General features: G+C 43.8%; 2 protein-coding genes across 4 annotated transcripts in view; both read left to right on the forward strand.

Moving 5' to 3' along the window:
- The first annotated feature begins 29,634 nt into the window (after positions 1–29,634).
- FSTL1 (follistatin like 1) lies at positions 29,635–87,406 on the forward strand. Of its 2 annotated transcripts, none has more exons than XM_036448312.2 (11): positions 29,635–29,797; positions 29,914–29,970; positions 65,794–65,898; positions 68,261–68,390; positions 69,241–69,273; positions 70,890–71,020; positions 75,283–75,401; positions 77,746–77,858; positions 78,157–78,267; positions 80,862–80,938; positions 84,753–87,406. In XM_036448312.2, the coding sequence occupies exons 1-11, from the start codon at positions 29,795–29,797 to the stop codon at positions 84,795–84,797; spliced, it is 924 nt and encodes a 307-aa protein (XP_036304205.1). In that variant the 5' UTR covers positions 29,635–29,794; the 3' UTR covers positions 84,798–87,406. The 2 variants fall into 2 exon arrangements, with proteins under 2 accessions (XP_036304205.1, XP_045439919.1); XM_045583963.1 differs by lacking the exon at positions 84,753–87,406 and adding an exon at positions 84,621–84,650.
- Positions 87,407–104,136: 16,730 nt separating this feature from the next.
- LRRC58 (leucine rich repeat containing 58) overlaps positions 104,137–107,559 on the forward strand; it is a 14,256-nt gene continuing 10,833 nt past the window's right edge. The window contains exons 1-2 of one of the 2 annotated variants that reach the window (XM_036448311.2): positions 104,137–104,246; positions 104,289–104,782. In XM_036448311.2, the coding sequence (XP_036304204.1) occupies positions 104,238–104,246; positions 104,289–104,782 (503 nt within the window). In that variant the 5' untranslated portion in view covers positions 104,137–104,237. The other variant, XM_036448310.2, reaches the window with a different exon arrangement.

Consider the following 107,559-nt stretch of genomic DNA (forward strand, 5'->3'; position numbering starts at 1 on the left):
ATCTTTATACATAATTTTACTTGATATAATAATACTTATTATCATTAATAAAAAATTAAAGTTAAAAGGAAGATTTAGGCCCTAATATATTAATAACGACATTAAATGCAAATGGCCAAAATACAACAATTAAAAGAGGAAAATCGGTAGGTTGAATTGAAAAACATGACCCAATGATCTATGGTGTCTATAAGAGTCTCATTTCAAATATGACAATATGGGCAGGTTGAAAGAAAAAGATATCTCAAACAAATATTAAACCAAAAAAAGCAGAAATTACTATATTAATAACAAAAAAAGCAGATTTCAGAGCAAAGAAACTTACCAGAGATAGAGAGGAACATTATATATATATATATATATATATATATATATATATATATATATATATATATATATATATATAAATGCCTAAACAACTGTTACCACCGAATGACTGGTCAACCAGTCACTATGACATGCACTGACCACTAGGGGGCAGTTGCTCAATGCAGGAGCTTCACCCTGGTGGTCAGTGGGCTCCTACAGCCAACTTTCTGCGGCCCCTCCCCCTAGCTGACTAGCCCTGATTTCCCCATCAGGACCACCCATAGCCCCTACTCTCCCCCACCCCCAACCCCAATCACCCTGGTTGGAACCTCCTGTGGCCTAATTGGAACTAGGCAAGACACTCCCATGGCCCCAATTGCTGGCTAGGCCAAGGGACACCACCTGTGCATGAATTTGTGCACTGAGCTTCTAGTATAATAATAAGAGTCAATCCTCCAGGAGGAGATAGCAAGCATAAATGTTTCTAGTGATACATCCAATAAAGGGTTAACTTTCAAAACATATAAAGAACTTGCCCAGCCAGTGTGGCTCAGGGATGAGTGTTGACCTATGAACCAGGAGGTCACCGTTCAATTCAATTTTCCATCAGGGCAAATGCCCAGGTTGTGGGCTCAATTTCCAGTGTGGCATGGGCAGGAAGCAGCTAATCAATGATTTTCTCTCATCATTAATGTAATGTTTCTATCTCTCCCTCTCCCTTCCTCCCTGAAATCAATTAAGATATATAGTAAGAAAGTAAAAATGGAACTGCCTAATGACCCAGTAATTCCACTTCTGGGAATTTATCAGAAGAAATACAACACTCAAATTTAAAAAATATATATGCACATCTATGTTCATTGCAGAGTTATTTACAACAGCCGAGATATGGAGGCAACCAAGGTGTCCATTGATAGACAACTGGATAAAGTATATGTGGTACGTATATTCAGCCCTAAAAAAGAATGAAATCTTGCCATTTGCGACAACATGGGTGGACCTAGAGAGTATTACACTAAGGGAAAGACAAAGGAGGATAAATACCATATGAATTCACTTATATATGAAATCTAAAAAGTAAAATAAATGAATAAACAAAACAAACAGAGAACAAATTGATGATTGCTAGTTGGGAGAAGGTTGAAAGATGGGTGGAAAGGTGAAGGAATTAAGAAGTACAAATTAGCTGAAACCGGTTTGGCTCAGTGGATAGAGTGTTGGCCTGCAGACTGAAAGGTCCCAGGTTCAATTCCAGTCAAGGGCATGTAACTTGGTTGCTGGCACATCCCCAGTAGGGGGTGTGCAAGAGGCAGCTGATTGATGTTTCTCTCTCATTGATGTTTCTAACTCTCTATCCCTCTCCGTCCCTCTCTGTAAAAAATCAATAAAATATATTTAAAAAAAAAAAAAGAAGTACAAATTAGCCGTTACAAAAATAGTCACAGGACTATAAAGAATAGCATAGAGAATATAGTCAATAACATTACAATAACTATATATGATTTCAGATTGGTACTAGACTTATCATGGTGATTACTTCATAAGGTATATAAATGTCTAATCACTATGTTATACACCTGAAACTTAAATACACCAACAGCTTTTACACCCTTCCAGCCCTTATTGCTTTTATTTAATTATTAGTATCTATAAGGCCCAGAGAAGGGAGTGACTTGCTCAGAGTCACATAGCAAATTATTGTGCATTAGGTCTAGAATCCAGGGGTTTTAAATTTGACTTCACTATCCACACCAATCAATCTCAATCAATCAACATTTGCTGAGTTAGTGCCTTGTACACAGTCTTAGTTTGGTCATTTGAATGACAAATATTAGATACTAGTCCCCCCCTTCAATATCCCTGTCCTCTCCTGAGCAAGGCCTCTGCTTGATCACTGCCTGCCTTCCAGAAAGGGAGTGTGTTGGCTCCTGATCTCTCCATTCACATTTTCCTTCACTTGTTAACTGTTGTTTTACTTCTTTGTGTTAGAAAAGGAGAGGAGTAAAGGTGTAAGGATAGTATTTCCTGGTTGGTGGCTGAGATCCTTGTGGGCCAATAGGTCAAACTTGACTCCCTCGTGCCTGGACGCTCTCACTCCCTGTGGAAGGGCAACTGACGACTCTTCCACAGCCCTTAGGAAGCTTCCTGCTGGACTTTCTCGGCCACTCAGTGGGAAGGACCCAAGATGCTCTGACCAGAAGCCAGTTCCCTTTCTCCCAAGTGGCCCACATCTGGCCTACAGGAAACAGTCACCCCTCCTTTATCCCCAAAACTCTTGGTATGTAGTCCAATCCCAACACAGCCACTTCCACCCTTTCTTAAGTGGGAGTCACTTGCCATTGCATATCCTCTCTATCCCAACTGCAGGGATCCCAATTGCAGGGAACACTTTCCTTAGCTCCCCATGTGATCCCAAGGAAGCTTGTCACATGGGTCTGAGGCCTCCCTTGGGCCTCTAGCATATCATCAGATCCCTCCTAAGAGACCCTCCACGAAACCTCTCCCTCCACGGGCTGACTCATTATAAATATCATTGCTCTGGCTAAGGGGTGCAAGCACCATGGAACCAGTTCTCCACAATTTGCTTTGTGAACTTGCATGTGAGGAGTCCATCTTACACTAGTTTCTGTTATAGGCATATTGCATGTTGTATCTTGTATTTGGAGCCTCAGTCAAAACCATGGTTGGAAACCACACTCCAATACGCTGCTACATTTATTGAATAATTATCTTCTATCATACAAGGCCCGCGGGCCAAATCCGTCCTGCCAGGCCTTGCAATGTGGCCCGCACCGCACTGTCATCACTGCACTCCGCTGCATTTCCATCACAATGACAGTTTATGACTGTTCAGTAAACCACTCGGCCCTCGATTTAGGCTGGATTTTAGATTTTGGCCCCTTCTCTGATTGAGTTCGACACCCCTAAGGAAAGTGATATCAGTTTTTTACTTATAGGAGAAAGAGTTTATTTTTTAAATTAGTGTATTCAATTATAGAGTGAGTTGACTTAAAATATATTAATTAATAAAATGCAGGAGATACAGAAGTAAGTACACAGTTAGTATATGAGTAATAGTCATGATAGATAATAAATCAAAGGTATTTTATAGAGATCAATTTGGCAGGAGAGAGACGAATGCATTGGATGAAGGAGAAACTGTAGTTTTACTGCGATTCCTGAAACTACACACAAAAACATAATTATGAAGACATAGTAGGTGGCACAAGGGATGTTTGGAAACAGAATGTCTTCTGGGAATTAAGGACAACACAGCCTGCGCTTAATATTATGTCCTTTGTTTGCCATATTCTCCATCTTGTGAGAACACCGACCTGTCCCTCCCAAATGAATATCAAACAAGCACCGCCCACTCAAAGGGGACTCGTTCCCTGGCCACAGTCCATTGCTCTAGGGTAGGAAATGGACTCCAGTTTAACTAATTACATTCCTTCCTTTAGAGTTTGAAATTAGGACCCAGAGATCATAACTCAGTTTGATTGCCTCTTCATGGATGGATTCACTATTACTGTGCTGGCAAATTATATATCTGAGCTTGTAAAATGGACAGACCTCATTTCAGAGCCTGATGTGTTACCTAAACTCATAAAAACTAATGGACAATAAAACAGAATTCTGATTTTTACATTTACGATGAGAATGTAATGATCCAACAAAACAAATACTTTGGTGTGCAAATCAGCGTATTCTGTCACCGTGGGTTAATCTACATAAGCAGCCAAATTATCAGAAAAATTCCTTATGATCCCTCAGGTAGCATCCAGAACAAGGGGTGGACCACAACAACATAGGAATATGCCAACTGTGAGAGCCAGACCTGGTGTTCTTTGGGTCTAGAATAATGCCTCTTATTCAGCCCGGTGTTGCAAACACTCATTGATTCTACTCTTCTTCACTATTTCATTGCCAGTAATACCCTTTTAAATTTGGCATTTTGTTTATCCCAAATGTGGTAGGCTCAATCAGCTCCTTCCTTCCCCCACCCCTGAAAGCTATTTACAGCCTAATCCCTGGAATCTGCGAATGGTAGCTTATATAGCAAGGATTCTTTGCAGACAGGATTATATTAAATATCTTGAGATGGGCTATTATCCTGGGTTAACTGGCAGGCCTCCAATATAATCACAAGTGTCCTTATACGAGCAGAGAGATTGGGGGCACAGGCAGAAGATGAGAAGGCTACGTGACACCAAGGGCAGAGATTGCAGAGACCTGAGATCAAGGAATGACGCAGCCATGAGGAGAGGAAGAGACAAGAAACAGATTCTCTCCTGGAGCCTCTGGGAGGAGCATGGCCCTGCTGACACCTTGATTTCCGCCCAGTAATACTGATTTTAGACTTCTGGCCTCCAGACCAGTGAGACAATACATGACTGTTGTTTTAAGACACCACATTTGTGGGCTTTTTTTTTTTTACAGCAGCCCTGAGAAATGCATAGGCCAGGACTTAGTTTCAGCTGGAGAGTCACCCTTTCTATTCCAGGTGGTTTTGTGAGTCAGCTCCAGCTCTGGAGACTATCTGAAGGAGCAATGTCCACATGCTCTGTCCTCAACTATCCTGTTCAGCTCCTATAGATTCAGGCCTATGGCTTTTTTTTTTTAATCCTCACCTGATTATATGTTTTGTTATTGATTTTAGAGAGAGAGGAAAGAGAGAAAGAAAACATTCATGTGAGAGAGAAACATCAATAGTTGGCTCCTGTATGTGCCCCGACCAGGGAATAAACCCACAATCTAAATATGTGGCCTGATGGGGAATCGAACCCGCAAACTTTTGGTGTACAGGGCAACACTCCAACCAACTAAGCTAGCATACCATGGTGCCTATGGCTTCTTTTATGGAGTCAATCCATATTTGTTCTTTCTCTTCTCCTGCTGCCTTCTATTTTATCCCAGCGTTGTTGGTTTTTCCAAAGAACCCTGCCTTCTCTCCATGTGCCCTAAGTAAGACAGTTTCAGTTTTGCCATTTTTGCTCCAGGAAATGTTTCACACTTCATTTGTTCTAAGACCCACTTGTCTATCTTCCTGGGGGCCCAGGGTATTCATAGAGCTCCCCTCCAACACTGTGAATTTGCATGTGTGAATTCTGATTTATTGTGTGTGTGAAGCAAGAGCCACGTATATATTGGAAACTGACTTTAGCTAGCATCAGCAGAAAAGGGAAATTGTAATTAGGGTCCCGGGAAGACTCGTGGAGCGTGAAGGTGGGAATACAGATGAACCTCAAGAACAGATGAAACCAGGCAACCTGGGGATCCTCTTTTGCAGTCTCTGACCCCTGCTCTTTTCTGAGCACCTCTGTGCTTCATGACCTCTCTGAGTGCAGCCAGGCTGTCCCTCAGCCCGCATAACAGATAATGGCTTCCTCCATCAGCTCTCCATGGTAAATTGTGTTTCCTCAGCTGTAAAATGAAGTTGGATATTATGCTCTGCAAGCTGCCTCTGGCTCTGAAATTTGATGGAATACTATTAGGAGTCCCAGGTGTGGGTAATGGGAGGATTGCAAGGAATGGAGAGCTGACCTTGGTAGGTGTGAGGGAGCAGGGGTGCTACAGGAAAGGCAGTTACAGGGTGAGGCTCAGAGTACTGAACCCAGGTCTTTTAACGGGCCAGTGAGCTCATGGGCATGGCCAACTGGAGAAATAATTTGGACAGGTGACATGGAGGAGGTTTTTCCGTGGCAATGTCCCTTGAGGCTAGCAATTACCCACTTATGCTCTGACAGAGCAGCTAAGCTGTCGCTCACGCTCACCTCTAATAAACATCAATTATTTGTGAATTCCTTCTCCTCCTTTGATGGGATGATACTTTTGTTTTTTTTGCATGGAAATGAACCATACTGCCCAGCTCTACATGTGTATTCCCTCAGAGCACTTGCTACGAGCCCTGGAGGAAAGTTCAGGCTGGCCCTGAAATGACAGTGTGACAACGCATGATCACATATGCAATGAACACATACATGTACAATAAGATCTCACTTAACGTCATCAAAAGGTTCTTGGAAACTTCGACTTTAAGTGAAAAGACATAGAAGGAAACCAATTTTACTATCAGCTAATTGATATAAAGAAGAGTTCCATTCCTATGGCGTATTTCTAGTTGCATGTTCTGAAAACCTGTCTTCTGTGCCCACTTCCCACTCGATATTGTAGTTGCCTGTGTGGCTGCTTGGATCCACCACAAATCAGTTTTTTAGATAGCAGAGACTCTGTCTTCTTTGTGCCTGTATTTTCATCACCAGTACAGTGCCCGTCACATAGTAAGTGTTTGTTTATGTTCGCTGAATGATTGGGAATGAAGGTGAGTTTTTGACATGTTGGGCCTTTGAGACCTCTAGGTAAAGATACCTCCTACGATGTTGGTGGTCTAAGGCAGACACTCAGATGGCGGTTCTGGGCTGGCGTGAGGGAAGGTGGTTGATGCCGTGAACAGAAATGAGATGACTAAGTCAAAGTGTCTAGAGTCTAGACTCTAGACCAAGGCATTATCGGCACTTTGGGCCGGATACTTCTTTGTGGGGGCTGTCCTGTGCATTGTAGAAGGTTTAGCGGCATTCCTAAACTCTGTTTCCTAGATGCCAATCGCACTCTTACAGAAACACCCAGAATAATGTTTGACCAAATATCTGGGCACCCTGTGACCCAGTCAAGTTGATATATACAATTAACCATCACACCACTCGAAAAACTCCATTTCTTTTTAAAATACTATATACTACAGGCTTTGCTGAGGTCTCTCATTGTATCCCTTCAAGGGAGAAAACTATTCAAATGCTTGTTTAAACAACGCTCTTCTGTTTGAAAATACTGCATTTTGCATGACTATATTTAGCTGTGCTGTTCATAGGTAACCACTAATTTTTAAGCAACTCACAGCTTGTGAGCTTCCAGGACCAGGATTTTTAAACAAAGTCTTGTGTGGAAAAGCACTCTTCCCTGAGAGGCAGGGGTGTGGTTAGCAGCCAGAAACTTGGCCAAGACTTATTTGGGAAAGTGGGGTCTCTAACAGAGGCACACCCAGACCTTGCCAAAGGAAGCAGAGAAATGAGTTAGAGAGCCAAGCGGGGCTCAGCGGAAGCCCTACTGACACCACTTGGGTGAGGTTGCAGAGTTGTTAGTGTAGGGTGAATTGCCAGTGGTCAGCACAGCCCTTGTCAGTCAAGTCTCAGAGTCAGTTGTGAACAAACTCTTTTCTCTTCTCTTCTCTTCTCTTCTCTTCTCTTCTCTTCTCTTCTCTTCTCTTCTCTTCTCTTCTCTTCTCTCCTCTCCTCTCCTCTCCTCTCCTCTCCTCTCCTCTCCTCTCCTTTTTTTTTCTCTCCTCTCCGCTCCTTCCCTTCCCTTTCTTTTTCTTTTCTTTCTTTCTTTTTAATTGAAGCAAGATAAGAATAATAGAATTAGCAATAGAAGAAAGAGCAACATGTTTATCTTCCAGAAAATATAGAGAACAAAGAAAGAAAGAGAGGAGAATTGGAATTTCTTTTCATTTTCCTATCTAATTTGATTTTTGCAGTAAGAACTATTTCACATAGTATAAAAATTGAAGTTTTGTGGGATGAAGCTACTTGCCCAAAGACATAAAGCTAGAAGTGGACTAACCAAAACTTGAACACACTTTTTTCTAATTGCTGTTTATTATGCTGAAAGCGATTGTTACAGGTTGAATTGTGTCTTCTACCATCCCTGCCATATTCATGTTGATGTCCTAACACCCCAGTACCTCAGACTGTGACCTTATTTGGAGAGAGGATCTTTACAGAGACAATCAGGTTAAGGTGAAGTCATTAGGATGGGCTCAGATCTATTATGACTCGTGTCCTTATAAAAAGGAGAAATTTGACGACAGATGCACATAGAGAGAAGACAGTGCAAAGAGACCATTTATGACTTTCCCTAGTGGCTCTCAGAAGGAACCAACCCTGCCAACACTTTGATTGAAGACTTCTCACCTCCTGCAGAACTATGAAACACACTTTTATTGTTTAAACCACCCAGTGTTGGGTTATTTGTTATAGCAACCCTAGCCAACTAATAACGTGACTCTTATAATAAGGATTTAATCAAGAAAACAAAAACCACTCAAGTGATTTTCCACACACAAAAAAAAAAAAAAAAAAAAAAGAATTTAACTGCAGAAACTGGTTAAGCAGGTATTGGGGGCTGACAGGCAAAGGGGGAACACTGAGATAGCAGAATTGCAGGAAGCAGCTACCATCCTCAGGGCTGCAGGAAAAGGGAAGAGGTTCTGTTATCAAAACCTGGAAGCTCAGAGAAGAGGTCCTGCTGAGCTGGGGCCCAGGCCTGGAGACTGCCTGTCAGAGCTGGTGTCTCTGGGAGCTCAGAAAAGGGACTCAAACTGGGACTCAGATCTCTGCGGAGAGGAGGCCAGCTGGCCGGGGCTTACAAGTATGAGGTGACTTACAAGTATGGAAACCAGAGCCAATTGTCATCCAGAGGGTGAAGAACCTTTGCTGGGGTGACACTGAGAGAAACAGAAAGCAAAACAGTTCCAAGAATCTCTTCCAGGCGTCCAGTCTCTCTGTAGTATCCCCAATTGTCCTGTCACAGGTTGCTAACTGGCCACGGAGAAATGTGGTCTGATGATATCTCCCTTATTTTAAGAGTCTAAATCTGTGGTTGGCAAACTGCGGCTCGCGAGCCACATGCAGCTCTTTGGCCCCTTAAGTATGGCTTTTCCACAAAATACCAAGGCCTGAGGAAGTCTATTTTGAAGAAGTGGCATTAGAAGAAGTTTAAGTTTAAAAATTTTGGCTCTCAAAAAAATTTCAATCGTTGTACTGTTGATATTTGGTTCTGTTGACTAATGAGTTTGCCAACCACTGGGCTAGATGATCTTCCTTCAAAAAGACTCTGCTCACCATCCCTTTTTCAACCTCATTACCGGTCACCCTAAAATTTGGCCAAGTTCACTTGCACCATCTGGTATACCAGCACTTCAAAAATTTCCTGAAATGCATTTGTTACCATATTATTTCTCTCCTTTAGTAACTCACAGTTGTCTCTATAACCCTATTTTCTCTCAACCCTGACCAGGCCCTGAACCCTGACCAGGCCCTCATCCCTGACCAGCAATGATTTTCCTTAGGCCTATTAAATGCCCTTTCTTATCCTCTGTGCTGATAACACACACTCTCCATGAGCCCCTTCTCCAGCCTATCCCCCTCAATCTCAGCAACTGAGATCATTTATCACCAAGAAAATGGGCTGTCAGATAGGAAGCCATCAACTTCTCTTCCCCCTTCCCCTAATCTTACCCATCAGAGTCCTAACTTTCCTCCTCCCTACCTGTGCCAGGCTAACCTCCTTACTGTGTGGCCTCAAACCCAATCCCTCTAGCTTCCTCCAGGCCTTTCTCTCTTTTTATATTTGTATAACCTCTCCCTCTCCTAGAGCTACTTCCTCCACCTATAATTACATCCAAGTGTTTCTCCACCTAAAAAAAAAAAGCTTTCTCCAAACCCAGTTCTATTTTCACACTCACATCACCTGTATCTTTACTTCCTCACTCTCCAGTCACTCCTCCACCCTTGCACTCTGGCATCTGTCACTCACTTTTAAACACCTTCCACTACAGTCAGAATGACAAAATGACTGAGTTCATTGTGCACTCTCTTACCTAAGCTCCTAGTAGATTTTATGATGTTATTTCTTGGTTTAAAGTTAATACACAGTCATTTTAGACATTTTGAAAAAGCAGAAAAAAATAAAATACAGTTTTTAAAAGTTCTGAGGGCTTCAGCATTTGAGTTTGGTGGGGAAGTGCACAAATTAGCCCATAATAATCTTCATAAAAAATTTTTTTTGAAATCTAAAAACTTGGCTTTTAGTTATAAAAAGCCAATGCCCACAAAAGACTAAGGGCATAAAATCATGTCACACTATTGTTATTATGTTTTATAATTAAATTAGAGGCCTAGTGCACAAAATTCGTGCCCCAGGAGGGGGAGAGGTATGTGTATGTGTGTCTCTCAGCCCAGTCTGCACCCTCTCCTCAATTTGGGACCCCTTGAGGGATGTCCAATTGCCTGTTTAGGTCCGATCCCACTGGTGTGATCGGGCCTAAATGGGCAGTGGACATCCTTCTCACACCAGGACTGCTGCTTCTCAACTGTTGGCCTGCCTGCCAGGCTGATCAATGCCTAACTGCTCCCCTGCTGGCCTGATTGCCCTTAACTGCCCTCCCTTGCCAGCCTGGTCACCCCTAACTGTCCTCCCCTGCCACCTGGTTGCCCCCAACTGTCCTCCCTTGCAGGACTGGTCCCCCCAAACTTCCCTCCCCTTTGGCCTGGTTGCTCCCAACTGCCCTCTCCAGCTGGCCTGGTTGCTCCCAACTGCCCTCTCCAGCTGGCCTGGTCCCCCCCCAACTGCCCTCCCCTGCCAACCTGGTCCCACCCAAATGCCCTCCCCTGCTAGCCTGGTTCCTCCCAGCTGCCCTCCCCTGCAGGTCTGGTCACCCCCAACTGCCTTCTTCTGAAGCCTGATTGCCTCCAACTGCCCTCCCTTTCAAGATTGGTCCCTCCCAACTGCCCTCCCCTGCTAGCTTGTTCACCCACAACTGCCCTCCCCGACAGTCATCTTGTGTCCACATGGGTGTGGTCATCTTGTGTGTTGGAGTAATAGTCAATTTAGATATTACCTCTTTATTATATAGGATTATGAATTCAATATATCTTGCTTGGATTAGATTTCTCTGAATTTCCTCTAAGGTGTTGATCAATTACAGTACTGGTTATAGGAACAAATGTGAAATTTAAGACATGTTATCTTTACACTAAAGTTCCTAGATAACCTTGATGTTTTATTTTTTTTCTTTATGTTTTTTTTTTTTTAACAGAAACAGGATTTTATTTTATTTATTGATTTGAGAGAGAGAGATTTGCCATTCCACTTATGTATGCATTCATTGGTTGATTCTTTTTTTTTTTAATATATTTTATTAGCCGGGACTGGTTTGGCTCAGTGGATAGAGCGTCGGCTTGGGGACTGAAAGGTCCCGGGTTCGATTCCGGTCAAGGGCATGTACCTTGGTTGCGGGCATATCCCTGGAAGGGGGTGTGCAAGAGGCAGCTGATCGATGACTCTCTCTCATCGATGTTTCTAACTCTGTATCTCTCTCCCTTCCTCTCTGTACAAAATCAATAAAATATATTTAAAAAAAAAAAAATATATATATATATTTTATTAATTTTTTACAGAGAGGAAGGGAGAGGAATAGAGAGCTAGAAACATCGATGAGAGAGAAACATCGACCAGCTGCCTCCTGCACACTCCCTAACGGGGAGGTACCTGCAACCAATGTACTTGCCCTTGACCGGAATCAAACCTGGGACCCTTTAGTCCACAGGCTGACACTCTATCCACTGAGCCAAACTGGTTTCGGCAGCCTTGATGTTTTAAATGCTTCTACTTGTTATATTTATTATTGTGCTGATTCCTCCATTGTTATCTAATGTGATCAACAGTTTTTCTTGCTGTTTGCAATATACAATATTATCTTTCTGTCTCTTATTAACCCCAATCCAACCTTAGAAACTTGATAACTGAGTATCTATAATAATAAAAGTATAATATGCTAATTAGACCAGTCCTCCTTCCGGATGAAGTAGGACTCGAGGGAAGCCCAGATCCCAGGTGCCAGAGGGAAGCCATTGCCAGCAGCCAGGGGAAGGGAGGCCTACTCTTGCACGAATTTCATGCATCGGGCCCTAGTGAATATATAAATAAAGCTAAATTGACTTTTTCTTTTAAGGACCTTGTCTAAGGATGAACTCTTTGATGTGTGGCTTCAATGAAATCTGTTCAGTGACTTACGTATTTTGCTACCTCCTATCCCCAGGTGTGTTTAGATTGTTGAAGTTGCCCCATCCAACTCAAGTTTCAGGTCCACAAGATGTTCCCATTTACAATAGTATAATCTTAGCAAGGAAAAATCTTATACCTTTCAATAGAGGAAAACCTTGACATTGGCAAGGATAACTTATGCAATCTATTTAAATCCCCAAGTTCATGAATACTATATTGGCATATGGAGAGGATATAACCTGATGTGTTCTCCTCTTCCCCACCCCCTCACTTTCTTCTACCCGTTGACCAATCTTCATTTGATCTAGAATGGATGTTGTCATTGCCTCAGGGTAAGTTTGTTATAACAAAATGCAAATAACAAAGAAGTCAGTTCTTAACATTTGGATTTCAAAATAGGCTTTGCAAGAGAAAAGGATTTTGTGATCCAAAAGCTTGGTCTTTAGATTTCAAAAGCTAATACTCAAAATGATTCAGGGCATACAATTATGCCAGATTATATATTAAATTGTGAATCCCATGTTTCTAAAAGAGTAACACAGAAAGTCTCTCTTTGTTAGTTCTGGTTATTTGTAATAAAAGAAAATAACAAAATACCATTTTTTTGTGCACCTACTCTAGTAAAAATCAAACACTAAGTTTTGAAAGAAAATTCAATATAAAGAGTAAACTAAGAAGAATTCTAGAGGGGGGTCTATAAACCAGACCTCCATCCCAGGAGGGAAGAGAGAGATGTCACCTAGGTGTCCTTAGAAAGATTCTGTGCCCTCCTAGAAGCTAGAGAGGAAGGTAAACAGAATATGTTGGAGAGATCTGAGTCCAGAGAGTGGTAAGACTCTGAGGCAGGGGATAGTTGAATGGTCTGTCCCTAGAGAAGGTGCAGGCCAAAAGGCCAGAAGCTGCCTCAGAGTCCCTGTGTAGCCAGGCTGCAGGTCTGGACCCCAGGAGCAGGTGAGCCAGGAGACACCCCACAGTGAGGATAAGGGGTGAGGGGGACATCTTTGGAGATGCCAGGTGTGCATCAATGGTGATGACCCAGCATTGTGGCCCATCCCCCCCAACATACTCCCCCAGGGAAAAATAGGGAAATCACTGAACCCAGTGAACAAACTCAGACTCTGCTATACTATGTAGAAGGAGGCTGCAGATAGGACTTAAGCTCAGCTTAGAAAAGGGAAAAATGTTACTTTCCCAAGCCCCACCCCACTCCTGAGTTTGTGTCCTGAAGAATATGTTCCCACTACGCATATTATTTCTCCCCTCCCCCAAAAGCTGTAAAGTATAATGGAAAGTTATACTTCCAGTTAATACTTAGATTGCCTGTCCTACACAGTCCATTGAGATGCAGGTGCTAGCAGTCTGCAAGGCACAATTTGTAGCTGAGCCAGTTCTCCCACTCACCAACTCGGAGGAAGAGTGCCATATATGTCTTAGTGTACCTGTTACCACAGGCCTGCCAGGGGCCTTGATCAGAACCCCCTTGTTCACAAGGACCAGAACCAATAAATCTATCAGAACCAAAAGCATTTTAAAGGGTAACTCATGGACCTCCGGGGTAGAAAGAATGATGCAGGCATTTCAAGGGTCCTGGGACCCAAGTGTTCACCCATCCACTATGGGTTCTTGGAGTTGTGTGAGAACGAATTCAAACATGAGCCAGCATAGAGTTTACTGGGAAAGTGAGTTTCTTAGTGAAGCAGTGAGAAAGAGAGTGGGCTATTCCAGACAGAGCAACCTCCTTTAGCAGGGTGTGCTTCCTTTACTGAGATTCATTTCATTGGGGAATAGAGTTTTCAATAAGAGGGAGGAATATTCAGGATCTTCCCAAGAAAGGGGTGGAGATTTCTCAGAGGAGCTCCAAGGCTATTGTGTTTCCTTATATGGGCTTTCCATTTGCTCAACATGCTAATGTGTTACAATGACCATATGATGAGGCTAGGGGTTACTGTTGGGTGAAATTAGTCACCATGTTGGATTAATTTTGACTTTGCCAGTTTTAAGCCACAAATCCAGGGTGGGGTAGTCTTACTTTGTGTTAGCAGTTCCTGTAGCTTTTATACCCTATCTCCCAGGCCTTTGCACCAGAACTAGGCCTCTAGGGCCAGAACGAGGAGGTCAGGAATACAGCCTACATTCCCCATATCCCAGGAATGTCAGGCTCTCTCCCTTCTGGGTGTTTCTGCACCTCTGCTTCTCTAGTTTCTCCCCGAAGTACAGCTTTCTCTCCTGTGTGTGCTTGGTTCCTTCACCCAAGATTAGCATGCAGTCTTTCAGCTCAAGACCTAGCAGAGATGCCTAGAGACTCTGGAACTAATTTCTAACTCAAGGAGTATCCTATTGTTTAATCTTTTCGAGGGGGATTTGTATTTTCCATCAAAACTTTTTCCAACTTTAAAAATGTTAGACCAAATAAGAATGGAAAGAATGGGAACAATGAGCACTTGTGTGCCCTTTAGTAATATTTACCAATTGTTATGATTCTGTAATGTTTGCTTTCACTCTTTGTGTGTATTATAGAAATTTTTTCTTCTGAACCATTTGAACATACCTTGAGATATGATCCCCAATTTCTCCTTCGTGTATGTACTGAAAACTAGGTTGACTCAAACCCCAAATTGGCTCTTGCTCAACAGGTGTCTAATCAGTTGTGGTCAGGGGTCATGAGGTACAATACCAGCTTTGGGGTCCATATCTCTTTAGGGTTGGGTGCTGGGGCAGAAGGAAGGGAAAGTTCTCAGGGAAGGACAGAGCTGGTTGGGTACTCAAAATGATTCTCCTGCATCCTGACTTCTTTTTATCTCTTTTAGATTAAGGTGACATATATGTAAATAGAGTATACCAGCGTTTTTCAACCGCTGTTCCGCGGCACACTAGTGTGCCGCGAGATGTTGCCTGGTGTGCCGTAGGTGCAGACAAGACAAGAATTTTATAATTTTTCACTATTTTGTTTACTTAATATTTCATAATAAAGTAATTATAAAATACATTCTTTGTGTTTATTTGATTCCTATTCAAGAGAATTACTTTATATATAGTCAATATAGGCACAGAGTTAAATTTTTTAACATTTTCTAATGGTGGTGTGCCTCGTGATTTTTTTAATGAAACAAGTGTGCCTTTGCCCAAAAAAGGTTGAAAAACACTGGAGTATACCATGTCATGGACCCTTGAGGTGTCTAAGAATAGCAGAAACCACAAAACTGAAATCCAAAGGTCTACTGCCTTTGACAGTAAATCTACCCTTGTTCTGCTCTTGACCATTTCCAGGAATGGAATTCTGATCTGATATATATGCAAAATAAATAAGCAAAATTCAGTGCTTGTGAAAAAAATAAAATAGTTAAATAAATAGCCAGTAGTAATTGAGTGTTCACTCTGTGCCGGGTGCTATGCTAAATGTTGTACCTACATTATCCAATCTCATTCTCATAAAGAAAACCCTGTGTGATATCATTATTATTATTATTCACATTTACACAAGAAACAAAGGAGCAGAAAGTTTAGGTAACTGGCCCAAGCTGCTATCCTGCAGGACTCTAACACTTCAGAACCTGTAGTCTCAACCACACTACTCTGTATTCAAAGCATAACCAAGCCCCAATGCTTAAGAAAGCTTTTCAGTTTCCCCTCCCCCTATAGAGAAAGAAAGCTCCAAGCCCATTTTGAATAACAAAGAATGGAAAGGCCCCAATACTAAAACCGGATAGTCTCTGACAACCCTTATCTTTTTTACTTCAGGAAGCTTGCTAGGGAACAATCAGCACAGAGTAAGTATTCTTGTGCCATTCAGCACTATCTCTGAACAGCCCCAAATACTTCAAGTTCAACTAAAAGGTCACATGCCAGATACAGAGAGGTTATCCTTTCCATTAGGAGGTGATGGTGGTGAAATGAAACCACCCTTTCTAATCACAGTCCTGCCTCAACCAAGGACATGTCAATGGGAGTCTCTGAGGTGCTTAGCCAGATGGCAGGCGGTGTGTTCCCCACACTGACTGCGTGTCTGAGGGGCCTTTCACAAGGACATCTGGCCTAACAGTGCCCATGGAGCACATTTCTGATTAGCCTCATCCTTGCAAAGCCCTCAAAATCTTGATTCTTGTGATACATTTAATCCACAGACAAGATGATAAATACACTATACTCATGCCCCTGGGCCTGCTTGGGGTGCAGAGGTTGAATAATTGCGTCCTACTAAGCCCATGAGGATGTTTCAGCTCACTGTGCAAGTCTGGTTTGGGGATTCTGGGGCTCAAGTCTTAGAGGCTATTATCATCATCCCAGCCCCTGCTGGCAGCCTCATCAAAGGGAACCCTTGCTCCACACCATCCTGGTTCCTCCTGCCTGGACTGTACTGTAGGTCCTCAGATTATGTCCTGAAGTAACGGGATTTTTGCCCTAAGTCAGAACCCACCTACATAAGCACCTACATCACTCACATGGAGCACATGAAGTGAAACAGTAAAAAAAATTTTCAAAGAAAAATAACAATCCCTGACCTTTACTTGTGGCAAATAAATAATAAAAAACATAAAGCACATATGAACATACATAGAAATGATGGAACAGATATATAAAATGATGATGTAACTAGGAAATGATGAACGTTGAGTCCAACATAACCTGAGGACTGCCTGTATGTGTCAAGGACACCACCAGAGTTATGTCACAGGAGATCATCACTCTTTCCCGGCTTTTGTCTCATTGGTGAGGAAATAGTCCCAACAAATTAAACTCCGTATGCTCAACCATGCAGATAATTTTTAAAGCTTTTCTTAAGCCTACTTATGTTTTGCTGTTGTTATTGTTTTGAGAACATGGAATGTGTTCTGGAACTTCCATTTTGCAGCGTAAGGTGCTACTTTCTGTCATTGACCTGGACTATACTCTTTCAAGTGTCCTCATATGTCCTCCAGCACAACCATTCTCATTTTAGTTGCCAGGTCCCTGTGGTTAGCTGGGCTCTTTCAGGCTACTTGGGAAAGACACACCTCTAATAGTGAGAGTAATGTGTTCATTGCAAGGATGCACAATGTGAGCAAGGAGGCATCATCTCTGTCTTGACCATAGACTTCCAATACCGAGGAGCACACCAGGCTTCATGGAGATCTGGAGCAATACCTCAACATTGTTCTCACTTAGTCTAAGCCCCAGTCACCCACTTTCCCTTTCTCCATCTAGCATTTATTCCTCCCAAGACAGTAGATTCGATCAGTTTGACACTCACCTCCTCTATGGAGCTCCCCTTATTGGTCTGACTCTGTGACTCTTGGTCTCAGTCATGTCCAACTACACCTTGTTCCATTATTAGTGGCCAGGATAACAGGATAAGCATATGGCATGTAGGTTCTACTTGAAGTATGACAGACATTTGTGACTTCATGGTGTATTTCCTAGTTTATATTTACTAAGTTCTGTTTTATAATGTCAAGTTTTCCTTAATGCAGAAAATGCCATGGCCACCGGTAAGTTGCAGAAATGAGAGAGTTAGCATAGCAGCCCTGAGATTGCTATCCTTAGAAAGCCCTGATTGCACTGTTGGTCCACAGCTGGCATCAGGAAATTTAGATTCCAAGAGAGTTCCCACCATTTCCAGAAACGATGAGAATGGCTAACTGCAGCTAACCTATGCAAACAGTATGGCTTATGCTGAGCACTTGCTTTCCCTCTAAGAATCTGAAATTCTGGTATGTACGAGGCAGAGAGTGCCTGCATGACCAGGCCCCAACAAAAACCCGAAGCATTGAGTCTCTAATGAGCTTTCCTGGTGGACAACATTTCACAGATACCCCAGCTTGTGGCTGGCAGAATTGAGTTCATCCTGTGTGACTCTTGGAAGCTTGTATCTGGTTTCCTCTGTTCTTTGCCCCATGTGCCTTTTCCTTTGCTGGTTTTGCTTTGTATCCTCTCACTGCAATAAATCACTGTCGTGAGCCCAACTCTGTGCCCAGTCCTTGTGCATACTCCTAGCTAATTGTGGAACCTGAAAATGGTCTTGGAGACCCCCAACACAGAGTCAATCTGGCCCATATAAATGGAAATTCATATTGGAGTAGCACCACTTCCTCACATTAAAAAAAAAAAAAAAAAAAAAAAGAAAAAGAAAAAAGAAAGAAAGAAACTACATGTCTCTTTTTTGCAGAGATATTACAACTCCCTCCCTCACACATCCATTACAGCTATTTAAAGCCATAACTTGAAAGAGTCAGCTTCCTTTGGAAGTAGCCATAAGCGACTACAGATTTAATGAGGGCAAAGAGGAGACATCAAGGGGCAGAGCCAGCTGGAGGGGCTTCCCGATGGCACCTCTGACAGGCTCTCTCTGAGTGGTATCCAGCAGGCGAATGGCAGCATTTCTATTTACTGTGAAAAGCCAGTAAAAATGAGCGTTTCCTGCCATGTTCACACATTCTTACCGAGCCAAATTCTTCTCCTGCATGACTTTCCTGGGCAGGTCAGTCCCCTTAACCAGCTGTATTTATTCACTTCCATTTTTAAGTTTTGCTGCTGCATTAAAAATAATAAGCTGAGGGTCTGAGAGAAGCCCTGTCATTGCTTAGAAATGCCTGATTTTTTTCTCCCGGGAAGTAGCCCAGGCCCTGGGAGAATCTCGTCGCTGAGGTTTGTGATAAATGCCAGTGATTGTGCTGATAACAGAGTGTTCCACCTAAGCTAGGCAGGGGAAGGCATTGTCTCTTCAGCAAAGGGAAAAGCATCACCTGCTTTCTGCAAAGTCCATGTGGTGCGTCAGCATCCTGCATCTTCTCTCAAGGTGGGAGTCTGGAGAGAAGAAGAGAAAGAAGACAAAGGGAGGGTCCTGGATGGAGAGAGGGAGGGAGAGAGGGAGACTGAAACAGGAGACAGGGAGATGGAAGGTAAAATAGCCACAGAACAAAAAGACTCTCTTGAGCCTTGGCTCTGGCCATGAAAACCTCTATCCCCAGGGGTCATCTTAGGGGAGCTCCAATCCATCAACAACCTGATGCTGCCAATTAGCGTCATGAAGCCACTGGGGCTGCCATAAAAAAGTTATAACCATCTTGCCCTGGACAGTGCTCAGTGGTTAGAGCATTGGCCCTCAGACAAAAGGGCCACAGGTTAGATTTCCAGTCAAGAGCACGTACCTCAGTTGTATATTCTCCATCCCTGGTAAGGGCTCGTGAAGGAGGCAACGAGCCTATGTGTCTCTCTCCCCCACTTCCCTCCCTTCTACTGTCTCCGGAAATCAATGGGGGAAAATATTCTTGGGAGAGGACTAAAAAATATTACCCTGGTCTTGGTGACTTACAACAACAGAAATGTATTCTCTCCCCGTTCTGCAGGCCAGAAGACTGAAATCAAGATGTCAGCAAGGCAGTGCTCCCTCCAGAGGCTGAGGGGCTGAGGGGCTGAGGGGCTGAGGGGGTGAGGGACTGAGGCGCTGAGGGGCTGAGGGGCTGAGGGGCTGAGGGGCTGAGGGACTGAGGGGCTGAGGCGCTGAGGGGCTGAGGGGCTGAGGGGCTGAGGCGCTGAGGGGCTGAGGGGGTGAGGGACTGAGGGGGTGAGGGGCTGAGGGGGTGAGGGGCTGAGGGGCTGAGGGGGTGAGGGGCTGAGGGGGTGAGGGACTGAGGGGCTGAGGCGCTGAGGGGCTGAGGCGCTGAGGGACTGAGGGGCTGAGGCGCTGAGGGGCTGAGGCGCTGAGGGGCTGGTGGTAAGGGTGGGGGTGGGGATCTGTTCCTTGTCTCTTCCTGCTCTGGTGGCTGCCAGTATTCCCTGGAGTCCCTTGGCTTGTGGCTGCACCGTTCCAATCTCTGCATCCATCTTCATGTTGACTTCTCTGCATGCTTCTCTTCTCCTCTACGTCTAATAACCCTCGGCCCCTCTCATAAGGATGCACATGATTACATCGAGGGCTCACCTGGATAATCAGGATAGGCTCCTCCTCTCAAGATCCTTAACTGACCCATCTTTGCCATATGGGACAATATTCATTCTTTTGCATATAAAGTAACATTTGCATGTTCCAGAGATTAACATGTGAGTGAGTCTTGGCAGGGACGGAGAGAGCATATTTTTTGGCTTACTGCATACAGTCCCATTCAGATTCCTGAGGCCTTAGTTCCCACAGCTCCCCCACATACCCCCACCAGCCAATAAGTCCCCTCTTGCCTTAGGCTAGTGTGAGTCCAGTTCCATTGAGTGCATTAACGGTGTCTTTAAATAATACACACCCCCAAGTCTGCAGCAGGCTGGGAAATGATGGAGGCAGCCCGGTGCAATGGGCAGAACATCTGCTCTTCTGCTAGTGTTTGAGAAAATCATTTCCTCTTTCTAGCTTTGATGTTTCATAGCTCTTACAAATATTAGGTTTAAAGAACTGTTGCATTTATCTATGCTATTTTATTGTTTTAAGCACTCTGAAATTATATTGGTGGCCGATTATCAGTTAGAATTTTTTTCAATTGTGACCAAAAAAAAAAAAAAATGCAACCTAAGAGTCTTGAGCAAAAACAAACAACAACAAAGTTAAAAAGTCTGGGGCTAACTAGGGAACTTATACACATAGTCCATGGACACCAACAATGGTGTGGTGAAGGCCTGGGAGGGGTAGGTGCGGGTGGAGAGGGTCAATGGGGAAAAAAAAAGCGGGGGGGGGGGGATATTTGTATACTTTCAACAATAAAGATAAATTCTTTTAAAAGTCTGGGGCTAATCAGAGTCAGCTCAGTTTGAGACTCTGATGATATTATTGGGCTTCCCCTCTTGGCTCTGTAGAATTGGCAGTATCTCAGGCCCCTGGAGGTCCCTGTAGCCTCTGCCTTACTAAATTATCGCATATCCAGGCCGGTGGAAGAAAGGGTGGTTTCCCTAATGGGTAGAACAAAAAATCTTGGACTTGGAGCTGAAATGTGGCCAGAGGAATGAAATGCACTGATTGTTTTACCCTAGATCTGTGGTTGGCAAAGTGTGGTTCATGAGTTCAAAGTGTGGTTGGCAAAAGTGTGGTTCATGTGGTTCATGCGGCTCTTTGGCCCCTTGAGTGTGGCTCTTCCACAAAATACCACAGCCTGGGCGAGTCTATTTTGAAGAAGTAGTGTTAGAAGAAGTTTAAGTTTAAAAAATCTGGCTCTCAAAAGAAATTTCTATCGCTGTACTGTTGATATTTGGCTCTGTTGACTAATGAGTTTGCCGACCACTGGTCTAGATCATTGCTACTTCTAGAGTGGAGCAGAACACACAAATGAGTGAAAGAGGTTTCATAATCTAGAGGAAGAGTAGATATGGTTACAGAAATGGAGTGAAAGCATGCTGGCTACAAAAGGAATAGGTTGAACATTGTGAGGATTTCATGATATAAAATTTCTTTTTCCCCCCATTTTTTTTATTAAGGTATTATATGTGTACATATCTTACCATTGATTAATAGGCCTGCCAAGCTTGTGATAGTAGATTGATTATCACAAATCATAGTTCTGTGAATATAATATGAAAATTTGTACTACTGATTTACAGAATTTTCAGAAATTAACTGAGGAGATTGTGTGAAGCTAGCATCTTTCTACAGGGCCTCATAAGCATACATCTAAATTATATGTTGCTCTGTGTAAGTCAATAACCACATGAATACTTAATAGGTAGTTTTTATTTCCCCAAAGTTGCTGATGAAAGCATCTTGTCACCAATGCTCTCAATGATTAAACAAAATGTCACAATATATTTGATTAACAATAATAAATATTATACTCAATTCTAGAAGTGTGTTGTGTGTGTGTGTGTGTGTGTGTGTGTGTGTTTGTTGTTTTTGTTTTTCCTAAGTGTGAAATTTGCTCTTCTGTAGTGATGGGCTTCAAACTTTATAGTGACATACCTCCACCAATAACTGGGCTGATATATTATGTACATTATAAAACCAGACAAGATATAAAGAAACAATATAAAGTAAGTAACATTTTAAAACATTTTATTTTACTTGTTAACCAGAGTGAAGTTTTTATTTCATTCAGAAAACATTTGCTTAACATTTTGTGAGAGGGAGGGTTGAAGATCTGATTCTAAGTCTAGTTTATTTTGGTATTTGGTTTTATGACTGTCAGAAGTAAAAAAGATAACTCACTGTTATAGATTGAATTAAGTTTCTCCCAAATTCATGTTGAAGCCCTAACCCAAAATGTGACTGTTTTTGGAAATAGGACCTTCAAGGAAGTCAATAAGGTTAAATACGGTCAGAAGAATAGTCTTAATTTGATTGGGCTTGTGTCCCTAAAGAAAAGAAAGAGAGAAAAGGCTGTGTGAGGACACAGAGAGGAGATGGCCATCTGGAAGCCTAGGAGAGAGACCTCACCAGAAACCAGCCCTGCCAGCACCTTGATCTTGGACTTCCAGCTTCCAGACTATGGGAAAATAAAATTCTGATGTGTAAGCCACCCAGTCTTTGGCAGCCCTAACAGACTAATACACTCCCAACATACGTAGATCTGGATGGAAGATGTGCATCACTGACTCGCTCACAAAATTGCAACACTCATTTTTAGTCGTATGAGCAAATCATGCAAAAGTTTGGGTCAAAATTTAGCTAGTGAATTTCCATCTGTTCTAGAAACTATTTGTTCTTTAAAATAATTGAAAGTTGTTACATTTTTATATTTTTCATTAATGAGTAAACAAATCATTGGAACTCTTGATTGGAAAATTTTTAAGCAGGTTAGAAAATTTTATTGATGTTTTACAATGTGTATATATGAGAGTTTTTATAGGCACCACACCTTTATTGTTTTGGACAACAAATCACCTAATGGTGAACATTTCCAAATATCCAATTTTAAAATATTTCCTCCGTAGTACATAAAATATGTTTTTATTGATTTTCGAGAGAAGGGAAGGGAGACGGGGAGAGAGAGAGAAAAAAACACACACACACATCAATGTAGTAATATTGATCAGTTGCCTCCCACACACACCCTGACCAGAGATTGAACCAACAACCTCGGTATGTGCCCTGACTGGGAATCAAACTGGCGAACTTTCGGTGCACGGGATGACATTCAACGAAGTGAGTTACACCGGCCAGCATCATAGCATGTGTTTTTAATCAATTACACTCTCACTCATTACTAGCATCACAAATTTTCCTTAAAGTGGTGGACTGTCTGTGGATTTTTTAGAACTGATAAGTAGCATTCTACTTGTTTTCACATAAAAAGTCAACAAATTTGGAACTATCATTTATGTCAAATAAATACTAAGTTTGACTTCAGTAGCCTCTGTCCTAAGTCACTTTCCATACCATCACTAAGTGTTACAAATATTCTGCTATATGTTAACTTATAAAATTAACATCAGTGACTTTCTGAACCATGCTGTGCACCTCTGGCCTCAATGTTTTTGCTGTAGTGGCTCATCTGTGAACAGGCAGCCAAGGATTCCACGTGTGAGGGTGGCTGTGGGACCTTACCCCGAATCCTTCTTCTGCTCCATTCAAAGCAGCCATTCCTCTGTGGCTTCACTTACACAATCCTTCCAGAAAATATTTCATTAAAGACATAATTTATTATTTTTCCAGTATAGCTTTTCTTCGTTGCTCACAAAGTACCTCTTTATGTCATTATTGAAACAGAATTCAGCCAATAAAGTAAGTTGAGAAACATTTGAAACACCCATATTTTCATTTCCTATATAGATAATCAGCATGGTGTAATTTGCTCTAATACTTGTTTTTCCTGATATATATATATATATATATATATATATATATATATATATATATTCTCAATTTCAATGGGATATTCTGACCAAAGAATGCATTTCAGCTTGTTATCATATTGTTCTCTATGTACTATTTCTATTATTCCTGATTAGAGCAGGAAGGCAACTGTTTCCCCTAAAGGTATGTCTTTTGCCATTAAGTAAGAAATCTAAAAGAAAGTCTCTAAACATTTAATCTAAACTGAGTGCAATTTTCTAAAGTACTGAATTGAACATCGTGCATTTTCAAGCATCTCCAAGAGAGAGAGAGAGAGAGAGAGAGAGAGAGAGATAGAGAGAGAGAGAGAGAGAGAGAGAGAGAAGTTCTGCATACCTGGTTTATGTTCTGCATGCCTGGTTTCTAAAACTCTTGCAAATCCTAAATATTTTTAACTGATACCTAAAAGCATACTTGGGATGAGGATATCACTAATAATAAGGAATGTGAGTCCATATTTCAAACAGCTTTTTGTTACCTTTGAATTTGTTGACTTGACTTATCATCAGGCCTGATTGAGTCACTGTTTTTACCTTGCAAATGTGGCAGACAGTGAGCGCTTTACAGAAGTAGGAAATATGTCAGTTCTGCCCTTTTCTTATCAATAGAAAAAAAGCTTTATCCTCATTTTTTTAGTTTCATAACCAATGTGTTGTTTTTTAAAACCTAGATTAGTTAAAACTAGCTAGTATGATATGTAATCCATTGAAGTGGGAACACGGCTGTACGTCACCATGTGTTAAAGGGAACTAGCTGCTGTCAGTCCTTCCGTGTGGGAGAGCGCCCACTCTCTCCTCACGGTACCTGGCAAATGGGTGCAACTCATGGCTGACATATGGATGAAATATGGGCACCACAGTCTATCCACACATCTGCAAAGGCGATTTCTTATTTCTAGATTGGAAATAAGTGAAAATGTGTATTATTTTCCCCCATAACCTCTGGGACCTGCACCCACCTTTGGAGAGCACTGGTTTCACAGTGAGGGTTGTCAATTCGCTGCTGCATTGGACATTGGCCAGTCTCAGCGTCCACTCCCTGCTTTCCCTGCCCATCATTAGCTAGCCTGATTTCCTCCCAACTCACCCCTCATTCCCAGTGATGAGCATAGGGAAACGGGGGTATCAAGAAACTCAATTTAGGCTTTTAGAAAAGTGAATTCTAGGCGTTATGTAGCAGCTCTGGAAAGAGGCTCTCCCCCTCACCAAGGTGGTGTTGTCCAAGAGCACAGTTGGCCCATCGCTGCAGTCAGTTTACCATCCCGGGAGCATAGACAAGAATTCCCAGGAGCCACCCTGTGGAACCCAGGGACGAAATAAGATCGCTGAAGATAAAGGCAAGAGATGGCATGCAATTGGATCCTTGGTGACCTTATTTGAGGCCCTGAATGAAGTCTTCCCAGGAGCCAGACCTATGGATTTCTTGGCTGAATACATACAGTTAATGTACAGGCCAATAAATTCCATGTAACTGCATAATCCAGTTATTTAAGTTAACTTCTCTATCACCTACAACCAAAAAAAGTCCTCACTGATAAAACTGCCAACTCCCTCATGCAATTTGCTTTGTTGTTATTGTTGTTTGCTTGTTTTTCATTTGTTGTAGAGTTAAAGTTAACCATACTCTATAGCACAGAATTATCATCAGTATCTGCAAGATCCTTCTATTGAATTATTTCTTAATTAGCACACATTAATTATGAGCTTATGTTCCAGGCACTGTTTTAAATAACTTACTTATATTAACCCATTTAATCTGCACAATAATGCTATGGAATCAGTACTATTATTTTCCCCATTTTGCAAACAAGGGAACTGAGACATAAAAAAATAAAAATAAAAACTTTTATTTCCATACCAAAAAGCTTAAGTAACTTGCCCAAGGTTACACAATAAGCAGTAAAGCCAATATTTACTCCCAAGGCACATTTGAACCGACTTCTGGCTCCTAAGATAATGTTCTCAATCACTATAGTACACCAGCAACACTGCTCTACTTACATACTAACGTTTGGCATTGTCCAATTGTCTAATTTTTGCCACCATGATGAATGTAAAGTAATATTTGCCACTTATAATTTGTATAATCTTAGACACATTACTAAAATCTCAGTTTCTTTAACTGGAAAATAAAAATGATAAAATAATACCAATTTCACAGTGTTTTTGTGTAATCTAAGTAATATCAGTGACTTTGAGCATCTTTACTTGTTGGCCATCTGGGGAACATTTTTCTATTGGGCTTTCTGTAATTTGCAAGAATCACATATATGTATTGATATATCATATTTATGAGTTTCTTATTAGTTTTAAATGTTGATTCTCTCCTTCCAATCTATCATTTTTTTAAACTATGGTGTCCTTGTTTGAGCATGTATCTTTAATTGTAATGTGGTCAAATCCATCAATTGTGTCCCCTGGATGTAGAGAGAATAAAAATAATAAAAACATTGTTTATACGCTAAGCAACTTAAAAATTTAGCTGGAGAATGAAGAACAACTACTATGTGAACAGTATTAAAGTTTGTACCAGAATGGTATGCAATAAATGCCAAGTTGTAAGGCCATATAACCAACTGTTAACCTTGGAAAAGTACCCACATTTTTCTGAGGTTCTGTTTCCTTATTTTGAAAATGAAAACAATAAAAAATACCTTTCATTTTACTGTGATAATTAAATAAATAAGTCTGATGGGCTATGTAATACTTGGCACATGGTACCTGCTGTAATTCATTTGCAATGCAGATCAATGAAAATAATAATGGCTTCCATGTATGGATGTCTACCACCCACCAGATAGTTTCTATAATGTACCATACTTAAATTTCACAGCCCACTGCAAGGAATTATCTCTGCTAATTGTCAGATGCAGAAACCCATTTTCAGAGAGTTGAAATAATTTTATGAATTCTCAAATCATTTAAAGTGATAAAATTAAAAGCCAGATTTGTTTGGCTTCAAACCTCATCTGCTTTTTAAAAAATATTCATTTTTATTAATTTCAGAGAGGAAGAAAGAGAGATAGAAATATCAGTGATGGAGAGAGAATCATTGATGGGCTGCCTCCTGCACACCCCACACTGGAAATCGAGCCTGCAATCCTGGCATGTGCCCTGACCGGAATCCAACGGTGACCTCCTGGTTCATAGGTTGATGTTCAACTACTGAGCCATGCCGGGTCCTCCTGTGCTTTTTACAATACTATGTCAAGTTACTGTCAGAAAAGGTGCTAGAGAAGCAATAAAACTTTACTTGAGTCCTGAAAAAACAAACAAACAAAAAAAAAGAGGCAGAATTGGAATAGACAAAAGGAGGAAGAGAGAAAAGATCATGTCAGATTCCAGGGGTGGGGTGGGGGGGTTACAGTGCATGTGTAAGGATGTAAATTATTAGAGGGCTGAAGCAAACCCTGTGCATAGAGGTGAGGAACAGTTATTCCCACTTCTTTTTTTAAATATAAAGTATGGGCTTGCTCTAGCAGAGCGGGCATTGTATCCTTTGTCTTGACTCTTTAAAAATATATATTTTATTGATTTTTTACAGAGAGGAAGGGAGGAGAGAAAATTAGAAACATCGATGAGAGAGAAACATCGATCAACTGCCTCCTGCACACCCCCTACTGGGGATGTGCCCGCAACCAATGTATAATACATGCCCTTGATCAGAATCGAACCTGGGACCTTTGAGTCAACAGGCCGATGCTCTCCCTATCCACTGAGCCAAACTGGTTAGGGCCCACTTCTTTTATTTCCATATCAGTGAAGCAGGAGTGAGTTATCTGACTGGTGTGTTGGAAATCATATGTCACTCTGACCCCTGAGGTTTGGGGAGTGAGCCTGCCCTAGGAAGCTTGTATTTTTTGCCTTTCCAGAAACCATGAAACTGCAATTTTACACAGTCAGATTTTCACAAAATGGGCACTTCTGCACCGCCAACCCTCTCTCTCTCAGCGCTGGGTGGCTCCAGCTTTTTTTACACATGCAGATTCTCCAACATTGCCTGCGACATCCAGGTACTAAGGGAGTCATTCCACGTGTTTTATTTTATTCAATTCTGGGGTGAAGGATGAGCAGGTCAATTGTCCCTGCAAATCTAAAGCCATGGTCACCATTCCAGCTTTCACCAGCGGCAAAGCTGACGTTTTCCTCTCCAGCCATCTAGCTCTGGTGGCTATTTTAATGGCTTGTGAACACGTATGGGGAATACGGTTGTTATTTGAAGCCCCTAAAACCACAACACGAGGCACTCAGCCAACCCTGGTAGTAGATTGAACATGACAGGACTGGAGGACAATGAGAAGGCTGACCTGATGGCGAGTAGGTGAAGTAGCTGAAGGAAGGTTCGATGGTGGGCCCAGTGGCAGAAGACTGAACAAGTAAGGGAGAACGTTAGGATTTGATTGGGAAGAAGAATGCAGACCGTTTCCCAGCGGGCAAATGCATGAGAAAGTGCTCAAATCGGGTAGTGAGATTGTGGCATTGAGTTTTGGTGGAGACCGGGAGGCAGAAGGCAGGCAACCAAGAGGTGGTTTCCAAGAGGTGGCCGCCCAGAGGGAGAGCAGATGAAGGTCTGGCCGAGGGAAATGGAAATTCGAAAGCTGGTGAAGAGATAGATGCACAGGAAAGGTCAAAGGGGAAGTTGCCAGGATATGGTGACAACCCAGGTCTGGGAAGTGGAGAGCCTTTTAGTGGCTCTACTCTGAAAGAGGGGGCGGAGCAGGCTTCGGAGCTGGTGGGAGGTGGGGCTCACTCAGCCTTGGGCGTGTCAAGTCCAAGGTGCCCAGTGGCTTTGCTCTCTCAGGAACCGGGCCGCAGCTGGGCGCTGGGGGAGTCCATACAAAGAGGCAGCACCATGGGAAGGCCGCTGGAAGGAAGCTGGGGAGATGGAAAGCATGAATGTGGAGGGTCCCTGGGAGGACAGAGTCAGGAACACAGGGGAACATGAGACGGGTGGGCAGAAGAGAGGAAGGAGGAGAGGGGGGCACAGTTCCCGGATTGGAGGAAAGGATGGACGGGGTGAGGCTGGTAGCAGACGCTGAAGTTAGGATCTTTCCAGCAGAGCAGGGCTGCAGCCACTTTTCCCTTAGGAAACCCACAGCTGAACCCAAAGCAACTCTCCCACTCCGGCCGATCTTACGGGCCCTGCGCCCACTTCCTGAAGCCCTGGCTGCAGCGACCCCGGGCTGTGGGTGTCCCCGGGCACCTTCAGCTCTCTCTCTCTCTCTCTCTCTCTCTCTCTCTCTCTCTCTCTCTCTCTCTCTCTCTCTCTCTCTCTCTCTCTCTCCCTCCTCACCCTCACCCTCCCCCCGTGGGGGGCGGCGGCGGCTCCCTGGGCTGCAGGGCGCCTTTTCCTTCAGGTTCCCATCCCACCCCGGCGGCCCCCCACCCCCAGCAGCACCGCCCACTGCGCACCACTGCACCCGGAGCCCGGAGCCCGCGGAGCTGCAGCTCGCCAGGCCCCTCCCGGGGGTGGGGTTTCGCCCTTCTCTCTCCGCCCCCCCCGCCCCCATTACACACACACACACACACACACACACACACACACACACACACACACACACACACCCTCCGCTTTGTTGCAGTGTCCCCTGGGACACCTCCTCCCCGCCTCGGCCTCCAGGTCCCGGGGGGTCTGGGGAGGTCCGGGGGGTGAGGTCCGGGCGGCGCCAGGACGCACAGCGGCCCCGGGGGAGCGGGGCGCGGGGAGGGCTGCGCGGAGCTGGAGCTGCGGGGGCCGCGCCGCAGAAGGGGAGGAGAATGGGGAGGAGCTGGGGGGCAGGCGGCGGGGAAGGAGGGGTCTTAAGGGGCGGCGAGCCCAGGTCGGATTTCTTCTGGGCTGGCCATCGGCACAGCTCCCACCCCGAGCGAGCCCGCCGCCGCTGCCGCCGCCGCTCTGCCCCGCGCCTCCGGACCCCGGGACGGGACCATGGTGAGAGCCGGGGGCCGCCGGGGGTGGCCGGGCGGAGGGGGCGAGCCTGCGGGACCCCGGGAAGTTTCGGGGTCGGGCGGGCCCCGTGCCTTCAGTCTCGCCCCGTCTCTCCGCAGATGTGGACTCGCTGGCTCGCGCTGGCGCTGGTGGCGGTGTCCTGGGCGCGCGCCGAGGTAGGTGAGCGGCGCGGGGTCCCCGCGGGGCCGGGTCTGCGCCCCGGGAGGGCGGCGCGCCCCGGGGTGCTCCCCCCGAGGGGCTGGGAGGGAGGCTCCGATCGCGGGGAGAGGGGCGCTCGGCTCAGGAATGCTGCTGCTGCGAAACTTCAACCCCAGAAGCACGAAGAGAAGTTTGGGCCGGCGGCGGGAGCCCCGGCGAGGCGGATGTGGAGGGAGAGGAGTGGGGAGGGGGAGAGGGGACGGGATGGGGGGCGGCGGCCGGAGCAGCAGCCGAGTTCAAAAAGGCGCCTCGGCTTCTTGCCTTCACTTAAGAGGAATTTGAGAAGACTTGGGGATCCGTCCTTTCTAGTCTGTCTCCTGTGGGGATCGGGGGGTGGAGTGGGGGGTGGAGGGGAGGGGGGAAATAACAAAAACTCCCACAAAATCCCAAGAGATTCTTATTTTGGGGCGGAATAAACCCCTCCCCCCCCTTTATAAAGTAAGTTTATAATTCTCTGATTCCCCCCACCCCTTCCTTTGTATAACGCCCTCGGATTTTGTGTTATTGTCAGGCCAGGACCATATAACGGCCTTTTTAAAATCTCAAGTTTTCCCTTAAACTAGCGTTGCGCAAGGGTGACCCATCCGTTGCTCAGCTCTCTTGGAGAGCTCGGTTTTTCCAAAGTATTTCAGCACTTTTTTGGTAATGTGTGTGTGTGCTTCCCCCCACCCCCCCCCCCACCCCAACTCCAATGGCCTTCCCGAGATACTACAAACAGACCAACAAACCCTTCACTCACCAGCCCTTCCATTAACTCGAAGGTTTATGGACAGAAAATAAACAATTCTAAAATCCCTGGGCTCTCGTCTCCAGAAAAGTGAGGTCAGAAACCAAACATTTGATAATTATGGCAGGAAATGTGGAAGGAATTAAAAAGCATGAGGGAGAAGAAATGGAATGTACATTACAAAAGGAATAGCTCCCTGGTGGGTGGTTATTCTCCCTCTTGGAGTTTTTTTTTCCTTCATATTACAGTTTAGCCCCACCCTTCACACCACCACTGGACTCGGCCCAGAAAAAAATCATAAAAGCATGCAAGGTCTTTACCATTAAAACACACACAGACAGACACACACACACACACACACACACACACACACACGCATTATATTGAACTCTCATGTAAATCACTACTACAGTCTTGGTTGAGCTAGAAGCAGGCTATTTTAACAAAGAATTAAAAAATAGCCAATGTTTATTGGCTATCTACTCTGTGTTGTCATAAAACTCCATTTTAATTATGAGGAGACTGAGTCCTAGAGGTTATGTATCCGGTGCTCTAAGATGGTAGGGGTAGGATTTGTACCCAAACAGTCTAGCATCACACCCCATGCTCTTAACCACGACCCTGCCGTGTGCTTGTACAGCAGACGCTGGGCTGCGTGCGTCCTTTCTTTTAAAACTTCTCCAACCTTGTAAGGGCTGTTTTGTTACCCCGTTTTACAGAGGGAGAAACAGATTGGGGAGATCAGGGAACCCGCCCAAGGTCACACAGCTCTGCACACAGCTCCCTCCACCTTTGGAATCCATCCTGAACTCCACATCAGCTCCTCGTGCCTTGCTTTCCAGGGTTTGAATCTGAGGGAAGATCCCTCTTCCCTGGCTGACTTGTCGGCCTGGCCGAGGAACACCCTTGCTGGGCCCTCAAAAGGCAGCCACAGCCCTCTGATGGATGAGGTGGACCCCTGGCTGGTTTTACCGCAGGCTGAGGAATTGCCAGCCAGTGTGTGAAATCGCTCTGTGAACTGGAATGTTAGTATGAGGTGTGAGGAGGCTGTGGGTTCTCTTTCCACAAGGCTGTGTGGCCCAGGGTCCAGGGTCTATTCTAGGCAGCCTGTGTTACACCCCCTCCCCCCAGGGCATTGCTGGGAAAAGCTTAGTTCTCAGAGGAAGTTCCCCCAGCAGCAATTTCCTGCTTCAGGTAGGAGAGCCGAGAGCACTCTCACAGAATTCCCAGAGAAAATCCACGGGGAATAAAGTAAAATCAAGAAGTGCTGAGATATGAAAACGGAGGAAGTTGATGTACAAAGGAGGCTGTGAACTCAGGGTATGTGAGGAATGAGGAGTAGGTTTGATCTAGGATTATCTTTCAACCAATCCAATCTCTTTTTTATATATATTTATTTTTATTGATTTCAGAGAGAGAGAGAGAGAGAGAGAGAGAGAGAGAGAGAGAGAGAGAGAGAGAGAAACATCATTGGTGAGGGAGGATCATTGATTGGCTGCCCCCTGCAAAGCCCGTACCGGGAATCAAGCCCATAACCCGGGCATGTGCTCTTGATCGGAATCGAACCTAGGACCCTTCAGTCTGAAGGCCAATGCTCTATCCACTGAGCCAAACTGGCTTGGGCCCAATCCAATCTCTTGGTGTCTGGCCTTAGTAACATTCAGCAATTTTTAAATCCATGTTTTATTAATATACTTTAATTATTAATACAAAGATAAATTAACTCTAGCAATTTGGATGTTATTTTAAGCATTTTATCATGCAGTTAGCAGTGCTTGCAGTAGAAATTTTTTCTTTGTTAGCTATAACAACATAAAGCCAAGTGATGATGTTTGCAGTCTTCATTGACATGACTCCACTTTAGTAGACGTTATGGTTCAAATTGTACAAATATTAAAACTTTTAAATATTTTTAAAACTGAAATTTAGCAGAAACCAGTTTGGCTCAGTGGATAGAGCGACAACCTACAGACTGAAAGGTCCCAGGTTAGATTCCGGTCAAGGGCATGTACCTTGGTTGCAGGCACATCCTCAGTAGGGAGTGTGCAGGAGGCAGCTGATCGACTTTTCTCTCTCATCGATGTTTCTGATTCTCTATCTCTCTCCCTTCCTCTCTGTAAAAAATCAATAAAATATATATTTTTAGAAAAACTGAAATTTAGAAAGTAAGTTCAACTTTTCTTGGTGCCTTTTGATTGAATACAAGCACAAGGACTCAATTCAACATAATTTTTAAAAATGTGATTGTCATGCTCTGGCTCAGTTGGTTGGAGCATTGTCCTGTACACCAAAAGGTTGTGGGTTCGATCCTTGGTTGGGGCACATATCTAGGTTGAGGGTTCAATTCCAGTTTGGGGTGCATATGGGAGGGACTGATCAATGTTTCTCACGTCTATGCTTCTCTCTCTCAAAATCAATAAAAACACACCCTGGAGTAGAATGAATGAATGAATGAATAAATAAATAAATAAATAACTATGATTGTTTGACAAATTACATTGCTATTTGAAGAAGTCAAGCCTTTGGAATAGTAAGAGGTGTCCCAAACTTGGGGCTGGCAGCCACTGCTTGCACCTGCTGAAGGTGCCAATTGATCAGGACTAGTTCCAGGTGCCAGCAGCAGGTGTGAGCAGGGCTGGCATTGTTGTTATCAATCTTAATGCCAGGCTATAAATCCAGTTTAGTTAGATTTAAGAATCTATTAGCAAATCTCATTAAGGAAATTGATCCTTGCTTGGCACCTCAGGGTTGCTTGTTTGATTGCTTCCTCTTTCTTGCATTATCTTTGTCTTCACTGGGTACCACTAATGTGTTCCTTCAGGCAGCCTCCATCAACATTCTGCCCCAGCCGCCTGAGCTTCCACCCAGGCCCTCTTGAGAGTCTGTGCTGGAAAGGGCTGTTGGGCTGGGGCAGACATACATTAGCATCACATACGGATGAAGAATGGGGGTGGCAACAGCAGAGGGAATGCTTCAACCACCAATTGCACAGCTACCCCTCTTCTAGGTTCTGTTAGGAGGGGGCTGTGTGGGCCTGCTCCCTCTCCCTTATCTTCCTCCCACTGAGAATGACTGAAGTTGACTGAGAGGATGGGTCTCAGTTTTATTGGCTGATGTGGGAACTCCTCCATATTCTTTAGGATTATTCTAATGGTCGATTCAGGCAGGCTTAGAGTCTAACCCATATCCTCTGATTTTTTGGAGCTGTAGCAAAACTAGGATTTTAATATCCATCTTGAACATTAACCACTAAAACAATCTCTTGTTTGTTTATCCTTTGGCAAATAAACTACTTGCAGTGATTTCAAAGACCATTGTTGGGAATTGGGATGTTAAAACATAGCAGGGACTCTGCCACAACAGGTGGGCAAGTGCCCTGCACATTGAAGTCCTGGCCACTGAAAATGTCTTTAGAAAGGCACCATGCTACAGTTCCCATAGAAGTCTCTGGATTGGGTGCTGGAAAGCTGGATTTGGGTCCCAGGCTTAGAGGAATGAGTTGGGAGGAGCTGTGAGGTGAAGATTTGGAGGCATGGGCTGCAGTGGGTGTAATGTCTTGAAGAAGGAAGTAAAGTCAGTGAGGCAGAGAGATGTGTGTTTCCAGGAGAAGGGAGAAAGTAAAGGATGAGCAGTAAAATACCAGGGGTCACACATGGAGAAGTGGAAATGTCACCATGGCTTTTTCCCAGCCCTCTTCAAATAATTGGACATTTGGACATAACATTTCTAGCAGCCACAAAAAGTGTTAGCTTAACGACACCAGATATTACAGGAGTGAAAAAATACTTACTACACTTAGTTAGGTTCATTTTGTAAGTCAGGTGATTAATGTCCTGCAGGTCAAATGTATACTTTTCTCTAAAGTGCTGTATCCTGACATCTGTGACTGATGCTGGGTCCTTTCTCTGGGGGTGAGTCATTAACAGTATGTGCCTCCCTTCGCTCGCCATCAATCAGTCACTATTCCCTCTGCAGGCAGAGAAAACCCTACACACAGTGTCCTGGATGAAGTAGAAGAGTTGGTGTCTGCTCTCAGGTTGCTTACAACCTAATGGTAGGCCAAGTGCTTTAAAGTGGCAGATACAACATATCTCTATATAAAACCCTAATATACAAATAGACCGAACAGTGGAACAACCGGTCACTATGACGTGCACTGACCACCAGGGGGTGCACGAGGAACATGAGGGATGTCAGCAGCAGGTGGCAGAGCGTGGAACATGGCAGGGGTCAGCTGAGGTGGGATGGTAGAGCAGGTGAGCGGGGGTGCCAGACCAAGGTGGGGCGCTGGTCACTGTCATTGGGGTGAGCCTCTGGTGGTTACTGAAACTCTTTACTCCTGCGTGCTGTGGTCCCACCAGGCACTCAAACTTGCTGCCAGTGCCAGCCCTGCTCACACCTGCTGCTGGCACCTGGAACTAGTCCTGATCAATTGGCACCTTCAGCAGGTGCAAGCAGTGGCTGCCAGCCCCAATTGTCCTTGAGAATTTTTCCACCTCCCCCTGCTCCTGAGGGGTGATCAGGGCCAGCAGCCATTTCTTGCACCTGCTGCTGAAGATGCCCTGCTCTCACCTGCTGCTGGCATTGGAGCCGCTGCTAGTATCCGCTCCTGGCACCCGGCACTAGTACCAATCACTTGGGGCTGTCAGCAGGTGGGAGAGGCAGCTGTTGGCCTCAATCACCCCTGAGGGCTTCTCTACCTCCCCCTGCTCCTAAGGGGTGATTGAGGCAGCAGCCACCACTTGCACCCATTGACGGCACCAGCCTCACTTGCACCCAATGCTGGCACCAGCCCAAATCACTCTGCACCTTCAGTGGGTGCTGTCAGCATGTGGGAATGGCCGAGGTGGGAGAGGGGCTGATGGCAGACAGGAGGTCTAAGGGGGGCATGGTGGGAGGGACCAGGCAGGGGTGCAGAGGATAGGCCAAGAGCCACCCCTGTGCCCACTGCAGCCTCACTGCCCACAGTTCCTTTCAAGGTGCACGAATTTGTGCACTAGGCCCCTAGTATTATAACTAGATGGTGTACAAATATCTTTGCGAGTATTATTATTTTTGCTTCTTTACATTAACATAAGGCTTCTCTTGATTTTAGAATTCTTTTACATTTGTACAATGCACAAATTGTAATGTATGTCTTAATGAACTTATACATATGGTTACACCCATGTAGCCACCACCCAACCAAGACTGAGGGAGTCCAGGTGTGTAGAAAAAGTTACAGTGAAAAAAGTGAGTAGATATGATCAAGGTTACATTTCATCACTCAAGGATCATTAATTATGGTTTAATTAGTCCAGTCGCTTGATGTCTGGTCCTAGTAACATTTGTTTAATTCATGTTATAAACCTTTAATAATTAATGAAAAGGGAAATTAAACCTATTGATAAGGTGACTTGCAATTTGGATGTTATTGTAAGCATTTTAATATGTACTTAACTCCTTGCACTACCAAGTTTTTTTTGTTTTTTTGTTAGCTATAAGATATAGTAAATTCAGTTAATATAGTCTTCATTGACATGAGTTCATTTTAGCAAACTTTGGATCAGCTTTGGGGGAGCTGACTTTACTACTTTGCAAGGGGATATTTTGAAACTTAATATAATCTATACTGAGAAACTAAATCAGAAAAAGAAACTAAAACAATTAGATTTGACTACTTTGTCCTGGTCATTATTACTTTTAAAAGGATGCTATATAAGATGCCTACCCCAGCATTTATGATAGCTAAGAACTTAAATCTTATTACACATGCAATTTAAGAGTTAAGAGTTAACAATATGTCCCACTAAAAGTTACATTTACAAAAAAATTTTAAGGCTCTGGCAAATGATTCTGATTTCATTTAAAAAGGAGAACACCCCTCACACCAATGCCTTATCCTCACAACTGTGTAAAAATTTATAGAGAAGTGTTAGAAAATTCTTAAACTCCATCATGAAGATTCTTTAAAAAACAAAGACAAAAGAAAAACACACATATTTTTATTGACTTCAGAGAACAAGGGAGAGAGAAATAGAAACATCAATGATGAGAGAGGACCATTGATGGACTGCCCCCTGCAGACACCCTACTGGGGATCAAGCCCACAGCCTGGTCATGTGCCCCTGACCAGAACTGAACTGGGACCCTTCGGTCTGCAGGCCGATGCTCTATCCACCAAGCCAAAACAACTTGGGCATGAAGATTCATGTGACCCCTCTCCTTCTTCAAGAGAAATTTACCGTCCTAATATATGCTGTTTTATTTAATAAAAATTAATGTGTTTTTTTCTGACAAAATAGGAAAATAAAATCCTATGTAATAAATGGCTAATATGCAAATTACCCCCTCGACCAGGAAGGGGTTCAACTGGGAGTTTGACCAGGGGGCAGGATCAGCTGGCCAACCGCTTGCTGCCCCTCCCCCCTGCTGGCCCCACCCTCGATTGCCCCCAACCCCTATCGGGGCTGGCCAGCCACGCCGCACCCCACCCGTGCAGGAATTTGTGCACCGGGCCTCTAGTATGTTCATAAAAACTTAGAGAATATAGAAAAAACTAGAGCAAAGATAAAGTTACCCATAATTCCACCACCTACAGATAAACAGAGGACTTATCAAAATCAATCAGCAGATGAGTGTGATGTGCCTACTAGACACTGTAGGCAATAAAAGTAAGTACCTCCTAATGCTATGAGATAAATGGCCTGCAGAGATAGCACAAACATGACATGCATGTCACTTCTACCCTCTCCCTTTCCCCTGACAGATATTGTTAATCAATCATAGAACTCTGTCCTTACGAGCCTAGAGGAGGCTGAAAGTCTTTCTCAGCACTAATCTAAGTAGCCATTAGCAAGTTTTATCTCACACCAGTGAGCCTATATGTGAGAGAAAAGGTGTAAATGGCCACCACAATGAGAAGTTATCTTCAGACCAAGAAATGAAGCAGGCAACACCATAGATTATGACCATAGTTATTAAAGGGTAATTTACTTATGGGAAGATTGGGTCGGAGTGGAAAAGATGATCCAGCAATCTGCAGATTATTCTCCACTTAATAAGACAAGGGACACCAGGGGCCCCACCTCCTTGTGGTCTTGTGATAGATGATTGTTTATAATCCATACTACTTTCAGTTTTATATTTATCTTAACTGTTACGGCATTCTGGTTGTTACTAACAAAAATATTCTTGGCTACATTTTAAAGGAACACATAATCATTAGCTAGAAAGCTTTAATATGCTTTTTAAAGATCTTGACGTTGTTCAAAGGTCACAGTATGAAACTTAAAACTGAAATGAAATTCAGGACACAGAGATGGAGTTGGTTTTGTTCACTTCTGCAATGTGCCATCCCTGCTAGAAAAGTCAACTCAATTTGACAACCTTGCTATATATCTCTAGCCAAAATGAAGGTGCTTAGAAGGCAGAGTTTGGGACTGTGTGACCTGGGGTAATAGGCATTTAGGACCACAGTAACAAATGGATGCTAATGTTCATAAAACAGCACTTTGTTCTCGGCCCAAGCTTCTAAGTTCTTTAAATGATTTTGATTCGAACACCTTAAAGTAAGGCAAGCCCTCTAATGTTAGCCATCAACAAAAATATGATGATGATAACTTCCTTGGCTGTTCTGATGGGGTAAAGCGTGGCTTTCGCTGGAGCTCTCTGAGTGGCTGCTGTCACAGATAACAGCTCCTGCACTCACAGCCGCCTGGCAATAACCTGCTAATAGAAAGCTCTCTGGGTAGTTGGAGTACAAAATGGAATCTATAAATCAGCATTTTCTGCTGTGGTTGGAGGATGGCCATGTAATCTCCTCACAGACATTTTATGTGCTCATTTAGAAGCCATCACCTATGAGCTATTCCCAGGGTTAAGTGTGAATGTCAAACTTAAATAATGTCAAAATGTCCCCTCAATAATCCTGGATACCATTTGTGACCAACTAAACTGTTGCCAAAATAAGTCACGTGACACATGTCAAAAGCCATGACGTGTTGCAGGCCCAGATTTTATATACGTGTGCGTCACGGGATGTTGGCTTGAATTGATGTAGGGAAAATGCCTCCTTGTCTTTACTTGTTTCTGTGTTCAAGATTTAAAACCCTGTGTCTGAAGCGAAGTTTGTCTTTTTCCCCACAGTCTTTCCTTCTATCCTCCAACCATAGTAAATGAGAGTAATTTATTAATGTCCCATGAAAGTGCCAGCCTTTAATGCTAGTTACTTTGCACCAATGCTGCTATGAAGAGTGGTGTGGGACTGGAAGGCACACCACATAGGTCCCTGTTCTGAAGGAGCTGCTGCCACCACACCTACTGTGCAGCTCGAATGGACGTGGCTGTCCATGGGCCAACTCTATGGTGCTTTGAAGAAATTTCCGCTAAAACCAGTTTGGCTCAGTGGATAGAGAGTCTGCCTGTGGACTGAAAGGTCCCAGGTTCGATTCCACTCAAGGGCATGTACCTTGGTTTCGGGCACATCCCTGGTAGGGGGTGTGTAGGAGGCAGCTGGTCGATGTCTCTCTGTCATCGATGTTTCTAGCTCTCTACCTCTCTTCCTTCCTCTCTGTAAAAAATCAATAAAATATATTAAAAAAAAAAAAAAAAAAAAAAAGAAAGAAATTCCCATACCCTTCCTCACCTCCTACTGCTGGCTCGGAAAACAAAGGCAGCAGTGGATGGACGCCTGCTCAGACTTTGAGAGGCTCCACTGGAGCTGCTGGGCCATTGACCACTTGGCCAGTCTGTCCAGTAGGTGGCAGTTTTTTGTGTGGAACTTCATCTGAAACTGCTGTGTCTGTCCCTGGAGTGCCGGCGCTCTCCTCTGATCGCCCATGTTCATGTCACCTCAGCCTTCCACTGAGTTCCTGCCTTCATTTTCTTCTCTCAGTCTCATAGCTGGGTGTTTCCAACTTTTATCTTTGACATGGACCCTGTTACAGAACCTTCTCATTAAAAAAAATAATAATAATAATTATATATATATATATATATATATATATATATATATATATATATATATATATTATTGATTTTTTTACAGAGAGGAAGGGAGAAAGGCTAGAGAGCTAGAAACATCGATGGGAGAGAAACATTGACCAGCTGCCTCCTGCACACCCCCTACTGGGGATGTGCCCGCAACCAAGGTACATGCCCTTGCCCAGAATTGAACCTGGGACTTTTCAGTCCACAGACTGACGCTTTATCCACTGAGCCAAACTGGTTTTGGCCAGAACCTTCTCATTTTTAAGCGGGACATTATAAAATAATGAAAGAGTCCTTGACTTAGGAAGCCTGCTCTACTTCTTTCTTGCTGACATTACCTTTCTCAAGCCACCGGATGCCTCACTGCAGCCTCAGTGAAGAGCAAGGAGTAGCGGAGCAGGTTACAATTCTGGTGTCATCTGGGTGTGAGACCTTGTGGGAGTTACGTAATCTCCCTGAGTTCACTTTCCTCATCTGTGAAATGGGAATAATGGCTATCTCTCTGCCTGCCTGTCCAATTCCGTAATGGAGAAGGTTTCCTCTACTCATAGCTTTTACTCAACACCAATCATCTGCAAGAGATGAAGTGCCTCTCACCATTCCCTAATAGGCCTGACAATATTGTTGACTTTGTCATGATTTCAGCAAGAGAATTCTCACGTTACACATTAGCATTTACTTGGTATTGTCTGTATTTCTCTGACCTGTGTGCTGGCTCAGGTTGTTACTCTGTTTATGATTTATCCTTGAGGGAAAGTGTGCATCATGGTTTGACACTCAGGCCTTGAAGCTAGGTTACCCAAATGTGAAGCACTGCCCTTATAGCCCTGTCATCTTGGGGAAGTTGGTTAGCCTCTGAGCCTATTTCCTCATCTGTAAAATGGGCTTACCACAGAGCATTTCACCCAGAGGTTGCTTGTGAATATTAAACAAGCTATTTATTACATGTAAAGCAATTAGGAAAGTGGTTTGGCACATAGAGTACAGTAAGCGTTAGCTATTATTATCATTCTTGTAGCATCTTTATCTATTGGAAGAGCTCCAAAGCCATGGTGTGTGTGTGTGTGTACGTGTACGTGTGTGTACGTGCACACACACTTGTGCTCATGGCTTGCAGAACTCCTCTTGTCTCTTTTACTCTCTCTAGAGATTAACGATCACCTTCTTTTAAAAATGCAACTAGGGTATTTATTTCAGTGGATGCTTTGACGGCCAGAATTCGTATCAGAACCCTTGCTTCTACTGAGCCAATCTTGCCCTCACATTTCTAGATAGTGTTTCCTCTGTGAAGCCAGAGCCCTATCATTCCTCCAGGGGAAGAATTAAGTCCTCACTGAGCACCTCCCGTGCACAGGCAGTGATGGGTGCAAGCCAGCAGAGGTTCTTCCCAGAGACGGAGAACGAGGGAGAGACTTACTTGGAAGCTGAGTGAGAAAAAGCACAGAAGAGAGATAATTAAACTCGCCGAGAATTTTTCCACATTTAGCTTTTTCTCTCTTTTATGTCCCTCTTTAAATATGGAGGAAGCCACGAGATATCTTGGATTTTTTTGTGCAATGCTCATTTTCACATTTTCTTGCTGTAGTCCCCTTAGTATAGCTATTACTGGGCCACAAATCCTAAATTTGGGGTTCGGAAAAATTTTACCAGGCAAAGGAATAGAACCTTTTGCCTTCATTGTTTGAAAAATAAATAACCTCCTCTCAAGGCAGGGTAGGAAGTATTCCTGGAGCTGGCCGGATTTGTCCCTTCGGGAGCCACGGCAACGCCGCCGGTGTTTTGCACACAAACCTTGAGTCGGGGTGGCCAGCCCTGACTGCAGCCTCACGTGACCACCCACCCCCAGACCCCAGAGCTGGGTCTCCACTGCTGCCTGTGTGGCTGTCTGCTCTCCTGTTCCTGTTCCCCACCTCCTTCTCACCTCTCCTCCATCTCATCCTCCACCATTTCAGAGAGGTCACCCTGGGGGGTGTGGGCTGCGTTAGGAGCTGTCGAAATATCTCAGGCACCAGGCTCACATTTAATGCAGAGAGAAAGCGGCACGGAGTACTGATGCATTATTGTGCTTCACACTTCTGGAACAAAGTCAGTTTTTTAAAGTAACTCAAGAAAGGAGAGGAAAAAGCATCACAAGCCTGTTTTCTGTCAGGCACCGAGTTAGTGACGAGGACGCAGACCCTGTTCCCAAGGTGCTTGCAGTCCTCAGGGGCGGCTGCCAGGGTCAGGCTCAGGCTCAGATCCATCCAGTGTGGTGAGTGCTAGGACCGGGGCAGCAGCGAGTCTTCCAAAAAGGGGTGCCCCACAAGCCGAGTGCTGGTTAGCAGGACAACCAACGGAAGAGAGGGAAAAGCCTTAATAATTAAATTCTCACAACCTGATCATGACGTGACTATCATCTTAATTTTATCCATGAAGAAAGTGTGACTCAGCGGATTCAGTTAGTGACTCAAAATCAGCCACCCAGGACATAGCAAAGCCAGGGTACAAACTCAGGACTTTGCATCTTGCGGCAAATGCCCTGTTCTAGATTCTCAGGGTCTTAACTTCTGAAAGTGACTTTAAAAGCAAACCAAAACATTTTTTTTCTAGGTAACAGGGACCCAAACACACACACACACACACACACACACACACACACACACACACTATACAGGCAGTTGAGCCCGGCATGGGACTTGTGTGCCCAACTAGAGAAGAGACACTTTTTTTTCCTAACTGATGTGCAAAGCTCCCAAACACAATATTTTCTCTCAGATATATGATGCTTTTTGGACTATGCTGGGCCTTTTCTCCATCTGTACATTTTATAAATTGACATCATTCAGTCTTACAAAGTTTTCATTCCAGGCCTCCATCAAAAGCAGTTTTGTATTTTTTGCCAATTTTCCTCATGGATTCATTAAGGTGATACACGTTGAAATTTTTTTAAAATCTGCTTTTGCCCGGCTGGCATCGACCTATGAACCGGGAGGTTCATGGTTCAATTCCCAATCAGGGCACGTGCCAAGGTTGTGGGCTCAATTCCTAATGGTGGGCAAGCAGGAAGCAGCCGATCAAGGATTCTCTCTCATTGATCCTGATGTTTCTATCTGTCTCTCCCTTCCTCTCTGAAATCAATAAAAAAATATTTTTTTTAAATCTGCTCCCCCCCCCCCCCCCCAACCCACCAATGTGCTACTTTTGGCTGTTGCCCAACTCAGTCTAGTTTGGGAACTGCGATTCCTCAGGAATTAAGAGAAGAATTCCCAGCTTTCCTCTGATTGCTGGATTAGCACAAATTCTCTCAGCCCACAGCGGGATTCCAGCCCCGAAGAAAAAATGTCTTAGGCAGTGAGCTCCCAGCCCGGAGCCTGTCAGAGGTTGTGTCATGTGTTGCATTAGCTGAACAAAAAGCAAGCCGGCTTTCCGGCCTTGTTCCCCCTCCTCCCCACACCCCACTGGAGAGGCCAGTGAACGTCTAGACAGTGTCTGCTTGGCACCGAGCCTTCTCTGCACAGTCTGCACCGCTCTGCAGCGCTGACTTGGGTTCCTCTCTTCACTTGTCTCCCCAATTTTCTTTCTTTTTTAAAATATATTTTATTGATATTTCACGGAGAGGAGGAAGGGAGAGAGATAGAGAGCTAGAAACGTCGATGAGAGAGAAACATCGACCAGCTGCCTCTTGCACACCCCCTACCGGGGATGTGCCCGCAACCAATGTACATGCCCTTGACCAGAATCGAACTTGGGACCTTTCAGTCCGCAGACTGACGCTCTACCACTGAGCCAAACCGGCTCCGACTCCCCAGTTTTCTTAACCTTAAACTTGTCTCCAGGACTGGCCTGACCCCACGTGTAAGGAGCAGGTGAGTCACTGTATGAGGCTGTCAGGATTCCATGGCCTTGAGAGGTTCAGAGCTGGGAAGATACCAGCAGTGCTGCCTGACGCTGGGACTGAGTGTACTGAGAGCCCTGATGTGAGCTGGCCTCAGACAGGCCTCCAGGGACTGGCCGGGCAGAGATGGGCTGGAGTGCATGACCCAGGGAGACCGACCCACCCAGGTGACGAGCCTCCTGCCTTCCGTGGGAAGTGTGAACTTGGGCAAGTCCCTGGACCCCTCATCTGCAAAACATGGGGGTGAGAGTAGGGGAGTTCTAAAACCCAGCCCTGCAGTCCTAGCCATACAAAAGCAGGCAGACAATGTAGGTTGGATCATCAAAATATCCTACGCAATGCAGTTAGGATATTTGATGAACTCTTGTCTGGAAGGGGGTAGTTTGAAAGAGAAGCTGGCACAGGAATGGAAGAGAGAAGGAGTGAAAGCAGGAGGCATTTTGTGTCCCTCACTGCCTCCCGCCTGCGTGGCGTGTAATGTAAACAGTACAGCTGTGGCACCAAACAGCCCTCGTGCCCAGGAAGTTCAAATGCTGTTGGCTCTGTAGAAAGGAGTCGCTTGATTTTTCCACCTCAGAAACCAGCTGTTCAACAACACTGGGCGAGACAGGAAGAATGCTGGGTCTCTTTGGGGAGGAATTTTTTGTTTTATTTTTTTCTTAAAGAAGACAGCCCCAAATTCCAAAGTTTGCAACTTCAGCTTTTATATGACTTCCTTCTGACCTTTTAAAACGTTCATACTTTATTTTTAAAATGTTGCTTGACCCCTGATATTAATTTCTGGAGCCCTTATTGCTCTCCCACCATGCTACCTGCCCAGGATCCTGGGTTTTCTGAGCGGGCATTGATGCAGTTGCTTCTCGAGTCCCCATGCCTTTCTCTCTGAATCAATCCAGGGCTTTTGTTACAGCTGAGAACACTGCTCTCCTGCCTTGACCTCATGGGTTAAATTAAGTGACTTACTGGGGTAAAGGCAGTAAGGAAACAGAGGCCAGAGCAGAAGTTTTCATCCTGCTTAAATGCTTGCTACCTTAACTGCATTCCAGTTCCCAAATCCCACTAGATAATCCCAGTATGCCACACGGTGCAGACTGTTGGTCTTAAGTAGGAGCCCACCCAATGTTGCTTACTACAGTGTCAGAATTGAATTAAAATTGGCTGTGCTCCAAGGTAGATTACATGCACAGACACACACATAAATTTCACTCCTTAATTGGCTTAAATTTCACTACTTGGAGAAACTGACTATCTGCCTATAAGCTCAATTGCACTCCCCTCACAAAAACAAGTTTCTATGGGAACTAATGGAGAAAAGTATATAGGTTATTAAATTTCCCTTAATTTGACTGTTTAGTTCAGTGTTTGACTGGTGTTATGCTGTTCTGATTCCTTTCTGAGCCTGGGCATATAGAAAATACTGATGAGGAGTGCTTATTTTTTTGTGGTGGTGAGGTTTGCTTGCTAATGAACATTAACTTAATGTATGTTATTCATTTTTTCTTTTATTCGTTCATTTCCTACCTCATTCCAAAAACCAGAAGTATACTTTTCCTCTCAAATCCCAGGGCTAGCATGTCCCATTAGCTTCTCTGTTAGCATCAGACCAACTAAATGAATTTGCAGTTCTGAAGAAGGAGCCAAGTTTGTGGCATAACATTTGCAACCAAAGAAAAAGATGAAGAACTCAAAAAACAGTTCAGAATAATTTCTAGCGACTGTCTCCAGACTCAATCTAAACTTAAGTATGAACTGGGTATGTGTAAAATTTCTATTAAAGCAGCTAAAAGCTGTTGAACTGAGCAAACTCACACATATTTGAGTTCCCTTCATTCTTAGGGTCCCTATCAGGAGGGCCCAGTCCAGCTCACGAAAATCTGCCTTTAGGATGGAGGCAGAATTCACTCTCAGAACACTCAGCTTTTCGTCACCAAGGGCATCCCCATCCTTGGGTCTTCGCTATATGTTATTATTATGATACTACAATTAGTTGGGCGCAGGCATAGGAGTAGATCAGAAGCAGAAAAATCACTGGCTTCTCCTTAGAGTTCTAACATCTTGCAGGAGTATGTCCATTTCTGTTTTGTTCCCGTGCCCTTCCTCTTGTCTTCTATCCTTGGCATTTTTCTTTTCTTTCCTCTCTTATTCTGTGCGGCCTTGGCCTTGCCAACAGCCACACACAGAGAAGCAGACTTCCTGACTTAGCTACTTACTTTAGGGCTAATACTCTCCCTTTATGCATTAATTGCTGCCTGCGTCATGTTCAACAGAAGAGTAATTTTCTTCATGGCACCGAGGGCTGGCTAATGATCAAAGAAAACCCCAGCACAAGGACTCCCTCTTCAGGTGTGAGTTCTTTTAAGGTTTCTCAATTTCCCTTCTTTTTTTTTTTTCTTTTTTTTTTTAAATATATTTTTTATTGCTTTTTTACAGAGAGGAAGGGAGAGAGACAGAGAGCTAGAAACGTCGATGAGAGAAACACCGACCAGCTGCCTCTTGCACAACCCCTACTGGGGATGTGCCCGCAACCAACATACATGCCCCTGACTGGAATCGAACCCGGGACCTTTCAGTCCGCAGGCTGACGCTCTACCACTAAGCCAAACCGGTTTCGGCTCAATTTCCCTTCTTGAGGGACAAGACTAGAAGGGAGAAAGATTGGGAAGCATTTTGAGTCGAGGCCAGACATTCAAGTCTTTGCTAAACGTTGGGTATAATAAATTCAGTACTCACTGCGGACTTTTTTTCTTAATAAAATTTCCTAAGGTACTTGTGGGCCATGTTGTTTAAGGCAGTTACCAAGTTAACAGCTTTATCTCTGGGAGATACAATTGGAAAAGAATTCTTGTGTTTTCCCTTGTTTCCTATAGGAGAACATGTATAATACACCCTGGATGATGATAAGAAACTGAAACTTATCATATTTGTTATATGACCTATTTTGGCACACTTTTTTTTTTTTTAAGACAAAAAATAAAAAAAACCATGAAGATGATATAAAATCCTATAAGAACAACCAATGCTTGAGGATTATTAACCCCATGGTGTTGGCCATTTTACAGCTTAGTTAACTGAATTTCTCCTCTAAATTCTCTTTACACATTTGATCAAAAAGAAGGCTCTTCATTTCCTGCTTAAGTTGCTTCAGTGAATTGCTGCATGGACTAGTGAGCAAGCTGGGTTCCTCCCCAGTGGCTATATTTCAGTTGCTGATTGGATTATTTTTCTAGGAAATGCTATCATTATTTTGCCTCGTGTAAACCGCATTGTCATTTAGTGACCATAATCACTCATGTTACGGGAGAAACAAAAATTAGAGATTCTAAATCCAGGGGAGTTCAAAGCCTATAAACCACCCCAAAATGGTTCTTGTTGAGAAATGGAGTAAATAGGAAGAAGGAAAATAGTGATGGGAAGGACTGGGGGAAGGGGAGGGAGGCAGTGGTGGGGGTGGGAAATTGTCACTTAATTGCCATAGTAAATGAAGATGAGGTGATAAAGTGAAGAGTTTCTGGTCTTTATCTTACAGCTTCATGGGGAAATACTATGAGTGAACACGACTAATATATATGATCAGAAAAGATGTATGTCTGCATTTTCTAAGTGAATACGTGGTCTGTAATTAAAACTCACAAGAACAAACAATAATGTTAAAGCTGTAAATTAAAGCATTACCTGTATATAGTGTGTAGCAAGGGAGAAAATGCCCTAAAACACCTTAGACAAGGTAAGTACTCAATTAATAGTGGTTGCTGTTCTTTTCGCTTTAATTCCAGGGGACAGCAGAATCATAGAGACATTCAGAACTTAGATCCACATTTCTGAAGCTGTATGAATGATATCAGTATAAGTGTTTGGTTAAATGGATTTTTCTCTTGAAATTCATGACTAAATAGTTGAAGTCTCACCTTTTAACTCACTGTATGTGTCCTGATACAGCAGCTTTGGCTACACAGAGAGCTTTACAGAGCTTTGAGAGCTTTACAGTGTTCATGCATTAGGTATTTTCCGCTCTAGGAGGATAGTATAATAGTTTAAGCAGTGTTTCCCAGACATTCCATCACAGAACACCATTTCAAAAAATACCATAAATATGTCAAGGCTAGTATTCCATGGGGTAGTTTGGAAACATGGGTCAGTTCTGGACAGATTTCCATAAGCAGGGACTATTTACATCTGACCCCAGGTCTTAATGGGCTTTAGGTGAGTGAACTCACTTAAACTGATTCCATTTCATCAAGAAGGTATGAGACTTACCCGGACCCCAGGGCTAGTTCAGGTGTAGATCCTTCTGGGACTGACTCCATACTGGACCACTGGCATGGCTATGACCAAATGTTGCCTAGAAATAACTGGATTTTTGTTTTTGTTGTTGTTGTTTTTTTTTGTTTTCAATTTATACTCAGGAATCTTCTTAATTATTCATTCTCAACTCTCAGAACATATCATGTCTTTATTGACTTTTCTTGGTCTCCATTATACCACTTTAGTCCAAGCCTTGCAATAGCATCCTAGCTTCTCTCCCCTTTTTCCTCCTTACCTCTTTCCATCTACCGTATTTTCTGGCGTATGAGACGACCCCCTAATTTTACAGTTAAAACATAGGTTTAGGCCTATATTCGCTGTATAAGACTACCCCCCCACTTCCGAGGCAACACCAGTTCTTTTTTTAATTAAATTTTTAATGAATGACATTTTTTGAACATACCATAATATACTGTACATTGATATGATAAATGGAAGGTCTCTTCACAAACGGCAATGCCATGAACTTGACCGAGAAACAAGAAATCCAAAAGAGAACATTAACAATGATGGCATCATCTGGAAAGAAAATTACATGAAGAACTTGCAGAAAACGCTTGTTTGTGACTGACTGGGATGTACTGTAGCTTCAGCTACACACAGAATATTCTATTACGGTCCCTTTTAACTCACTGTATGTGTCCTGATCTAGCAGCTTTGGCTACACAGAACGTTCCTGTGCTGCAACTGTATGTACCACGGTGAGCCAATCACAACAAGCAAAGGTTCAAAGGTTATAATAGACGGCCTCTCTGACTCTGGCCAATCTGAGCAGGCTTTTTACTAGAACACAGTGTAGCTTTGGGTACAGAACATGTATAATTTGCATGCATAAAAAGCCCGCTTGGATTGGCTGAGTTAGAGAGGCGGTCCGAGCAGCCTTGCAGTGATTGGTGCGGGATAGAGTTGGAAAATTGGTTTAGTGGCATATCGAGATGTTTTTCGGGATATACTCGGCGTATAAGTCGACCCCGATTTTCGGTTGACTTTTTTTCGGTTCAAAAGTCGTCTTATACGCCGGAAAATACGGTACTTCTCTACCAAACAGCCTGAGTAAGTACTCTTTTTAAAGAGTACATCTACTCACCTCACTCTCCTATGCAAAACCCGCTAGTGGTCCCTGTGTATTTGAGAATAAAAAACAAATTTTTCATCAGTGCCTGCCAGGCCTTGCGTGTTCCAGCCTGGGGCCTACTCTTCCCAGCTTACCTCTTACCACTCTCCCTGCTGGACCTGTGTTGTAGCCACAAGTTTTTCTGTTCCAGGAACATAATAAATTCCTTCTTGCTTCAGAGCATGGCACTCCCCACCCCCCTATTTGAATTGCTCATTTCATTCTTCAGGTCTAAGCTCAAGAGAGATTTCCTCACCACTCACTGTCAGTGATGCCCTCTCACTCAGATGTCTCTGTCAAACATGTGGTGGCAAACTTATCTTCTAAATGTCATCACAGTCTGAAATGATCTTATTATTTGTGTATATTCACTTTCCTCCCTTTATGATATGGACTCCTTCACAACAGAGTTCTTCTCTGTCTCATTTACCAGTGAATCCTTGTCACCTAGAAATGAGCTTTAGCACATAGTAGGTGCTCAGTAAGTATTTGTTGAAATAATTCACTGGCCGAATGGGTCAATTAATGAATCCACATGTTTCCTATGTGAAGAGAAAAATGTATAATATCCTGCCTATAATCTCTGTACCCAGGCAACCCTGTGTTGAATTCTGCAAGTATATGTGCACCTGGAATATAGTTAACAGCACTTGCCCATCAGCACTTTTCTTAACCTTGACATGCTATTAACGCTGAGTTAGCTTAGTCTGCCACCTGGATTTTGATTCTCTCAGCTCCAGGTGAAGTAGAAATTTCAGCAGAGGCTAGCAGAGTAGTAAATATTTTTATTCTTTCCTTCCATGAGCTGTCATTATTTCACTGACTATTATTTCCAGAATAAGCTCATATCCCAAAGAACATAACGTAAAGCATTCAGTTCTGTTGTTGGTGAGTTTTTGCCCCAAAGTTTCGGGTCAGTTTGTCTTCTGACTTTACCATTTGCTGAGACCTTTACTTTTAGGAATCCTTTCTGCTCTCTCTCCTGTTTCATTTGAATGGCAACCGTGATGTCCCCAGTGCGGGTAAAACAGTGTTCCTGGATTTAGACAGTGATCAGCCGTGGGTGGAATGCCAGGGAGCCAGTCTCCCACTTGCCTGCAGCCCCCTCTCTCACAGTTGACTCACCAAGTTTCCTGATGTATGTATCCTGTTGCTCCACTTTTTAGTGGAGTCCGGGTAACCTAAACCAGCTAACTGTGTGGCATTTCTCCAGTGTTTAGTCAGTTTAAAGTGAAGCATAGAGCCCTGAGAACCGTACTGCTACATAATACTTGGGAGTGTTTTCACTCTGAATGATAACATAATCTGTTACAGACCACTCACCACTAAGCGGGGAGGTTTTTGCGTAGGGTTTCTAATACTGTCCTGGGGAGGGGGGGGGGGGAGTGAACAGAAAAAGAGGTCATTGTGCATTGTTGGTACAGTTTGAGGGTCTCACCGGATTTTCATCTCTGCAAAAATAAGGAGTTTTGCTACAATGGAGCAGAATATCTGGCAGCCTCTCATTGGGGGGCCTCCTGCCAGCTACGGCCTAATTGGCCAGCACCAGTTGGTTTTACAGCTTCTTCCCCCCAGCTGGGACTTCCCAACTGCTCCAAGGAAAGAATGCAAGGCAGGAATGTCTCAGGAAGAATAGAATGTGCATGATTCATTGATTTTCATCTCAAGACACTAAAAGTGTGTGTGTGTGTGTGTGTGTGTGTGTGTGTGTGTGGGTGGGTGGGTGTGGCTGGCAGCCACAAAGTGTATCTGCAAGTTTGTCCACGAACTTTTGTGCAAAGGGGGGAAAAAAAGTTATATTTTAATAGTTAAGATGAGACTCCTAATATGTAGCCTAATTAACCCCTTCTCATTGTTTGCTGAGAGAAACCCTATAGAGTCTTAATAACAAGAGGCGGCAAACATTTTTGCCTTCCTTAGACCGGAGGAGACATTCCTTACAGTGTCTACGGGCATTGAAAGCAGAGCCAGAATTAGGTGCACATGACATCTGCCCCTTTTCAGAGGTCTGTGTGTCCCGGTCCCAGATCCAGCCCAGATGTGCCTCACTCACGTGTTCAGATAATATCTGTTGACTTCAATTATATACACAACTTCTAAGAAATTCCAAGTTAACATCTTACTCTTTCCACCTAAAAATTCTCCTCAGTGATTTGTCAGAACTACTGAAACTTGCTGTTTAGAGTTGTGCTGCTCGGTAGGAACAGCCACGAGCCATAATGGCTGTTGAGCTCTTGAAATGTATAATAGTTGGTCCCATTAAGACAGGCTGTATCTGGGATGGGAATGGGGGGATGAGGACAAATATGTTGATACCTTAATCAATAAAGAAATTTTAAAAAAAAGCTCTAAGTGTAAAATACATGCCAATTTCAAAGACTTCCTATGGAAAAACGTATAAAATGTCTCAATAATATCGATTACATACTGAAATGGTAATATTTTGGCTATGCTTAACATAAATTACTAAAGTAATTTCTCTGTTTCTTTTTTACTTTTTAAAATGTGACTACTAGAAAATTTTAAATTATCTGTAGACTGATATATTCTACTGGACAGTGCTGCTCTAGACCAGCAATTTTCAACCTGTGTGCCGTAAGAATGTTTAAAGCATGAAATACCTAACTGTTTACTCAAGGGCACCGACCTTTCTTCCCTTAGATTGTCAACAGTAGCCATCCAGCATGAATGAATCCAAATTATACATATTTTTTTGTCGGATTGGCAAATATATATATTTTGGTGTGCCATAGAATTTTAGTAATTAGTTTATGGGTGCCATAAGATGAAAAAGGTTGAAAATAACTGCTCTAGACTCTTGTAACTGGCAGGAATTCCTGTCAGATGGCTGTGACTCCCAGAGGCCCTGAGAAAATGCTAGGGATGCACCCTGGGTGGGCCTCACCCTTTCAACATCCTACAATTTTGTGACTGAGCTTGTGGCTGAACCACATGCTCATAATTTCTAGGCTGCCTACAGGATGCCTAAAATGCAGTCATTTCTGCTGGTTCCCTGGGGGAGCCTGACCTTTCCCTGGGTTTTGTGACCGCAGGATCACCGAGCCAGCGTTTCGGGTTCAGTTGTTCAGGAATGCGCAAGAATGCACTCCCAGAAGACCCCTTCTGTGGAGATTTAGTAGCGCTCTCTGCTGTGTCATCACCCCACTCTATTGCCCGCATTATTGCCTTAAACTCATAGAGAACCAGCTCCCTTTGTCAACAATGCGTGCAATGAATGATTCTCTCTTTAGAGAAGCAGTGGGAAGGGTCTGTAATGACCGAGATTTTGAAGCAGGTTCAGAATCTGCCCAGGTTCCCCAGCTGCCCAGCAGCAGAACCCCGTGCATACGTACACTCATGAGGTCGTTGAATCAATGGAGATAAAGGCCACAGGAGGCAGTCCACGCTCAGAGTAGCACTTTCATTAGATTTATCATCTTTCTTAGCTTATTCCCTAGAACAGTGGTCAGCAAACTGCGGCTCTAGAACCACATGCGGCTCTTTGGCCACTTGAGTGTTCTAAGGCCACTTCTTCAAAATAGACTCGCCCAGGTCGAAAACTGACTTCTGCGCATGGGCCACGAAGTTTTAATCACACTGTACGTGCGTGCCCGCACATGGTATTTTGTGGAAGAGCCACACTCAAGGGGCCAAGGAGCTGCATGTGGCTCGCAAGCCACAGTTTGCCGACCACTGCCCTAGAAAAATTGAGTTCCAAAATCCACCACTATGTTTCTGGGACTCATGGACACCAAGTTAGAATTCCTACTCTATAAAATAAAAACAATCACTTTTCCCTCAGGCAGCCTAGTAATTAAGGTGACCATGTGTCACAGTTTGTCTGTTGTCCAAGTCTATTGAAAAGGTCCCCCTTTACTCTGGAAAAGGTCCCAGTTTGGCTGATCAAATATATGCTCAGATCTTCTCTCCGTCAAGCTCACAAACCCCTGTTTGCCCTGCAGCACTGATCTAGTATTCCCGCCCCCCACCCCACCCCCCCAAAAAAAATCTGGAGAAACTGGTGACATGTAAAATAAACTTGCAGTTTCCTTCCCCAATCCTCAGATTCAGATCTAGAAAACCCCTGGGACCAGAGGCCACCCGGAGAGCACCATCACAGTTCTTCTGGGTGTGTATCTTCAGAGGGAGGGGAGGGAGGGATGTCAGGAAATTGGGAGGGTCCTTAAGAGTCGCTGGAGGCACAAGCACTCCCTGTGGAGCCTGAGGGTGATGAACACCACCTGCCTCTGTCATTTCTTTGGAAAACTCTATTCCTCGGACTCCTGGTTTTCCCCACTTTTCTCCTGGCCAGCAGTTGCCATGGCAACACAGTGTCTGAGAACTTCTAATTGCATCTGTCTGCTTCTCCTAGAACCATACCGAGACACACATATGGAGACTTCATTTAGGCTGGAGCTCTTGCTGGGTTTTAACCCCTTCTGCGTTGCTCAGGCCGGGAAATAATTGCCGAGTTGCTAGAAACTTGATGGCTACTTTGCAGCCACACTGGCCCCAAAGGCTCCCAGGGCTTCTCCCTGTTTTCAGAGTGGAGACTCCCGCTGCTCGGCTGTGCCGGGTCTCTGGGTCTCTCTGTTCCATTGTGTTCCAATCTCCCCTGACCTCCAGGCTTGCCTCACCCAACCATCTTGACCCCTTCATCTGCCAAATTATTTTAGCTCTTGGTGGGACATCCCAGTTCTTTCTGAGGTGTCCAGCCCCAGAGGAAATAAACCACTTGGACACAACTCAAGCCTCACCCTTCCCTGGCAGTCCACTGCAAGGATGAGCCAGAGGGGAGTGGTTGGAGACTCTGGGACATCCTAGGGGCGGGGAGGCTCAGAACAAGGGAAGAAGTTTGTTTTTCTGGTTTAAGGAGACTGACCAATGGCCTCCCTTCTACCTCATAGGACAGTGCAGGGGTGGGGTTCCTGGGAAGACTTAACACAAAGCAGCTGCCTGGGATAACAAGCCCATTTCATGATTTCTCTTGGCCTCCTCTCCCTTGGTACTTTATTTCCACTTCTCCCTGCCGTGGCCACCCCCTGCACTCCAAAGTGTCACCCAATTTTCACATTCCCACATTACCTCCTCTTCTTCCCCCTTTCCCTCCACCAGTTCCTCATTCCCTCAGCGGGTCAGCTAGTTGCTGCATTGCTGATGGACAAAAGAAATGACTGGAAGCCATTTCAGTACCTTCACTGCTCTCCTGTGTCTCTCCTCTCCCCCCCCCCCCCCACACACACACACATGCACACACCAATGTCTTTCTATGGGCCTAAGACAACCTCTAATTAGTGAATTTTCTATGGGTCTAAGATAACTCTAATTAGTGAATTTTCAAGCTGAATACTTACGGCCTGGTGGAGAAGGGTGGGGTCTGTAGGGTTATTTCCCCCAAAAGACTGGTCCTGGAAGGGACAGCCCCAGAAGAGGAGTTGGCACAGGATCTGTCTTGCAGCCCCTCCTTCAAGTCCTGGGGCAATGGATTCAGCAGCCCTTTCACGCTTTCATCAAAGGTTGATGGGTGCACAGGGCGCTGTGCTGGGACCTATGGAAGCACTCTAAAATATCATCCTGTCCTCTAGGAACTTAAAGTTCGGCTGGGAAGGCAAAATCTGTACAATTAAAAATTTAAAAAGTGATTAAAATGAGTTCAAAGTGGAGTGAGAATTCAAGCAAGGAAGAAGGAATTCATATCAACCAAAAGGAAAGGTCACAGAGGATGGAGTGGTGTAACCTGAGCTAAGCCTTGAAGGACAGGAAGGATTTGTGCAACCCAGACAAAAAAAAAAAAAAATCAGACTTTCCAGGTGGTGACATCTTTTTAAGCTGGTCTCGTAGGACATCCTCCTCCCAGCTGAAGGTTAAAGGAGCATCGAACAATACCTGCCGGTGCTGACATTTTCAAAGGGTAATGAGTTCCCATTTCAAGATGTAGAGCCTCGGGAGTCCTATGTCTTTTATTTTAGTCTGCTTGTGTCTTAAATATGCCGTGGCTACCTGCTCTACCCATCGGCATAGCTGAAGCTCCAAGGAGCCAGAGAGTTCCTGGAGGTAAAGAGGCCAACGACCTCAAGGCCAAGTTACCAACGAAGTCACCCAGGGGAGAGAAGACTCTGAGTTTCATGACAAAGGCTTTGTTAAATGTGACCCAGGAGATGCCGACAGGTGACGTGTCAGGCGTTTGAATCCGTGCCGGCTCCTGTGAATCACCGTGGGGAAGCGGTAGCTTAGCCTTCAGTTTGAGGGAAAGCCATGCACAGATTGGGATAATGGAAAGGAGCCACAGAGGCGGGGGGACTATTCCCTGATTGGAGAAGGTATTCAAAGTTCTCAATGTTAATAAATCACTGGGTTTATTCCGTAGTAGGTATGTGTATCAGGAACTACCTAGGGGCCACCTAAATTTGGTTGACCCCTGGGACAAAAGGGTGGATATAGCTCTTAGGCTATATCCGTATCAGAGAAACAGGGGAGTAAATATTACATTCTATTCTGAGGCCTGTGAATGTGAATCCTATCTGTTTCTGGGCTGGGGAAGCTTGGGGAAATGAAGGTTGGCTTGCAGGAATGTTGGTCTGGATGTGGTGGGCGGGCACTGCAGGGGACACTCTCCCACAGCTGCCCCGGAGCTGTCTCCGTCCTTTAGTTGAGGGTACTGGAATTTAGGTGTGGGGGTCTCTCCCTCTCTCTCTCTCGCTCTCTCTCTCCTTTTAATCAACCATTGTCCTTGAACTACATGTGGAAATAATTAGATCATGAATGCTGAGTAAATGTAAGCCCTGGCAGTCCCAGACATACTTCAGTGACAGGTTCTTGGCAGGAATGAAGAACTGAATCTCATGTGAATTTCCTTTAACCATTCTCTCCCTTCTTCTCTTTCTTTTTTTCTTGCAAGGCAAACACAAATAGAATAAAAAAGTTATTAATGGCATTCCAGGGGAGTAGAGAGTTCCAAGCAGTTAACTGGTTACTGAAATAAGGCCTCTCAATTGGGGTCCCATTACTGCTCCCTGATTTCCTCTGCCATGATCCAGGAGGGAATGAAAAGGCATTTCTTATGAAAATTCTTTGACTGTGAAAACCAGTTTTAATTCCTCAACCCAAACTCAGCGAAACCCCTGAAGTACCCTCACGAGGCTCTATGTGTAAACAGTCTCTTTAGTTTGGGCATTTGGGTTCGCTTCCTTGGGAAAATAAAGTTTGATATTCAAGAACGTCTGAAATGGTAAATTCCTGTGCTTTCTAGTTAAGAGAATCCTAACAGTGTAAAGGACCTTGACATCATCTACAACCCCTCCTCTCTCCCCCCCTTTTTTTTTATGGATGGGGAAACTGAGGACCAGAGAGGTCAAGCATCTTGCCCTAAGCCACACAGTGTGCTACAGGCAGTTATATGTCAGAGCCCGTCTCTAGGTTTCTGTGCCAGTTCTCTTTACATGGAATCTCACTGCCTCTGTCTGGTCTGCCCTCTGGGTTACTGGTTCAGGTTTTAGCAGAAGTTTAAAGGCTTTTTGTGCAGAGGAGGAAGGGTCTCATCCCAACATTTGCCAAATCATTTCTCCTATAATGGCATTCATCATACATTTCTTGGAGCTCTCTAGATTTCCTGGTTTTGCTTCCAGTTTTCTGAATGTGCCCACTCTGCTTTCTTGGCTGCTTCCCCTTCAGAGCCCTCATACGGTTGTGCAAGCTGTTCACTACACGAGAAGGTGAGGGAGACTGACTTCCAACCTGCACGCTGCTTGCCAAGCCCTGTAACCTGGCCAGATGTGGCATCTGCCCAGAGGAGACAGACCCCAAGAGGGCGGGTGGCAGTCTGCTCTCCTTGCTTCTCTCTGTGCGTATCCTGTCCCTTTCTCTTCTCAGCTGCCCTCATCCCTCCATTCCCACCCTTCCCTCCTGAGCTCATTTGTTCTCTTGGCTGCATTTCTCACTCTGACGCGGATGATGTCCAGATGTGTATCTCTACTAGGCCTTTATTTTCAACTGTCCCTGGAATGTTTTACATCCCTGGAGACGTATGCCCGTTACTGATGCATCATGCTTCACACACACACACACACACACACACACACACACACACACACACCCAGGGCTCCATCTCCGAGACACAGCAACAACCTTCCAGGCCCTGGAAGCCAAGATCCTGGCAGATTCCTCCATTCTCTCCTCCCCCACTTCTCTCTGGTAGGTTGCCAGATCTTGTTCTTTAGAAATTTCTCTTGGATTCCTTCCTTCTCTGCCGCACCCTACATGAGATTCTCATTCCCCAGGCTCTTTCTAGCTGATTTCCTTGTGCCTCCAATTAATTCCTCCTTACCCACTTCTTCCCATGTACCACTGCCAAACTATTTTGAAAACCCTCCTGCTCAAAACCTATAGGGTTTGTCTCCATCCCAATCCTGCCATTCGTCGAGCTCAGCTCAAGTCCCATTTCACCCATGAAGCCCCACCTCCTGGAGGCTGCCACATCTCCTTGAGGACTGCGTTGGCCTTTTAGTGCCATCGCCCTGATGAGGTTAGAAACTTTTGCCAAGGCAGAGACCACTCCTTTCAAGTGGATGCCATAGAGCTTTGCACCATGCCGGTCACAGACTTATTATACTTGTTTTGTTGTTATGGGCACTCACCACAAGCATGCTTTCTGATGGGTTAATTACCTGCATTGTCCTTTCCTGAAGACTGGAGGACTCTCTCTAGCCTTCTTTTGTCCTTCATAGTGGGCAAATCTTAGGCAGCCAGCTGGAGAATGGGAAATGAGTGCTATGCTCAGACCTAACAGGCTAATTCAGGACAGAAAGTGGTCTGACCTAAAAGCCCCCGCCCTCTCCACCCCCACACCACCAACCAGGTGTTCTGGAAAAACTAGCGGGTGAATTTGCAAAACTGGGGGACTTGCAAAAGGCACTCTTCAGGAAGACTAATGGAATATCTCAGGCACTCCCAGGGATAACTCTTAGGACTATAAACAGACCTTGGGGAGCCCTTCAGTAAGAGTGGAGTCACTGGATGTGCCTGAGTTGAGGAAGCAGCATGACACTGCCTGGGGAGACACCCCAGCTCATCATTGAGGACCAGAACCTGGAGGCATGAGAGCAGAATCACCCTCCTCCGGTGCTGGAAACGGTCCAGAGCCACCGTCTTCTCCACGCCAATAGGGATGCATCCTCCGACCTCCTCGACCAGCAGTTCTCATCCTGTGGGTCGTGACCACTTTGGGGTCGAACAACCCTTTCATCACATGGGTTGCCCAAGACATCCTGCATATCAGATATTTACATTACAACTCAGCAGTAGCAAATTTACAGTTATGAAGTAGCAACGAAAATAATTGTATGGTTGGGGGTCAACACAACATGAGGAACTGTATTAAAGGGTCGCGGCATTAGGAAGGTTGAGAATCACAAGGTCCTCGATCCTTGTGAGATGGTTTTCAGCCCTGTATGAAGTACCTAGCATAATCCTAACTCTGTAAGGGCTTACTAAATGCTGCAGTATGCTTCTGCTAGGACTGGGCAAGATCATACAAACAACGGAACTTAGCGCTCTGGAGAAGCCAAGCACCCAGGTTGCTGTGCTGGGTCCGGGCCACCTCCAGGAAGACCTAACCTATGGAGGAGGGGGATTGCAGAGAAAGGGCTTCTCTGTGGAGTGGCAGTGGAGGTGCTTCCGTCTGTCAAGGTGCTTCAGGCCGACACTTAGAAAATGTGACAGAACCTGTCAAACCATAAAGACAATGGTTAAGGTAAGCAGCTTTGTCCCATCTAAAATCTGATAGTAATTTTCAGGCACACCATATATTATCACATGAGAAAAAGAGTGAGGAGTATGTTATCCCATAAGCTGTACTAGAGGCTGAATGCAGATATCAACAGAAAGGAGAATTTGATTAATTCTTGAGTGACAAGTCCATAATAGATATTTTTATCTTAAAGCAAATTCTCTGAGATAATGCATCCCTTATTTTGATGTTATAAAACCCACACCTTCAATCCAAACATCCCAAATGCCATTGCAACTGGCCACCGACACTGACACTAATCTGAATGGACCCCAAATGACATTTAATGTAGGAAACATTCATTAGGCATTCTCTCAGGCAGGACAGTGTGGTGGGTCTGTGGGAAGCCAAAATGTGCAAGCGCTTAGTCTACTTTAGATAAGTTGTATGTGCATAAAATATTAAACTAGGCTCCGACTTACAGACTACAGGTGCAGAGCTTTCTCGTTTAGGAAGAAAATGTGGGGTAGGTGGACAGTCCAATTTACTGTGAAGCTAATTAAGCTTCAGTTTCAGACCTGTTACTTACAAGGCCCACCCACGACCCTGTGCCCAATTTTGCAGTCATCATTAAGTATTCTTTTGCTTATTTTGTTTGTTTGTTTGTTTGTTTGTTTGTTTTGGTTTTGTTTTTTTAAATATATTTTAATTGATTTCAGAGAGGAAGGAAGAGGGAGAGAGATAGAAACATCAATGATGAGAGAGAATCATTGATTGGCTGCCTCTGGCATGCCCTCTAATGGGGATCAAGCCTGCAACCTGAGCATGTGCTTGACCAGAAATCAAACTGGGGACCCTTCAGTCCACAGACCAAAGCTCAATCCACTGAGTGAAACCAACTAGGGATAGGGTAAGCATTCTTTTTTTTCTTTTTTTTTTTAGGAAAGCCCCTCAAATTTTGTAAGCTTCAGACCCCACAAAACCTGGATCTGGCTCTGTGCATAAACTCAGAGTGAACACATAGGGGGACGAGTCCTTGCAAATGCAGTGCCTGCTGCCAAGTGCATTGGGACATCTGCTAGACATCACCACTCCTTCCTCTTTACCTGCGCCCACACATTCTCTTCAGGGACAGGAGGAGTTAGAGAACGTGAGCACGGTCCCATGGTGCTCTAGGTAGACTGTAAGGTCCTAAAATGGTTTTGCTTTCTCCTTGGCTTTCTCCGGTTCGGGCTACTAGGTTTCATTCCAGAAGGGCCTCCCCAGGGCAGCCAGCATCCCACCCCACCCCCACCCCTTTCCCCTGTTCTCCCCAGTTCTGTGAGTGCCTTTGTCCCAAGGAGCCCTGGTGTTCCTGTGGAGTTTCCATGACTAATTCGGGCAAAGCAAGGAGAGCCTTTCTCGCGTCAACAAAGCCGCTCTGTCACAGAATAGTGGCAAGGGAGCCAAGATTCCACCTTGGCATACGTAAGGGCTGTTTTTATTTTTAATTTTTTTTCAAAAAGAAAAGTTAGGAAGGAGGAAAAGGATGGAAGGCACAGAGCTGACCCAGTTTACATCCGTGGTTGGTGGAATATTAAGATGCACTTTAAAAAAGTCTTTAAACATTTAAAGTGTATTTCATGCTCAGACTTACCGCTGTGGTGGTCCCAGAGACTCAAACACACTAGCACCTCTAGTGGCGGCTTAGCAAATAACTTGCTTTTTTAGTTGCAAAAATAAATCCTGTTTTTTCAGACCTCGGATCCAGTCTAGCTTTGATTTGTGAAGAGGCAAAGTGGTGTAGTGGAAAGAGCTGGATTAAAGTCTGGAGACCACACGTGGAGCCCCATGAGGTCTTGGACCAATCACAGATAGCCCTCCACAAGTCTCAGTTTCATCTGGAATGGCCAAAGAGATAACTCCTGCCTGCCTATCCTCGAAGGTTTTGAGAATAAAAAATGATGGTCAAAATTACAGACCAATCAATATTACGGTACAAATATAAAGTATCATTTATTCCCATGCAGTGGCTGACAGTTGCTCAGAGAGGAGGTTTTTCCCTGTAAAAGTCAGCAATCTCCCCTGTCAGCCTTTCCCAAGAGAACTCTGCCTTGTGAAACTTCACCATGGGACCAGATCCCCAGGGCATGGCTTGCAACACTTAATGAACACAACATAGAGCCAGTCGGGGAGATGATGCGGATGGGAAAAGCTAGAAATCTGATGTTTTGCGTGCCTGTGAATGGGAGGAATTGGAAACAAGTATTTATTGATTTTTTTTTCTCAATATATCAGGGTGTCTACACTTCCAGAATATGCCCTCTCCCTAATCAATTATACTCTCCCAAAGTGTATTCAGACCGACGGGTGTGTATATCCGTGACCTCTCCCTGTGCCTGCCCTTGAAGCTGTCCCCTCTCTCCAAGACTCACTCCCTTGACTGCTCTTGGGAAAAGAATATCAAGGCTCTGGGGTCAGGCTGACCTGTTCTAAGCCTGACTCAGCTCTCACTAGTCATATGGCCTCTGTACATCACAGAGCTTTTCTGAATCTTACTTTCCTCCCCATCTGTTATATGGAAACCTGCACAGACGTTGTGAGGACAGAGACATCTGAAAAGAGCCTCACTCGGATGGAGGTGCTCTAATGTATATTAGCATCGGGCCCTCGTCCATTGTCACCCCCACAAGAGCTCTGCTTTATATCTTGCTAGAGAGTGGGAATTTTTGAGAGGCCGTGGACTGTGTCCCAGATAGAGCTGTCAGTGCTGACATCAGGCCAGGCCTTGAGATACAGTCTCATGGCCCCTTCCCAGCACGTAGGCCTTCTTTCATAGATCACTGTCAGCTTTCTGAAGAACAGGATAACCCTGTGAATCACATGGTCGTCCATGGCATGACCCTGACATTGCTTGGGAAGAACTGTTTTGTCTTGAGTTGCTTGCTCTGCAAAAATAGGATGTGGTAAATATGCTTAAAAGTAGTCCTGCACAAAGGGCTGGGGCTGCTCTCTGGACTCCCTGTGTGGAGAAAGGCAGAGCAGTCACCAGCTCGCTGGCCAGCCAGCCGGCCAGCTAATAAAGGCTCCCTAAATTTTAATTTGGACTCCAGTGGTCATTCACTCACATTCGTTCCACAACAACCTGGCAGGTTTCCCTGCCCCCAGCCTCTCTCTCCATCCAGGCTGCCCCGCACCTGGAGTCAGAATTCCCAAGTTGGAAGGGACCAGACACAGTATTCCAAAACACCACATCATCATGCCACTGGCTCCATTCCAAATGTCCCAAGGTCCTCACTGCCCACCCACCAGGTCAGCTGGCAAGACCTGCCACACTGCCTCATCTCTCTCATCCTTGCCATGCTCCTCTCTACCCAGGAGCGTGTTCCTAACATGAACATCTCAAGGTGTTCTCCCTCACTTAGAATCAGTCACTCAGGAGATGGGTAAAACCACCTATCACCCTAAGGAACTTTTTAGAATCTTTGGGAATGCTCTCGACAACCCTGTTCCCAGAGAAGCTAGGGCTTGGGAAGGGCTTGTCTTCATTGTTGATTTCTGCATGAAAGCATGCCTGTGAATGGGGGGCACTGGGAAGGACCATGAGGGCTTTAGGTAAGACATCCCCCCTACCCCCACCCCCCAGTTCCAGTTCTTGGTTTGTGCTGCCTGTACCTGCAGGGCATGAACCCCAATCTCCCACCTCCTCACCACATCTGGCAGGAAAGAGCTGGGAGGAGCTGCAGGAGCCAAGGCTGCTCTTTGTCCACGAGACAAAGAGAGAGATTGCCACCTATTGATAGATGCGCCACCAGCATTTCTCTGTGGTCTTCAAACAGGGCAACAGGGTTGGTAGGCCCTTTGGTTTTTCCATCTAGTTGGTCCTCCCGCTTTCAGTCTTGTCATTCCAGTGTAAGGGAGGCTGGGTGGGGATGTGGCAGCCAAAGTGGTAACAGCAAATCTGAGGGAAAATTGCCTGAGCATCGGCTTTGCACTGTCAAGTTGGCCACTTTCAGTTGTGAGGCAGGCTCTCTGCCGCATGTGGAACATGTTGTTTAATCTCACACATCCCTCACAGAGATCAGTGTTATCCCTGGGCAGAGGTGCGCCCAGGGCAGCTGAGGAGCAGAAGTGGAGCGCAGGGATTCACATCTAACTCTGACGCAGCATTAAGCACTTTCTCCTGACATTTACTAATTATGCAAATCACACCCTTAACCTTAACCCTTCTGGGCATGAAAATAAATGTAAAAGAACTTTTCCTTTAGGTTGGGTAGAATATGCCACTTTCTAGTTATTTAACCTATAAGGCTCAGACCCCTCATCTGTAAAATAGGGATGATTATGGTGTCAAACTTAGGGCATTGTCAGAGAGCTTAACTGAGATAATATATAACAAAAATCTCATAGCAGGGTACCAGCTATTTATAAGTGGGAGCTCAATCATCTCTGTGGGTGTGGATTAGAATCCTAATTCCTCTCATTTTCCGCTTTGGGGCCTTGGGGAAGGTGCTTGACCTTTCTGATCTTTCGTCTTCTCGTCTATAAAATGGGGTTAGTAATATACGTGTTCTTGCAGGGCTGTTCACAAAGTAAGATGAAATTTTAGGTATGTAAACACTTTGTAAATTTTAATTGTATTATTCAAATATTAGTCTATATTTTAAATAAAAAGTATCTGTTTCTTTACCTGGATTTTTGAGATCTATTTCTGATGAGTGATTTGGGTTGAATTAAACCTATAACTAAAAGCTTTTTTTTTTTTTTTTTTTTTTTAGTATTCACTAAAAACAACAACATAAGATTTAAAAAAGGGAGAGGGGGCTCCATAAATGCCACAGGCTATTATTCTGCAGTAAACTCTATAAGCATTAACATGAATAACATCTTACATAGGCGATTCGTTATACAGTTTGTGATGCACTTCCAAATGTGTTATTTCATTTCATCTTCACAGGGCAGGATTGGTACTCATCCCTATTATAGAGAGGAAAACTCTGAGGCTCAAAGTATTAAAGTGACTAGTTACAGCACAGCTAATAATTGCTAACGGTTGTGGGTGTCTGCCGTGGGGCTGTGTGTTGGTGCCCCTTTAAGTGTAGGCATATGTCTGAGCATGCTTTTTATACATTTGTGTGTCTGTACCTCGTGTGACACACACACACACAGAGGATTGTATGTTAGCTAGTTGTTTCCTGAAAGGGAAAGGAGAAAATAGTCTTATCTGAGGTGTTTTGTGTGTGTTTTTGTGTGTGTTTTGCACTGCTCAGCAATAGCCTTTTCCTCTTCTTGTTTAGAGCTGCTTTCTATTCCCAGGCACAGTTTCCAAGAGGACCGCTCTGCCTGGAGAATATGTTTGATTTTATCGCTGTTCTTGGCTTAGGAAACAACAGCTAGTCCTCCCAGCCTTCTGGGAATGACTTCTTTTCTTCCTTGCCTGCCAGCTTTATTGAATTCTCCTTAGCAACATCCAAAAAAGAATGGGTGTGGCCACAGCCCGTGAACCAATGAGATGTGAACATGGCGAGGGTTTCCAGACCAATGGGAGCCTCGCATGACACGCTGGCTGACTCAGGAGAGAAAGCAATAACCTGAAGTTTGCAAAGCAGCCTCCGGGTGGCAGCAGACCAGCTGTATTGGACACAGCCCCTCAGCTCTCAATATCTACTTTGTTTTTTGCTTTCTGCGACCTATTCTTGGATATAAAACACCAGCTGTTAGGAGTAACAGTCATGAGTCTGTGAGTGTGGGTTCTCTGCATGACACAGTAGACATAGCCTGAAAGGAAGAATCTCAGGTTCCATCCCCACCCTTACTTCGGCCAGTCGCATGACCCATTACAGCTCCTGCCATCTTTGTTGGTTTTAGCACAGCCAATGCCACCCTAGTGGGCAAGCCGGAGGCCTGTGGTGAGATTGTCTGAGCAGCCTGTCAGGAAGAGTGGCTAGAGGAATCCCATTCTCCTTCATTCAACCACCAGTACTGCTGGCCTGAGTGGCAAATGAGGTGGGGCTGGCACGAGTGTGTCACTGACAGATGAATAACTACAAACACCCACGTTTTCAGAGGCATAGACTGGAACCATTCCCTGCCTTTTCAGTTCTAGTGCATATGTCTGTACAGGAATATCTGGCCAGAAGTGTTTTGAGGCTAGTTCTACTGCTTATCAGATGGTTTGGCCCTCTTGGTCTTGAAGCCAGAGGCAGATGTGGACAGGGGCTGAATTAGACCAAATAAAAGCAGCAGATCAACATTTCAATAGTTTGGCTATTCTTTTGCTTTGAACACTACTCAGTGAGATTTTGGTCTTTCAGATAGCCATATTACTCTCAGATGTTTCCATTTATGCCCTAGCTGATTGGGTTCAATGGATGGAGTGTCGGCCTGCAGACTGAAGGTTCCCAGGCTTCACTCCAGTCAAGGGCACATGTCCAGGTTGCCAACTTGATCCCCAGTAGGGGCTGTGCAGGGGGCAGCAGATCAATGATTCTCATCATTAATGTTTCTATCTATATTTTCTTCTTTCCTTTCTTTGAAATCAATAAAAATATATTTTTTAAAAAGTTTCCATTTTGGCCTAGTCTATTCTTCTCATCCTTTAGAAATTAAGTGATGGCCTCCTATTTCAGAGTGTCTCATTTGATTCTTGCCCTCCATCTCTCCTCTAGCTCCCTGGTGCTTCCCTATCGATTTTTAAAGACCTCTTGATTTGTATTTTCTCAGAGAGTCACAGAGCATCTTGAGGTCAGGGACTGTGCCTTTATATCTCCATTCCTTAGTGTAGTGTTGGCATATATGTAATGGATAATATTATATTAACCAATAAATGTTCTTAGAAGAAAGGGAGCATGTAAGAAAGGAAGGGGCTCTTGTTCTTTAAGAAACAATCTTAGACTCAGAGGTGGCCTGGGCTGGAGAAGTGCTGGCAAGGTTGGTGCTGGCTGCTGGGGACAACTTGTGGCTAATCAGGACCCTTCAACCCGTGACTCCAAATCAAGCCCTGGGCTTGAACTCTGATCACCACCATCGGTTCATCCCATCATGGGCTCATTTCAGTGACACGGTGTTCTTTTATGATTTTGTGTTTTAGGAAGAACTAAGGAGCAAATCCAAGATCTGTGCCAATGTGTTTTGCGGAGCCGGCCGGGAATGTGCAGTCACAGAGAAGGGAGAGCCCACCTGCCTCTGCATTGAGGTAAGTGCTGAGGTCAGGAGTCAGAGGACAGTGTGGCTGCCTCGTTGGAGCTGCCAGTCGGCACTACAGTGCCCACAATGTCATCATCTTTATGAAAGCACACCCGGTCTGTCTGAAAAGAGTGAAATTTTCATCGCAGAAGTTAAAAATCAGATATCTGTGAACACAGCGATTTTTTTTAAGTTTAGCTTTATAAGATTTTTAAATTACAAAATGCTTTATGTAAGTCAAATAAGTACAGGTATTTATGAAAACATGAAATTAATCTTCAGCATAACCTTCAATTCCCATTAGTCTGAGTTAACCAGTTTGAGTTAATCCAAAACCCAGGTTAACAGATTGGCATATATTTATTTCACTTTTTTTTTTGCCTTTGCTACTATAAACATGTAGAGAGATTTCTTCTATTTTATACAAAAATGGAATCATAACACACAGTTATAGATATGTATATACACAATTTGCGTTTTGCACTCATGCATATATCATGGAAAGCCCTGCAGGTCAGGATGTATAGTTGTAACTCACTTTTTAACAGATGCATGATCTTTCATGGTATAAAAGCACCAGATTTACCCAATCATTTCCCTATAGATGGACATTTCCCACGAAACAACAACATCCTTGTGCAAATAGCCCTACATGCTGCTGCCTTTATTTCTGTAGGACTGATTTCCACTAGGATATGCAAATTTTTAAAAATAGACTGAAAGCAGGCTTTTCAGGTTTGTTTTGGTTTTGAATGAACCATAAAAAGCAAAGTGAGCTTTCAAGAAATACGTCTTTCTTTCTTTCTTTTTTTTTTAAATATATTTTATTGATTTTTTTACAGAGAGGAATGAAGAGAGAGAGAGAGAGAGCTAGAAACGTCGATGAGAGAGAAACATCGACCAGTTGCCTCTTGCTCACCCCCTACCGGGGATGTGCCCGCAACCAAGGTACATGCCCTTGACCGGAATCGAACCCGGGACCCCTCAGTCTGCAGACCGACGCTCTACCACTGAGCCAAACCAGTTTCAGCAAGAAATACATCTTTCATAAGCAGGATTCTGATCAGTTCTCACTCTGCAGGCAAACAACCCTGAATGTGTGCCCTTTCCCCACTTTCTGTCAAATCAACTCGAGCCCCAGGTACATCTGTCTTTGTGCAAACAAATACACCCAGGTTAGTCCCCAGAGGAAGGATCCCGACCCATCGCTCCAGACAGGAAGTCCTCCAATTTAGAAATTAGGAAAACAGATATGCTGGAGACCTGGCAGGGCCTAGCTGGAGGTGCGCTGGCCTCTGTGTGGTGGCTTACGCCCAACTTCAGGCTCAGCAACCCGGCGTCTAGTCTCAGCTCGGCCACATACAATTGTGTGATTTTGAGCAAGCTAGTGCCACGGGATACCATGAAGACAGAGACCGTACGTGGCTTTGCCCAGGGCCCAGCACATGGAAGAACTCAGTAATAAGTATTGGTTAAGTGCAGCTTGTCTTTCTGGCTTTGGCATTCTTGTCTGTAAATTGGAAAGTTGGGGCTACCTCCCAGCACCAGTGTCCTGTGTTTCTTTTCCCTGCACCTGCTCTTCCTTGCTTTGGTGCCTTTACTACGTCTGAGCTGAACTTGCTTCCCCCTCTCTCCTTTCAGAAATCACAAACATCTTAAGAAACTGAGCTTGCCTGTGACCACAACACTTTAAATAGCCAAAGTAGGGCAGAGTTGCCAAGTGAACTTTAGTCCACTTCCTTCTTCACAGTGATTCTCTGTAATACTTCACAAAGATCCAGGCATCCCCACCCCAACCCCCAGCTTCACAACAGGCACTATAAGATTGGGAGGAAAACAAAATGGCCCCACAGTACAAACAAAGCAAGAGAGCCAAGATCCTTAAGATCCAGCCACAGAAGAATTGAAGAGATGCGGAGTTTACCTGCCTTTCAGTCTCCACATTTCCAGCTCTCAGCTCTGGCTGTTTTGTGTCATAGAATACTGGAAGTTTAAGGGATCTTAGATCAGCCAAAGACATTGAGTAACTTACTACAAAATGATGAAGTGAAGAAAATTCCAAACTCCTGACTTCTAATGAAATACCCTTTTGGTAGGGAGGGGTGTGGCAGGGAGGGGTGGGTCTGTCTCTTCACTGAATAGCAGAGAGAACCCTGACCCAGGATCAGCACACAGTCATATGGGGCTGCAAGGTGACAAGATGCCTCCAACACTAAGTGGGGTGCGGTCACAGATGCCAGGGCTGAAGCTCCCACTGCTGAGGCCATCGCGCTGGTGGGGAGTCCTCAGGACATGGCTCTGTGTGCTTGTGTGTGCATGCTCTGTGTGTGTGTTGGCACCCTGGATTGCACCAACACCCAGCTCTGTTTCAGCAATGCAAACCTCACAAGAGGCCTGTGTGTGGCAGCAATGGCAAGACCTACCTCAACCACTGCGAGCTGCATCGGGATGCCTGCCTCACTGGATCCAAAATCCAGGTGGACTACGATGGACATTGCAAAGGTAAGGCGCACCCTCTCTGTGGTCATGGGGAGCCAAGAAGGCAGAGCAGCATGGCAGGGATACCTGGAGTCCTTTCCGCCCTGACACGGCACCCAAAGCCGTGGCGACCACCCAGGTTCTTGGAAGCCTAGCCTCTTGGCGCCCACGAGGTTGCTGGAATCCTCCTGGATGGCCCAGGTGTCCGTCCAGGGTTTCCTATATTAGACCCTAGGGGCTGCCAGCTCTGTCTGCAGCTGAATAGTGGATAGGCAACCACATCAATAATCAATAATAATAATAATAATAATAAGGAAGTATTTAAATGAATTCTGTATCTTTTTTAAAAGCAGGTAAATTTCACTTTTCCCATGCTTTTAAAATGTGGGTACCTCTCAGCCCTAGTAGTATTATGTTTCCTCTTTTTTACCCATACTCAAACCATTACCATAAGGATAAAAGGGAAGGGGTCCCATGCTTGTTACTAATTAAACATTTGCCCCTGCCTAACCGCTGCCCTGCCTAACCGGGCCTCAGCTTCGAATTTCCCTGAAGAAACAAGAAACCGTTGCCCACATGTTGGTCTCCACTCTGTTTCCATGGTGATTCCATATGAGTTCTCAAAGTCCCAGTGACCTCCCCCATCCCTCAATCTGGCAGGACAAGGTGTGCGATCAGGAGGGAACTCGGCGGCCCCAAAGTGGCAAACAAAGCAGGAAAGAAAGGATCCCCAAACTTGGGTCTTGGAAGAAGGAAAGGAGACAGGACTTAAGACAAAATGATGAAAAGGTTGCAAGTGGCCTCTTAATGTGGGGCCATTTTAATCCTAGTAAAATAGAAATTTTATTTTTTCTTGACTTCTTTTGCCTTTCAGAAAAGAAACCTGTAAGTCCATCTGCCAGCCCAGGTGAGTGCCTATTTTTCCACAGTGTGCATCTTTAAAAAAAAATTTTTTTTTAATTAAATTTATTGGGGTGACATTGGTCAACATGGACATACTGGTTTCAGGTGTGGGTTTCTATGTTACAATATCCGTATATTGCATTGTGTGCTCACCACCCAAAGTCAGATCTTCTCCTGCCACCTCCTTTGCCTCCAGCACCCTCCCTCTGGCAACTACCACACTATTGTTTGTGTTCAGGAGTTTCAGTTTTATATCCCACTTATGAGTGAAACCATATGGTCCTTAGCTTTTTCTGAATGACTTATTTCACTCACTTTTTAAAAATTTAACATAATGTTCCCAAGGTCCATCCATGCAGTGTGCATGGTAGGGAGGAAACTTTCTTGATGGAAATTTTGTGTTCTGCAATCCCGCTGGAGACCTCCAGAGCTGTGTCAGCCCTGTGACCCACAGCTGGCCGCTCTTCAGCATCACTCAGAAAAGCTGCAAAACTGCATTTTTTGTGCGTGTGTTTGTCATTTGAAGCATCGGGTTGGGTCAGAAGGTTGACTGTGTTTTGCATTTTTGCTGAATAGTGATTGACCGCAAGGACGAGGAAGTCACTTCCTTCAGTGATCTACAAGATATCCTGTTGTCCAGGCACGAGCAGAATCAGAGGCACAACTTTTTAAGAAATGGGGGAGGGTAATCTGAAATGCCAGTAGGATTTCTTCTGTGATTTTCTACGAATAAATAGTAAAATTTCATCATCATTTATATATTCAGACCCCTTTAGCATATATGTTTCCTTAAATCTTTACAATAACCTTGTGGGGTAGGTTTTATTGTAATTACCTTGCAGATTAAGAGATTGAGGCTCAGAGAGGCCAGGTGAATTTCTCTGAATCCCACAACTAAGAAATGGCAGAGTGGGGAGAGGTGCCAGATTTTCATTCATTGGCTCAGTGCCTCTTACACATCCTAACATGTATTATCTTCCAGGAATTCCCTTTGGCCAAGTCTTTCCCTTCCCTGCTTCCCCAACTCTCAGCCCCACCTGTTGTTCCCGTGTGGCTTACACAGCTGCCCAGAGCCTGGCTTCAGTGTGGCCCTTGGTTGGCCTCGTTGTGTCTAATAAAGTAAAATTCAGGCAGTGCAAAATGTAGGTGGAAGTTTTGAGAGACCCAGTTGGTGAGAGAAGGGAAAGCTATACAGAGAGAATCAGAAATCTAGCGCCATAAAGAAATGCAATGCTCTCCTTTATTCGTCTATTATTTTACTTTATCTTTGGGCCTAGAGAGCTGTTCTGTTGATGGATTGATTTCCCCCACCCCCTCAGCTTCCTAAAGTTAATGAAAATGTCCTTTATTTTGCTGCTCTACTTTCCCCCCATCCCCACCTATGCAACATAGGCTTTCTGTTTCAATATTCTTGATCTCTACAAAATTTTTAGAGACGCGAGCTTGAATCCTGGGTTCGACACTTTCCAGTATGTGCCCTAGGTTGACTCCTCTGTAGCATTGCATGGTCATCCTGTTTCCCTGCGTGCAGTGGGACTGCAGAGAAATGGCGCACTCACATAGTGGGTGCTGGTGACACTGGGGTACTCACCGTCGGTTGACCTCCCCACTTTCCTGCAGTTGTTTGCTATCAGTCCAACCGTGATGAGCTCCGGCACCGCATCATCCAGTGGCTGGAAGCAGAGATCATTCCAGATGGCTGGTTCTCTAAAGGCAGCAACTACAGTGAAATCCTGGACAAGTACTTCAAGGTAATCCAAAGTTGGGGTCAAAGACTGCTCGTCCATGGCCAGACCACGAGGAAATGCAAACCAGCAGAGAGTCCTTGAGTGTTTCCTCACCATAGGTCATCCCATGCAGCAGCAGTAGTTGCCTTCTGACCAGCTTGATCAGCGGGAGCCCAGCAGTACAATCCTTATGATCTAACACACAGTGTTTCCCAAACTTTTGACATATGTGTACCCCTTCTATAATTTTCGTAACGCTCAGTACCCCTCGTACTCATGAGAACGTAGAATTAGGCGCAGCTAAGCACGGTGCAGTGCATATCCCCACCAAACTCCGGTGCAACGCGTACCCCCACCAAACTCTTCCCGTACCCCTGGGAGTACACGTACCACACTTTGGGAAACACTGAATACGTGTTGTTCTGTTTGTGCAGTTAAACCAACAAAGGTGTTGGTAAGCTTATGTATGAAAACTATGGCTCCATGCCCCCGTCCCGTATGACACCTTATAGAACTGGCTGCCGACACAAAAATACCTCCTCAGCCTCTTTCCCACCTACTTTGATATTTCTCTAAGTCGTTAACTAACTACCCATGGCCCATAGAGCAACTCTCATCTGAGAAGAGTCAATGGATTGGCATTTCATGGGTCCAGGATCCTTCATGAACTTAGATACTTACTCTCTTAAAGAGACAGATTATTCCCGTTGGGAACAGAAGAGATGCTACTTCAAAAAGGGGAGTGAGAGTAGAAATAGTACTTAGCAATGAGCAAGGCCACCATGTCAAGGAGATCTTTCTGGGAGCTTGAGATAGTTGGAAGAACCAGCTGATGGACAAGAACACAGACGCACATAAATGTATGTCCCTGTCAGAGATAAACAAACTACATGCAAAAGCAAGTGCGTGTGCGCACAGCAACACACACCCCACTTACCAAGATGCACACGCCACCCAGAGCATGTCCTACCCACAGACACACACACTCAGTTACCTCCATTCCCACATTCGCACAAAAGCCCCTTCCCTTACAGACACACATCTTGGGGCAGATGCCCTGGAACACTCATCCCCAGACATTCACGCCCTCACGGGCCTCAGGGCCTTCTGTCCCAGAATCTAACCAGGCAGGACTCAGGACACGCGAGGAACTTCTTGCCAGCTCTGCAGTCACCAAATGTGGTCAGCACCAACCCCGTCTATGGATTCCTCTTTCTAACACATTCTGGACCCTACGTACTGCATTGGCTTGAAATAGGATCTCTGATCATTTAAAAGTCTGCTTGTGTTATTGTCTTTAGATAGCGAGTTCTCTCTTCTGTGGCAGAACAAGCATCTCTCTCTGGATTCCAAGTGTTTGAAAGATCACACGTGGATGCTAAAGCACAGCCCTTCTCACTGTGTCCTCTGTCCCAACCACTCCCACACTGTGGAGCCCCTGGAAGCCCTGTATATGTCCTTCAGCATCTGCTTTTGGATGGTTATCTGAGACCTGTACTATTATAGTATATGGAGTTTTCAAAGGGAGACTCCCGCCCACTAGGCAAACAGCTGCTTGTTTCTAAGCGATCTGATATCTCACAGAGACTGTTTCTGAACCAACGAATCGCCCTTAGCCCAGCTGGCATTCCTTATAGAAAAAATGAGTGGGAAAGCAAATCTAATCAGAATGCAGAAAAGACCAAAATCAGGCTCTCACCTCAGCTGGGGGATTCTGTCCCTCTTTCTTAGGTGAGAGCGTGAGAAGAGGTAAAGAAAGAGGCTTTCATGGCCATGCCACACACACAACTCGGACTCAGGGTGGCAGACTCCAGGTGGCCAGGCTGAAACTGGATCCAGCCTTCCCATCTCCCTTACCCCAGTATTACATTTCCCATCAGCCCAGCTGCTGTACGTGACTGAGTGCCTGGCCGAGCCCATCTCCTTTCTACAACCTCCAAACTTGCAGTAAACCCAACCATGGGCCTCAGAGCACACTTTCCTGCCTTGCACAACCCTATGGTTACAAAGGAGAAAAGGGCTGTTATCTCGAGTGTAGATCTGGGAAATGCTGGTGTAAGGAGGTACTGTGCCTTTGTGACTGGTTGGTTGAACCAAGACACAGTGAATTAGGTAGGTTCTTGGTCCAAGTTTTGACCCGACCTCCCCCTACCCCTGCAGGCCCTCTAGGGTTTCAGGATTCCAGGCTGTTTCAGGGCTGGTTTCAAACCTCCATCTTCCTGTGGCTGCTACATGCAGACCTGGTCTGGAGTAGGCTGGTTAGGTCCTCGTGAGATGAGTGCAGGCAGGTTGGCCCTCCCTCAGCTTCAGGCCTGGACTCTGGTCCCACTGAATGTGCAGGGAGTGCACTCAGCACTGCCCTTGGAAAGCTTCTTGGATTGTAGTTGCCAGGCTCCGGGTGTCCTAGTTTCCCTCTGGGTCCACAGCCATTGCTGGGCTGTTTCTCTCTCCACACTTAGTCTGTACTCAGGCCCTGATGGGGTTGGGTCTATAAAAGCTGCTCTGGAATGTCCAATATTTGAAGCATTTGGACTCAAGAAAGTCCTAGGCTGCTAAGAATGGCCCCTGACCAACCTTACTTTATTTCTCTGTGTTAATTAATAAAGATCTCACAAGGTGAATACCTAGGGAAGGTTCCTCGGGTGAACATATGTTGACTACAGAACATCTGAGATCTCTTCTTAGGAATTAGGACAAGAATGATGAACAGATACTAAACAAGGGCCGTCATAGTTGTCTCATTCAATGCTCTCCTACATACCCTGGAGAGGCGTAAGCCTTAGAGTGGAATACATGCAACTGTGACAGTTATGGAAGGACAGTTGGTAGCTTCAAGGACAGTTGGAAGGAAAGTCTTTACCTTCCACCTAGAAACCTGGACAGACTTTTCTTCCAGAATTCCTTATACCGTCTGGGAATCCTCCTTGAAGGAAACATGAGGGTGCTGATTACTCCCAGGGCAGCAGTATGAGGCAAGCTAAGGGAAGAATTTTGAAAGGCAAGTTTTTTTCCATTGGAATTTTTTTGGAAAACAAGTGTCCAGCTTGGAATTTAAACCAAACCTTAAAACTGACAACCTCTTCCTGCAGCCTGGGCCTGAGCACAAGGTCTTGGTCTAGCATCTTGACAAAGTGGAGACAATGCCTGAGCTCAATACACCCTCACCCTGTGCTCAGGGGTTGTCAGCTGGGCCATGAGGACAACCTGGACAGCTGAGGACCTGTGCTCATGTCCGTAGTGGGGCCCATGCACAGGGCAAGGGTGGGGGACTTTGCACCACCTCTGCCTGCAGGTTCTCAGTGGAAGCCCTTTGCATCTGACTCCTCCCTGATGAAGGGTATCAGTGTGAAAGTTAAGCACTGGGCAGGCCAGGGAAGCTGGAGGTCAAGCATTAAGAAATGGTCCTGTGAGCTCTGAGTGCCTTCTGTGTCATTGTTCCCAAGTAGCGTGTTAGAAATGCACTTCCTGCTGAAACCAGTTTGGCTCGGTGGATAGAGCATCAGCCTGCGGACTGAAGGGTCCCAGGTTCGATTCCGGTCAAAGGCATGTACCTTGGTTGCGGGCACATCACCAGTAGGAAGTGTGCAAGAGGCTGCTGATCAATGTTGCTCTCTCATCAATGTTTCTAACTCTCTATCCCTCTCTCTTTCTCTCTGTAAAAAAATCAATAAAATATAAATAAATAATAAATAATCAATAAAATAATCAATTAAGGAAGGAAGGAAGGAAGGAAGGAAGGAAGGAAGGAAGGAAGGAAGGAAGGAAGGAAAAGAAAGAAAGAAAGAAAGAAAGAAAGAAAGAAAGAAAGAAAGAAAGAAAGAAAGAAAGAAAGAAAGAAAGATATGCACTTACTGAGCTCTGCCACAGAGATTCTGGCTCACAATGTTGTTACCCCAGGTTTGTTAGGGTTTAAGGATGTGGTGGGGTGTTTGGCCTGAACTCAGGGCTGCCCTCGAGGCTGTCTGCAGAGTCCCGGAAGCCCCCTGGGCTTTCTGGTCCCGCAGGCCACGCTCAGGCTGCCCTCCCAGGCAGGGTCTGGGTTTGAAAGGCCCTCGGTGGCCTCTGCCCAGGCACTTTCACTCTCTCGTCCCGAGGCCCAGATGCCTTCTCTGGGTGCCCAGGGGTCCGAGCCTTTGGTGCTGTTGCTCTCTGAGGCTAAGTCAGGGCAGGATTGGTTATAACATGCCAAGAACAAGATAAACCAGAGGTGGGCCCAGCCCAGTGAGGGAATGCTGGAACTGGGTTCTACAAACTGTTCCTGATAGATCTCTTCATCCCCTTTCTAGAATTTTGATAATGGTGACTCTCGCTTGGACTCCAGTGAGTTCCTGAAATTTGTGGAGCAGAATGAAACAGCCATCAACATCACCACCTATGCAGACCAGGAGAACAACAAACTGCTTAGGTGAGTGGCGTGAGAGCGGCAGGGCGGGGTCCGTGAGAGGAAGGCTGGATGGGAGAGGGGGTTTGAACTCCTTCCTACTACAAAGGAGCCACCAGCGTTAATGCGAAGTAAAAGCTAAATAGGGATTCTGTCCAGGTCTAATCTGTGAACATTATGAACTAATGTACTGAGCACCACTAATATCTGATGAAACAGTTATCGTTTTTGGCTAGAACTTGCAAGGAATAGGAGCATGTAATTTTAAGTAAATGATCAAGGTTGCATCAGAACAAAGTTATGCCTGAGTGTTATGGGTAATGTTTTAATGGTTAATTTTCTGAAGGAATTACTCTAATGCATTATTTAACTGTAGCTTAGATCTGATTTTTATGATAATCAGTGCTATTTCATGTAGAGAACTCTAATGATTACAAATGTGAGTATGTCCCTCTCCTTTTCTGGTATCATTCCAAGCAAATCGTAATAAAAATGAATCCCTAAGAAACCTCTGGTGTGGTTCTAGTACATTGGTAAGAATTAAGAATAGTGTAAGCACCACTTTGTTCAAAAGAAGTACAAGCATGAAAGCCCAGACTATAGAAAGATTTCTTAATAGTAGTCCATGGCCTAAGTATATTATTTGAAAAGCCTTCATATTTTAAAAAATATATATTTTATTGACTTTTTTACAGAGAGGGATAGAGAGTTAGAAACATCGATGAGAGAAAATCATCCATCAGCTGCCTCCTGCACACCCCCCATTGGGGATGTGCTTGCAACCAAGGCAACATGCCCTTGACCAGAATCGAACCCAGGACCTTCCAGCCTGCAGGCCAACTCTCTATCCACTGAGCCAAACCGGTTTCAGCAAGCCTTCATATTTTGATAAACTAAAATTAGGCAATATTTTACAAGTTCATTTCATCTCAGTGAAGGAGAAATCCTGTCTCCATTTTAAAGATGATAAAACAGGCACAGAAAAGTTGAATAACTTAGCTCAAGGCCATTTGGGCAGCAAGTGATTGAACAAGGGCTCAAATCCAGGCCACAGAAAGAGTAAGAGAGCTGAGATTCTGGGAAACTTCTGGAAGGTCTTGTTCTAGAATGGTGATGCTTGCTTGAACTCCACATTCTTTCAAATCACACATTGCACTCATATAGTCTACTAGTGGTCCGGTGCATGAAATTAGTGTATGGGGAGGGTATCACTCAGCCCGGCCTGCATCCTCTCCAATCTGGGACCCCTGGGGGAATGTCTGACTGCCAGTTTGATCCCTGTGGTAATCGGACATCCCTCTCACAATCCAGGATGGTTAGTTCCTAACCGCTCACCAACCTGCCTGCCTGATTGCCTCTAACCACTCTGCCTGCTGGCCTGCTCGCCCCCAACTGCCTGTGCCCCCTGCCAGCCTGCCCGCACCCAGCTGCCACCCCTTGCCATTATGCTTGCCCCCAATTTGCCATTATGCTTGCGCCGTCTCCCCCCCTGCCAGCCTGATCATCCCAAACTGCCCCCCACTGCTGGCCTGCTCGCCCCTAACTGCCCTCCCCTACTGGCTTGATTGCCCCTAACCACCCTCCCCTGCTGGCTTGATTGCCCCTAACTGCCCTCCCCTGCTGGCTTGATTGCCCCTAACCACCCTCCCCTGCTGGCTTGATTGCCCCTAACTGCCTTTGCTTCGGCCCCACCACCATGGCTGTGTCTGGAAGGACGTCCAGAAGGTTTCCCTGAAGGTCTCCTGGCCTAATTAGCATATTACTCTTTTATTGTATAGACCACATGTGTCAAACACAAGGCCCGCGGGCCAAATCCATCCCGCCAGGCCTTGCAATGTGGCCCGCACCGAGCTGTCATCACTGCACTCCGCTGCGTTTCCATCACAATGACAGTTTATGACTGTTCAGTAAACCATTCGGCCCGCGATTTAGGCTGGATTTTAGATTTTGGCCCCTTCTCTGATTGAGTTCGACACCCCTAGTATAGACTTATCTCACTTCTTTTTTGATTTTCCTTATTTGGTCGACTTTACACCATAGGGAAAGGCAATTACTGCTGGAAGGTGTGCAGGTAATGAAACATTTGTCAATCCAAATTGGACAAAACCATGCAGGAAGTTTTAGTTGTCTGGGGAGGAACATTTGAGTGATCCGACATTCGGTGTAACAGACTGAAGATTGAGTGCTTACAGGAGTCAGGATGGTTGATGGTTGTGGAAAGTCAGTGTAGAGAGAAACTTTATCAATTAACAGTCACCTTCTTGGCCTCCTCCGAGGCCCCAGGTATGTGTGGTCCTAACACTTATTTTCTTTCTTCAGGAGTGAAGCTGAGGTGTGGCTGACATATTTCTCCTGTGTTTTGTTTCAGAGGACTCTGTGTTGATGCTCTCATTGAGCTGTCTGATGAAAATGCTGACTGGAAACTCAGCTTCCAAGAGTTCCTTAAGTGCCTCAATCCGGCCTTCAACCCTCCAGAGAAGAGTATGTTTCACCTAAGAAGCAGGGCGTGAGGGGGAGTGGGAGCATTTTGAGGGACTAAAATTGATGGCCCTCTCCAGAGCTTGCTAAGAAAATTCCCTTCCACAATTCTAGGTGGGCTCCAGCCCATCATCTCCATAGTGATGTTCAGGTCCAAAACCTTTGGCTGCTGGTAGCGTTTGCTCAGATATAGTGCCTCTGAGGGACAGGCAGGTCTTGTCTAAGGCGCACAGACTGTAGTCAGGAATCTGTGTTCCACCTTCATCCTAAACTACCGTTCCTTATTTTTTGGTCCCAACAGAGTGTGCCCTGGAGGATGAAATGTATGCTGATGGAGCTGAGACCGAGGTGGACTGTAACCGCTGCGTCTGTGCCTGCGGAAACTGGGTCTGCACAGCCATGACCTGTGACGGTGAGCTGAGCCTCAGGCGGAAGAAGGAACAGCAGGGACAGAGCTCCCTTCATGAAATCACCATGAAAGAAGTCAGGGTGGGGATGATGGAAAAGAGGACGGTGGTAGCTGGGAGCAAGGAACCTGGGCAGCAAGTGACAGACTCAAACTTGTCATATTGGAGCTCCCAAAAGGCAGCATTAGGGACAAAGCATTTATCCCAGACTCAGAAAGTTTGAAAATCACTCCAGAGGCTTGGAACAAAAGAGGTTCAAGACCCAGGACAAGAACAAATGTTGATATGAGATTGGAATGGTGATAATAATAATAATGAAAGTGAACACTTATTTAGTGAGAACAGTGTTCCAGGCACTTTACATATTAACCCACTTAATCCGTATGATTGCTTAGAAAATCCTATATGTAAAAGATTTGGGTGTTTGGAAGATAAAACGATTCTCCTCACCACCCATTCTCAGCAGAAAAAAAGGAAGAGTGTAGACCTTCTGTGAACTAACAGAATTAGATATTTCTTTAAAAAAAAAAAAAAAAAGTTGAAGTACTTGGGATGTGGGCAGGGTGACTTGGGGATAGAGAGATGTCAGAGAGAGTTTGGGAGGCCAGTGAAGAACCACTAGGGTCCCATTAGGATCTTGGACTACAATGATGCCAGAGATTACAGCCAATCCCTGGGAAAAACTAGGCACCATTCAGAGTGGAGGCAAGACAGATAAGGGTGAAGCCAGGTCACATATGGGAAGAAAGATCAGTTGGAAGGAATCAAGCCCAAAATGTATACCAGATGGAGTGAACCTAAAATTATATCTAAAAAAGCCTATTGAACGCAGCCGATTTGGTTCAGTGGTTGATCATTGGCCTATGAACCAGGAGGTCACGATTCTATTCCAGGTGAGGGCACATGTCCAGGATGTGGGCTCAATCCCTAATTTGGGGGTGTGCGGAAGACAGCCCACCAATGATTCTCCCTCACCATTGATATTTCTATCACTCTCTCCCTTTCCCTTCCTCTCTGAAATCAATAAAAACATATTAAAAAAAAAAAAAAAAAAAAAGCAAACAGAGACAAGAAAAAGCAGGCTGGTCCTGGGATCATGTTCAAGGTCAGGTAATCTGGTAGTTGGAGACAGAGGTCACAGACCCAGGCAGAGCTTCTTCTAGGTTAAAAGCCCAGACACCAATGAAACAAATGGAGCTCAGTACTACCCAGGGGATCCCTCGTCTCCCACTCCCCAGGAACAAGTCTCTTCTCAGAGTGGGAGGGCAGGAAGCCTACCTAACTCCAAAGACAAGTGGAAATGCAAGAAGAGGCTGTTTAGAGATACACATGCCTAGAAGTTGCTGGAGGCCAAATTAAAGCCATGGTAGCCAGGCCAAGTATACAGGAGCTACTGAAGCTAAGAGAGAACATTTCAAAACAATACCCAGCCTGCCTCAACCCGGAGGCCTCTTGTACTCTACTCGTCTCCCCAAAACTTCCCAAAGTAGTTTTTCACACCTAACTGCTCCTGGACTGACTTAGTAAAGGTAGCCATCCTTTTCTAAGATGCAGGCAATTGGTGAACAGCTGGCTTACAATCATCTGGATAATGAGCCTCCACCACATGCATCAGACAGAATCCAAATGATTGCCCTCCTGGGACCATGCCCGTTTCCACAGCAGCGGGACTGTTTATCCTCTCTGATGGCCCATGTTCAGAGCCCTACGTGGCTATGCATAAAGAGCGCTCTCTATGGTCGTGCCCATCTTAGTGTGCAGGCCATGGACCTGAGAGGACATTGTAGAGGCAGCATCCAAGGCATTTTCAGGTCAATACCTGAAAGTTAGATCCTAGATCCCAATGGCATAGAAAGTAAGGGGCACTGAGACTCGAAGCCAGCTGGAGCCAGAGGGAAGTTGCCATGGGGGGGCAGCGTTATGCTGGTCTGGAAGCGGCAGTGGATCGGTATTTCCTAACATCAGTGCTGTTCTTGATAAAGGTACAGATTCCTGGGCTCCATCCCAAACCGACTGAATCAGGGTCCACAAAAGAGCAGCTTGGAAACCTGTGTACTTAAGATGTATTCTGTGATTTGATTTGATTTGATTTGATTTGATTTGATTTTTCACGGTGCAGATTTGGCAGACACTGTAGGGGTTGTGAGGATCAACCCTGGCTGCATATCAGAACCACCTGGAGAGCTTTACAGAACCCTGTGCCCAGGCCCTGCCTCATGACAATTAAATCAGAGTCTCTGGAGGCGCAGTCTGAGCATTTGTATTTGAAATGTTCTCCAGGGCCTGTGAAAGGTAGGGAATCACTGCCCCAGAAGAATTCCTGAATCAGGGACCAGATTTTCTCCGTAGTTCTTCCTGCAAGGCCAGCTCCTGGAGTGGATGGACTGGAGCAGCTAAAGTCACTAGGGACAGGCCAGAGAAGGGAGGCAGTAGGTTGCTTTATTTGCAGTGTGTTGATTTGGAGGTGTCAGAGGAGTTGGATAATTCACCTCTTTTACTGATTAAACAAGTGATGAAATTAAGAACCTAGAAAGTAGATATCAGTGGGACCCGAAACTGGCTTCCCTCAGCCACCTCTGAGCCTTGGTTTTTCTTGCAGGAAAGAATCAGAAGATGGCCCAGACCCAGACAGAGGAGGAGATGACCAGATATGTCCAAGGGCTCCAAAAGCACCAGGTGAGTCGCAGCCTCTGTGCTGACTCGGGTATCTCTGCTACCACCAGGCCCTTCCACCACGCAGATGTTGCCTAACGTCCCGGGAGACCAGGAAGGTGCTCTCTGTTTAGTACAGTAGGTCCTGAATGATACACCTATAGAATCAAACTGATACCGTTCCCCGATGGGGTCCTCGCAGGGTCCCTCGGGTCCTAGCAGATATAGATTACAACTTGGCACATTGCTTAATAAGTAAGACTCAGCCAGTTGGTGATTTGCAAGTGGTTTGCAAATGAGCATGGGCTAAATAAGTTAACTGTTTCCTGTCACAACCGGTGCCCAGACCCGAAGACCATAGATTCTTGAAGGCCAGGCTCTATAGCTTGCTCATCATGGCAGCCCTGCATTAGCACAGGGCTTGGTATATAGTTGGCTCTCAGTGTGCATGGAATTAGTGGGTTTGGACTGCACCAGAAAGGATTTAAGTTAAATGTAAAGCCGGCTAGAAAACAGCCTAGGGTGACAAACACAGGAAACTTTGAGGATCTGCTTCCTGGAGACTTGAGATAAGAATTCTGTTCAGGCCGAAATCGGTTTGGCTCAGTGGATAGAGCTTTGGTCTGTGGACTGAAAGGTCCCAGGTTCGATTCCGATCAAGGGCATGTACCTTGGTTACAGGCACATCCCCAGTAGGGGGTGTGCAAGAGGCTGCTGATCCATGATTCTCTCTCATTGATGTTTCTAGCTCTCTATCCCTCTCTCTTCCTCTTTGTAAAAAATCAATTAAAAAAAAATTTCTGTTCAGGTTCTATGTCAAGTTGAAGGCCTTCTTGGGTATAGGGTTCTTAGCAGAATTGTGATACACTGACGTATTTTGCTAAGGACCTAAGGAGAAAACATGGGTATGCTGGACTCCCAGGCCTGTCTTCCACTCGTTTACCATAGTCTTAACAAAGGATATTGCACCTTAGACCACCTGTCTGTAGACTAAGTCTGGTCATTCAAGCCTCTCTCGCAGAAGTTTGGGTTGTTTTTTGTTTGTTTGTTTGTTTTTATTTTTTTATTTTTTAATATATATTTTATTGATTTTTTACAGAGAGGAAGGGAGAGAGATAGAGAGCTAGAAACGTCGATGAGAGAGAAATATCGACCAGCTGCCTCTTGCACACCTCCTACCGAGGATGTGCCCGCAACCAAGGTACATGCCCTTGACCGGAATCGAACCTGGGACCCTTGAGTCCGCAGATTGATGCTCTATCCACTGAGCCAAACCGGTTAGGACTCTTGTAGAAGTTTTTAGAATATAAATGTCTTAAGAACTGCTAAACTATTGTATTGGGATGAAATATTTGACTTGAAAATAAAGAAGTGTTAATATTAATAGTAATTGTTCATAGTTATTGAATTTTATATGCATTTTGTCATTACCACTAATAGTGTAGAAACCTCATGTCAGTTTTTTGAGCCAATGCAGAATCTCCCATCTTCTATTTTTCCATATTTCAGCAGTCTTGAGTTTCCAGAGGAGTACAAATTCCATAAAAGGAAAAAAGAAGTTCATAGGGATTCCTTGCATTTAAGTTGGAGATATGATCAGGGTAGAGAGTGGGGAGTGAATTAGAATAACTCTCATTTTTAAGTGTCTCTGTCTACGTGAGTTCCCTCAGGAGCAGATGCTAAGGCAAGGACTCAAGTACAAATACTTTATTTGGGAGGCAATCCCAGGCAACACCAGAAGGGAATGGGAAGGAAGCAACAGAGTGCATATCCAGCAGTTATCACCGTAGGCAAGTGGAGCTTAATCCTCGTGAGGAACTCTGGGAGCAGCGTTTCCATGCCTGAGGGTATTCCTACCGAACTCGAACTCCACAGCCACTGGCAAGGTTCCCTCCAGCAAACATTAATTACCTGGCATTTCTGGCCTGCTCACCAGAAAAAGAGGTGCAGGAACTGGCAGTCAGAAGTCAGGTCGGTGAACTGAGAGGCTAAAGACTAGGGCTATGGATGGGGCACCAGCAGTGTGTCTGTTAGATACCAGTCACTGTTGTTTTTATTTCCTGTTAAGTTTTTTTGTTTAGATATAATTCACCTACAAAATTCACACCTTTAAAGTGTGCAATCCAGTGGTTTTTAGTATATTCACAAGATTGTCAGCCACCATCACCACGTATCCAGAACATTTTCATCATCCCCAAGAGAAACCTCATACCCATTAGAAGTCACTCTACATTTGCTCTTCCCTGGCAATCATTAACCTGTTTAATAACTATAGATTTTCCTGTTCTGGACATATGTAAATGGAATTATACAAAACATAGTGTTTTCTATTTGTCTTTTTTCATTTAGCATAATGTTTTCAAGGTTTATTCGTATAGCATGAATCAGTGCTTCATTCTTTTATTTTATTAAGGATTTTTCAATTACTGTTGAAATACATGCTTTATTCTTTTTTATGTCTAAGAGGCCTGGTGCACAGGTTGAAAGGAAATTAATTAGAAGGTGGCCAGAGGGGCGGGACTGGACTAGCTGGGCCAGCAGGTCAGCTGGTTGCTTATGCTTTTTACACATATAGATAACATTCCATGATATGAATATACCACATATTGTGTATTCACTCATAGGCTGGTGTATATTTAGGTTTTCGCTTTTTTGCTATGATGAATAACGCTGTTATGAACATTCTTATAAAAGTTTTGTGTTTTAGTTCTCTTGTGTATATAGTTAGAAATGGACTTGCTGGATCATATGGTAATCCTGTTAATCTTTTGAGGAGTGCCAGGCTGTTCCATTTTCTTCACAAATTTGCCAACATTTGTCATTGTTTTTTATTTATTTATTATTTTTTTATTTTAGTCATCCCTGTGTAGTGGCATCTCACTGTAATTTTTTGATTTGCATTTCCCTAATGATTAACTGTCTCCTCATGCACTTATTGGCTGTAAGAAAAATGTCTCCTTTGAAGAAATGTATGCTTGCTGCGGGGGCTGTTTCTCTTTTCCAAGCCCATCATGGAAAAGGACAGGTTCCTGAGTGGAGGAGCTGGGGATTAAGAGACCAGGAGCAGAAATAGATTCATCAAACTGGGCGCTAGGTGGGCGCCATCTCTCTGATGGAGAAGCAGCAAGCGACTCCCCCCCCCCCCCCCCCCCCCCCAAGCCACGCAGGATTATTTATACGGTCAAAGGAGCTTATTTGCATTCTTAACTACGCCCTAGCATTACTAGATTTACATATCTAGACCGGCCCCTGCTGACACCTGGACAAAGGTACTCTGCCAGTGCCTCAGGCTCAGCTAACAATGTAAAGAATGTCCATGTGCCTTCTCAGGTGGCCCTCTACACCTTGCTGTAAGAGATGGTACTTTATTACTCTTTGTTTTTGTAGTTGAAGGTGTTGAGGCATGGAAAGCTTCAGAGTATGGCCCAAATCTCCCAGAAAGTAGCACAGCCCTGATTGAAGCCCAGGTATTGTGCCTCCAGTGCCTGTCGCTCTTCACACCTCTCAGGACTTGGACTCAGGACGTCTTGTAGCACTTCCATTTGATAGCCTTCTCTTCGTCTTTAAGACTAGCATCATAATGTCTGACCCGATTGTTCCATAGGAATTCAAATAGGGACAGCTCTTAATTCCGTGGCAGCCCCTACATGACCATATTGTGAATAAAACACACTCCTTGACCTCAAGTTGTTTGCCATCCATGCAGGAAACAGCCAAGTAACCAAAACTAAAATTCTGCATAAGCATGTAACTGTCAATGCAAGATAAAGAACGGAGGATGAGACAAATGTCACTTATTTTTTTTAATATCATTTATTTTTTCTCTTGCTTCTCAAAGGAAACAGCTGAGAAGATCAAGAGAGTGAGCACCAAAGAGATCTAGGGAGGAGGCACCTGGGAAGGGTGTCCCGAGCCCGGCACCTTCTCCTCCACTTCCGCGTGGAGTTCAGTATGCACAAGTGTCTGCTGCAATCGCCAAATCACCAGTATTTGCTTGTATAGCAACAAGTTTTATTTTGTCTGTTTGTTTTGCAATAAAGGAAATGGGGGTGGCTGGCTAGGAGGGGAAGGGCCATAGCCTTCATTTCTAGGAGTGATTTAAGAGAAACGGTATAAACGGGGTTTGGGCTGGGGGCAAGTAAGGAAACTGCATCAGGGTTGGGAGAGGAGGGTGTCCAGATCGGAACCACTTCTGAGTCTACTACAGCTATAAACACGCTGCAGGGAAGCAAGCAGCGCCAGAGAGAACTTAGCAGACTACCCTAAAGGAGAGACTCGGGAAGCTCAGTGGAGAGGAACGCATTCTGCTTCCAGCCCTTTCCAGTTGGCATAAGACTCCAGTGTCTGCTTCTCATGGCCCCAACCACTGCCTCTAGATGCATAGCCATTTGGCTAGTTACCCAGCATCCCTCAGACTTGATGGGGTTTATGGGAGGGTGCAACCAAATGATGCAGATACTTGTTGACATTCAGCCACTTAAGAGACCCAACCAAATTTTAAAAATACTTTTTACCAAAGGTGCTATTTTTCTGTAAAGCTTTTTTTCGACACGTTGACTTCATTTTTCAGTTATTATCATTATATTATTGTTGTTCTTTTATAGTTTGTTTTGACTAGAAATTAAGCTTTTGTCATTATTTTCCAGTAGTCCTACCATTTCAGAGGTGGGGGAGTTTGGGTTCTTTCTGGTGCAGGGACTGCTCTAACCCAGACTTCCCACCCTCCGCATACCAGCTACAGCCTAGAGACCACCCCCTGGCTCCCAGTGGGTCAGCCGCCTGCCCCAGGAGCAGTGGGCACCTCAGCCAGAAGCCAGGGGAAGAGAAGTGTCTCCATACATGCTTTCAAGGTCCAGCAGCTAATTAGTTTTCAGTTATTCTAAGTTCATGCAAATCAGTATTTCAAAGGATGGAGACAAGTGCAGCCTAAGCAAGGCTTAGATATCCCAGCCTATCAATATGCTCGTTGATCCACCACTAACTAGGATCCACCCTGGCTCTTCCTATTTCTGGGCCTCGGTTTCCTCAGTGAGGAGGTAGGAATGTATTAACCTTTCGATTTCATACGTTGTAAAGTCTGTGGTTCTGGTCATTGGCCCGGAGGAGACAGGTTCCTGTGATTTTCCTTCTTCTTAGGAACAATGAAAACTTATTGTTCTAAGAAGAAGATTCAGGAAATCAACAAGCTGACCAAGTTTGACCTCAGTGAATGGCCCCATAGGTTGTGCTGAGTGTGACGCAGAGCCCTCTGGGTAAACCCTGCCCCAGGGAAGAGACCCAGTGCCCTTGGTCTTTACTTTTGCATTTCCTCTTGAACCTTCTTGGAAACAGTCAAGGCTTTCCATTTAGAGATGAGAACCAAAGGGAGTTATTTCAAGAGAGGAAGAGTGGAAATTTAATGTTAACGTTGTTATTGGTGGGCAGTCAGTCTCTCCTGTCTCCTTTGGCCTGTGTCCTTGTCAACCCCACTCAATACCATACCTAACAGGTATTTGGAATAACAAAGATTTAAAACTTGACATAAGATCTCATTTTCAGACAATGAGAGGGAAATTACGTAGATAGTACTGCACAGGCAACGCTGAGGAAGTTGTACTAAAAATGGAATTTCTTCTAAACAATGCCCTTATGCCCCTTTGAAAGGAGAACATTCCACTTTGTTTCAAACTCTGAGCATTTATCTACATCCCACTTAAACGCTTTTTCGGAACCCCACCTGTGCGGTCTGACAGGCACCTCCCTGCCCACGTGCTCTGGAGAACCAGCAGCACCGCTTGGTCACTATGGCAATGAGAGCAGGAATACCAGTTTGTTTAGAGCAAGAAACCAGAGTGTCTTCTCACCTGTTACATTCAGGACAATGGTTGCCATCAAGACTTAACCTACCCTACAACACCAAATTCCTCAGAGCAATCTGCATTCCTCCTGTAAATAGGGAAGCTTATTATCTGCACCCCAGAATCGGGTGATCTGATGACCATTCATGGAAAGCTGCTAAGTAGCCTAGTTTGGGGAGTCTTACACGGAGCAAATAAACAGGATTAAATTGGGTTCAGTTCCTCCAGCTCTCTGAAAGCACAAGGCTTAGTCTGCAAGCTTCCTTGGGCTTTCTCTGTGTGTATACAGTTTTATAAACATAATAATTACAGCATCTGTTATTATAGACATGTACTCCTCATGTACTCCCCACCTGTGTCCATGGAGACCTCACAGGCCATGACTCTGGACTCCATCACTGGTTTTGGAAAGCAGGGCTCCTCCACCTGCCTGTTAAGTCCATGTGAACCAGTCTGAATGTCTTTCCTTTACACTTCTGTTTTTAAATAGTCAAATTTCAAGAAGCAATTTAATCAGGTTTCTGTTGCCTATGTGTTTGTGAAATGTATTCGTATTTAGTATGCTTCCATATTGCATTTAACTTGTTTTTGTAACTCCTGATTTTTTTTTTTTTTTTGGTGGATATTCTTGATAAATAAAGAAATTAAAATAACAGTCATATTGGTTTCCTTTCTCCTCCCTCCACTCTAATTAGCATATTATGTTTTTATTATTATAGATGATCAAGTGTGATACATTCCAGGAATACACAGTGTCAGTTCAATATATAAAAATCAGTGTGCTATACCATATTAATAAGTGACAAAGACTGCACAATTATTTCAATAGATTCAGAAAAAGCATTTGACAAAACCCTAAATTCATTCATGATAATAACACTTAACAAACTACCCTGTCTCCCCGAAAATAAGACAGTGTCTTATATTAATGTTTGCTCCCAAAGATGCGCTAGGTCTTTATTTATTTATTTATTTATTTATTTATTTATTTATTATAATATTTTATTGATTTTTCACAGAGAGGAAGAGAGAGGGATAGAGAGTTAGAAACATCAATGAGAGAGAATCATCGATCAACTGCCTTTTGAACACCCCCCACCAGGGATGCGCCCGCAACCAAGGTACATGCTCTTGACCGGAATCGAACCTGGGACCTTTCAGTCCATAGGCCGACGCTCTATCCACTGAGTCAAATCGGTCCCGGCAAGATGGGCTAGGTCTTATTTTCAGGGGATGTCTTATTTTTCCATGAAGAAGAATATGGTCCACATTTATTGTTAAGTGAAAATAAAGGAAATTTATTACCTGTATATTGTACGGTAGTAGAGTAGTTGTCAACACAAACCAAACTGTGAATCCTACAGTATCAAGAATTTACTCATTTATTCAATGACAATCGTGTCATCATCTTCTGGAGCATCATCATAACAATCCAATTCCTGAATTTCCTGGTGAATTTCTTGTGACTCCATTTCTTTCAGAATCAGTGGACCAAATCTCTCATGTTTAGCAATAGCACTGTCTTTAAATGAGTACTTCTTGTCAAGGTAGCCTGCTCGCAGTGCATTTGCAATGCAACTGTCAGTGATTTTCTTCCATGAAGTCTTCACCCAAGTCACAACTTCTTGCAGTTTAGGTTTCACAAAGTTTCCACGCTGATTTCTCTCCATTCTATTTTCAATGTAGTCATTAATTTCCATGCGCAAATTGTCTTTGAATGGCTTGTTTATTGCAATATCAAGAGTTTGGAGATAGGCCTTATTTTCGAGGGGATGCCTTATATTTCACTCAGAAGGAAACCTGTAAGGCCTTATTTTCAAAGGATGTTTTATTTTTGGGGAAACACGGTAGCAATAGAAGACAATATTTTCAACCTGCTAAAGTCCATCTACAATAAACTCACAGCTAACCTCATACTTAACAGTGAAAGACTAAATGCTTTGTCCTTAAGATCAGGAACAAAACAAGAATGTTTAACCTCACATCTTCTCTTAGCATTGAACTAGAGGTTCTTCTAATCAGGGCAGTTAATCATGAAAATGAAATATAAGTAGTCAAGATAGGAAAGGAAGAAGTAAAACTGTCTTTCATAGATAACATGATCTTGATATGGAAAATACTAAAGAATCTAAATACTAAAACACTATTACAATTAAATTCAACAAGGTTGCAAGATACAAAATCAGTGTACAAAAAATCAATTGTATTTCTTTATACTAGCTAAAAACATTTCAAAAATAAAATTGAGCAAACAATTTTATCTACAAAGCATAAGAAGAATAAAATACATAGGAATAAATTTAACAAAATAAGTAGAAGACTTATACATTGAAACCTACAAAACATCAGTGAAAGAAATTAAAGAAGTTCTAAATAAATGGAAACACATCCCTAGATTGGAAGACAATATTGTTAACTACAATGTTAACAATATCGATCTATAAATTGAACACACTCCATATCAAAATCCCATGTGCCTTTCTGAAGAAATTGATAAGCTGATCCTAAAGTTTATATGGAAATATCAAAACAAAAATAGCCAAAACAATCCTGAAATAAAAGAATAAAGCTGGAGGATCCACACTTCCCTGTATCAAAACTTACTAAAAAGCTACAGTAATCAAGACAGTGTAGTACTGGCATAAGGTTAAATAGTTCAAAGGAATGTAATTGAGAGTCCAGAAATAAACCCTACATTTATAGTCAGTTTTGGGTTTGTTTGTTTCTAGAAGGATGTCAAGAGAATTCGATGGGGGAAAGAATAGTCTTTTTAATAAGTGATCCTGAGAAGACTGAATATTCACAAAAGAATGACATTGGACCCCTATCTCATATCAGATAGAAAGATTCACTTAAAATGAATCATAGACCTGAATGTAGGAGCTAGAATCATAAAACTCTTAGAAGAAAATATAAGAGTAAATATTTTTTGTCTTGGATTAGGCAAATAAAAAACTTTTCTGCTTCAAAAGACATCATCAAGAAGTGAAAATATAACCCACAGGAGAGAGAGAATTTGTACATCATATATTAGATAAGGGACTGGAATCCAAAATATATAAAGTCTTACAACTCAGTAATAAAGAAAAAATAGATAGCCTACTATTTTAAATGTGAAAATGATTTAAATGAATATTTTCCCAAAGAAGATATACAAATCACTAATAAGCACATAGAAAGAAGCTCAACACCATTAGCCATCAGGAAAATGCAAATCAAAACCACAATGAGATACCATTCACATCCACTAGGGTAATTAAAATTTAAATAGGCAGATAATAATGAGTGCTGACAATAATATTGAGAAAGGAAACACACACTCTTGGTGGGAATGTAAATGGTACAGCCATGTTGGAAAACAGTCTGTTAGTTCCACAAAAGGTTAAAAAATTAGAATTAGCACATACTAAACAATTCTCCTCCTAAGTATATATCTAAGAAGACTGAAAACATGTTCACACAAAAACTTATACACTGATATTTAGAGCAGCATCATTCAGTCAAGCCAAAAAGTAAAAATAATCCAAATTTCCATCAACTGATGAATGGATAAAATGTGGTATATCCATACAGTGAAATGTATTATCTTATCTAATAAAAGAGTAATACGCAAATTAACCATAACTCTACATCCACAAGCCAATCAGGAGTGAGTATGCAAATTAACTCAACCAAGATGGTTTCAGCCATGGAGCAATCAGGAGGCTTGGGTTTCCCCAGTAATGGAAGAAGTCAAGCTTTCTGCACACCCTGGCTTGCCTAGGCCTCCACTCAAGGCTACAAAGTTTCAATTATAGAAGATAAATAAATCCTAATAAAAATGGCTGTGGCCATGGAGCAAGCAGGAGGCTTGGCTCTGCTCAAGGCTTCAAAGTTTCAATTATACAAGATAAATAAATCTCAGACACCAGGACTTCACTTGGGTGGCTACGGGGCGCACGTCCAACCTGCAAACCACCACAGGCTCCTCGCCCAGGCTGCCCCATGCCCCAAGGGAATCCTCACCCTGATCCCAGACACCCTTCAGGGCAAACCAGCTGACCACCACTCATGCACAGGGTCACAGATTGGAGAGGGTGCAGGCTGGGCTGAGGGACACACATCCCAGTGCATGAATTTCATGCACTGGGCCTCTAGTTTAGCAATAAAAATAAATGAAGTGTTGATACATGCTATAACATAAACATTGAAAATATTATAATTCTCAGTGAAAGAAGCCAATTACCACATATTGTATTATTCCATTTATATAAAAGGTCCAAATAGGCAAATTTATTGTCCAGAAAGCAGATTAGTGTTTGCCTGGTACTAATACTGAAGGAGTACTGGGAGAAATGGAGTGACTGCTAATGTATATGAGATTTCTTTTTGGGATAATAAATATGTTCTAAAATTAGAGAGTGATAATTATTGCACAACTCTGTGAATATATTAAAACAATTGAATTGCATACTTCAAATGGATGATTTTTATAACATGTGAATTATATTTTGTAAAGGTGTTTAAACAGATTTTTAAAGTATAGCTCTCTTGGATTATAAAAATAATGCATATTCATTATAGAATGTTGCATAAGACAGACAAGTAAAAAGAAGAAAAAATTAATCCAATTATGCAGACATAACTAGTGATTGTCATTAATAGTAATAGTTATTATTATACATCCTATCTTTTTAATATGCGTACAGTTAAACAACTTAGGCTCATATGACACATACAAGCTTACACCTTGCTTTTTTTAATTTAACATTATGTTGTGAGCCCTTCCCTATGCCATTAAAAATTTTAGTGAATAATTTTAACAGTTGTAAAATATTCACAGCAAGTTACTGGCAGATCCAGTATTGCAAAAGGGTCTTGAATGCTTGATTAACTGCCATGCCCATATTTACCAAACCTGAACGGTGACCCATCAACCTTTGCATGAAGCCAGACTTCCTTCAAACTTCTCAGGTAGAGTCTGTACAATCTTGGACCACCATCTCACCTCTCTGGACTTGTTTTCTCACTCCAACATGCTGTGGTTAGTAGAAGGTGATGGGTAAAGTCCCTGCCAGATCTAGCCCTCCAAGGAGCCCTTGATAAGGATCTAAGTCAGGGGCACGGGAAAGTGAAGGGATTGGCAAGTTTCATCATCACCATCACCTTCCTTCTAAAAGGTGGCAGCATACCTCAATGATACTGCCTGAGGCTCTGGGTGCTATACTAAGGAACTTTTTGCCCTGAGTCAACTAAGTCATTGTGGAAAGCACACAGGCCTTTGTTAACATTTAGGCCTGCTTTACTAGGATCTAGGATCTAGTACTTTCAGCTCTATGGCCTTTAGAACTTTACCTTCTCTCCCTGTTTCCTTCACTGGGGTAATAATATCTACTTGAGAGATCACTGTGGGGTTAAATGTGGTATGTGAAGGTACCTAGGTCCACCCTAACGTACCATATATATTCAATAAATACATGATCCTTTTCTTACATACTTTTTCAAGTCCTTGAATCCTTCCTTGTGGGATGGGAAACAGTTTGAAAGTAACAGAACTGACACACACAAAATTATCCATCAAATTTTCTCTCAAGGACTCTATTAAGGAGCTGGAAGGTCCCCAGAATGTAGCTCAATAGCAACATTAAGACAGCCCGGGATTCATGAATGAGGCAGCAACTTCATTTTTGGTTTCATTACTTAGCACACAGGGGCTCCCCTTCTCCAGACTTAGACCCATTCACGCAGTCTGTGGTCTTAGGTATATAAATGCTGTGTGGCACAAGAAATCAAGGTGCATTAAGTCTGGATTCAGAAAGAAGGGGCTTGAATCCTAACTCTTGTGCTTATTATCTATGTCCTTAGTCTATTTAACTTCTTGGGTTCCTCATAAAGGAGGGGGACAACAATAACAATTACCTTGCAAGGTGGAGGCAAGGACTTACAATGAAATATATAACGTGCCAGGCACATGGAGGGATGCTGCTAAATGGCCTGTCCTTAGCAGGGGAACAGACGTCTCATCAATAGTAACTGCCACATCCATCAGGATAAACGTTGTCAGTCCCTGAAGTGTGGTCTCTTTTCAGACCCAGAGAGACTCCACTTAACCACCTTCTCTTGCCCCAAGCTACAAGCTTATGTGCCTGATGTTTATTTAAATCTCCAAAGAGCCAAAACCGGTTTGGCTCAGTGGATAGAGCATTGGCCTGCTGACTCAAGGGTCTCAGGTTCGATCTGGTCAAGTGCATATATCCTGTTTGCGGGCACATCTCCAGCAGGGAGTGTGCAAGAGGCAGCTGATCGATGTTTCTAACTCTCTATGCCTCCCTCTTCCTCTGTAAAAAAATCAATAAAAAAATATATTAAAAATAAATAAATAAATCTCCAGAAAACCTACAATACCTGATACATTTGGCATTCAATAAATATCAATAACTGATAACTTCTCCATGGTGATACAACCTGCTTTCACTCACTCACTCGGGTACTTGCAGATGATTCTGAAGGGCTTGTTGTTCATATATGACTGTTATGTGGGCAGACATATTTCTCATGGACAGGGTATTTCAGGATGGAGAACACCTGGAGAGGCCATTCATCTGCTCCTCTAGGACCTCCACAGTACTGTGGTTGCTCAAGTCCCTCTCTGCCCCATCCAACCAGGTCACTTTGGGCAAAAGGTACCAGCCCTCGGAGATATGCATGGCCGTGTCCTCATTATCAATCCTATCAAATTCACCTGGGGCATTTCAGAGTCTGGTTGAAAAAACAAAAACAAAAAAACAATTAGTTCCTTTATTATTTCAGCCCCAGGAGGATGGGCTAGCAGAAATCTTGCCCTGAGTCTTTACATTAACGTTTATGTAGGCAACATATCTTGAGGTTCACTGTAGTTAAAATTTTGATCCAGGCACAGTGAGAGAAAATCAGGAGACATGTATGCTCCTGCCCTCCAGGTCTCAGGTACTACTGCTGTACAGATTTATTTTTGGAATCTTCCCCTTTGGAGGATTCGTTTAGAACTTTCCACTGACCTCATATGCTCTGCTGAGAAATATAGAAGATAACAAATAATTCTTACCATCATCTTCCCACTCTTTCAGCTCCTACCCTGGAGGAATTTTGCTATATATTATACCTCCATCCACGACCCTGTGAGATCTCAAAGTAATCCTTAGAAAGGTGAGGTTCCCTAGGGCACTATGGAGATCACTGGTCTGGTCCATTCCTACATTTTAATAGTAAAGAAATGAAGCCTAGAAAAATTAAAGGAGTTATCCAGAATTAGAACTTGGGCCTCCTGATTCCCAATGCAGGGCTCTTCTCACTGAGCCACACATAAGATCTGAGTACTCATGTAGGAGTACTGTCACTTAACATTTTGGTATTTCAGTGTTAAAATTTGTTTTGGTGAGTTTGGGATAAGACCAGTGTTTTTCTTTTCCTATGTTTTGTTTGTTTCCTAGAATGATAGGCACAGACATAGCAACATTGGTTCAGAGCATTATTTTTAGCTAAGATAACTGAGAGTTTAAATACATGACCCTCATTATAGAAATAAGAAGAGCCTATAATAATTTGAATAGAAGAGAAAAAGTGAGAGTAGTGGAAGATAAAACTTACAATTTATCCCTATCAATAGAGCTTGAAACCAAGTTCATCCAATAAATGTCCTCACCTTCTATTGTACAATACTATTGGCTTAATTGTACTTTTCATTCTTCCATATGGTGTGATGGCTGAGCACTTGCAGATAGCTTCATGAAATGGACATTTCTTAGTAAAAGTGATAGTCCCCTCAGAAGTTTCAGCCTGAACCATGGAGAATCTTCCCTCATACAAAGAGTTTTGGTCCTCTAGTTGCTCTGTGTTATTGTGAAATTGGTAAACCAACCTAGAGAAAACTTAAAAAGAAAATCATAGTACCCAAAGAAGTGGAAATATTCTTTATAATTTTTACTTTATAATCCTCTGGGATGTCTTCTCTTTCCCAAGAAAACTTAAAATTTTCTGCACCCTCCACAAAAGAGAAATGGCAGGAGAAGGTAACATCACTGAAAGGTTAAAGAAGCAATGAACTTAATAAAGCACTTATAAAAGTCCACTGAATACTGCCCAGGCAGGCATGGTTCAGTTAGATGGAGCATCATTCCATATACCATGGTTGCAGATTTGATTCCAGGTCAGTGCACATTCCCAGGTTGCAGGTTTGATTCCTGGTCAGGGTGAGTATTGGAGGCAATGAATGGATGTTTCTCTGTCACATTGATGTTTCTCTCTCTAATTTAATTTTAAAAATAAATTAAAAAACAGTAAAACAAGACCAGTGCCTACTGTATCAGGCAGGACTTAATAACAGGTAAAGGAAATTACTATAGCTGTTTCAAGCAGATAGAAATTTAGTACAGAAATTTGGCATTTACAAAAATCATTAGAAGACTGAAAGAAAGAGCCCAAAGAAGGGCATGGAAGGTGAGATTTACTATGTTTTTTGTCTGTCCCCACATTATGCTAGGTTCAGAATGCTCTTTCCTTAGTTCTTACCTCAGTGTTAGAAAAAAGATTAGATGAATTAATTCAGGAAAAGCTTTTAGAACAAATCTAGCTCATTGAAAACACTTAATGTTACCTGATATATTAGGGTTCTCCAGATAAATAGAACAAACAAAACCTATAGAAAGAGATCACATTATTATAGAGGTGCGAAGGCCCAAGATCTGCAGTGGGCAAAGTAGAGTTGCAAGAATTCATTGGTATAGTATTTCACTTATATGTGGAATCTAAAGAACAAAATAAACAAATAAAATAGTAACAGAGAACAGGCTGACAATTGTCAGAGGGGCAGAGGTTAGGGGACCCAGTGAAAAAGGTGAAGGAATTAGCAGTACAAATTGGTAGTTACAGAAATGTGGATTGCAGCATGGGGAATATGGTCAATAATGTCATGATAACTGAGTATGGAGACGGGTGGATGCGTGGGACACCAGGAGACCACTCTGTAGAGTACATGATTTCTGGCCACTTTGCTGTGCATCTGAAGCTAATGCAGAATGTCAACCATGGTTGAAAATATATATATCTTGAAAAACACAGAAGAGAAATTATGAAGGACATTAAATGCATTTAATGTATCCCTATTGCTGGACATTTTGCTTCAATCTGTGATATGGTTATCCCCATATATTTTTGTATGTTTGTATGCTTAAAAAGAAAAGAAGCCCTAACCAGTTTGGCTCAGTGGATTGAGCGTCGGCCTGTGGACTCAAGCGTCCCAGGTTTGATTCCGGTCAAGGGCATGTACCTTGGTTGCAGGCACATCCCCAGTGGAGAGTGTGCAGAGGCAGCTGATTGATGTTTCTCTCTCATCGATGTTTCTAACTTTCTATCCCTCTCCCTTCCTCTCTGTAAAAAATCAATAATATATATATATTTTTTAAAAGATTGGCTTCTTTATGGCCGCCATTAAAAAAATAAATAAATAAAGAGTACAATGGTATATTCCAGTCGGACTTTGAAGGCTCAAGATAAGGGAGCCTATGTTTCAGTTTGAGTCTTGCTCAAATTGCTGCTATTTGTCTAATGTGGTTATAATCAAGAAGCAATAGGTAATAGTTAGAAATAAATCTTAGTCTGAAGATGCGTAAATTCAAGTTCTAATTCTAAGTCTCCCCAATGCCTAAGTCATTTCACATTGGGCAAGTCATTAATCTCTTTAAGTTATAGGTTCCTTAAATATAACTAGAGGCCTGATGCATGAAGATTTGTGCAAAAATGAGCCTTAGTTCCCCTGGCTGCTTTCACTGCCTTTGCTCTAGCCCAGGGCCACTTTTCTGCCTTTCCACACTTCCCAGAGGCCCAGAGTGGCTGAAGTAATGCGGAATGCCTGCATCCTATCCCCGGCCACTTGGCACCTGCATATGCAAATTAACCCACCATCTTTGTTGGGTTAATTTGTATACTCACTCCTGATTGGCTGGTGGGCGTCATAAAGGTACAGTCAATTTGCATGTTTCTCTTTCATTAGTGTAGATTAGGATGAGAACACCTTCCTAGGTTGTTATGAAATACTTTGGGATCCTAGAGACATGGCTTAGTCATTTTTCAGATGGACAGAGGATTGAACCAAATGGATGTATACCTTAGTAAGCTGCCCCTTTTCCCAATCTCTCTCATAAGAATATGTACCTTTCTCATGAAGGGCCCTTAATTCAAGACTCAGGAATCCTAAGGTTCTAGCCAGCAAATCACGGAACATGAACTACTGGTGATGTAATCAGTAATTTAAAAGCTAACTTCTGATGTGTCTGCAGATGGTCCTACTTGAGCCTGAATAATTTTTCTGTTTGTTTCAATCTGTATTTTTTCTTTTCTTTTAAATATATTTTTACTGATTTCAGAGAGGAAAGGAGAGGGAGAGAGAGGTAGAAATATCAATGAAGAGAGAATCATTGATCAGCTGTCTCCTGCACACCCCACACTGGGGATCAAGCTCATAACCCGGGCACCTGCCCCGAATGGGAATCAAATCATGACCTTCTGGTTCATAGGTCAATGCTCAACCACTGAGTCATGCAGGCTAGGCTGTATTATTTCTAGACCATGTATCTTTAGCTTCCAAAGGCCTAACAAGCTGAGGTAAAAACTCAGCAAAAAGCTAGTACTATGGAAAAACACTTTAAAAATTGTAGGAAGACACTATTTCTGAAGCACCTGGTATAGTACATAGCACATAGTATTAAGCTATCAAAAGTTGTGATAAAATATAAGATATTATTAGAACAAACATACCTTTCTCTTTCTCACCTACACACACACCCATTCCTTTAAGTTATTTGGGTTGGTTCCTGACCATGAGTGAATTATCATCTTACTTTGACCTGCTGCTTCCTCTATACACACACACACACACACACACACACACACACACACATACACACACACACAGTACCCAGTTACAGTAATCTGGGTGGACCAGGTCTTGCACTAATCCTGAGTAAATCTCTGGAGCCTAAGACCTGTTGCCTTCAAGTTGTTGTTAGCTTTGAGACCAGCAGGACTGCTATAGGTCCCTGAGAGATAGTGTGTGCCTGAAAACTCTAAATGTGTTTCATTTATAAATAGTTATATTGCAGATTTTAGATATATGCTTTTTAAAAAGAAATTGTTGTATTGATATATATACTTGGAGTTAGCTGAATTATGTTAATATTTCAATATCTATGTACTGTGCATCCCAACATTTTTGAAGAACTGAGTTGAGTTATCACACACACACACACACACACACACACACACACACACACACAAAACACCCTGTGTTAACTGCCCATCCAGATTTTTCAGGACAGATTTCATTTCAAATATCTGTGATGTTATACTATAAATCAGCACATGTCACCTAATGTGCAGGGATGAGGGGAAAATCTAGATTTCTTTTTATTTTTTTTAGTTGGGGGAGTTCAAATCATAGGTGTAAATAAATGTATTTATCCAGATATGGCCTCAAAGGGACAAACCAAATTGGGAGTGAGGGAGGCTTTTCTCATTAAAGAATGAAATTAGAGTAAACAATATGCTTTACAATTTGTGTCTATTTTCCATCTGTTTTTTACTATTTCCTGTGAAACAAATACAGCATTGTTATCCCCATAAGACAAATGAAAAGAACGATGTTTAGAGAGATTAAATCACTTGCTTTTAAAAAAAATCTCCAAATCACTATTTTCTTCACTATCTCCAAAGCTGTCTTAGAAATATCCACAAAGTCGTTTTTGAAAAGCAAACTCAGCCGAGTCATAAACAAGCAGAAGTATGTTGACAGTCAACAAAAAGAAAGACATTCTGTAAGGAACAAAAAGAAAGGTGGAAAATTTGCCTCAGCCAATAAAAGAGTGTGTGTTAGCATAGCCCAGCTCGGTCCCCCTCCCCACCAGATCTGAGGAAGGCTCCCCAGACACCTGCAGACTCCACACCCACCAGATACATCCTTAGCAAAGGTGCTAAGTCCCTTAGCAGAGACTTCCAGCATTCCTTATGCGATATCCACTGAGTCAAGTTCACTCAGGCTGATCCTATGCAGATGTGTTTGAATCTGGAATTCTATTTATCTAATATACAAAGCTATTTTTCTATGGGAGTCACATTTAAATTCATTTGGATGAGTCTGCTCTGAGATGATATTTGAAAGGTCAGTGACAACTTCACAAGCCAACTGTTCTGGGTCTTTCCCAGAATTGCTGGGGAAAAGTCAACAGTGGAGGAGGTATGACTAGAAGATAAACAGGTGTATCTGGGAAGTTAAGGAGTGATCCTTCCCAAATAGATAAAAATATGTGTGGGGAAGGAAAAATAATTCTCCTTCTACTCTAAGTTATTCTGGCTGATCTAATAATCAAATTGATATGACACAGATTAACAGGAGGGAATAATCAAATACATATGTGCATTCATAAGAATAGGCGACCCATTCAGTCAGCTGAGACTTATATGCCATCTTCATTGTAGTTGTTGTTTAGAATTGCTGGAGATGGTAATAAGCAAACTGATTTTAATAGGTTTTATTATTGTTCATAGATATACTATATACCATGCACTCCTTTTATTTTCTACTTCCGGGGAAGACTATGCCCATCACACCCATCCTTGGTGCCCAATGCTCTGAAGCATGTACTTTCAGAGTTTCTTCTATGTGTACTCTTACATAAACATTTTGTTTCTCCCTCTCTCCACAAAAATGAAACCATATTACACATACTGAGCAATAGGTGGTGGATGTTTTCTATGTCAATAGATTTAGGCTTACATTGCCCTAACCGGTTTGGCTCAGTGAATAGAGCGTCCCAGGTTCGATTCTGGTCAAGGGCATGTACCTTGGTTACAGGCACATCCCTAGTAAGGGAGTGTGCAGAAGGCAGCTGATTAATGTTTCTCTCTTATCAATGTCTGTGTCTCTCTCTCTCTCTCTCTCTCTTCCTCTCTATAAATAAATAAATAAATAAATAAATAAATAAATAAATAAATAAAATATATATATAAAGAAATGTATACTTAAATCATTCATATATTCCATAATGGATCTATTTAATTTTCTTGGGTGGGCTTTTAGAAAGTATTTTGTTTCTAGACATTATAAAGTGAGTTTCAAAAATAATCTTGAATTTACATCTTTGTACAAATATCCAATGTTATCCTTAAAGTATTGTTGTAGAGATATAGTTGCTATTCCAAAGAGGATGAATAGTAACACAAATTCATTTTTTAAATTAATTTTAAAAAAATAGAAAAGAATAAAGAAGAATATTATAATCACCTTTAAGTCTGTCCCCAGAGAACAGTTGTCATTTTGGAATATTCTCTTTCAATCTTTTTAGGAGAACTCAATTTGTATATATAGTTTAGTGTCCAGGTTAATTTTCCTCATGACACTATTTTGTAAGCATTTCTCCATAATTAAAAATATTTTTATGACCTGGGCTACTTATTAGCTTTATAGTTTCTGTATGAAAAATGTTATTATCCATACTAGACGGTAATGTCCCAAAGAGCAGGGCTAAGGTCCTCTTTGCCTTTCATAAGTCCATCATGGAATTCAACATGTCATAGGCACCCAATAAGTGTTTATTGCATTAACTAAATTAAATAGAATCTGGCGCAATATTGTTACAAAGTTTTTATTATTATTATTATTATTATTATTAAAAAATATGTTTTATTGATTTTTTACAGAAAGGAAGGGAGAAATAGAAAGCTAGAAACGTCAATGAGAGAGAATCACCGATCAGCTGCCTCTTGCACAACCCCTACTGGAATGTGCCTGCAACCAATGTACATTACCTTGACCGGAATCAAACCTGGGACCCCTCAGTCCGCAGACCAAAGCTCTACCGCCAAGCCAAACCAGTTTCGGTGAAAGTTTTATTATTTAACAGGCAAAAAAAACAAAACAAAACACACACACACAAAATAAACAGAAAAACAATAAATTCATACACTACTAAAGATGATTATCAACTATGCTGAAACAGAAAATTCCAGCAATGCAACCTGGTATTGCCTCCCGGGCTTATGCCCTTCTCATCTCATTTTACAGGAAAACTATGAGAAGTCAACGAACTTATGTGTCTATGTAGACACATAAGCGTGAAGGGACCAGACACAGTTGGGGTGGATATCCAAACACTTCAGTCACATTATCCGTCATTTGGCTTTCCAGTTCACATTCATGGCCAACAATTTCTCCCAAATAAATGGACTCTTTGTTGAAAGAGCTTACCTGTATCACAGCCGGTCCCTCCAATCAGCCAGGTGAGAAGCAACTGAGATGGAGAGTCAAGCAACTCTTCAAAGGGACTGTCGTGTGTTGGTCCCTAGGAACTGCTCAGTGTTAGTGTTATTACCCAAGTGCTGCAGCAAAAGCTCACCAAGATGCTCCATGAAACTTGATATTTCTAATGGCTGTATTTTATTTATTTATTTATTTTTTTGGCCAAAAAAAAAAAAAAGTTTTTTCAAGATAACCTACACAAGGTGGCTGAAGGGAAAAGTGCCCTTCATTTGATCTCCCTTCTTTATTCAATAACATTATAGTCAGGAGAATGTTACATTATTCTATAACATCGTCAGTTTGACCCATAAGTTGCTGAATGGTATAGTTTTGATAGGGGCAGAAATTGAATATTAGGGACCAGCTATAATTGTAAGAAATATTGTGTTCTGTTGACTGTGATTGTTTTGCTAAAGAAGGTTCATTCTAACCTGGCTGGGAGCTCACCTGGAAATACAACCCATCCTCCCCAGCAGGGAGCTGAAAGTTTAACCACCTTGTTGCAGAAACCAGAATCGCTAGCCCTTTGAAGGGTCCCCCCACCCCCAGACCTTTGCATATCACTAGTCCTTTGAAGACCCCCCAGCCTTTGCACGCCCACAGGCCTTTGCAAATCTCCAGCCCATGTTACCTGTAAACTGCCCATTTGGCATACCCTTTGCCCACTTCCCCATGTAATCTTTGCCCCTCTACCCAATAGAAGCAGCTGGCTATGGTGTGGTACAGAGCAGGTTTTTGTGGATGACCTGCTGCTCTCCCATACTGCTGGCAGTAATGGAGTAAACACTCATATGTGATTCCACCCTGTCTCTGCTTCATTGACTCAAGTAGTGACAGGCAGCATGGACCCATTGATTGTCCAGTTGCAGTTTGGGTAAGTGGACAAATATGCCATGTACTACTCCAAACCCTTGAAATCCAACCCTTTCCCTAGATAATGCATTACATTGCCTCCTTTTCCCTCACACTCTCTAGTGGCCCCGTCTGGAATGCCTGCCTTTCTGTTATTTCCTTCTGCAAACCACAAAACAGACCCATCATTGTGAAGGTCCACAAGCTACCAAACCCCTTTCACCTCACAGAGGGTTTTCAGAATTCTCCAGGCTGACTGGATAGGCTCAAAGCCACTGTAGTATGAGGGATGCTGCTTAATTGTGAGCCATGTGGTAGCTGTAATTATTATGAGCAATAAAGGGATTCTCATTCATTTAAACATTTCTTCAAAACTTTCTATTAGGCAGCTTCATTTTCTATTTTTGAGACTATTTCCATCTTTCCCCTTTAACTTCACTGATTTGTAATCTTAACTCTGTTAATGTAAGAAACACTCAAACCTGTAAAGAAATTTTTGTGAATTTATTTGGGCCAAACTGTCAACAATTGCTAAAAAGCAGAATATCAAGGTATTGAGATAATGTTCCAGAGAATAACAGTCTTCACCTTATTTTATAAGTTACAATCAAAGAAGGAAACTAAGTGAGTTACATGAAATCCATTGGTGATAGATTAGGGAAGCGGGAGAGAGCAAAGGGTGGAGGGGAACCTTTGGGATTGGGTAAAAAGTAAAATGCTAGATACATGCTTCTTTTACAGAGGTGGGAACAGTGTAGTTAACAGTCAACAATCCTATATAATAAAAGGCTAATATGCAAATTGACTGAACAGTGAAATGATTGGTCGCTATGATGTGCACTGACCACCAGGGAGCAGATGCTCAATGCAGGAGCTGCCTTCTGGTGGTCAGTACACTCCCTCAGGGGGAGCACTGCATAGCCACAAGCCGAGCTCATAGCTGGTGAGAGCTAAGGATGTCCAACTGGGCCTAAGTCATCAGTCAGACATCCCCAGAGGGGTGCAGGCTGGGCTGAGGGGACCCCCTCCCCCTTGTGCACAAATTTCGTGCACTGAGCCTCTAGTTAATATCATAACAATTATATTGAGGTAATTTGTGGTCTCCACTCTGGCGCCCTGGAGCAACAATACTTTGAGCAATTTCCTCTAAGCTGTCTCCCTGAGTAGGTTGATATAAGCTGTTTATCTTCTGGTTAGAAAGGAAAAAAAATGCAAATCATTTACTACCGTATTATGTGTCCTTGGTTTAAGGAAAATAGGATTTACTAGATGGCTCCACACTGCTGTTAGAACCCACTTTTGTTTTCCTTCAAAATGCACATCCATGCCTCGTGCCTTCTATTACACCAAAGCCACGTAATGTCTTTCCAGTTAGAATTCTTAACCCTTAGAAACATTAACTTTGAGGTTAATGATTTACATTCCTCAGATTAGCAATACATTCACATTTTAAAGAGATGCTTCAAACAAAACACAGGACGTATTCATCTACAGATTCAAATACATCCTCTAGATTCTCTATAATAAGGAACTCAGGTGAATTAATACTTCAGTATCCTGTTATTTCAAAATACCTAGATACTTAATATGTATGATTTAGCCTTAGCAGAACTCCAACATTTTAAGCTACCAAAGACTGGAACCTTTCTCTCTTTACTCAGTGGGAGGGGCCCCTCCAGGAGGGCTCTCCTTCCCTCTCCCACCCCTCGCCGCCCTCTGTCTGCCTAGTCCTGTTCCTGGGAACCTTCTACGCAGTGTTTCCCAAACTTCTCTCATGATGAGAATCCCCTGGTGAAGTGGTTAAAATACAGATTCCTGAATCCCAACTAACAAGTGCTAAACTAGAATTTTTGGGAGCATATAGGTAAAATTGTATACTTAAAATACAGATTCCTGAATCCCAATTAAGAAGTGCTAAGCTAGAATTTTTGGGAATATATAGGTAATATATGTTAAATATATTACCTATAAATAAACAAAATTGTATTTTAACAACTCCACCAGGGGATTCTCATCATGAGAGAAGTTTGGGAAACACTGTTCTACAAGGACCTTCTAATCTAAAGGGACCGAACCCCGACCAGCAGAGAAGGCAACGTGGCGGCCCACAGGCCCCAGCCCCGCCCCCCGCACGCCGCGCGCCACGTGAGACGCAGCCCGGCCCCCCGACGGCGTGCCCGGCGCCCGGGCGCGTGACTAAGGCGGGGACGCGCGGGATTAAGGTCCGTGCCCGCCTCTTCCGAAGGAAGCTCTCGTTTCAGGTTCCGGGGCCGCGCAGCTCCGGGGCCTGGGGGTCGCGCGCCCCGCGGCGGGCGGGCCGGCGGGTGGGATGGAGGAGGCCGGGGCGAACGTGCCCGCGGCTGGGATGGAGGAGGCCGAGGCCGGGGCGGCCGTGCCCGCGGCCGGGGAGGCCGAGCTGAACTTGTCTCGCCTCAGCGTGTCCCCGGAGACGCTGGAGTCCGAGCTGGAGTCGCGGGGCGACGAGGAGCGGCGCGGCGCGCGGGAGGCGCTGCTGCGGCTGCTGCTGCCGCACAACCGTCTGGCGTCGCTGCCGCGGGCGCTGGGCGGCGGCTTCCCGCACCTGCAGCTGCTGGACGTGAGCGGCAACGCGCTGACGGCGCTGGGGCCCGAGCTGCTGGCGCTGCGCCGCCTGCGCACGCTGCTCGCCAAGAACAACCGGCTCGGCGGGCCCGGCGCGCTGCCCAAGGGGCTGGCGCGGTCGCCGCTGGCGCGCAGCCTCCAGGTGCTCAACCTCAGCGGCAACTGCTTCCAGGAGCTGCCCGCCCCGGTGCTGGAGCTGCGCGCGCTGCACACCCTCAGCCTCGGGGGCAACCAGCTGCAGACCATCCCGGCCGAGATCGAGAACCTGCAGAGGTGAGCGGAGCGGGGCGCCGCCGCCGCCGCCCAGGGGGAGGGGGTCCGGGGCGGCCGCCGCGGGCGCCGGGCCTGGTCCGGGCGCGGCTTAGGGGTCAGAAGCCGCCTCTGTCCCTTTAACTCCCCGGTGCGCGCTGCCCGCCAGCTCAGCTAATCCCGTGCAGTGTTTCCTAAACTTCTCTCATGTGCTCTTTGAGTTAAGTATACAATTTTACCTATATGTTCCCCAAAATTCTAGTTTAGCACTTCTTAGTTGGGATTCAGGAATCTGTAGTTTAACGACTCCACCAGGTGATTCTCATCCTGAGGGAAGTTTGGGAAACACTGCCGTGTAAGGCGATGTGTGTCCGCGTTTGGTACGTTGTACGTATTTCTCCTGAGCAGATAGATGATCCAGGCAGTTGTTCTATTCAAACTAACAGACACTCAAATGTAAATGTTGTCCCTTTCTTGCTTTGAAGTCCTTGGCGGTTCCTCCCTCCCCCCCGCTGTCTATAGACCAGCGGTTTTCAACCTTGTTCATCTCCTGGCACACACAAACTAATGACCAAAATTCTGCGGGACACCAAAAACAAACAAACAAACAAAAAAAAATTTTTTTTTTTTCTGATCTGACTTGGAAAAAAAAAATACCTGTCATGTTGATGCTTGCACACCAGGCGGTTATTGTTGTGTTGGCTGTTACTTTATTTGACAATAAGGGAAAAGAGGTCAGTGCCCCTGGCTCAATAGCCAGGGATTGCATGTTTTTAAAATTCTGGCGGTACATGTCGCTGCTGTAGATCGAAGTTTGTGCCTTTTAGCCAGACATCCGATGTACTCTGATCTGAACCTTGCTTTTCTAGGACATTTACTGCTCCCTGTTCTTTAGTAACAGCAATACCAAAGTCCCCCAGGGTAGGAGGCCGTGTTTTCAGGTCCCTAGTGGATACTTGAAGCCTCAGATAGTATACCTGAACTGACCCTGTTTATATTATGTATTTTTCAGTATGCACATATCTGTGATAAAGTTTCATTTGTAAATTAGGCACAGTAAGAGGTGAACAACAATGACATAATAACATAGGTCAGCTATAACTACATACTTGCAGTAAACATGAATGCAGTCTTTGCGCACGTCTTCCACCCACAGATTTAATCCCTTTTTCATATTAACTAAGCACTTACAGGCACTGTGCTCATAACTTTCGCATTTTGAGATGGGACAGAAAAACTAGCTCAAATTTCTGTTCCCTTCACAATTCCACAGATAGAAGATTTATCCTTACCTTAAATTGCAGCAAACTCAGCATACAATTTTTTCTCTTTCCTCTAAGTAGAGAACTTTCACCTTTTTACTTAAAGGAAGTACTTTAAAGCTTTTCTTTGACAAACCAGAATTGCCAGCCTCACTACTCTTGCTCTTTGTAGCCATTATTAAGTAAATGTTCTTTGAGCTGAACATAAAAACACTGTGATAGATACCATGACAGTTGATCAGATTAGCTGAGATGGCTACTAAGTAACTGATGAGTTGTATATAGAGCTGTATGTGCTGGACAAAGGGATGATTCACAACCCAGACGGGGTAGGACAGGATGATACTAGATTTCATCACAGTAGTCAGAACAGTGCATAATTTAAAACTTATGAATTGTTTATTTCTGGAATTTTCCATTGAATAATTTTGGACCACAGTTGACCACAGATAATTGAAACGGGGGAAACAAAATTGCAAATAAAAGGGAACTACTGTACTACTTGTGAAGTTCAGTGAGCCGTGCATTTTACCAGCACTGATGGGCATACAAAAAATATGCATAGAATGAATGCAGTAACTGTACATATCCTTTTCCTTTTGCCTGAAAAGTTGCCTGTAAATTCCTATTTATCATTCAAAACCTATCGCGGGGGTGATATCTTTGTTTTCTTTATTGCTTTATGGACCACAACTAATTTATGATCTATACTGTACTTCCTCTGTACCTCACTCAACCCACCATTGCATTTATCTTGTTGATTATGAATGCCTTGTATACATGACAGTTGATCTGATTATTCAGATCTGCCTCATTATTCAGTTAATGTATATTGAATTAAATGCAAGGAAGAAGTAGAGACACATGTAGCAAAAGTCCCTTAAATGTGCTGTGCAGGAGAGTAAGAAATAGTGCGAGAACAAGTGGATTGCTGAAACCAGTTAGGCTCAGTGGATAGAGGGTTGGCCTGCGGACTGAAAGGTCCCAGGTTCGATTCTGGTCAAGGGCATGTACCTTGATTGCGGGCACATCCCCAGTAGGGGCTGTGCAAGAGGGAGCTGATTGATGCTTCTCTCTCTCATCGATGTTTCTAACTCTATCCCTCTCTCTTCCTCTCTGTAAAAAAATCAATAAAATATACATTTTTTAAAAGAAGAGCAAGTGGATTGTCCAAAGTGAAAAAAAAATGTCTTTCGTCTGAAAATATTTTCACAGCTTTTATTTGAATTTTCTGAGATAACAGAATGTTAGAGATGGGAGGGACCCTAGAGCTAAATGTAGTGAAAAGAACATTGGCCTGAGAATAAGGACTCTTGATGTCCAGGCCTTAGCAAATCACTTAATATATCCTCACTACAGCCTCCTAATCTGTAAAATGAGGCATTTGGGCATGTCTTCATAATCATCTCATCACGAATATTTATTTAGTACCTACCATGTGTCAGGTGCTGGGGATACTGTAGTGAACATGGTCCTGCTGCCCTCATGGAGCTAACATACTAGAAGAAACATTAAACCTTGTTAGACCTTGGTTCCTTC

The sequence above is a fragment of the Pipistrellus kuhlii genome, unplaced genomic scaffold (genome assembly GCF_014108245.1).
Source record: "Pipistrellus kuhlii isolate mPipKuh1 unplaced genomic scaffold, mPipKuh1.p scaffold_m20_p_2, whole genome shotgun sequence".
Taxonomy (NCBI): domain Eukaryota; kingdom Metazoa; phylum Chordata; class Mammalia; order Chiroptera; family Vespertilionidae; genus Pipistrellus; species Pipistrellus kuhlii.

Coding starts and splice junctions, on each gene's coding strand:
- FSTL1 (XM_036448312.2), top strand. Junction 68,391..69,240: donor CTACGATGGACATTGCAAAG/GTAAGGCGCACC, acceptor TTTGCCTTTCAG/AAAAGAAACCTGTAAGTCCA. Junction 69,274..70,889: donor AAGTCCATCTGCCAGCCCAG/GTGAGTGCCTAT, acceptor ACTTTCCTGCAG/TTGTTTGCTATCAGTCCAAC.